The sequence below is a fragment of the Manis javanica genome, chromosome 16, assembly GCF_040802235.1.
Source record: "Manis javanica isolate MJ-LG chromosome 16, MJ_LKY, whole genome shotgun sequence".
Lineage (NCBI taxonomy): Eukaryota > Metazoa > Chordata > Mammalia > Pholidota > Manidae > Manis > Manis javanica.
Window position 1 is genome coordinate 26,842,889 of NC_133171.1, and position 109,533 is coordinate 26,952,421.

General features: G+C 36.6%; 1 protein-coding gene across 21 annotated transcripts; it reads right to left on the minus strand.

The window, feature by feature from the left end:
* Positions 1–323: 323 nt before the first annotated feature.
* FAM135A (family with sequence similarity 135 member A) lies at positions 324–106,562 on the minus strand. 21 transcript variants are annotated; one of them, XM_037012559.2, is made up of 24 exons: positions 106,280–106,454; positions 104,733–104,815; positions 96,255–96,341; positions 94,674–94,789; positions 89,216–89,295; positions 74,987–75,126; positions 74,804–74,874; positions 67,045–67,218; positions 63,858–63,984; positions 63,046–63,199; positions 59,226–59,303; positions 55,720–55,769; positions 49,844–49,999; positions 23,279–23,352; positions 21,734–21,888; positions 20,664–20,927; positions 19,208–20,000; positions 17,627–17,787; positions 16,429–16,520; positions 15,830–15,927; positions 13,749–13,900; positions 12,035–12,145; positions 3,652–3,765; positions 324–1,741 (listed from the first exon to the last, which is right to left on the minus strand). In XM_037012559.2, exons 4-24 carry the CDS (start codon positions 94,748–94,750, stop codon positions 1,536–1,538), a joined length of 3,327 nt encoding a protein of 1,108 aa, XP_036868454.1. In that variant the 5' UTR covers positions 94,751–94,789; positions 96,255–96,341; positions 104,733–104,815; positions 106,280–106,454; the 3' UTR covers positions 324–1,535. The 21 variants fall into 21 exon arrangements, with proteins under 21 accessions (XP_036868454.1, XP_036868455.1, XP_036868446.1 ...); XM_037012560.2 differs by lacking the exon at positions 59,226–59,303; XM_037012551.2 differs by having other exon boundaries at positions 19,208–20,927.
* Positions 106,563–109,533: the final 2,971 nt, after the last annotated feature.

Here is a 109,533-nt window from a genome sequence, read left to right on the forward strand (position 1 = left end):
AGGGCCAAGGTACATGAAGATGGAAAAATCTATGTGGCAAAAGTAATAATTGTATTTATGTTTTCCAGTTATAATGTCGTTGGTATATTATCAAGTTAATTCACTGAATTTTCAAATACTTTTTAAAAAGTAAAGAATTATAGAGAGCAATCAGTGAAGTATCTTTTAACTACTTAATAAATGCAGAAGATGCAAATTATAAAAATACAAAGGCTGTAAGTTATATAATCATGTTGTTCTATAGAGTTAATTAATATGGTCTATCCAATTATAAAATAAAAATATATCTTTAGTATTCTAAAAATAAGTGTTTTAGCTCTACCTCCCGATAGACATTTGTTCATTTATTAACACCAGAGGCAGTAACACAATACTAAAAATACGCGTGCATCAATTATACAATACATACTTACAGAAACCTTTTGTCCATCACAATTGATGAATGCAAACAGAACTGCTATCCACCCTTAGTGCATTATTATTTTCACAAGTAAAACAGGAAAGGAAAATAGTGAATTTAATGCTATTCAGCACCTTTAGTAAAGTCGAAAGACTTAACATCTCCATATATCAAAAACATTTGCTTCTGTATTACTAAACACGTAAGGTTAATTACTTTGTTCCATTTTTAACATGAATTATTTTATTTACATTCTTTAGCTCAATAAATTTTAACAATATTTAAAAATTATCTAAATTCATAAAAGTATTTCATAAATTTCAACACTTAAATTATTATGTACATACATGGAAGTCCATGAAAAAGTTAAAGAAATATAGTCAGAAAGTTCAAGCAACATTACCAAATTTAGCAAAATCCAACCAAAGCAGATGTCATTCAAACATTCAAAAATATCTAGATGTTGCCAACATGAACATGGAAAGTTCCAGTAATAAAAGTCAATGTGAGAAATAATGCTGAAATCACCAGTAGAAAATATATTTTAATAGGCATGCTTATATGTTTCATAGCAACAGTAATAATGACTTTGTATAGAAAACTTTTATAACATTGTCATATATGAACTTCCTGGTTTTGATAGGGCTTAAGAGTTGGTTTCAAAAAATATATTTTAGCAGCCATAATTTTATTTCCAGTTAAAATATAGTAAAATGTTAAAAGTAAAATTTATAATTAACTATATACCCCAATACTAGAAAATTTAAAATCCCATGCTCTTCTAGCAATAATGGCCTCTAATGATGTGTCTGATGTAAAGATTGTTGAAAGCCAATAACAAACAATCAGACATAGAAATGGGCTTAAAGTTTCACTGAAATACGTATGTAGCAAAATATATGAAAAAGTAATAGAAAAGTAAAAAGATAAAATTAAAAAAATATTGCACAGCCACATTACTTAGAAAGGAAAGTTGACGTTTAAAAAGCTCTAAACATGGATGATATAAATTATCTTCCATATAAAAAGGTATAAATATTTCTTAGAACTTATTAGCATCTACAGTTCACTATAATACATTATTTGAGTCATTGATGAATGAGGTAATTGTCAAGTCTCTAACAGTACTTTTATTCTACTGGAAATATTTGAGGGCAGCCACCAGAAAAAATTTCTCTAAAAATATTTCCGAATCAAGAACAGCTATATGTGCAGCTCTTCCAATGAGTGAATCAGCTGTATTGGGCAAAGCATTGATGACATTGTATCGAACCAAGTTACAGTCCCTGTTTTGCAGAACCGGGCGAAGCAAGTTGTGGATCATTTCCGAATAAATCTGTCCTATGGAACAAACAGAAAGGAGGAAAACTAGTTCATGTGAGGAACTGAGAAGAATTCCATGCCAACTGTTATATAATTTATAAAATTTAGTTGTATTTTTCCATTTAAAGCAGAAAAGTACATTTTAAAAGGCTTTCTTTTTCTTTGACTATCACTTTGAGACTGTTTTATAGAAAATATAAGCACACTATTTATCTAGCCAAGTAAGAATAACAAACTTATCATACATTATTCTTACCAATTTGGTATTTTTTCATTCAGAGCAATGGAATAACAGAGTTTTCTTCAATATTAAGTCACTTATGACTTGTTAAGCTATTAAGAAAATAAGGTAGCATGCTGAGACATTTTGATAAGGCAGAACTTACGGTCTATATCAAGCACTTTAAAAATGTTTTCATGGCAGTCAACATTATTCCACATTATTCTGAGAAAGAATAGCAACTTCCTATAGTCAGAAGAACAATGTAAGTTTGGCTCAAAGAGCAGACAAGATCCTTTTTTTGGTCTAAAGGTTTATTTAGGCTTGGTTCTGATTTTAATTCCAAAGTTGTGCTCCTCTTACCCTCTTTTTGGTTAATTATTACAATGGATTTATTAAGATCATGCTAAATATAAAAGATAAAGTTTAGATACACATATACATATAACAGATGAATACTACTGCATATCCATGGAATCTGGGAATCTTAAGAGGAGCAGGTATTAAACTTCAGAGGTGGGGCAGGATGTGGCCCCGAGGAATGACGGGAAGGGGACAGTACAGAAGCACACTTAGCAAAAGAAGAAATGTGTGTAAGAGAATCTGTATCATACAGACTCATAGAAAACTTTCTGCTCCTACCTCTCCTCTTAGTTTTCATTGTGAGTCAAGTTGGATTTCTGGTTCCATACTATTCAAAAAATATTTTTGCTTAGGGAGAAGTCCAAACCTGTCTTTAACTGGATTCCCCCATCCCCAGCGGCACAGAATCTCACTGTTGGAAATAAGGACACTTATCTAGTTTCAGTGACCAATTGAAGGGTAAACCTCTTTTGAATTGTTTCCCTAAGTGGACTCTAGCTTTTTCCCTTACGTGGACTCTCTCGCTGTAAGTGAAAAAAAACCAAAAAACAAAATAACCTTTTATTATGGTTATAAAGGTTATTCTGGTGCCACAAAATGCTCAAAAACTGTAGAGTGGATCGATACCTACTCTGTGCCCAGCATCACTCTGGCAACACCAAGAAAAATGCACGGACGAGAGTCATTGCTTGAAGGCGCTGTTCACGGTCACCGTGTAGGAAAAGCTAAGGATTAAGAGTTTGTTTAAAAGTAGCCTCATTCCAAACAAGGAACTGAAGCAATATGAAAGGTAGGACACCAGGGTTCTTGATCTGAGCCTGTAATTAGACACTTAGCATCTCTGGGCCTCAGTACAAAAGGACCAAACAGGTCTCCTTCTGGCTTCAAATACCTATGATTTAAATCTCTCGTGTTATTCAAAAACAGCAGAAGAATAAACAAACAAAACCCCCATTACTCACTATCAGTGGAGTGGGGCCAGCTCTGGGTGCCACCACTGACTAAAGGGTAAGATGCAGCCAACACGCTGGCTGTTCTCAGGGTCGCCAACCCTACCAACCCGCAGGACCAGGACCCATTACTTCCCAGGCGGCAGGACCCAGAAGCATTTGTGACTAGATGAGAATTCTTTCATGAGGACAATGACTGTTTCATTGGCAAAAACATCTCACGTGGCAGGAGAAAAGAAAGGTGGAAAACTGAAGGAAGGGTCACTGTAAATACCGGTGGGTCGAAGGGAAGGAAAAGGAAAGGGGATGAGAGAACAGAGAAGTGAGCCCACGAGAATGTGGGAAAAAACATGCATAGATGTAAATCTCTGAAATACCTACGTTTACTTCCTTACCTGACTGTTTGTCCTTCAAAGCTGTCTTACACATTTCAACACGGGCAGAGTGATAAGGAACATAGCGATCCTGCAGGGATCCCACCAGCACAACATTTTTGAAATAATGAAGCCCTGTGAAGAGGATACACTGATTATAATGCAATGATTAACCAGACTTAAAAAAACAAATTATTAGTATCATGTTAAGTGCCTATTTTCTCCATAGTGCTAACTTTATGGCTTCTTAAATACCTAAGGAATCCTTTCTCCAAGTGGCTATATATTATCTACAGCGACCCCATCTTGCTTCACTGAATGGAGTTTATGTGCTGATATGAGGAACGTGTGTTTGCACTCAGTGAAAGCAAGGATTGTGGTGTCTGGGTGTGTGGGAGAAGTTAGATACGGTAGAGTGAAATCCTGTAAGGAAGTATTTCACAACATCTTACTTTCCAAAGGATATCCCTTAACATTCAGGAAAACTGCCCAAAGAAACAAAATTATACTCTTCTATAAAAAAACCCCACCATATATGAAATTAAAGCTGACTTTTTACTTCCAAGTTTTCATTTGACTCGTTTTGATTTTTCAATAATATGAGGGTTTTGTACTCTATCCACATACTTTTTCAGGTCCTTCTATTTTTAGTTTGTAGTAAATGAGGTGAATTTAGGGCTTGTAACTTTGGGATACTTTGTTAATATAAACTCAGTTTCAGTACTGAAACCATGTTCTTGACCATTTTAGGACCTGTAGTGTTCTAATTTTGCTATTTGGCTCAGACTAATAAAAAATAAATAAAAACTTTATGAGATTATTAAATAAAATACAAATGAATAATGGCAATACATTAGAGATGGGATGTGTAGTGTACAGAATTTTGTTCTGGGACATTCCAGAGCAAAATCTTGGTATTTTTGCTCACGGACGCCGAGAGCCATAGAAGGGCCAACCGAGGAGACCGGCGCGGGCCTCCCTTTCTCCCTGGAGCTCAGGGGCCCTGCGGACGGCCGCGCGCGCTCAGGCGGGACTGGATGCACCCTTGCTCTCTATGCTGAGCGTGAGGCTCTCCTCCCTTTTTCCCAATAAGAAGATACCATTTTGTGGCAATTTTAATATATAAAGTTCTAGGAATATATGTGAAATAATCAAATGTCTTTATTAGGAATTAATTCAATTACACACAGATATTGGAAATCACATTTTGGAAAAACATTCATGAAGAAAAAGAGGTTCTTTCCCTTCATTCTCACGCTTCATGTGACAAACTCCATTTTTGGTTTCGTTTGACACAGTGCCTTCCGCAGCGTTAGCGCCACTTTGGGAATCATCTACATGTTCTAGACAGGCTGGTGTGCATCCACCCCAGGGGTGATCTACGACTCTCCGTGCTGGACGGGCGCCTACAGCTCTGGGGCACCTGATGCCCAGACCCCGACGTCCACATGAGCACCTCTCTAGAAGTGACTTGTCCCTCTCCCACTTGGTAAGAGAAAGATATTTTTCCAAATGTATTTCAGATATGGTGTATGGCCCTGGAATATGAAACTCTCTGGGGGAATCAATCAAAATATGACTGAAATCTAACTTTTTTCTGACTTGACTATTTGACAACAAGCAATGGCTCTGTCAATTAGATTTTATGCCACACATTTTCCATGAATTGAATGAGCTAAATCTGTAACTCTAATCAAATGACCTCTCTTGATATTTTTATGAAAATTTAGTTACAGTAAATATATACTACCTGACATGCTGGAAAATCATCCTTTGTAATTATTAAAAATTATAAAAAATATTTTTACATGTCACTTAAAAAATTATACAAGGGAATACACATGTTTTCAACATCCTTTTATGGGGTACATAAGCCCAAACTGTGACCACCACTGTCCTACAGCTTCATCTTCACTGCTCCCCAAGCTGTTTCCGGCACTGCACATTTCGGTGGAAGCTCATTTTATCCCAAACTGCATGAAACCAGTCACAGAACCGCACAACGGGCGCCTTCATTTACCTGGAAGGTGTGTGTCCGCTCTCCAGGAAGGGCTACCGTACCGCACAACCGCAGGGGCCAGGCGACTGCGTCTGCCCGAGCCTCGCTCCTTGCAGCTGGCCCTGCACAGCCTGTGGCAGCCTTGCTCAACAATGTTCCTTTTCGAACTTTCTTAAGTGACTATTTTTCCATAAATTGCCAGTCTCTCCCCTCCCCTCTTCACTCTTACCTTATGATCTTGCTTCCTGTTCCACTGAGGAGAGGAACAGAAGAGGACTCCCAGCGTAACACAAGCCAAACCGCACCTGCCCCTGCTCCCCCCGGCTCCCTCCTCCCCCTGGCTCCCCCCTGGCTCCCCCCGGCTCCCTCCTCCCCCTGGCTCCCCCCTGGCTCCCCCCTGCTCCCTCCGGCTCCCCCTGGCTCCCCCCTGCTCCCTCCGGCTCCCCCCTGCTCCCTCCGGCCCCCCCCAGCCCCCTCCTGCTCCCCCCGGCTCCCTGCTCCCCCCGGCTCCCTCCTCCCCCTGGCTCCCCCCTGCTCCCTCTGGCTCCCCCCTGCTCCCTCCGGCTCCCCCTGGCTCCCTCCTGCTCCCCCCTGCTCCCTCCTGCTCCCCCCTGCTCCCTCCGGCTCCCCCCTGCTCCCTCCGGCTCCCCCCTGCTCCCCCCTGCTCCCTCCTGCTCCCCCCTGCTCCCTCTGGCTCCCCCCTGCTCCCCCCTGCTCCCTCCGGCTCCCCCCTGCTCCCTCTGGCTCCCTCCTCCCCCTGGCTCCCCCCTGGCTCCCCCCGGCTCCCTCCTCCCCCTGGCTCCCCCCTGGCTCCCCCCTGCTCCCTCCGGCTCCCCCCTGCTCCCTCTGGCTCCCCCCTGCTCCCCCTGGCTCCCCCCTGCTCCCCCTGGCTCCCCCCTGCTCCCTCCGGCTCCCCCCTGCTCCCTCCGGCCCCCCCAGCCCCCTCCTGCTCCCCCCGGCTCCCTGCTCCCCCCGGCTCCCTCCTCCCCCTGGCTCCCCCCTGCTCCCTCTGGCTCCCCCCTGCTCCCCCCTGCTCCCTCCGGCTCCCCCTGGCTCCCTCCTGCTCCCCCTGGCTCCCTCCTGCTCCCCCCTGCTCCCTCCTGCTCCCCCCTGCTCCCTCCGGCTCCCCCCTGCTCCCTCCGGCTCCCCCCTGCTCCCTCCGGCTCCCTCCTGCTCCCCCTGGCTCCCTCCTGCTCCCTCCTGCTCCCCCCTGCTCCCTCCGGCTCCCCCCTGGCTTAAGGTACACACCATTCTTATTTGCATCTAAAACAGTATAATATCTCCTATTTAAAAAAAATCCCTCATCAATGAGCCTGTCCTTGGATTATACTCTGCAGTTATCACCCCATTTCCTGGCACTTTTTAATTCTACAGTTTACATTATAAGAATACCAGGCAGTCCATTACAAACTACGGTAAACATTTTTCAGAACAGCTCTTTGCAGAGGTTCCGACAGTTCTGACACGCTTCTGTAGAGAAATGACACACAGGTGCAGGACCACTGTCAGGCCGAGGACCCTCAGGGACGCACCTGTGTCCGCGGAGGGGCAGGCAGCCCAGTGGGACAGCGGTGTGCACAACCAGTAACGGTCAGGTGAGAGGATGGCTAGCCACCTTTTATTTAATTCTCAGATTCCATGATGATGAATTTAAGTAAAAATCAAAGACCCTGCTACTGATATAAATACACCATGTTGTAGTATTTCTAAATGTGATTCTTAAGATAGTATTGTACTTTAAAAATGCATTTTAAATTTACTAATCAGTCTTTAATAATAGTTTTTCAACAACAGTGTATTAATACCAATATTGTGCTTCTGCAAGGAAAGTCTGCTTTTGGTATTAGCCAAAAACCAAGATAGCTAAATAGACTTAATTTTTTAAAAAATCTCTTGGGTTCAATTCCTTGTCAGCAGTGTTAGCCACACAGGGCAACCTGCAGGCCCAGAGCCACAGTGCAGTGGGGACGACTAAAGTTCATCTGAGTTGAAGCCCAGCTAAGGAACTACCAATGCCTTTACTCTGGGAGTCTCATGTTCCAGGTTCATCTCTGCAACTCAACTGCCACTATCTGCTCAGAGATGACCTAGTTGACTGGCCTTCAGGTCAGTACTTGACTCAGCAGCTAATTCTTTTTTTTTTTAAATTTTGGTATCATTAATAAATAATTGCATGAGCAACATTGTGGTTACAAGATGCTCCCCATTATCAAGTCCCCCCCACATACCCCATTACAGTCACTGTCCATCAGTGTAGTAAGATGCTGTAGAATCACTACTTGTCTTCTCTGTATAAACAGCCTTTTCCGGGCACCCCCCTCCATTACATTATGAGTGCTAATCGTAATGCCCCTTTTCCCCCTTCTCCCTCCCTTCCCACCCATCTGGTCCAGTCTCTTTCCCTTTGGTAACTATTAGTCCATTATTGGGTTCTGTGAGTCTGCTGCTGTTTTGTTCTTTCAGGTTTTGCTTTGTTCTTATGCTCCACAGATGAGTGAAATCATTTGGTGCCTGTCTTTCTCCGCCTGGCGTATTTCACTGAGCATAACACCCTCCAGCTCCATCCATGTTGATGCAAATGGTAGGATTTGTCTTTGAAGCAACTAATTCTTGCTTGAAAAGTTACCTCTGACTTGGGAAACTAACAAGGTTTCTTCATCTACAGAAGGAGATAAATTAACTAGAAAAGTTACTCAAGGGTTTTAGTTACTTTTCAGGGTTACCAACAAGAAAACGATTAAAGTAAATCTTCAATATTTCTTCAAAAATTTCTGTAATGGCAGGACTGCTGTATGAACGCTGTAACGGCAACCTGCTCTTCGTTTTCTCAGTCTTCCTGATACTTTTATTGACTTATTTCTTCTGAAAATTTTAATGAGTTTTAAGGCAACTCAGTATTGACCCATTTTCTGTCTGTTCTCTGGAACTGACTGAAGCAGTGGTTCGGCACCCGAGTCTGGAGACACGTCTGTGTCACAAACGGGGAGGTGGAGGAGGGTACAGAGGGCTGTGTGTGCGACTAGCAAATAGTGGGGAGAGACCAGGGCTGAAGGCCCTGCACCGCACGGGCCGATCTCTGATCCCAGCGTTATCCCGCCCAGGATGTCAACAGTACTGAGGTTAAGAAAACCATGTGTTTTTAAAACTGACATACACTAAGCAATATTAAACTATTCTTACTTTTACACTTTTTAAATACATTTGAAAGAATTTGCTCCTGAAAATAAGGTTGGTTAGCTGATGCTGATTCTTTCCCACACTTTCAGAAACAAAACACAAGTCCTTTAACAAATCAAGTGATACCTATTATTAGAGACCTCTGTAATCTGCTGGAAAAAAAGATTCCCTGTGCCATAGCAGCATAGCAGGAGGCTTCTCTAATTGTTGTATTTTATTTGTCAGAATTCAACAGCTGGTAAGGAGATTCTAAACATATGTCGTATGGAAGATCTTTAGATAAGGACATTTTATTTCTGAAATTCCAACAATGAATAGATTCTTATTTGGCTATTTTGGAGCCCTCATTAAAGAAGGCAGGCGTGTCCGTGACCCTTCTCTCCGTGCAATCTTGACTCCTTCACCACTGGGGTCACCTAATCATAGTCATGCACATTTTACCTTCCACGTTGCTCTAGTTCCTCCATCTTCTTTCTTTCCCATGATACTCAACGCTGCGATGCTAGTATGCCATGACTATGCTGTATAAATTATTTATATAATTTATCAGCAATTTGTAGAATGCTACAGGTTTTATGGCCAAAAGTTGTTACAAAAATTTAATGTACGTTTACAATTGCAATGCCTTAACCAAGAAAGATACTTTCCTGTTAAAAGTAACATCTCTAGCCCTTTACCAGATCTACTGTGTTCATAAAACAAAAAGGTAATTCACACTTAAGAAATGTATTATTTTTACAAAAAATTTAAAATTTCTGAGCTGTTTTGGGACTCACACAAATAAGAGGCTTTGAAATGCTTCCTTTATTTTAAAATATTGAACAGCTTTCAGTTAAGGAAAGTTACTAACAAATGATACATTGCAGAGCAAAAGACTGTTTCAAAAGGAAGACCCACAAGGGAGGCTTTGTTTAAATAAAAAAAAGGGAAAAATATTAAAGGATAGATTTTGGTTTAGACAGATTATTTCACGCTTTCCCAAAAGCACAAGAAATTGGCTGTTCGGGAGAAACAGAAGCACTAATGGGGCCAGGACATCTGAGATTTTGTAGCTTTGGCAGAATAAAATAAAAAAGAAATTATCATCAGGGCTTTTGTTTGTTTAAAAACGCATGAGAATAGCATATCGGTTAAGTAAGTTGCTCTATGTTTCCATTTTATTTACTTATGTTTCTGATGTTTCCAGTATTTCTACTTTGTAAATAAAGTAATCCACATGTATATATACAGGTGTAGCAACTTCCCAGGAATTGACTGCTCATTTCTCTCAATTCTCTAGACCAAAAAAACAGAAAATGCACAGCTCAAGAGAGATCCACTCTAACCCTGTGATAATATTGTAATTTTAAAATCAATTAATGAATACTTGTTATTTAAACGCACAATTAGAGATAGGTGGAAAAGCTTCTAAGGGAACAGATACAGGAAGCTAGTTGGAAGTAACTAGATGGGGACACCATGTGTCTACGGTGGCCTTGATCTACATGTCTGCGTGATCCTTCTAGTAGGGTTCAACAAGCCAGGTAAAGAAACAGTAATACAGGTTTACTATAATAGCTCTGACAAAAAGACAAGAGGTAACAATGTATGAATGATAAAAGTGACGATTCATAAAGTCTGAGATGGATCAGGAAAGGAGTGGAACCATGAAGGGCAGGGCAATCTGAGGAGAATGGAATAGGGATCTTAAATGAACCCAGTGAAGATGACAACAGGCAATGAGAGAGAAGGGCGAGGGTACCGCAGCCACACAATGGGATGCTGACTGGTCTCAGGGTGGAGGAGCCGCCGGTGTGGCTCAAGGTGGAGAGGAATGCACGGTCACCACAAAGCTGAGAAAGGCTCTGTAATGCTGGATGAATCATCTAAAAAGTTGACCCAAATTGCCAAAGATGATGCCAGGATTAAGTATATTAAGATCCAGGAAGAGTGCCTCTTCCCACGCACAACTGTGTAGTAAGTACTTGCCGATGACCTCGTAACAGGGCTCTGACCGAGCCACCAGGAAAGTGCTACATGCAAGACGACTAGAAGGTAGCACCCACCGCTCAGAAGGCTCAAGCCTCAAGAAGGCGGTTTTATTTGACAGTGGCGGAGCAGGGATGCCACTGGAAATGGCAAGCAAGAAGACTGCTCCCCTCACAGTAAACGAGAAATTGAGCTGCTTCTATAGCAGAAGTGAGCAAGGTATGGCCTGTGGGATTGGTCTCCTGCCTTTTTTTGGTAAATAAATTTTTTTGGGAACACAGCCACATTTGTTTATGTACTGTCTATGGCAGTTGCTGTGCTACAGTGCACTGCTGAGTAGGTGCACCAGCGATCACATGCCCTATGAAACCAGAATACTCGTCTCCGGCTCCTTAAGAAAAAGGTTTGCCAACCGTTGTTCTATAGCCAGGGGGAGTGAGGAGATGGCAGTGGGGCAACATGGGGCAATATCTAGGTTTCTGCTGTATCTCCCTTTTCAGAAGGAGTGGAGATAGCATGCTTTGAACAGTGTAAACATGAGGGTGGTCTGTTCCCCTCAAACTGAGGTTTCAAAGGAGACAGTGGGAGGAACATGTTAGGAAGACGTTAGTGTGAGTAAGAATCAGAGAGAGATGGGGAGGTGGAAGGCAAGGTCATTTACAGACAGTGAGAATGCAAAGGAGCAGTTGGGGTTTCAGGTGGCAAAAGCTTGGAATATATATGCAAGATAGGAATATATTTAATAATCAGTTAATAAGAGATGAATAACAAGATTCATACATGACATGAGAATTTATAAAAGGAATAACTATTAATAGTTTAGTTTCTGACAGTTTCCAGAAATGCCTGATAGCCCTAGAACAGGAAGGCAGAAAAATACACGGCAGCTTATATAAGAGTTGAGGACTGGGGTGGGGGCAGCTTGAAAGACAGAAGGGTTAGGACCTGCAGAAGCCCAGCTGAAACACTGACTAACTTCTAACTGGTAATGAATATAAATGTTAAGATGTTTAGGATAACTTCAAAATAGCTGTGCAGCTCATACAAGATACATAAATCTTATGAAATCAATGTAAACAACCATGCTATCAATCACTGTTTTAATTGTGAGTTTGCTATTTCATTATCCATAAATTAAAATGGACTATTACTTTTCTAATCACCAGAAAGGGATGTTGAAAATCTATTTGCCAAAGGTTTATTTTAAAAAAGCTTTTCAAGTGAATACTTTCAATACGGTTACTATATACTTATACTTACCTGCTTTATTACTAAGCTTGTATAAAAAAGTTTGGCGAGGGTCTGAATGATCTCGACATGTCAATTGCAAAAGAGAACCAGATTTTTTCCATTTCTGCATAAACCATAGTCCTACAGAGTTATAAACAATATGTAAGTATAACTGGAAACGTGGTAACATATGCCAAGGTTACTAATTTAAAAATATATTTCACTTTACAAAAGATAAACATGAGGGTGGTCTGTTCCAGTCACACTGAGGTTTCAAATGCTACCAAACTAGCATTCTGTTAGCTAAATAAAAAAATACTTGTAGTATCTTTTCCATTTTCTGAGAACAAATATAAACATACACATCCACACAGAGGTAACTACGGGTTAATGGTGGCTGACAGAGGGCTGCTATCCTGTATCACTCAGTGACGAAACAGGTAATGGTCTAAGAAGAAAAACTGGGGAAACCGTACCTTTAGATCAAGAAACGGGGGAAACTTCAAACATAGCAGGAGATCCAAATGTCTAAATACCGAGCCTTTTGTTTATAATTACAGTTAAGTTACTCGGTAGACTAACTGAATAGAAACTCTTAGAATGAGCAATTGGTTAATGTTTTCTAGGAAGAGCTGAATGTAATGAAGTTTCATATTTAATTATATTTCTTTATATTATCAGTTACTCATATTTAAATGTTAATTTAAATTAAGAGAAACCTTGATCACTTTGGAATGGGCTTTCAAGATTGTGAAATATTCATTTCCACTTTTGTTGCTTCTAATATTACAGAGTTACAGGGGCAGAAAAGAGGAAAAACCCTTTTAATTGATTAAAACTATAAAAATCCAGAACTAGTTATTTTGAATACCACCATTTGAAATGGGATACAAAGGAAAATAGTATGGTTTTTTTGTGAAGGAAACTAGAAGAGAAAATGGAAATAAGAGTTTCAAGGCTCAATGAAAAGAAACAGAATGAAATCTAATTTATTCATGTATTGGGAATCAATAAAAACCATTTTAAAAAACCTAAGGGAAAAACCAAGCTAGACAAAAGGTAAATCAAGTATCAGATCTTTCTTAATAAGAATATTCTAATCAAAATTGGGGTCTTAGCTTTCATTTTAATTCTTTAAAAGTTTTAGAATTTATTTTTCATAATATCCTTTATGGTTATCAAATCAAAACCAGAGGTAACATTCTATGTAAAATATTTTATAACTTTACATCAATACAGATATTTATTTGTTATCTGCTCAACTAATAGAACAGAATAGCCTGTTTATAAGATAAACATTTACTAAAAATATGTTGACAGTTTAATGAAAAATGGGGAAAAAATGCTCCTGTGACTTTTGACAAATATCATCTTGATTTGACAATATTCATTTTCTGAAATGACCTTTATCAGATTACTTCATGTCCATGACAAAACACAAAAACAGCTATGTCATGTTTTATGAAATTCCAAGTATGTGACAAGCCAGCTCTAAAATAAACACCTGAACAATAGTTCTGTAACACCTTTCTATGTTGACAGATAGTAACTGCACTACTTGGGGTGAGCATTAAATAATGGAGTTAAGTGTCAAATCACTATGTTGTATACTTGAAACCAATGTAATACTGTATATCAACTATACTACAACTGAAAATAAATAAATAAAATAAGCACCAGAAATGATTAATTTTGCCTTTAAACTTTCTCCCCGTGCCAGTTTTCATGCTGAATGACACTTTACCTGTATTAACGAGAGTGCTGCTGTTATACAATGTACCAAGGTGGGGTCCAGAGAGGGAGAGAAAGGTGTGCAGTTTGTGAAGGTAACACCTAAACCTTGGCCTCGTGAGCACTGAACGGATTATTAAGTTGCCCAATGAATGTCCAATAAAGCTTTAAGGAAAAAAAAAAGACATTTCTCTCATAGGATTAGTTTTAAAAATACATGTCAGGCTGATATCACAACACACAGATATGAAAAACTAAGAACTTGAAGGTTCTAATTTTAAAATTATGGTTTGATACTTTGAAATGATAAAACTTACATTTTAAAGAAAAAAAATATGAGAATATAGTAGAAAATTCTCTAGGTATTACCTATCATAAAATTTTTACTCCTAGTTTGTAAGTGCTTAGAAATAAATACATTTTAAAAGTAATGATACATTGACTAGGTGATAAATTTACCTCCTTGTGCACTCACACCAATTATTTACTTAAGTCATGATTTAAAACAAAATAAAGAAATTGTAACTACGAAGGGTGACTTAGGAGAAATTATATGCCTCTTTCTCTTACTCTGGTCTATACTTTGAAGCAGGACAGTCTCTGATTAAGTGTTTTTAAGGTACAGGTAAAATATGTACTGTTAAGTCAAAGATTTTACCAAAAGAATAATATTTATAAAGTACCTCACCTTTGTTAAGGAATATTTTAAATCAAAAGAACTTTTTGCTTGCTACTTTTTAAATAACAGATGGTATATGAACACCTGAGGACAATTATCAGTGGGAGGAGAGAGCCTGAAAGGCGCTCAACACCGGCTCGCAGGCATAATAAGCAGGAGCAGCTCGGGACCAAACCCCTCCCTCCGGAGTCTCTAGGATCGTGAAGTGAAAGTCATAATGGGAACTAAGAGTCCCCAGTCAGCCAGATCAGGCTTTTGGATAAAGGTTGATTGTAACTGACAATCCAATGTAAAAGAAGTATTTGTGGATAAATGAAAAAACTGAAACAATATATTATTTTCTCATCATAAAACAATAAATGAATAAAATACAAGATCACTGTAGAAAATTTAGTAAACAGTATTTTAAAACCCATAAGTGAGAAGAATTAGAACAAGAAAATAATCTCTCCTTCCTCCCAACATACTTGCATCTCCCCCCATATTTAAACAGAAATCTGTTTATAAAACATGACATCATATAAAAACCTGATTATTTCTCTTCTTAGTCTCTACTCTATACTTAACACTGAGAACAAACTCCCTAAAAGCTCATGGTATCCAGCACTAGCATCTTCCTCGAGCCTATTTAGGATATGAAGGTTATCAGCTTATTCTACTCTTTTTGAGGCAGGAAGATTAGTTTTGATTTTATCTTGGACTATTGGACTAGGAGAAACAAACTTTTCTCCCTCTCATGTCTATCCACAGTATCTGATTAAATAATGAGATATATTTGGCCTTGATTATCATCTCTTGCTTGTGGAAAACTGACTCACAAAAACAGGCATGAAACTTTGAAAGAATTTTTGTTATTCTACTTGTTTATACTGCCCTATAATCTTTCTTTCTGGTAACAGTTCTTTTGAGCTATAATTAATGTACCATTCAGTTCACCCATTTAAAGTGTACAATTCAATGGTTTTCAGTGTATTCAGAGCTGAGCAAGCACTATCACAAGATATTTTAGACCATTGTCACCATCTCAGAAAAACCCTGTGCACCCTTCATTTACCACACTCCTATCTCCCATTTCCCCCAGCCCTAAGCCACCGTTAATTTACCTCTCACTCTACAGATTTGCCAATTCCGGGCAAGTCATATAAATGGAATTACATAATTTGTGGCCTTTTCCTAAAATATTTCCATTTTTCCTTTTCTCTTTAATGAGTTATGGTCTCCTGTATTTCAGAATAGGACAATAGAACTACCACAAAGTCTGTTTAGATTTTAAATAAAAGTATTTAAGCAAATACTTTTCTCTCTCTGTATCCATAATATCTGATTAAATAATGATATATATTGCTTATTATCATCTCTTGCTTGTGGAAAAAGGACTCACACAAAAAGAAGTTGTATAGTAGTATAAAAGTTACCTTATTTTTGAGACTGTTAGACTATACATCTGAATATATTGGATTATCTCATCCAGAAGGCGATCAGTCATGCTATCAAAATCAGCAAAAGTATCATTCTAAACAAAAACAAAACAGATACATTATATAATGAATATGTAGAATCACATGACAAGCTTAGGATACACATAATTTTTAATTTAGGTATTGAAAATACACTTACAACCAGCATTTTCAGAGAAGTTAGTGAATATGTTATATTAAAATGAGCAAAAAGAGTGAATTTCTAGGGAAAAAGAATTTATTGTTCTTAGTAACACTGGCTTCATTTAGTTGGCTAACTGTTTAGCCCATTACCAACACTGAACATAAGGTTGTTTACAATAGCTTAACTGATAAAATGTTTGCACAGAAATGTGAAATTTTAGAAATTCTGCACATGTGAAGAGTTCCTTGGATTGTGAATCATTTCTACTTCCTTGGTATATGCATGAATATTACATTTCAAAGAAATCAAATTATTTTTACTATTATTACTACTATTTTGTAGTAAGCAAACATTAATGTAGAAACTAGTGCAGAAATGTTTACTTCCACTGAAAAACACTGCCAAAGAGTACCTGATTTCTCTCAGACATAAGAAAATCAATTCTTCCCCCTGGCAGTCCCAGTTCAATGTAAGTTTTTACTAATCGGAGATCTGCACTGTTACCTAGAAAATGAAGAAAATAAAAATTATCTCTAAAAGATGAGCTAGAGTAAAAGGTACAAAGTACATCATCATATGGTTTTATAGTTCTTGAAGACAAAAATATGGCCTATGCCAATTTTGAAAAGACAATGATGCTGAAATAAGGGCCCTCGATTTTATTCAGAGCTGATTCCCACTAGCCAGTATCTTTCAACAGTTTCTTTGAATCCCATGATGCTCTCGTTCTTCCACTTATGGATGCATCTGCTGAAGTGTTGGCACGCACTGTGGTGACTGCTGGCCACGGCAGCTGTGAATGAATGACTGGAGTACTCCCCCCTTCACTCTAGGTGCTCATTTAACAAACCTCAGATGCACTTTAATCTGTTGACTTTCTTTTGGTGGTAATGGTACAGATGGATCAAAAAAAAATCCATTTACATAGTCAAAGATAGTTTAATTATTCACTTAAAAGATATTTATAAAAATAGACAGAATACATAAGTATAAAAATAATTATCTTTAAAAATTTGTTTAGTGGCTTTTTACTTAATTGAATTCGTTCTTACAGAATCACATTATAATACAGTAATGATCTGCTGCTAGTCTAGAGACATTTGGGATCTTCTAATACAGTTCCTAACCTAGAAAAAAGTCTGCTGAGTAACCAAATAGCTGTTATAAAACTGTAACTTTAAAGCCATGTATTCAGAATTTAAACTATACCCTAACTAAGGGGTGCATCTTTGACTTCTTAGGTATCACATTTTCCAGGCCATCAGGTCTAAAGCTTCAAGCTAAAGGGGCGAGGAGACCACCAAAGGGAGGGAACTGGCGGCCAGAAGGGGCAGCTGACAAAACCAGCAGCAGGAGGGGCGGAGAAGCCGAGTTAGAAATACGTATAATGTTGACAGACTGATGTCATGTCCGTGGAAAATTTACTTACAAGGAAATCTAATATTATATTTAGGAAAATTAAGCTTATTTCTGTTTTTGAATATATTTAAGCTTCAATTAATTTAAGCAATTTAAAATCTTTTTTCAAAGATTAAATAAAACTAAATGAGACCTATTAGGAAAAGGCAACATGAGTTGCAGGGCTGGGTATGTCGACAGATATCACGCACCATCTAATCCATGCACACAGACAATGAGGTGCACTCCGTGTTCGGCACCATCCTCTTCCTCTGCGCTGAAATACGGGGCTGAGGAGGCCAGCAGAGGAACGTCACTGTACATGAACCCGGGGAGTTTAAGTTGCTTCAGTTCTTCTCTTGCCTGAAGGAAGCTGAAGCAAAATATCATAAAAGATATTCTTTGCTGAATATTATATACAGTGTTTGGAACCAAAAGGACAACCTGTTGAACTGAGAGAACTGCAGGAGGAAACCCAGCAATATCTGATTTTAAAATAATGAAAAGATTATTTTACCTAAAAGATTTAGAAATCAGAAAGTGCCTTTCTTTACTATTATTAGTTCAGATTCTGATCAAAACAATGAAAAAACCTAAAATCACTTAAAAATATTCATTCCAACTTGAAATCAACTAGGAGCAGTTATACTTTCTACAAAATTTTATATTGTAGGCAGGAAAGCTGGGAGAAGTACTGGGAAGATGACAATCTGATGCTTGTGCTGTAATCAAATCTTACTCTCTTTGCTCTTTTTAATCTTACATAAACAGAAGGCATAGAGCTGTTCTACAATGTGTAATAGTGAGAATGATAGTTACAGCATCTAGTAGATAACATTTGTATTTTTTTGAAAGTACCAATAAGAAGGAGCAGAAACAAGAGGGGGATGTGACTACATAAAATTGGTGCCATATACTCACTGGGTGACAAATCAAGTCAGCTTGGGGACTGCAAACACCAACAATTTTAATTATTTTAATCCTATATCATTTGGACTGAGAAAAGTAAAAGAAGTCGATGGACACCAGATCAAGTAGGGTATACCGCTGGAAGATACATAGATCACTGTTGTCATGAATGCTCAGAAAGTCTGAGGTACCCAGTAGGTGGTACAACCCTCAGCTTTCCAGTGAATTACAATTCTTTCACAGGCTGTCACCACCTCACTGGTTTCACTACCTTCAAGCACCATGGATCTTAATCCTACATCTCAGAATAACCTACTTTAAAAATCTACTGTAGGCACGTCCAGACTTTCCACTCCAGGGACTGTAATTCCAACTGATTAAGGTAGTAGGATATTCTAAGGACCAGTGCCATCCTCCAGCTCTTCTGGGTATTTTACTGGTCTGTGAAGTACTAATGCCGGAAACCACGGATTTAGCTGAGGCATTTTGGGTCTGGAAGGTTTGGGAAGTTTCTACTTACTGATTATTCATTATTTAGTTATCCTTACTTACTAGATGCACTCATTTTTGAATGCTTCTGTCTGTGAGTTAATGCAAAAGAAGTGAAGTACTGATGAAAAGAAGGTTTTAATCTCAATTATGCCATACTTCTAACATAAAACCACCAATGGAAAATTTATGTATCAGGAAGGTCTAGCGTATAGTAGTGGGACAACCGTATGGGCAACTACAGGTCAGAGTGTATCGAGTCCACTTCTCCATTTCAGACAGCTACTCAAAGGCACACTTTCTGTATTAGAGAGACCAGAGAACATGAAGTACGTGTGTTGCTAAAGAAGTACACGGCATGTCCTGTATACATGCTGTCGTGCCCCAGGACTTACGCTTGTATCTGAGGTTTCGGTGAATTCTCATACCAGGAGGCTGCTGAAGCAGAACTGTAAGAAGTGCTGCTCGGCTGCTTTGTGATGGCATCACATTTACTTCCGGAATACTTAACATCACACGGAGACTCGCGTGGTGCAGACGGGAAGGACAGACAGGCGGAAGTGCAGACAGCAGGCACACTTACACCATCCCTCAGATAGTCACTGTTAATCTTTTCAGATTTTATGAGCTTCTCTTCTTCCAGTGCGGAGTCCTCTGGCCCCTCATAGTGCCCATTCTGAACCGTTCGGTGGTCCTGCTCTCCCTCCTCATTCTCTGTTCCCTGTTCCTGCTGGAGCTTAGCGATTTCGCTGTCAGCAGCTTTCTCCCGAGGACTGACTGCATTGCTGTAACTAACTGCACAGGTGTGAGAAACATCTGCACTGCTTTGAAAGTCAAAATAATTTTCCACAAGCCCTTGTTTTACCATATCAGGACTAGCTGAAAAAGAGTCACTTGTACCCAGATGAGTTTCATTTTTAAGTGCAGGGGCTTCTGAATTCATTTGTTTGACATTTAATGCATCACTATTCTTCCTTTTCACAGTCCTATCTTCACTAACTTCTGTATTAGTAGAAATGGAACCTGAAATGACACAAGCGGTACCTAAACAAACTAGTTTTGAATTTAACATACTTGCTGCCCCTGCAGAGTAACTAGATTTATCAGGACTCTGGGAATCTTTACACACAGTGTCCAAGTTAGGTTTGGAGCTGCAACTACTTTTCACATCACTGGAAGTATCTTCATCTGAAAAAACAAGTTGTAAAGGGTCTTTAGGGCTTGAATTTAAGGAATGTATTGCTATAGTTTCACTGTCCAAATGCCCTGAAAATATGACACTCTGCTGTTGCAAAATAATACTTGACTTTTTACTATCATCACATTTTGGCAAATCGGTGGTTCCCAAATTTAATATAGTTTTGCTATCGCTTAGGTGGCATTCAGGGACAGATTTCCTAGAAGTTTCATCAGGTGACAGTTCATCATCAGAAGGCAGAGAGTTTATGGATGTCAAAGATGACTGTATTTCACTGAAAGCACTGGTACTCTCTGTACAATGACTTCCTAAGGAAAATTTTACATTATGATCAGGTTTCATCAAAAGCTGAGGAAACAATCTTTCATTATTGTAAAGACCTTGCCCTTGCACAGTTTCAGATATTACATCAGGGTTTGTATGTGTTGCAAAAGAACTTGGTTCACTTTCAACACCTGAATCTGAAAATCTAGATGAAGCATATGTGGCATTAATATCCGGTAACTTAATTGTATCTCCACTTACTGTAACATAATATTCTTTTGTAGAAGGCTGATTACTTCTTAACTTAGCTAATGATTCTCCAACAGAATGACACTTTGCTTCCTGCAAAGCTTCTTTTTCAAGTGTTATTTCTATGGATTTAGATTTACCATTAGAGTCTAAGGACTCAAAGCTGGGTAGCTGTAAATTATCCACAAATAATTCATCTGGTCGAAGCTCTGTCCATGGTCCTGTTTTAACAGTTATTTTCTCTCCACTCAAAGGGTCTTTATTACAGGGCTTTACTTCAATTGTTCTAATTCCTGACGGTGGGGTTGTTTGATGATCCTGGCAACCATCTGATGAACTTCTGCATGCCACACTGTGCTCCACTTGTGTAATGTCACTACCATCCTGGGAGATAGCAAGTTTACCTGAAATGGACAAATTTGCACAAAGATTTAGGCTGCCAGAGTTCAAAGAATCAAACAGGTCTGGCTGCACATTTTCAATATTTGGAGACTTTAGTTCAGTTCTCTCTGTATTAGCTGGCAAAAAGCTAGCTTCTTTTTGACTTGTCTGTCTGATGTAGGTCTTTAGGTCAAAATTATATCCACATATTGTGGGATCCAGACCCTCCTTCTGACTATGGGAAGAGTTGCCTTCAAAGCATTTAAAGAGGTCATTTGATGCTGTACTTTTCAAACATTTGTAGCCTACCAACACCACAGAATCCTTAGAGTTCTGTTTTATTAATTTTTTTGTGTTTTCAGGTTTCATTGTTTTCATGAGCTTAGTAACCTTAACCTTGGTTTTATGTGATTCTTCATTCTTTCCTTTTAGAGATTTTGTTAGCTGCTTTTCACCTTCTGTATACCAAAAATTGGAGGCACCAGCAGGTCTGACTTTCAACTCTGGGCTAGAAAGTCCAGCTACAGATCTTTCTTCAGTCTCATATTTATCCATTCTACTGGCCTCTGATCTGTGAAGAGTCTGCATGCCCATCCAGGGTGCATCTACGTCTTTTATCCAAAGAAAAAAAGATTCAGATTTAAAACAAGGTGTGAGGACTCATATGATCAAGACTACTTTTTTCTGACTATAACTTTCTAATATCCTCAAAAATAAATAAAACTGGAGGGGAAAGAAATGGCCCCACATTAGGGAATGGTTTTATGTGTATTAGGAAGAATATACTCAAAATGACACCCACAATTTACATATTTTAGATTATACTTACCTTCAATAACTGAATCTAAATACCTATCTTCAAAGATTATAGGTAATGAATTGAGATCTCCATCTAATTCACTACATTCAATAGGTAGGGGCGGAAGAGAACTGCAGAAGGAAGTGTTTTTGATAGCGGTGCACATCTGTAGATGACTCTGAGCACTGAAAAATATTTCTTAAGTCAGACTGCAATTTTAGAACGTTATACCTAATTTCACTTTACAGCCTCTACCCTTTCCCTTGTCCTCACAATTTCTATACCCCATTCTCAAGATATGACCTCCTTCTGAAAGAGCTTCTTGGTCAGAGATAAAGATTGCTAAAATGAAAATATGGCTTGTTGATAATGAGTTATTGGCTTATAAAATTATGGCCTGTTGATAAATTATTTAATTTCTATTCTATTCTTCCATACTTTTTAATGGTATTTCAAAGTGAGTAATCTTGCTTAAAGTCTGAACTTCCTAATTTGCTAAGAATAACATACAGGAAATAAACCAAAAGCTCAAATGCCTACTAAGGATTTCATGCTAGTGTTGGAAAAAAAATGTGTTACATTGCTACTACTTGACCTAACATACTCTGGTAAGTACAATTAACAGCTATTTGAAACAGGTGTATGCCTTTCTAATACAAACGTTTTTTAAAAAACCTTAAATGGAAAATTTCAAAGTAAACAGAATAGTGTAATAAACTTCACTACACACCTTCAACAATTAATTTTGCCCTTCTTTTTTTATCTGTATCACCACTCACTACTTACCTCCACAATTTATAGTTGTTTTTTTTTTTTTAGGTATAACTCACATGTATTAAAATATACAAATCTTAGCTGTATGACTCTGACAAATGGATACATGGTACAAAATATTTTCATCTACTTAGAGTGTATTCCCATGTCATTCCAGTCAGTCTCCCAGCCTAAGTCGAAATCATGACAACCACCTTCTGACTTTCTTCACCTTAAATTTCCCTGTTCCAGAAATTCTTATAAATAGAATGATATGGTATTTATTATTTTATGTCTGACTTCTTTCGCTCAGCTCAATGTCCTCAAAATATTCTTTAAAGCCAAAGAAAACCAGACTGAAACATACTCAGTAGGAAACATGGAAGGTATCTATTCTGGATATTTTAACTGTAAATCATTTACATAACAGAAAGCTGTCAGACTACTTGTGAGAATCTGTGATACATAATGATGAATGCAAGAGATTCTAACCTACAAAAATAAAAATAAAGATATAATGAGATAGTCAAATGTTAGGCTGGTGCCAGAGATGTATGGTACTACCTTGGTTACAGTAGATCTGATATGGGAGAGGGGATAACGGCGATGCACTTCTTTACATAAAGTATGGGTAGTCCCATGATTTACATGAAGAAATTAGTAAGATTAAACCCATTCTGATTAAATGGGATTTCTGAGCTTCAACTTTTCCTAATTTCTTCTTTTGTGAATATTACATATTCTGTCACTAATAAATACTGAGCTAGATAACTTAAATAAAAGGAAATAAAATCATTTTAATTTTGGGTTTCTGCTACTTACTGAAGTTCCTGGTATGCAATGGCAGCTCCTCTTGGATGTTCAAAGCAAAAGAATGCCTCGGAAAATCTGCGTACCTGAAAAATTTCAAAAGGGAGTATGAATAACATGGTCCATTTAAAAAATCAATCAGGCATAGGATGGCAGGGAAAGAACCCCCCCTTCACCCCATTACACCTTCCACAACCACCCCCGTGAGAATTAATCTCCCTCCTTGTACGGCCAAAGCACTGTATTTTTGACAGCATGAAATAAAAGAAACAAAGGAATACAGAGTGAGAAACTTCAGTTTACATTATGGACCCAGCATGTTTCCTATTTGAATATAGGAATTATGTTTGTCTTCTTCACCAGTGTCTCCCCAGTACCAAAAACAGTGTCCAGTGCATAAGAAAAGTGATGATAAAACCAGCTAGCACTTGGACTATGCTCTGTGCCAGGCACCCAAGTGTATGCAAGCTGGACTGACTGACTGGCTTTGTGACTTTGGGCATTTCACCTATTAGCCTCAGACAACAACAAACTTCCAAATTACTCTAAATACTTCTTCTACATATGAGATTATCGTGAAGAACAAACATGATGTGACAGACTGTAATCTAGAAAGTGTATATAAATATAAGCTATTATAATTGCCATTATAGCATTCACCAAATTTTTCCTTAAAATAAATGTATATGTGAATTAAAGTGTAATGTCCTTTAAAGCAGGAACTACGTTTTGAGATCTTTGTTACCCCCTAAACATACATCTTGGTTTGTTGCAGAAGTAAGTACTTGGTAAATAAATACTGGTCACATCTAGTTGACTATTTCTCCTGCCATATTTGTATTTTGACCTTTTCATTTCTATGCAAGGAAAGGTTTTATCAGTTCTTGGGCAGCAACAAGGGAGATGGAAAAAATGAAAAAGATGTTTTGCTTGAAGGGTACAGGAAGGAGACAGATTATAATACATCCTGAAATTATATCATATCTAAGATTCTTCCCTAAAGGGAAATACGATGTAGGGCTCTTTGGTTTTAAACATTTAATGAACTGGAGATACATATTACGAGTCAAGATCTGGCCACTAGCATGTTTCACTTCGTAAACTTGTTTCCCCGAGCAGATGACACTGGGCCTTCCGAGGAGCCAGCCGGCAAGGGAAGTGGGGAGAGGAAGCTGGGAGGCGCCTGCGAGGAGGATGCGATGCGTCTTTACTTCCAAATGCTGCCCAGCTGCTCCTCTTCCTCTCGAATATCTGCCCGTCTACCTACTAGACATGGTTTTCTCCCTGCGGGCCACAGGCGGCTGCCGTTGCCTGCGCTCCTGCAGCTGTGCTGGGCCCGGGCCCGCGGAACTGGCGCGGTGGTTTTCGCCTCCCTGATCTCTGCACTAATAACTCCCATTTCCTGACAGTATCCTACCTACCAGGCTCTGGGCGAGGCACTTTCTTTTCATTCTTTAATTTAAACCATACAAAATCACCACGAAGTAGATGTATCTTCATTTAATGAGTGAAGAAGTAAGCAGAGAGAGGTTAATTACTGGGTCAAGATAACACAGCTGGCAAGTGATCAAATGGAATTCAAATACAGATGTGAGAAATTCCAAATCTCGTGCTCAAACAACTTGCCTTCTGCCCTGTGCAGTGCAGCTCCCTGTTACCAGGAAGTCCTTCCTTTCCCCCAGGCACCCACACTAAGTCCTCTTCCTAGATCTTCTCCTGCCATGACTTCATGTTGCGGTAATGGGTAGTAAGTAAGCCTACTGGCTGTACTGTGTGGCCACAACTAAGGTATGACTGCTGCCTGACGGCAGCCAGCTTAATTTTGGGCAAAAGACATACACAGAAAAATGTTAAATTTACAAATTCAAATTCAGGATACAAGTACTATATATTACTATTTTGGTATATATGTTTGTAAAACAAGTTTTCGGTATGACTCTAGTTTTTAAAAATCCACTGTTTGGCATATCATTTGTTCAAAACTTAGCAAAAAGCTGGGAGATTTAAAAAAAGGCGTATGAGTGTTCAAGATGGGCATTTATTAATGCTTTACAGAGTTAAATGTTCCTTTATCTGCGTTCACCCTATCATGTTGTTTAAACTGCTAAATAGTATTTTTATAGTATAATATTACAAATAGTATTATAATAATTCTAATGGATAGCATTTATTACTTATCAACATATTATAATATTATAATTAAACATATTAACATTGTAATATTTGTTATTATAATTTTATATGTGCCCAACTAACTTAAGATTCTAATTTTGAGTGCAGGGTCTAAACATTTGAGTTTTTATCTATGTTGCCTTAAAGAAAGAAGGCAGCTCATAAATCTTTCTTGAACAAATGTTAAAGTTCTTGAATTTTTCTCATAATGGGATACCTTAAAACCCCTTTTCCACACAAAGCTGACTCACGCTTACTATCAGATACAGTTCTAACTGGTTTAAGTTATTTGGTTTCTCAATTCAAAGCACATGAAAAGAGCAAAACTAGCTAAAGGAAGAAAGAGAATTAAATGGAGTACACCCGGGATACATAGATGTACGACTATCAGGCAGTTAAAAGAAATGGTGAGAACTTGCTTAAGTCAAAAGCCTCCCCTTACAGAAACCTAAAACATTCCCATAAAAAAGCAGGAAAAATTAAAAACTAATATAACTTGGGTCCATTTCATAATGAATCTAATATCCAAACATTTTAATAGCATGGAACACCAGAGTATTAAAGTTGAGCACACTATGTACAATTCATAGTGAGAACTGAATCATTCTGGAAGGGCTGAATCAGGTTCGGTATACTCTACTTCAGAAGGTAGGCAACCAGGAGACACACTATAAAGTTTCCATTTAAAATGGTTAAAAATAAATTAAGAAAGAAAGTAAGTAAGGAGACAGAGGCACTGAACAATGTATGAGAACAGATGGACCTAACAGATATCTACAGAATACTCCATCCAAAAGCAACAAGATATACATTCTTCTCAAGTGCCCATGGAACATTGTCAAGAATAGATCATATACAAGGCTTCTCAGACCACAAAGGCATGAAACTAGAAATAAATTACACAAAGAAAATGAAAAAAACCCACAAACACATGGAAGTTTAATAACATCCTCCTAAGTAACCAAAGGATCAATGACCAAATAAAAAGAGAGATCAAGCAATATATGGAGACAAATGACAATAATAATTCAACACCACAAAAATCTGTGGGACGTAGCGAAGGCCATGCTAAGAGGGAAATATACTGCAATACAGGCCTACCTCAGGAATGAACAATCCCAAATAAACAGTCCAAACTCACAATTAACGAAACTAGAAAAAGAAGAACAAATGAAGCCCAAAGTCAGTAGAAGGAGGGACATAATAAAGATTAGAGCATAAATAAATAAAATCGAGAAGAATAAAACAATGGAGAGAATCAATGAAAGCAGGAGCTGGTTCTTTGAGAAAATAAACAAAATAGATAAACCCTCAGACAGACTTATCAAGAAAAAAAGAGTCTACTCACATAAACAGAATCAGAAATGAGAAAGGAAAAATCACTACAGACACCACAGAAATACAAATAATTATGAGAGAATTCTATGAAAAATTATATGCTAACAAACTGGATAACCTAGAAGAAATGGACAACTTTCTAGAAAAATACAACCTACAAGGCTGAATCAGGAAAAAACAGAAAATTTGAACAGACCAATTATCAGCAAAGAAATTGAACTAGTAAGCAAAAAACTACGTAAGGAAAAAAACCCTTGGACCACATGGTTTAACTGCTGAATTTATCAAACATTTAGTGAAGACCTAATACCCATCCTCCTTAAAGTTTCCAAAAAGTAGAAGAGGAGGAAATACTCCCAAACTCATTCTATGAGACCAGCATCACTCTAATACCAAAACCAGGCAAAGACCCCACACACAAAAAAATTAGACTAATATCTCTGATAAACATAGATGCAAAAATACTCAACAAAATACTAGCAAACCGAATTCAAAAATACATCAAAAAGATCATCTGTCATGATCAACTAGGATTTATTCCAGGGATGCAAGGATGGTACAACATTTGAAAATCCATCAACATCATCCACCACATCAACAAAAAGGACAAAAACCACATGATTACCTCCATAGATGCTGAAAAGACATTTGACAAAATTCAACATCCATTCATGATAAAAACTCTTAACAAAATACGTATAAAGGGAAAGTACCTCAACATATTAAAGGCCATATATGACAAACCCCCAGCCAACATCATACTTAACAGTGAGAAGCTGAAAGCTTTTCCTTTAAGATCAAGAACAAGACTTTTTGAAATAAAAATTTTACAGGCTGATTTTACATTTACATAGAAATGCAAGGAATCTGAAATAGCCAAAACAACCTCAAAGAAAAACTTTAGAGGACTTACAACTGCCTCACTACAAGACGTACTAAATAACACAGTCAAGTTAGTGTGGTGTAAACATAAATATATACAATAAATCAATGGAACAAGTAATAAGCAAGTTTATTAGTCAATTGATTTTCAACAATGATACTAAGGCAATTTAACAGAGAAAGGAAAGTATTTTTAAAAAATGGTGCTGGAACAGCTGAATAGACTTAAGGAAAAAATGGATCTTGACCCCTACACCTTAAACTACATTCAAAAGTTAATTCAAGATGGTCCATGGACCTAAATATAAAAGATGGATTTTAATGCTTCTAGAAGCAAACAAGGGATAATATTTTCATGACCTTGCAACAGGCAATGATTTCTTAGAAAGGACACAAAAGAACCAAATATGAAAGAAAAAGTAAGAAAATTGTCCTTAACATTCTCATCAAAATACACCACTGAGAAAATAAAAATGCAAGCCACAGACCAGGAGAAAAAAGAATTAACAATGTTAATTATTACATATACTTAACAATGGACTTGTAACCAAAATGTATAAATATTCCTAATAAGCCAACAATAAAAAGAGAACCTAATTTAACACCTTATGAAACTGAATCCAAACACCTGATGGGCTAGCGCAACAGCATCCACGTTCTATTCCTCTCACACCCTCGTCCATCTCTTGGCACTGCAGCCTATACAATCGACTGTGTTTCACTGACAACAGTTGCTGTTCTACTTGCCTATTAAGGTGGAGAGCACTCAATAACATGAAAACAGTTGTGAGAATTTAAAAGTAAATTCCTCTTTTTTTGCAGGATTATTTGTTTGGGGGGGGGGACAAACCTCACCTTACATTGAAAACATATATGCAAATACTGATTAAACACACCAAAATTTATTCACTTTCATTTCTTTTACCAATTAAATGGTTAAACAGAAGAGGCAGAGATTAGATTTTATACCTGGTTTTTAAAATATGCTGCCAGTGATAACTGAAGAAACATATTAGAATTTATAAAATGTTTATTCTCTTGAATGCAAAGTTTCTGTGCTAAGCCTGAGGACTGAATTAAAAAAAAATATATATATATATATATATATATATATATATATACACTGATACCAGACATGACAGTCTATGATAACACAGACACACACATGAAATTTAGATTAAAAAACCTTTGTGCTCCTCCTTGTCATGTGGACCTTTTCTCACTGCATGTAATAAACTACTGATTCCAAGAAAACTGTAGTTGTAGCAACTATAAATACAACTTACAATTTTTTTTTAAAGGTTAAGTTAAATCATTTAAAAAATTTCCAGGATATATATACAACTCACACACATCAACAATAAAAAGACAACCAACTAATTAAAAATGGGCAAAGGACTTTGAACACACATTCTTTTGAACACACATTTGTCTAAGAAGATATGGTCAACAACACACAAAAAGATGTATATCATTAATCATTAGTAAAATGCCAATCAAAACCGTAACGAAATGCCACTTTGCAGCACCACTAGGTTGAACATAACAATAACAAACACAAACAAAAAACCAGAGAGCAACAAATGTTTATGAGGATGTAGGGAAATCAGAACCTTGTATGCTGGTGGGGCTATCAAATGGTGTAACTGCTGTGGAAAAGTTTTGAGGTTCCTTGAAAAGTTAAAACAGAATTACCATACAACACAGCAATTCTACTCCTAGGTATTTACGCAAAGAACTGAAAAAAGGTTTCAAACAAATATTTGTACACTAATGTTAATGGAAGCACTGTTCACAGTAGTCAAAAAAAAAACAACCCAAATGTCCATCAACAAATGAATATATAAAATGTGGTTATTTCCATACACTGGAGTTCAGGAACTGATATATGCTATACAGCATGGATGAAACCAGACACAAAGGGCCACATGTTGTAGGATTACATTTATATGAAACATCCAAAATGGGTAAATCAGACTACTGTTGGCCTGGGGATGGGGAAGAAGGAAATGGGGAGTGACTGCCTGGGGCCTGGGGTTCCTTTTGGGGTGATGAAAACATACTGGAACCAATCAGAGGCAATGGTTGCACACTGAAAATCGTATTTTTGGCAGCACAAAGTGATCACTGAAAATTTGAGATTGCATTTCTTTTTACTGGTAAAATATGAATGAATAGTATAGCAAACCAACTCATGAGGAACAGTATTCCAATATTACAACTTTAGACTACTATTTTGTTTGAAGCCTTAATTTACTTCATTTTTTGGTATTTTTCAAATGAATGGGGAAACATGAAAAATGGAAGTATCAGATAAGTACCTACTGATGGGTTCACATCCCCTTTCTACCACGCTTAAGTCATGTAGCTTTGGTCATGTTATTTCATCTTTCTAACTTCAGTGTTTCTTATTTATTTCATGGGTTTGTTTTGACAAATAATTACAGGTACACCTTGGAGATTTTGCGGGTTCAGTTCCACACTACTGCAATAAAGTAAGTCAGTTTCTTGGCATCCTAGTGCTTATAGAAGTTATGTTTATACTGTACTGTACTCTGTTGAGTGCATAACAGACGTACGGCTAAAAGAAAGTCATACCTTAATTAAAAAATACTTTACTGCTAAAAATGTGATCATCTGAGCTTTCAGTGAGTCTGCTCATACTGTTCACAGATCACAGTATCATCAACTACAGTGATAATAAAGTTTAAAATATTGTGAGAATTACCAAAATGTGACACAGAGACTCAAAGTAAGCCAATGCTGTTGGAAAAATAGTGCTGACAGACTTGCTAGATGCAGTACCACAAACTTTCAATTTGTGAAAAATGCAATAAAGGAAAGTGCCATAAAACAAGGTATGCCTATTGTTAACATCCGTAAAACAATCCGACAGTGCCTGGCAGATAATAATTGCTATATATGTGTTAAGTAAAAATAAGTAAATAACTTACCATGGTCCTTCCATGAATATTCTATGAAAACCCCCAAAACTTAACTTCTATAAGAGCACAATGTGTTCTACGGAACTATGAAGGGAAAATTATCCCAATTTTGAGATGAATCCTCTGTCTTATAGTCAGCAGTCTTGATAATAATAAAGGATTAGAAACAAACCTGCTCCTATGAACTCAGATAAAAACATAAATAGGGAACTACAAGATGAAAGAGAAGTCAATCAAAGAAAAAAGAGGATCGGCTTACAGGAACAACAGGCATTGACTGAAAAATGGAGATGCCAAAACAAAGCACAGAAATTTGCATGTGAGAATGTCCAGTGAAGATTTTTTAGAAATATTTTTTAAAGACTACTTTTTCACAGCAGTTTTAGGTTCACACCAAAACTGAGAGAAAGGTATAGATATCCATGAAAAAAATTTTTAAACTTCTTTAATTCTGATGACCGTGTAGCCCGAAATAATTATTTTATGAAGGCTTATAAAGTAAAACTTTCATTTTCATTTCACAGTCCAAGGAAAGGCTCATTAATGTGAAGAGATTAAATAAGCAACATCATAGAATATTAAGTAACTCAACAGTAGAAACAATGTATCAACTTGGATTTCTCTGTTCTGGATTAGAACCATAAATATTAGAGCATATTGAGTGAAGCCATATATTTAACACGTGCTCTGTTTCCACACAAGATTAGTAAGCTCAAAATTAGTTTTTGTCTTAACCAAGAAAGTCTGTCTTCTGAACTTCTGTGAGATATACTTCACTCATCTGTACATACATAAAATACAGTTAAATCTTTCTTTAATGTTTTGGTATCCTATTTGATAGGGTTGTACCAGCCATGCTTATACTGAAAAATTATTTGTTTGCCTAAAATTCAAATTTAACTAGGCATCCTGTATTTGTATTTGCTGAATCTGACAATTCTACCAAACAGAACATTGGAATACAAATAGTTATTTAGTATAAATATTTCCCAAACACTATATACTTACACTACAAGTTATTTGTTTACCTGAAATTCAAATTTAACTGGGTATTCTCTATTTTACTTGGCAACCTAAGATATGTGGCACGACAGAACTAAGGATTTATTCAAGCTGTCTCTGAAAGAATACCAAATCAACTATTTTTCTCTCAACTCCACCAGCCGTAACAAGAGCTTGTTCAGGGCAGAACAAAGTCTGAAATGCTACCAGAAAGCACAAAGCTTGCTCTCCAAGCCTGTAAATACTGAATATACTGTTCTTAATTCTAAGCACAAACTACAATAAACATTAAATACAGCACCTCTGATGTTATGATGGGAAGTAACACAAGAGGCATCTCTGGGGGCATTAGCAATAAAGATCAGTAAAATTGTTAAGGGAATAAACTGCATGAAAATGAATTCTTCATAAGACACCATTAAAAGACAATTCTCCAAAGGTCTTAGACATATCTGCAAGTCTTGTGAGCGGCATCACTGTCTTTGTTCCAGGCTGTCTTTTCAAGGATTGTGTATGGAGAACAGCCCAGGAAAAGAGGGATTTCTATTCTTTTGGAGCAGAGTAGGTCTGCTTACAGCCTTAGTAGAAAAGGATTCTCTTCAGCAAACAACAGGCATGTTTCCTTTCTATTAGAAAATACTTGGGATCCCTAAGCACAGTTTTTCTCCTGTATGCAATCCACTGGTGTGAACCTAGCTTTCTTTATGTTGGGCTGTGGAAATTGGGACTTGGGGAAACAGTCCAAATGATAATACTCTGGGGTCACTGCCACTGTGGGAATGAATCTTTGTTTCTGATGCAGGATCAGAGTCCTTCGTCTCTGACCTCATTATTTCCCGCCAGCATCCGTGAGTCAGTCTATGGTAGAGGTCACCTTACTACCTTGTAGTAAGCAGGATAGATCTCAGCCCCCTTTCAAGTCTTGACTCATAAAATTCATTATGATTTCAATTTATTTTTGTTTTTTACAAGTTACCTCATTTGAAAATTCCATTTCTCAGTTTAAAATAAAGACATATTTCACTTGATATTAAATATCTTTTATCTTTTTTTTTCCGGCTGTACTGAGAACTGACATATAACATTTTGTAAGCTTAAGATGTACAATGGGTTTGATTTGATACACTTGCATATTGCAAAATGATTATCACCTTAGTTAGCCAATACCTCCATCACATCATATGATTATCATTTCCTTTTTTCTGGTGAAAACATTTAAAGTCTACTGTCTTAGTAACTTTCAAGTATATGACACAATATTGATAACTACAAAAACAATGCTGTCCATTAGATCCCCAGAAATGATTTATCCTACAACTAGAAGTCTGTACCCTTTGAACAACATCTCTCCATCACACTGCCCTCAGACCTCAGGTAACCACCATTCTACTCTGTTTCTATGAGTTTTGGCTTTTTTAGATTTCACACATAAGTGGTACCATACAGTATTTGTCTTTATTCCCTCATTCCCTCTGCATAACACCCTCAAGATCCATCCATCTTGTTGTAAAGGGCAGAGTGTCCTTTCTAACGGTTGAGCAACAGTCCATTGTATATACAGGTTTACCCTGCTAGCTGAAAGTAAAGTGTTCCTATGAAAGCTTTCATAAGCTGAAATGATTTACAGCCATTGGCCTATGTGCCTGTTTTTATGCCAGCATCATACTGCTTTGATTATTATAGTTCTTTTTTTTTTTTTTTGAGAGGGCATCTCTCATATTTATTGATCAAATGGCTGTTAACAAAAATAAAATTCTGTATAGAGGAGTCAATGCTCAATCATTAATCCATCTCAAGCCTAATTCTCGTCAGTCTCCAATCTTCTGAAGCATAACGAACAAGTTCTTACATGGTGAACGAATTCTTACAAAGTGATTAAGTTCTTACATGGTGAACAGTACAAGGGCAGTCATCACAGAAACTTTCAGTTTTGATCACGCATTATGAACTATAAACAATCAGGTCAAATATGAATATTCGTTTGATTTTTATACATGATCCATATGTGAATCCCACATTTCTCCCTTATTATTATTATTATTATTATTTTTAATAAAATGCTGAAGTGGTAGGTAGATGCAAGATAAAGGAGAAAACAGTTTAGTGCTGTAAGAGAGCAGATGTAGATGATCAGGTGTGTGCCTGTAGACTATGTGTTAATCCGAGCTAGACAAGGGCAATAAAACATCCACGGATGCAAATTTCTCTCAAAACGGGGGGTGAGGTTCTAAGCTTCACCACTGTTGATCCCCAATTTCTCACCTGATGGCCCCCCTGAGACTGTGCCTGTCTTAGGTTGTTCCTCCCTTGAGGAATCTTACCCGTCTCTGGCTAACCAGTCATCTTACGGGGCCATACAGGGAGATGTAAAGTTGGTAAGTGAGAGAGAAGCCATATTGTTTGAAAAGGTTAGCTTTTTACTTCTTTGCAGATTTATGCCCTGTGGCTTCTATGCCCAGCATTTGTCTTGAGGTATCTTTACCACTTGGAGGAATTATGATACTCGGTAAATTCAATATGAGGCACGAATTCTATTTAAGGGTTGTAATTAGGAAGGAAGAAGAAATGCTATAGAGGTAGCAGATGGAAGAAAACATGGGAGGATTGATTATTTCTTTGACATATCTTCTTGTAGAGTAACTTAAGCATGTATAGGTTTTAAACTACTAAGTAAATTGTGCACACATATTAACATAATAGGAATACAGTTACATAAACAAAGCAGATCTATAATTACCAGCCATCTCCAGTGAAGCCAAGAAAACCAGTTAGGCACACTACACATTTGTGAAAATTTGTCTATAATACGATGGATATTGTCCAACTGTACTTGAACAGTCTAAGAGAAATCAGACAAATTAAAGCAAACCATTTCTGGGAACTGTTCACATCCCATATGTTCTTTTAACCGTAGATGGTCTGTAGTCGTAAGATTTTGGAGCGCTACAACTTGCACTTCTCCTAATTCTTGGTTGAGTTCCAACAGTATAGATCCAGTCAAATTTGTTGTTTTACTGTATGCACAGGCCAGCTTAGATATCTCCTTCTTCATTCCAATAGCAAGTCAAGGAAACGGTGGGATGGATGCAGCTACAACTGCAGCATTGCCTGGATCTTTGTGGGGTTTTTTGATGATCATCTTCTGGTATGAGTCTTCCAGAGAGTGCTGATGTTGGAAGTTCTTCATATCATATCTTAGTTCATTATCTGGGTAGCCAAATTAGGCTTTGATCGTCTGTATAAAAACACACAGACCCTTTGCCCACACTTTGATATGCCCTTTATACCATTGTGTAGAACTCATTGGAGGTCACCACAGAGGAACTTTTTTTTTTTTTTATTAAGAGAAAGGAATACTATCAGAAAAGTGTACCTCCATAGCCGATCATCTGACACCCTTTAAGTGATCAAAATTAAGGATATTTAACGCATGTGTTAATCTTTGATTTACCATTAGTTTTATCCTATCAAGGAGTAATCCCTTTTCTTTCTTTCTTCTTTTTTTTTTTAATCTTTAATCTACACTTACATGAAGAATACTCTATTTACTAGGCCCTCCCATATACCAGGTCCCCCCTATAAACCACATTACACTCACTGTCCATCAGCATAGCAAAATATTGTAGAATCACTACTTGTCCTCTCTGTGTTGTACAGCCCTCCCCTTTCTCCCCCCACAATGCATGCTAATCTTAACCCCCTTCCTTCTTTCCCCCCCTTATCCCTCCCTGCCCACCCATCCTCCCCAGTCCCTTTCCCTTTGGTACCTGTTAGTACATTTTGGGTTCTGTGATTCCACTGCTGTTTTGTTCCTTCAGTTTTTCCTTTGTTCTTATACTCCTCAGATGAGTGAAATCATTTGGTATTTGTCTTTCTCCGCTTGGCTTATTTCACTGAGCATAATACCCTCCAGCTCCATCCACGTTGCTGCAAATGGTAGAATTTTCCCTCTTCTTATGGCTGAGCAGTACTCCATTGTTTATATGTACCACATCTTCTTTATCCATACATCTACTGACAGACATTTAAGTTGCTTCCAATTCGCGGCTATTGTAAATAGTGCTGCAAAAAACATAGGGGTGCATCTGTCTTTCTCAAACTTGCTTGCTGCATTCATAGGGTAAATTCCTAGGAGTGGAATTCCTGGGTCAAACGGTAAGTCTCTTTTGAGCATTTTGATGTACCTCCATACTGCTTTCCACAATGGTTGAACTAATTTACATTCCATCAGCAGTATAGGAGGGTTCCCCTTTCTCCACAGCCTCGCCAACGTTTGTTGTTGTTTGTCTTTTGGATGGCAGCCATCCTTACTGGTGTGAGGTGATACCTCCCTTGTAGTTTTAATTTGCATTTCTCTGATAATTAGCAATGCGGAGCATGTTTCCATGTTTCTGTTGGCCATCTGTATTTCTTTTTTAGAGAACTGTCCAGTTCCTCTGCCCATTTTTTAATTGGGTTATTTGTTTTTTGTTTGTTGAGGCGTGTGAGCTCTTTATATATTCTGGATGTCAAGCCTTTATCAGATCTGTCATTTTCAAATATATTCTCCCATACTGCAGGGTTCCTTTTTGTTCTATTGATGGTGTCTTTTGCTGTACAGAAGCTTTTCAGCTTAATATAGTCCCACTTGCTCATTTTTGCTGTTGTTTTCCTTGCCCGGGAGATATGTTCAAGAAGAGGTCACTCATGTTTATGTCTAAGAGGTTTTTGTCTATGTTTTCTTCCAAAAGTTTAATGGTTTCATGACATACATTCAGGTCTTTGATCCATTTTGAGTTTACCTTTGTATATGGGGTTAGACAATGATCCAGTTTCATTCTCCTACATGTAGCTGTCCAGTTTTGCCAGCACCATCTGTTGAAGAGACTGTCATCTCCCCATTGTATGTCCATGGCTCCTTTATCAAATGTTAATTGACCATATATGTTTGGGTTAATTTCTGGAGCCTCTAATCTGTTCCACTGGTCTGTGGCTCTGTTCTTGTGCCAGTAGCAAATTGTCTTGATTACTATGGCTTTGTAGTAGAGCTTGAAGTTGGGGAGTGAGATCCCCCCTACTTTATTCTTCTTTTTCAGGATTGCTTTGGCTATTCGGGGTCTTTGGTGTTTCCATATGAATTTTTGAATTATTTGTTCCAGTTCATTGAAGAATGTTGCTGGTAATTTGATAGGGATTGCATCAAATCTGTATATTGCTTTGGGCAGGATGGCCATTTTGATGATATTAATTCTTCCTAGCCATGAGCATGGGATGAGTTTCCATTTATTAGTGTCCCCTTTAATTTCTCTTAAGAGTGACTTGTAGTTTTCAGGGTATAGGTCTTTCACTTCTTTGGTTAGGTTTATTCCTAGGTATTTTATTCTTTTTGATGCAATGGTGAATGGAATTGTTTTCCTGATTTCTCTTTCTGTTGGTTCATTGTTAGTGTATAGGAAAGCCACAGATTTCTGTGTGTTAATTTTGAATCCTGCAACTTTGCTGTATTCCAATATCAGTTCTAGTAGTTTTGGAGTGGAGTCTTTAGGGTTCTTTATGTACAATATCATATCATCTGCAAATAGTGACAGTTTAACTTCTTCTTTACCAATCTGGATTCCTTGTATTTCTTTGTTTTGTCTGATTGCCGTGGCTAGGACCTCCAGTACTGTGTTATATAACAGTGGGGAGAGTGGGCATCCCTGTCTGGTTCCCGATCTCAGTGGAAATGCTTTCAGCTTCTTGCTGTTCAGTATAATGCTGGCTGTGGGTTTATCATATATGGCCTTTATTATGTTGAGGTACTTGCCCTCTATTCCCATTTTGCTTAGAGTTTTTATCATGAATGGATGTTGAATTTTGTCAAATGCTTTTTCAGCATCTATGGAGATGATAATGTGGTTTTTGTCTTTCTTTTTGTTGAGGTGGTGGATGATGTTGATGGATTTTCAAATGTTTTACCATCCTTGCATCCCTGGGATGAATCCCACTTGGTCATGGTGTATGATCCTTTTGATATACTGTTGAATTCTGTTTGCTAATATTTTATTGAGTATTTTTGCATCTACGTTCATCAGGGATATTGGTCTGTAACTTTCTTTTTTGGTGGGATCTTTGCCTGGTTTTGGTATTAGGGTGATGTTGGCTTCATAGAATGAGTTTGGGAGTATTCCCTCCTCTTCTATTTTTTGGAAAACTTTAAGGAAAATGGGTATTAGGTCTTCTCTGTGTGTCTGATAAAATTCTGAGGTAAATCCATCCGGCCCCAGGGTTTTGTTCTTGGTAGTTTTTTGATTACCACTTCAATTTCTTTGCTCGTAATTGGTCTGTTTAACTTTTGTGTTTCTTCCTTGGTCAGTCTTGGGAGGTTGTATTTTTCTAGGAAGTTGTCCATTTCTTCTAGGTTTTCCAGCTTGTTGGCATATAGGTTTTCATAGTAGTCCTTGATAATTCTTTGTATTTCTGTGGAGTCTGTCTTGACTATTCCGTTCTCATTTCTGATTCTGTTGATTTGTGTTGATTCTCTTTTTCTCTTAATAAGTTTGGCTAGAGGCTTATCTATTTTGTTTATTTTCTCAAAGAACCAGCTCTTGGTTTCGTTGATTTTTGCTATTGTTTTATTCTTCTCAATTTTGTTTATTTCTTCTCTGATCTTTATTATGTCCCTCCTTCTGCTGACTTTAGACCTCATTTGTTCTTCTTTTTCCAGTTTCGATAATTGTGATGTTAGACTATTCATTTGGGATTGTTCTTCCTTCTTCAAGTGTGCCTGGATCGCTATATACTTTCCTCTTAAGACTGCTTTCGCTGCGTCCCACAGAAGTTGGGGCTTTGTGTTGTTGTTGTCATTTGTTTCTATATATTCCTTGATCTCTATTTTGATTTCTTCATTGATCCACTGATTATTTAGTAGCATGTTGTTAAGCCTCCATGTGTTTCTGAGCCTTTTTGTTTTCTTTGTAGAATTTATTTCTAGTTTTATACCTTTGTGGTCTGAAAAATTGGTTGGTAGAATTTCAATATTTTGGAATTTACTAAGGCTCATTTTGTGAGGTAGTATGTGGTCTATTCTGGAGAATGTTCCATGTGCACTTGAGAAGAATGTATATCCTGTTGCTTTTGGATGTAGAGTTCTATAGATGTCTATTAGGTCCATCTGTTCTAGTGTGTTGTTCAGTGCCTCTGTGTCCTTACTTATTTTCTGCCCGGTAGATCTATCCTTTGGGGTGAGTGGTGTGTTGAAGTCTCCTAAAATGAATGCATTGCAGTCTATTTCCCTCTTTAGTTCTGTTAGTATTTGTTTCACATATGCTGGTGCTCCTGTGTTGGGTGCATATATATTTAGAATGGTTATATCCTCTTGTTGGAGTGAGCCGTTTATCATTATGTAGTGTCCTTCTGTATCTCTTGTTACTTTCTTTGTTTTGAAGTCTATTTTGTCTGATATTAGTACTGCAACCCCTGCTTTCTTCTCACTGTTGTTTGCCTGAAATATGTTTTTCCATCCCTTGACTTTTAGTCTGTGCATGTCTTTGGGGTTGAGGTGATTTTCTTGTAACAGCATATAGATGGGTCTTGCTTTTTTTATCCATTCTATTACTCTGTGTCTTTTGATTGGTGCATTAAGTCCATTTACATTTAGGGTGACTATTGAGAGATATGTACTTATTGCCATTGCAGGCTTTAGATTCGTGGTTACCAAAGGTTCAAGGTTAGCCTCTTTCGTATCTTACTGCCTAACTTAGCTTGCTTATTGAGCTGTTATATACACTGTCTGGAGATTCTTTTCTTCTCTCCCTTCTTATTCCTCTTCCTCCATTCTTCATATGTTGGGTGTTTTGTTCTGTGCTCTTTTTAGGAGTGCTTCCATCTAGAGAAGTCCCTGTAAGATGCCTTGTAGAGGTGGTTTGTGGGAAGCAAATTCCCTCAGCTTTTGCTTGTCTGGGAATTGTTTAATCTCGACATCATATTTAAATGATAGTCGTGCTGGATACAGTATCCTTGGTTCAAGGCCCTTCTGTTTCATTGCATTAAATATATCATGCCATTCTCTTCTGGCCTGTAGTGTTTCTGTCAAGAAGTCTGATGTTAGCCTGATGGGTTTTCCTTTATAGGTGACCTTTTTCTCTCTAGCTGCCTTTAAAACTCTTTCCTTGTCCTTGATCCTTGCCATTTTAATTATTACGTGTCTTGGTGTTGTCCTCCTTGGATCCTTTCTGTTGGGGGTTCTGTGTATTTCCGTGGTCTGTTCGATTATTTTCTCCCCCAGTTTGGGGAAGTTTTCAGCAGTTATTTCTTCAAGAGACTTTCTATCCCTTTTCCTCTCTCTTCTTCTTCTGGTACCCCTATAATATGGATATTATTCCATTGGATTGGTCACGTAGTTCTCTTAGTATTGTTTCGTTCCTGGAAATCCTTTTATCTCTCTCTATGTCAGCTTCTATACGTCCCTGTTCTCTGGTTTCTATTCCTTCAATGGCCTCTTGCATCTTATCCATTCTGCTTATAAATCCTTCCAGGGTTTGTTTCACTTCTGTGATCTCCTTCCTGACATCTGGGATTTCCCTCCGGACTTCATTCCACTGCTCTTGCATTTTTCTCTGCGTCTCATCCCACTGCTCTTGCATTTTTCTCTGCATCTCATCCCATTGCTCTTGCATTTTTCTCTGCATCTCTGTCAGCATGTTCATGATTTTTATTTTGAATTCTTTTTCAGGAGGACTAGTTAGGTCTGTCTCCCTCTCAGGTGTTGTCTCTGTGATCTTTGCCTGCCTGTAGTTTTGCCTTTTCACGGTGATAGAGATAGTTTGCAGAGCTGGTACGAGTGACCGCTGGAAAAGCTTCCCTTCTTGTTGGTTTGTGGCCTTCCTCTCCTGAGAGAATAGTGACCTGTAGTGGCTTGTGCTTGGCAGCTGTGCACAGACAGGGCTTCTGCTTCCTGCCCGGTTGCTATGGAGTTTATCTCCGCTGTTGCTGTGGGCATGGCCTGGCTGGGGCTGCTCCTCCAAAATGGTGGAGCCCCGTTGGAGGGGGAGCGGCCGGGAGGCTATTTATCTCCGTAAGGGGCCTCTGTGCTCCCTGCTGCCCAGGGGGTTAGAGTGCCCAGAGATCCCCAGATTCCCTGCCTCTGGGCTAAGTGTCCTGTCCTGCCCCTTTAAGACTTCTAAAAGCACTCTCCACACCAAAACAACAACAGCAACAACAAAAGAAAAAAATAAATAAATAAAAATAATTTTTTTAAAAAAGGAAAAATGCGCGATTTTCTTTGTTCTCAGGCACCCCCTCAGCATAAAAAAAGAAAAGTTGCTCCCGTTTCTTTGTTCTCCGGCGTCAGCCTCAGGAACCCGCTCACTATTCCTGCCGCCCTGTTTCCCTAGTATCCAGGATCCCGCGCATGCACTGTGTCTGCGCTCTGGTCCGGATGGCTGGGGCTGGGTGCTCAGCAGTCCTGGGCTCCCTCTCCCTCCCCGCTCTGACTCCTCTCCTCCTGCTGGGAGCTGGGGGGAGGGGTGCTCGGGTCCGCCGGGCCGGGGCTTGTATCTTACCCCCTTCACAAGGCGCTGGGTTCTCGCAGGTGTGGATGTGGTCTGGATGTTGTCCTGTGTCCTCTGTTCTCTATTTTAGGAAGAGTTGTGTTTGTTATATTTTCATAGATAAATGTGGTTTTGGGAGATTTCTGCTGCTCTACTCACGCCACCATCTTGGCTCCACCCATGATCATTATAGTTTTATACTATAGCTTGAAATCAGGAAGTGTGATGTCTCTAGCTTTGTTCTTTTTTTCTTAAGATTGCTGTTACTCAGGGTCTTCTGTGGATTCACACAAATTTTAGTTTTTGCCATTTTTGTGAAAAATATTGGGATTGGATTGTAACTATATAAGCTTCAGATAGTATGGTCATTTTAACAATAATAGTTCTTCTGATCCATGAACATAGGGTATCTTTTGTTTGTTGTCTTCTCCAATTTCTTTGATCAAAGTCTTGTAGTTCTAAGTACACAGAGAGGAGCTTACAGCTCCTTGGTTGAATTCATTTCTAAGTACTTTATTGTTTTTGATACTACTGTGAACGGAATTATTTTATTTCTTTTTCAGATATATTACTGTTAGTGTACAGAATGCAATTACTTTTTGTATGCTGATTTTACATCCTATACATTCACTGAATTCATTAATTCCAAAATTTCTTGATGACGTCTTTTGGATTTCTCACATATCATATCATCTGCAAGCAGAAACATTACTTCTTCCTTTCTGATTTAGTAGCCTTTTATTCTTTTTCTTATCTAATTGCTCTGGCTAGTATTCCAATACTTGGTTGAATAGGACTGTTGAGTACTCTTGATATATAAAAGATATTAGAGGAAAAGCTTTCAACCTTTCACTGTTGAGCATGATGTCAGTGTGTAAACTTTGATATTTCCTTCTATTAACTTTGGGCTGTTTTTTCTTTTTCTAGTTCCTTGAGGTGTAAAATTTCGTTATTTATTTGAGATATTTGATCCACTGGTTGTTGAGGAGTCATTTAATTTCCATGTATTTGTGATTTTTCCAGATTTCCTCCTATTAATTGACTTTTAGTTTCATACCACTGTGGTCAGTAAAGATACTTGGTATGATTTTGATCTCCTTAAATTTGCTAAGACTTATTTTTTTACCTAACATATGATCCATCCTGGAGAACGTTCTATGTATACTTGAGAAAAATATATATTCTGTTGCTGTTGGATGGAATGTTTTATATGTCTGTTAGATCCATTTGGTCTAAAGTATACATAGTTCAAATCCCATGGTTCCTTGTTGATTTTCTGTATGATCTATCCATTGCTTGAAGTGGGGAATCCAAGCCTTCTATGGTTATTGTATTGCTTTCTATTTCTCCCTTCATATCTGCTGGTATCTGCTTAATATATTAAGGTGCTCAGATGTTGGGTGAATTTAGGCTTACAACTGTTAGGTCTTCTTGATGAGTTGACTCCTTCATCATTATATAAGGACTTTTTTATGTCTTGTTACCATTTTGGCTTAAAGTCTACTTTGTATGATATAAGCATAGCTGCTCCTGTTCTTTTTCAGTTTTCACTTTATGGAGTATCTTTTTGCATCACTTCACTTTGAGCCCCTGAAAAGCTGATGAGTTTCTTGTAGGTAGCATATAGTTAGTTGGTTCTTTTGGGGAAAAAAGAAGAAAATTTTTTTTAAAACCATTCGGCTGCTCAATGCCTTTTGGTTGGATAACTGGCTCCATTTACGTTTAGAGTGGCAATTAACATGTAAGGATGTACTGCTAACGTTCATCTTATTGTTTTCTGGCTGTTTTGTAGTTTCCTTGTTCCTATATTCCTCTCTTGATGCCTTCCTTTGTCAACTGATGATTTGCTAGAATACTATGCTTTGGTTCCCTTAATATTTTGTGATTCTACTGTAGCTTTTTGCTTTGCAGCTACCATAAGGCTTTATCATCATGTAGATGTAAGTTCACATTTCCTTGATTTTTAATGTTCCTTGGAGTGTTGCACTGCTATCTTCACATTTCAAGTAGCAGTTCTCTCTTCCAGTATTACTGTTTTACCTTCTTTAGCCCTGACAGAGATGCTGAGGCTTTCTCAGACCTTCTACAGATACACATGGTCCACACTTCTTGCTCCATATTGTAGCAGAATTCTTAAGCTTATGTTCCTTCTCTCCATCCTGCAACACACCAGACTGAGTGCTGGCAGCCTATCTTTGTTTTCCAAAGGTGGTGCTACAGCCCAAGTTTGTAGTGTCTCTCTGGCTTGCAGGTAACGGTCTGCCAAAGCCTGCTCTTACCACTGCCTTTGGGAGTACACACAGAAAGCCAGCTACAGAGTGGGGGTATGTGTGGGTGAAGCATGCAGGATGATGGAGGTGCCCATGTCCAGTTGGAGGAATCTGTGGATGAGGTTTTCTAAGCGGCTCATGGGCAGACTTCTTCATGGAGTCCACATGCAGGGAGCAGGATCCATGTCCCTTTAATGCCTTCTGAGAGTCCCATCTGCCGCCCTTCCAGTATCTTCCCCCAGTGTGGAGCTCCCGATTTGGTGCTCTGGATGGGGTGAGAGGAGATGAGCCTCTTGGGCAGTGTCCTGCAAGCTGGGAAACTAGGTACTCACTCATCCACTCTCCTCTTGGCCTGCAGGAGAAATCAAGGACCAAGAAGGGCTTTCTTAGACCTAAGCTATGCTGCCTTGGGTGGGGGCTGTGAGTGACAAACTGTTTCTCTTTCCGGAACTTTAATGCATCTAAACTTTTTTTTGCTCCAATGGAGTCATGGAACTTCTCTTGAAACCTGGACTCCTACAAACGCTCTCACAACTGTGGGTATCTGTCTAATTAAGTTCCCCAGGAGCCCCCACACTGTAGCCAAGAGGAGCTACAGATGATTAACAAGCCACTGCAGGGTCCACAGTAAGGAATGAAGTCTCTGCCTATTACCCAATGCATAGGTAGGTCAGACTCCTCCTGGGTCCCTTGGTGTATGGCACTAGATACACCGCGCCCACAAAGTCCCTTTCATTCATGGATGGATACTGAATTTTTGTTGTGGGCAGGACAAAAATGAAGGACATCTTATGCTGCCATGATGCTGACTCACTCTCTTTTATCCTTTTAATTAGTATGGGGCACTGGGAACCATTCATGTACAGCAGTCTCTACACTCTAATGTGAATGTGTATGGCATGTTGACTCTAGAATTCAACAATTTTGGATGACTTAATTTTCCCAGAATCTGAAAATCTGCACTTTCTGAATCTTGCTATCAAATAACATGGTAGAACCAACACTGAACTAATTCAATAAACTGTTCTTTTCAAATACAGATTTACATTTCCCCTTTTCAGTCTCTTTGGTTCACTATTTGCTTCCACCCTCAAAGAAGAGATTCCATACCACAGGCTCACTTCTGTGACTTAGTTCAGTTGTCCTGCTTCTGAATGTATTATCAGACAGCCTACAGACGTTATTATAGCCAAGTCTGTCACTGTACAAACAATTAAAGACCTTTGGATTAATTTGGTCACTGTACGTTTAGCAACATATTCTCAGAATACTGATATATTTTATGAACAAAGTCCCTGTTGAACTGCATAAATGGGAGTCAAAGGATATAATATGCCATTATTTCGACAGTTTTTGTGATACATGACAAGGCAGAGTAGGGCAAGGTTTATATCCCTGGTTAAGTAACATTAGGACACGTCTTTACTGTCTTAATAACCCCTCCTTGTTTCCTTTAGGAGTTAAATAGGCCCTATCCTGGTATCTGGAGTGGGGTGAAAAAAGGGAATCTCTAAGTAAAATTTCACAGTTTATTTTCTGGCATTTTTGTTTTCCATAAATCTGATTTTTGTCTTGGCCTCCTTTTTTGCCCCCTATCCCTTTTTTCAAGATTATGTTCACCAGCTGTTCTCTATTGAAGTCTACCTTCTTGTTCCTATTTCACCCTGGGGGTCATCCCAATAAAATATTATGCTATAAGGTTGCTTCTGATCATTGCTATCATTCTTTTCCCTATTTTAAGAGGCAACCTATTAAGCGATGAAAAAAACAGACTATTGAGCCATACTGCTGGGTTTAAATTTCATCTCTGCATTTACCTAGTAACAAAAGACAAGAACAAATTCGTAATTGTAATGGGAGATTTTAACATACTTTACTTGGTAGTTGATAGCACTAGCAGCTATAAACTCATCAAAAATATGAAAACTGTGAACAAAATGATTTGTAAACTTAACCCAGCAGACGTACTTATAACACTTAAGCCAGCAACCTGAGGAATACACATTCCTGCTAAAGTAAAGCAAGCAAGACTCAAAGAATATTAAAGTAATGAAATCACACAGATCGTTTACTAACAATGAAGATAAGCTAGAAATCAGTAACAAAAGGACAACTAGGAAATTAGTGTATTTGGAAATAGACTAGTTAATATATTTGAACATAAAGAACATACTTCGGTATTTGAAGGCTTTTTAGTTAACAAGAGAGAGATATGTTCAGGTTACCTGAGGCTGTGTGGGATTTTTAATAACAATATGCAGTAAAGTACATCCAGGGACCTGACTTCCACAGCAAGCAGCCAGTTCTATGAAATTGGAATGCTGTTCATTGCCATTTAGGAATAACAAAGACACTACTATTCCAACTAGTATCTGATGTTTCAGAAACAAGCGTGTGTTGTTCCCTTTTCCAGTCATTTCTCCATTTTCATATCCCTCTATCTCTGACTCTCTGCTTTGCTTTCAAGCTTTCTTACTTTCATCCCTACCTTATGGTAACTGGTTGGCTCATGGCTTCTACCACCTCAAGACTTTTGCCTCTGACCTTCTCCCTCTTGGTTTCTGCCGTTGCTTACTTACTGTGGGTATCTTCTTGTGTGTCCCATGTTTAAGTCACTTGAGAAACAATTTGAATACTTTAGCCAGTCATTCTTCTAATAGAAAATGACCAAACCAGCAGAGATTTTGCAGTAGGTCCCTTCAAAAATTACTAGTCTTCCTCATGTACACACTGTAGAGGACTGCCTTTGGGCTAAGTGCCAAGCTCTACTTTAGGATTACAGGGTAACTTGATACAAAATATGGCAACGCGTGGATAAAAACTGTCTCTGGTCTTTTATTTCAGAAAAAGACTGACTATGGGCAGGCACTTAATTTCTTGGACTTCTGAGCAGGGGAAAAGTGAAAACAGCTAAATATAAGAATATAGCCAATATATACTTTATAATAGTGTTGTTTACATGGGTTGCTTTAAGTCAAAGATTTCTATGCCATAGATGGTAGGCTCATAAACAAACTGTTACAGGAGGCTGCCAAGAGTTCCTGCTTGGGGATTTAGGGATGGCATGTGTATAAATTATTTTTTATGGTGTCCTGTTATTGACTAGGATATTGGTTCTGTTTATATACAGAAAACGTAGGAACAGATGTACTGTAAAAGCCATTTTATATGTAAATGGGAAAAAAACTTCTTCTAAATAATGCTGAATTAAAGAACGAATTGCTCACAAAGATTGGAAAACACTGAGAATGGAAGGATAAAAAACAATGTATCAAAACTTGTGGAATGCAGCTAAAGCTTTACTTAGAAACTTACAAACATAAATGTCTAGAATAGAAAAGAAAAAATTCTACAATTAAGAAACTAAGCATCTACTTACAGAAGTTGAAAAAAACAGTAAAATAAATGTACAGAAAGCAGACGAAAAGACTAAAGTAAAAAGCAAAGCAAATGAATCAAAAAACAACGTACAATTAACATCAGAAACTGATTCTTTGATAAAACTAATAAAATGGCAAACTTCTGGTAGGAACAGTGATGAAAAAAAGAATGAAGGCACAAGTAACTAGAATCAAGAATGAAGTAGGAGAACACCACCAATACTGCACGTGTTAAAAAGAGTAGCAAAGAAGCACAGCACGGGGAATACAGTCCGCATCACTGTGAGCATCACTGTGATGTTTCTGTATGTTGACAGATGGTAACTGCATTTATTGTGGTGAGCATTTCCTAATGTAGATAATTGTTTAATCACTACGTTGTATGCCTGAAATCAATATTATATTGCATATCAACTATATTTTAATAAAAAAATAAACAAAATTGTTAAAAAAAATAAAAAGGTAACTAAATGATACTATGAATTATTTGATGCTAGTAAATCAATAAATTTAGAATAAGCTCCCAGAAAATATTATTTACCAAAATGGATTAATAAGCAAAATGCAGTATTGCCACTAATACTGTATTACCTGAATCTAATCATGAGGAAACATAATACAAACTCAAATTGTAGAATGGCCTATAAAACTACTACCCATACTCTTGGAAAAGTTAAATTCATGAAAGATAAAGAAAACACAGGAAACTATTTATTCCAGATTAAATGAGTCTAAAGAATTGAAAGGGACATGACAACTGAATACAATGCAGTTGTCAACAAATACAGAATTTGATCCTGGAAAAGGAGAATGGCTGTCACACAGGACATTATTAGGAACAACTGATCGAATTTAAACATGGATTATACATTAGATATCAGTATTATATCAACATTATATTTTGAAAAGTTGATGGTTATACTGTGATTAAGAGACTAACTTTGTTCTTACTCAATATACCCTCAAGTATTTAGCAGAGCATATCTATAACTATCAAGTGGTCCTGGAAAAAAAGTATGTATGTATATATTTACATATGTACCTATCTACAAAAAAAAGGAATGATAAAGCAAATGTGCCAAAATGGTAATTTGTGAGATTCTGATGAAAGTTATATGGCAGTATTTCATACTGTTTTTGTAATTCTTTTGTAAGTTCTCTATGACATTTCATAAGCTTTATGATTTTGCCTTTCATGTTTGTCTTCAACCCACCTGGAATTGAACTTTATATAATATTTTCCACATATGGATACACAATTGTTCCAACACAATTTACTGAAAATCTCACTTTTGCCTTGCTGATCTATATATTTTATGTATAAATATGAATATATCTATGTCTGGCCTTTCTCTTCTGTTCAACCTAACACTAATAATAAGACCTCTAATTCATCAAAAGACAGTTCAAAGACAGTGAAAAAACAAACCATGAAATGAGAGATTTATTTATAACACATATAGTAAAGAATCAGTATTTAGAATACATAGAAAACTATTACAAATCAAGAAAAATAATGGTAATCCTACAGAAAAAAGGGCAAACAATTTGAACAGGCACTTCACAGAGAGGAAATCTATATAACTAATAATCATACAAAATAGTACTCAATTGCACAAGTCACGAGAAAAATGCAAATTAAACACAAAATGGTATACCATTTTACATCCATCAGATACTCAGAATTGTAAAAGTCTGCCAACATCAAGAGTTGGGGAGTATGTGGAGTAACAAACACCCTCACACAGCGCTGGGAGGAGTGAAAATTGGCACCCCTTTGGAAAGCAGTGTGGCATTAACTAGTAAAACTGAAGTTACGCATCTCCTATGACAGCAATTTCCCTCATGGTAAATACTTGGAGAAACTGATACGCCAGGAAATATGTTCAAGATTGTTCACAGAAGCTTAGTTCGTAGTAGCTACAAGTCAGAAGTAATCCAAATGTTCACCAATAGTAGAATGGATAAGCAAGTTGTGCATATATTCAAATGAAATACACAGCATTGAAAATGAACAAAAATGGATTACTCTCACAAACAAAATCTAAAGTGAAAGAAGCAAGATACAAAGGAAAACACACTGTATGATTTCCCTTACACAGATTTCAATAACATAGGCTGAATAACATTAACAGGATGAAACTCCTTTTATTTTGTGTGCAGACATAGGTGGTAAAAGTCAGAGAGAAGGAACTCAGCACCAAAAAGGACAGGATGGTGATTACTTCTAAGTATCAGGGAGGGAATAGAAATTGGAAAAAAACACACAGAGGATTTCTGTGGTGTTGACAATTTTCTATTTCTTGATCTGGGTGATTGTTAAAGAGTGTATGTTTTTAATTATTTATTTAAATGTGCATGTTTTGTGATTTTTCTTACTTTGTTTATATATTTTATAATTAAGAAAAAAACAAGGAAAAGGTGAAAAGAAAACAAACATGATGTTTTTGAGGAAGTACTAGCAAGTCAGGAAAATTAGTGTTTAGAGTACAAAAGGAGCTAAGACTGGAAAGGTAGTCAGATGTTTAGCATCTCAAAGCCTCTTGACGTGCTACACAATAAGATTATACAAAAATTTCTAAATAATGCCCATACTAAGCCTCCAGCAAACATGTATGTCTAGACCATTCCCCGCAGCCTTCCAGGTTCATAGTAAACATCCCAGGAAGTGAGGCGAAGGAAGGAGAGAGAAACGGAGGAAAAGTTGGAGAGCGAGACTCCGCATTAGTCTGAGACGACTCTCTAGTTCCTGATTCTGTGCCTCATGAGACCTGCCTATAATTCTTGTTCTTGGGTTCCAGGGGGTATCCTGTATCATATATTTTTGTTTTATTTATATTTACATTTAGGTGGTTTTCCTTACTAGCAGGAATTATAACTGAGATAGAAAAATACAGGTAAACACTTCACCTATTAATTTAAAAAATGAAACAAAAACACAAGGATTATTATGTGTTCCTTTTCTGATTATTAACATTTTAGGTAAAAACCAGGCTTTTTATTCATAACAAATTCTGAAGATACTCTAAAGATAGTAATACTCATTTAAATGCTCTACCATCACTTTTCTTTAACTTACCCTCAAAGCATGGTGTTCTTGTGCTAATAACAGTCTTAGTTCTTCATGTAGTGTTATGACCTCCAGAAACTGTCCCCATAAAGCCATTAGAAGTGAACAAAGTTGTGCAAGATTCATATTTATAAGTTCAGCCAGTTCATCAGGATTTTCTACTTTCTGAAATGACAAGAAACAATCTTCACTGCTTCCTGAGACTTGACATATCTAAATACATTATTGGGAATATTAACACAAAGGCAAATTTTTAGTTTTAAAAATAAATGTGTTGTAGAGAGAAACCAACTAACCAATGGTATTTTTCTATTTGACAGTTACTGAAGCAATTTTCAACAACTTAACGGATATTTCATTATCTAAGATAATCTTCTTACTGAAATAATGTTAAATACAATTCAAAATTACAAACCAGGATTCTATAGAGTATTTTTAACTTCAAATACTGTTTTAAACAAAATATACATATCATGGAGAAAGTTATGAAATTTTTGAAAGATAATCAAATCTTAAAATATTCTTCCCGCCAATCAGCTAAAGTACTTAAAAGATCTGTAACTCCTCAGAAAGGACTGAGATGCTTTCTAAAATATTAATCGCTTTTCATTCACTCCTATGTTCCTGGGTTCTATTTTGTTTGTAGTTTTACAAAGTTGTCAAACACTCCTTTCTAGCAATTCATTCACCATTTATTGATCACATTTTAAATGCGAGGGTACAGAGGTACAAAGATTCTACAAGTACAAAGATTAATATAAGAAGCTCACAGTCTAGTGAAGAAAGGCAGATGGAACAATTATACTATTATGCGTATTCTAATAGTGGTATTAAATTATTCCATTTATTTAAATATTTACCTAGACTGATGACAAAAGGTAAGAGATCTGAATTGTACTATGAAATGTAGAATCTTCTAAAAGGCATTTGCCTTTCCTAAATTGATAAAATAAAGATTTTGAACAAAGAATGGTAAGACTATAAATGAGAATGACTGTTTCTCTTTTGCACAACCATTTTTATTTAATTCATTGAGGCAGCAATCATTTTCAGGCAGGTATCTTGTTGCAAAAATTTGTCTTCAATTACTAGTAACACTAGGAAATCTACCTTAATTATAAAGATAGATGCTGATCTCATTTCCCTATCCTAAAGAAGGTACAGGTAGTCGATTCAGAGTGAGGTTGAAAGCCACACCCGTAATTTGATTTACCATCTATATACTAATGACTGCTAAATCTCTCTCTCTGGATCACACCTCTCCTGAGTCCTAGACCCATTACCTGCCAGATGACTGTACTTGGACATGAAAAGAAAACTGCTCCAGTTTAACATGTTCTGAATAGTACTAATTATTACCCCCACCCTTCCTTTCTTAAAAAAATAAAATTCCTAAATGTTGCTTATCATATGATACTCTTACTCTTATTTATTTGTACTTCTTTTTGAAGTCTACCATATTCAGCATGCTTTTTCTTCCCTCACCCAAACCGAGCTTCCATTTATCTATCCTAACTTAGAGAACTTATAAAACAAAAAACTCAGCAAAATTAGTAATAAGGAAGGGACTGCATCTTACTCATTTTTGTGACTTTAGTTACTGGTACCCAGTAGCCACTCAATAAATATTTACTGAAAGATTAAATGAACAAAGAAGGTATTACAGGCTTCAGATGAGGAAAAAGCTCCCAGAATTTATAGGCAAACTCAGAAAACATTGACAAATCCCAGAATTAGGGGATGGAAGCTAAGAGAATCAACATATGATAAATATAAATACTTATTCATATTGATATCATAATATTGATTGCATAATAAATCTACAGGTGTGTTTTGCCCCAGATAATACTTAATAAATGTATTAGAAATGAAGCTAACAAGTTTTTTATGTCTCCCTTAAGAACCCAGAGAAGATTAATATTCACACTCAAGCTGAAACCAGCCGTATTGTTCCAAAAATGGTTTTAAATGGAGTTTAGAAAAAGACTTGGATAAGCATTTGACAATATTAACTAGCATTGCATAAGGCACAGAACACTATTACTAGTACAGCTGACCCTTGACCAACAAGGATTTGAAGTGCACAGGTCCACTTCTTTGAAAATTTTTTCAAGAAATACATTAGACAACTTTTTTGAGATTCACAATTTGAAAAAACATTTCTTCTCTAGCTTTTCTGTAAGAATACAGTATATAATACATGTAACACACAAAATATGTGTCAATTGACTGTTATCAGCAAGGCTTCCGGTCAGTAGCTAGTCTATTAGTAGTTAAGTTTGGGGAGAGTCAAAAGTTATATATGGATTTTCAACTGCTCCCCAAACCCCCACATTGTTCAAATGTCAACAATGTAATCTACACACAGATAGAAATGATTCTTTTGGCCTTATCACAGGCTGAAAAGTACACACATTGTTTTCCTGACAGCAAGGTTACCTAGATACCTTGTAATTACTATTTCTCAAGGATAATGGCACCAAGGTTCTGAGAGAGGACTTTGTATTTTCATTATTGGGAAAACATACCTTCAAGTATAAACAAATTACTCATTTGGTTTATGTAAATGTTTATAAGAAGTCTCAAAGTAAAATATTTTTTATGTTAAAAAGCATATTAGAATTAAGTTTGAAAAAAATATTTTATATGTATACATGTATAAATAAGACTTACATTTGTATATACTTTCAAACATTATATTGTTTTATTTGGATACATAATTTTTCACAACATTCACTAATCTTGTTTTATTACAAAATATTGCTTACTTTAACAGACTTGGAAAGTAGGAGAAAGCAAAAAAAGAAAAGATGATATTAGTGTATGTCTTCAATTTTTTCTTCAGTTATGCACATAGAGAAAAGGCTAGAATCGTGCCGTTTTCACTGAATAACACAATTTGAGCGTTTTCCTACCTCATCAAACATTTGCTAAAAGCACCAATTTTAAGACTGTACAACTTTTTTAGACTATGAGTACCCCATAATTTGTTTAACTATTCTCCTACACTGGGTATTTTTTGGTTAACATCTTTACAATATTATAAATTACAATGTAAATGAATCTCTGATTGTTTATCTGGTACGGACTGAGAAGTAATACTCTTTTTGGCTTTGCATGTATACTGCCAAACTAATCTCTAAAAAAGGTCTACCAGGAATGGGAATCTGTATCTCACCACATCTCACCGAGCATTGCACTGTACATTATACAATTTAACACCAACAATCTAGGGTTTTAACGTGAAATTGTATAATGTCCATTTACATACTGATATTTAAATGTAGTGTACCTACAGAAAATTAGTAATACATAAATATGTATTACTCTTAAATTTAGTACAAATGGACACAGAGCAAAGGATAAAACTTTTTATCATCTCAGCCTTCATGCCACTCTTTTATTATCATTATCAATTTTGAGTGTCACACACATACACACATGTATATAATATATATTCTATATACACCTGTGTGTATAGTATATATATATATACACACACATATGTGGAATATATATATTACATATTAATGTATCTAGATCCTTTCAAATATTTTATACATAATCATGTAAATATCAAATACAACACAGGTTTATTTTTAAAATAATACACAAAATCATGTTCATATTTTTTTCTCTGATTTGTTTTTTTCCAATAATATATGCTAAATAGCTTTTCAGCATGGAAATGGTACCTGGCATTATGTGTCAGTAAATGTATCTTGAACTAAGGAATTCATGTCAATGTATAGAAATTTACCTAATTATTTTCAATGGCTACCTGGGAATTTGTAATAACTAAATGCTATAAATCTTTATATTCAGGTTTGTGCACATATATTAGCACTTTTGTGAAAGAGATTTCTAAATAAAAATTCTTATGGGGGAGGAAATGTGTATTTAATAAATGTTTTAAAATAGATTGATGAATTGACCTCTAAAAATGTACCAATTTCCACAATCACCAATGGTGAGGGGGAGGAAATGTGTATTTAATAAATGTTTTAAAATAGATTGATGAATTGACCTCTAAAAATGTACCAATTTCCACAATCACCAATGGTGAGGGGGAGGAAATGTGTATTTAATAAATGTTTTAAAATAGACTGATGAATTGACCTCTAAAAATGTACCAATTTCCACAATCACCAATGGTGAATGAAGATAATAGTTTTCACACACCCTTATCAACAATGCAGGTTAGCAGTCACTATCTTTTTTCCAAATTTCCTGGGCAAAAAGACCCCTTTATTGTTTAAACCTGCATTTCTCTAATGAATAAGATTCAGTGTCATTTCAGTAGCTAACCTGTTCTGCTAAGACTTGCCTATTTGTACACTGCCTCTATGCATATCCCTTTTTCACAAGTGTTTTGAAACTGACACATTGTTCTTTATTTATTGTTAGTATCAATCAATTGCCAGTTTTAAAGACTGCAAATATTTTCTTCCAATCTATTGCTTGCTTTCAATTTTATAGTGTATTTTGTTTTTAAGAAGTTTCAGATCTTGAATATCTTGTGTTTTACTGTTACTCTGAAGAAATTATTTCATATCTCAAGATCAGACTGCTTATATGTACATGTACATGTGTATATGTACATGTACATGTAATTTTTTCCTCTAACTTTTTGGGATATTTAACTGTTTAGTCTATTTAGGATTTTTTTCCATAGCATGGTATAAAGAGCTAATTTTATCACAGCATTTATAAAACCTAACATTCAGTTTTTAAACATATTAGTGATTATTTAGTGCTATTTATTTCCATTGAATTGTCTTTCTGTTCTAGAGAAGCCCTACTCTATTTCCATTATTGTAGTTTTATGTATATTTTAGCAGCCAGTTGGGCAAGTTCCTCAACATTAATATTATTTTTTGTGAGTTGTTCATCATTCTTATCTTTCTGAAAGTGATCTTTAAACTGAGCAAAATTTTTGAATTTCCAATTGGATTTTGATATGAATGCATTCATGTCATTAACTTGAGATAAACTGGTATTTTTCATTGACTAGGAAAATCACATGTTTAGTCATTCAAGTTTTCTTAAATATCTCAGTGACACACTGTATAGGTATTTTCATATTCATCACACACATCTTATTATTTCTAAGTGTCTAATGTTCTTTTGGGCAACTATTACAATGACATTAGTGATTTTTTTTTAAAGAAAATACTTATCTTAATTGAACCATGGGGAAAGCCTCTGGGATTACTTGTGTGTCCTTCATATGTATAATTTTACAAGGATAAGATACATATCTTTCCCAAAGGGTGTTTAGTCCTCATTCAAATTTACATACAGAAATATATCCTAAAGCCAAATATATATTTTTGTTTGATTCATGTTTCTGATTTCTTCCATTATTGTGGCTGAGAGTGAAATACATAGTGATTTTCTTAAAATAGTCAAAACATTTAGTTCCATGGCAAAGAAAAAAAAGGAAAAAGAAAAAACTATTCAGTTTAATTACAAGAATGAACTGGGAGAAAAAAGGTCTGAGACACAAATTATCTGTTGAAATAAAACAGATTTTCAATTCTAAAAAACATCATTTTACAAAAATGTTAAGTTTAAATGATGTTTAAAAATGTCCAGAAATTCTTTGAAAGAACAGAAGAAAATACACACTTTTAATCAGTTTATTGTCTTTGCTATTTCATTTATATGTAGAATAATGTACATTTTAAAGATTAGTTAATTTCATGCTGAAATTAAATTTAAATGTCTCTGATTAACTAAGTTATGGTTCTACAATGATCAACCACTTTATCTTTGCATTTGAGGAAGAATAAATAATTATTAAATTTTCTTAGACAAAATATTTAGAACAGGAAGCAGAATCCAAATAACTTGATAAAAGGAATCAAAAGTCCAAAAAGTACCTTAACTTCTTCACACAGTTCAACAAGTCGAGCTTCTATATCCATTTCCTCTGAAAGGAGTAAAGAGTAATTAAAGAAAATATTTCAATGTTAGATCTGAAAACAATGTTGAAATTACATAAATGAATTACCTTTAAAAAACTAGAATGTTGAGAAATATCTGGGCCACATTAAATGAATTAAATTTCAATGTAATATATTCTCAAACTCATTAATCATGTAGGTAATGTGATGAATTATTATTAAATTCTATGTTCTGATTATTAAACAGAGTGTTTCCGTTCTCATGAGAAGCTAACACTGTCAAGGAAATACTGAATATGTATATACCTAAAGTAACTTGTACAACTGTCTCACAGAAAAGACAAAATATGTAATTATGTTTTAGTGCATTTCTTACAAATTCCAGTAAAGCTTAGTATTTTGTTATATGTGTATATTTTGCTTTTTATAAAAGCTATTCCTAAAATTTGAGTCAAATCAATTTTTACAACCAAAATATACATAAAGTATAAGCTAATTAAAGAAAATGATTGAGAAAAACTTTTTGAACAAAAGGTTACTAATTTAGTTTAATAAATTCAGTTTTCTGTAAGATAGTCCAAAACTGAGGCAAATTTTTCCATACAATCTAATTTATTTAGTGTATTCTATCTATAACCACTGATAAATTTTACAGAATACTTTATAACTAGAATGGTAATATTAACAAGGGAATACAGAAATTAATAGAATAGAATTATTATTTTTTGCAGGGAAGGAGTTTCATTAAGGCTCTAAATACCATGGTTAGATATATTTTTAAATCAGAAATCAAAATAAAATGAATTGTCCTAAAAAAAAGTAATAGCATAATTTGTGATCACACAAAATTCCATAATTTTACTGCTGAAAGAGTTTAACTGATTATTCTCACACAAAGGCAAGAATACATTCTATGACATCCCTGAATTCATTCATCAGCTCACTATCTCATAAGGTAGACGGTTTACTACTTGATAAAAAGAATGATAAATACTTAAATTTCATAAAATAATTAGTTACAATTATATGGTAAACACTACCAAGCTATGATGTGAACAACAAATACTCTGTTGTTAACTAAAATACAGTATGACACATATGTATTTTATAAACCACAAATTTTGTAACATTAAATTTAGATACTATTATGGACCAAGAAATAGATAAAATTGGGTCAAATTTGACAAATTCAGTCAACCTATTCATAACTGAAGAAATTTCCTAAGATTTCAAAAATCATTTCACTGTCAGATAAATGAATGGCTTCTAATATCAAGACTTCCAAAATTAAGAAATCAGCAGCAGACCCCGTATTAAAATTATAACTTCCATGTGGATTGAAAGAAGGAAATCAGTAAAATTAGTTTTAGTAGGTTACATATCCTACCTATGAATTTTTAAAAATGAAAATAAGCTTTTTAAAGTTTTGAGTTTTGATACATTTTTTAAATCTTTACATATAAAAGCCTAATGCATATACTGGTACACTTTGTGTTATGGGCTAGTGAAAGCCACTGAAGTTTATACTTCAATGAGCAACATTTTAAAGAATGTTTTAAAAGCAAAACTTCAAAATCTCTGAGTTGAAATAATTTCAAGATCATTTAGAATTCTTAAATGAGTTTAAGACTCTACCCTTAATTACTTTTTCTTTTTCAGTTGACATATATATTTTTATACAATTTTATAGCAATGTATAAGAATGATCATTATCTTATATAAATTCCTTTTTTTTTTTACTTGGATCCTTTTGCTTATCCAAGGTTATAGTCCAGAACGTCTCCTTGCATATTTTTCATATATAGGTGAGTTTTGGAGTCACTGTTTTACAAAGGTGGGATTGTATTTTACACACTTGGCTGCAATTTGCTTTTTTCTCTTAGCAGTACTCCATGGAAATCTGGTATGTAGCCCTAAAGCATTTTCTGAAATGGCTACATAATACTCCTTGGTGTGGGTGCCTCATTATGTCTTCCAGGTTCTACTTTTTGCCAAATGACAGGCATTTATCTCTGATTTCAGTGTTTTGCCACCAAGAACACTACCACCACCAACTTGCTTATACATATACCTTCATATACTAGTACTCTTCTTTCTCTGATACAGGTTAGCGAAACTGCGGTTACTCGGTCAGAGCTAGAAGTATTTTAAATTTCTTTTCTAAATCCATCCATCCATTCATATATTCATTCATTCAGCATATATTTGTAACTTAGCTCAGAAAATGCCAATACAATGCTAGATATTAAGGATAAAAGATAGCTCAATAACAGCTAATTTAACTGACTTTATTATGCTTTCATTTTCAAGTCTTTTCCCATCCAGCGAAAAATCAGGCCCTTCTTTCTAGAGGCCTTGTTATGTTATGCAGCATTCTGTAAAGTCATCTAGAATGCTCACATATAAACTGATAGGCTGGCAATACAATAGTTTAAATTAAAAGTGTGTCTATATTGCTACAACTAAAACATGTCATGAATGATCACAATTTCCTATTATGAATTCTTTGTTACTTTATATGAATATAAAATTATATTCCAAAATCATGACAATAAATGTTCAACCTTTCTTTTTCCCTTCCTGATAAGAATATCAGTTTCTCTCTTTACAGTTTTAGTGAAAAGGGATCCAGCCTAAGTATTTCTGATCTAGTTTTCATCTGAGAAATGTAGAAAAAGATTTTGCCTCCTTAATTTCCTTTTGTTCATACTTCTGAAAACTGGGAAACATTGTGTTTTTATTTATTTTTTCATTTCTAGAGCTTTTTGTAACTTTTGAAGAATATAATTGTTGATGGTATTACAATACCATCACACAAAACAAAATCTTTCAATATACTTAAAGAAAGATAGTAAATTAAGCACTACTGCTATTCAGTAACAAAAGTCTGGGATAGATAAGGAAAATATATCCATAAATAATATCAGAGTATTGCCTTTGAAATATGTAACATATCTGGACAGTAATAATTTGAAATTATTTTGCTTTTTAAATTTAGAATAAAAAAAGGCAAATTGACTGAAAAAACAAAACCAGATACTGAAGATATTTCTCTTCTTCTGTAATGCATGAAAGCAGCTTCAGTTTTTAAACCACATTTGATTATCATTGGTACTAACTAACTAACTAAAGATAAACTGTTTTTTAACAAATTTAAGGCAATATCATTAAACCAACAAGTTCTGGCAATAAACATGGTTTCCAAAAAGTGCTCTTTGTAGGAACTCTAAAAAGAATACGGAAAAAAGCCAAAGAAATCTTTCCATTTAACATTTCCAGTTTTAAATAAAAACTTTAATTAATTAAGAAATTAACCAAAGCTCATCTAAAAACCAAATCGATTCTAAAAGTAGGTTCTTAATTAAGGGTGGTAGGAACATATTATGTTAATCAATATATATTTATGAAATTTGACACTAATTTAAAGCAAAATTTTATACTAATCCAAAGGGATTATGCACTTAGCCTATTTGTTGACGTACCTAGGCAGGTGTCTCTCTGGGTTCGCGGCTGTTTTCTTCTGAGAAGGCGCTCAGAAAGGGCCTGCATGTTGGCCTTGGCTAGTTACAAGGATTGCACACAGTGCTAGTTACTATAGTCCTTTTACAATAAAATTTATTAGAATTTTCCAACTTGTTATTAGTAGACTTAGTATTAATCTAATAGTGAAGTTAGATTAGAACACTAAAGCAGAATCTTTCAGTTAGTGATTTAGCTTCTTAGAATTACAAATGATGTACATTCGAGTTTATATTACTTTGTTCTCTTTTCTATTTAAATGTATATGCCATTCAACATGCCAGTATTATTTTTCTGTTCTAAATTCTTGGACTCAGAATTTTAGAGCTGGCAAGGATCTTGCAGGTCAGCTAGGTCAACCCCGTTTTCACAAGTATGGATAGCAGGGGCTTGGAAAGGTTGTGTGACTTGCCAAAGTCTACATTTCAGAACTTGTGACTCCCATTTTCAGTAAGAGCTCCTTGCACCAAACCAGTATTTAACTATATGTCATCAAAAAATGTACATCATTCATCTAGGAGAAAAGAAAAAGGCCCAAGTAGAAAGGAATTCAAGGTATTATTTTAAAAGAGGGAACAGAGTTTAGATACATTTATCAAAGCATGGTAGAGGTAAAGACTTTTAAATATATACTTATTTAAAAACTCAAGAAGAGTGCTAAACAGGAGAAGGATAATACATCCTCTAATCAAGAACTACTTTATATCCACTTATTAAAGCTGGTGAACATAATGGGTGTTTAGTCAACAGTGTTTTGTGGGAATATTACCTAGTGTCTACAATTTGCTAGAATAAAAATAAATAATGTTAACAATTCAGAAAGTGCAATAGTTCTATTATGAATAGTTAATATTTTTAGATGTTCTCCCAGGAGATGTATTCAAGAATAAACTAAAATCCACAATAAAAAGAAAAGAAAATAAAAAAGTTTTAATAATACAAAATATTACCAATAAATATGTATTAAAGATGAGTCTTGATTTAAAAAAATCTCCAAGAAACTGCTATAAGCTAAGTAACAACAAAATGTCAAAACCTGTACTGTGTTATTCCATTAATTCATTCAACAAATATATTTTGAGTAAATACTATGTGTAAGGCACTAATAATTTTATTCTATTGCTATAATTATAGCAATAATTATAATTATTTTTTATTTTTTGCTTTAGAATTTTGATACAATATTTTAAGCAAATAATTTGGAATAAAGTTGACATACATTTAGTAAATGTCTTCTGAAATTAAAAAATAAGGGCTTTTAACTAATGATATTTTCTATATTATATTTATAAACCCATCCTTTAATAGTATTGATGCACAATCAATACTGTTAAAGACTATATTATATCTATAAACCCATTCAAATCTATAAAAGTCATCCTTACCTGAGAGAAAATTAAACACCTTAAAAATAAGTGAATTGAATTACCATGCTGAAGTGAAATTATTAACAAAGTGTTAATACTGTTTAGTTATTTAAAATAAGTCTTTGAAGAGATCCTTCTTTAATTACTAGTTATAAATTTTACCAATAAGCATTAACTCCTTTTAGAGAGAATTTTTTCTAAGTTAAAATGTGGTTAATGCATTTTTCATTAGCAAATATTACATGCTAGATCTATCTGAAAATTATATACAATGGATATCTTCCCTATGCAGGCATTACAGGCCCATCTCATAAATGGCTCTCTGCATTAAAACCACAAGACGGCCTTCTCCCCGGGTAAATCTCCCTTGTTCATTCCAATGCTGAACTCATTACTTATTAAGGGAAAAGGGGACGTGAAAGCTCTTTAAAGACATATACCCCATTGTTCCCTCAAGCACGTCACACAGTGGGTGCTCATATAAAGCCCAAGGAAATGACATCATTAAGAAGTATTACTCCTAAAGTTCATCTTTCCTTCCTGACTCATGTACCACATTGGTTTCCCTGCAATCTCCTTATCTTCTGAATGGAAACCATTTTGTATAGATTGTCCCAAAGCTAAGAAGTAACAGAAATGACTGTGAACATGCATTCTTAAGTACCACAAATTAATGCCTCCATGAATTCTACTGTAACATTCAACACTGAAACATTAACAAATTTTCTCCTAGAAATACTATTACACACGGCTTCTAACTTTCACACCACTAATTTTTATAACACTATTTTTTAGGCATGTGGTATTATCCTTCATTAATACTGTGGTTTAATAGTTTGTGACCTGTTCACTGAATCTAAATTAACCAAAATTTATAATATAATTATTCTAAGAAAATGTGTGCGAGTTTCAAATAACTAAATTAAAAACGATATGGAGCATAATTTTTCCATTAATTGAGGATAAGTGATAGCCTGACTTAGTACTACTCTATGAACAGTTTTTCCATTTTCAAAAAAGAATATTTTTTAAAAGTTACATATGAGGCAGTAGTCTCCTATAGGAATTTTTAAGGGAAATAGAAGGATTCTAAGTCCTTCTTAACAGCAAGGAAACAGAAAACTTCAGACAATAGTTAAGCAAAAGGTTTCCACATGACCACTTTTATCTTGGGGAAGAGCATAGACATGAGGCAAAACAACACGTTTTCCCATTACTTGTGTATCTTTGTGCACAGACTGGGATCCTTGAATCATGCATTCTAAACAGTCAATTGAATGACATCTGTTTCTAGTCTAGTCAAGTGAACTGGACTGACTGAATAACAGAATTAATCCACTGCAGTAGTTGCTGATAGGCAGTGGCACAATAATGCAGCATTTTCTTATAGCTGAATTTAAGTGAGGTACAAATCATTACACTTTCTTACAATTCTCTTATATCTTAAAACAAGCCATTATAAAAGTCAGCTAATTAATCTCAAACCTAAGAATCGTGTTCAGTAACAGCGACTATTTTGAAGGTGCATTAATACTGTTAAAGACTCAGATCCTTGAGGAACAAAGAAATAAACAAAGAACACTAACTCAAGGAAAATTTTAAAAGTAGTTCTTGATTCATTCAAATATACAATGATAAAAATAATTTATTTGGGAGATAATTAAAATGTGCTTTTTATGATGAGCTATTAGCTGATGTTTGAAAATCAAAGTTATAAAATTATCATAAGAAGTCTGAATAAAAACTTATTTTTGCTAATCCCAATTTATCTTCTGTGAAAAAATATATGTAAATGCATTTTGCAAACTACAGATGGTATACAAAATCAAGGCAATATGATTTTTTATTGTGTCCTACCACACATATGCAGATATTACTGTTGACTAAAACTGAAGATTAATTTTTTAATGACTTACATAATTTTTGAAATGTTAAAACTGAGTAATATTATTCTCTCTGAAGTGAAATAAAAGAAATATGATCTAAGATCACTTAAAACCAAATGTGTTTAAAAATGTCCTAAGTACCTATGATCTGCTTAGACTGTTAAATATTTGTAAGTATGGACTTAATTTATCTTCCCATTCTGCAGATAATTGCATTTGCTTTCTAGTATGTTTCTGGTTATATTTTAAGAGGTGTAGTATCTTCACACTTCTTTTCTAAAATCTCTTTATCAAACACTCTTTTGAAACTTAGCACCAAGTAGTTATTTCTCAATATCATAAAAAACATTTTTAAACTGCAGAAAGTAATTATTAAGGGTTGAAAAAGATGGAATTGAGAAGTAAAAGAAAAGCACATATTCATTTTAGTGTTAGTATAGGAAAACTAAGGCAAAGCTGGCAACTAGCAATATGAGAACGAAGAGAATGACTTGAACTATATAGGATAAGTCTGGCTACTTTTAACATACCCAGTTCTAGTTTCTGACAAGAGGGAATCTCTTCTGTTACCGTAATGAAGTAGCTGTGCAATCCCCTGAAGGCGAGCAGCAAAGTGGCACAAAGTGTATAATGAAAATGGTAGGCATGATGCAGGAAGGAGTCTGCAATGATGAAGCTGCAACCCTAAAAAAAAGAACAGATTTGGGATAGAGACTGTCAGTAACCAAAAATTTTAAATTACACTTGAAACTTAGAAAAATACAGGAAAAAAACCCTAAGCATTTAATAAGAAATTCAGCAGTATTTCAGGGAGTTGCCCTTGCTCACACAAGTAATTTAAAGACATGAAACACAACTCTAGTAATTTCAATTACAGGTTTCTAAAATGTGATTAAATTATGATATTTGACACTTTGAGATTCAAAGCACATTTGATCTGAGGGACCCTCTGCTTTTATAGCATAGGCCCTCTTTCCTTTTAGAGGATTAACAGCTGCACTTGTACTACTGCAATTGTTAACTCTGACAATTGCTCTTTAAAGGCTCCCTCACAATTATTCTTACAGTTCTGCTAAGGAAGCAAAAGGGAGAGTAATCGGTTAAGAAAAGCACTGGCTGTCAGATCTCTATCCATTACATTAAATTTGGTGAAGTCTTCAATCTGGTTCATTTCATAAACAACTAGCACTATTCAATTTGTTAAGATCATATTTAATTAATCTGTAAATTGCTGAGTTCAAATAATCAATAAAACAAATATCACATTCACAGGTAAACAGTTAAAAAACATTTCATTTGAAGTAAGAAGGAAGAAAGGATTTATAAACATTGCAGTTCTTACATCAGGCGACAACTGTTTTGTGTAGTTAACACCGAAGACCACACTTTCAAGAGTAGGAATCAAAGAATCTTTGTTTTGCGCTGGTGCATTTCTGTTTAACCAAGTAGTCTTCACAGGGCGAGGAAAGCTGGAGGAATAAGTATGACGTTACTACTGTCAGAGCAGTCTGTTTGCATGTTAAGTTAAACGTTTACAAAAGTAAATCTTAAAGGAATAGAACAAAGAGCAAGCGTTTTTCAAGGTTATAATTGCTAAAGTATTCCTATATAATTTTATAATTATTCCTGTAATAATTTGAATTATTATAAAAAGGCACTGAATATTAAAAAACTAAGACAAGATGCTTGAGATATACTTCTCTATGATTGGGCTTCAGGAAGTCTCAAAAGATTCTTAAGATAAAATAGGGTGGGATCCAAAGCAGCTAAAAGAAAAATGAGGGTCAAGGTTTAATTTGGAAATACTGATCTGTCATGAAGTTTATTAGGTTAACATGTATTCAAATATGGATGCTATTTATAGAAGTAAAGAGTTTCCACTTTACTGCAGAAAAAGAAAAAATTATTAAATCTATTTGTTACCACTATATCTCAAAAACAAGGTGTTTTCTTTCTCTCTCTACTAAAAAGCCATGAACTCTATTAGATAATCTTTATAAGTACTTCAAGGCATTATCTCAATGACATATGAGCTTCTGCTCTTAGTATTAACATCACATGTAATATACCATTAATTCTATAGAATAAGAATAAGAAGTATATTCTGTTTGAGTGTTTAAAAATCATATACAATTTGAGATTAAGTACCTGCTAATTATAAGTAGGCCAAAGCACTTGGGCTGTTTGGCAATTTGTCGAAGGAAAGACAGGAAAGTAGATCAATTTTGCCATAAGCAGAGAGCAGCCTTTATATGCAAAATCAATCTGTTTTGCAAAAAAAAATATCTATGTCCAATCAAAGAAGGGAGTCACAAGTCAATGGTAAATTCCACCTGCTATGAAGTGTCTTTCAGAATTGAGTCAAAAAAGTTGTACTTAAAAAAAGGGTCAAAGACAGGTTATGTAGAAAACAGGCAGAGAAAAAAAATCCTAACTCTATTTACTTTAAATAACTTTTTTGATGTCCATAGTTGGGTTAATCACAGAAACTGTTTTAAATGAAAATAACATTTAAAACGATAACATTATAAACTTAATTTTTTTTCATTTTGTTTAAAGGATAAAAAAAATTCACCTAAAATAAACTTCAAGAAAAACTTGCCAAAGCATAAATAGTAAGGACTGTTAACCTTTAACAGGACGCCTTTACCAGCAAGCCACCAGCAAAAAGCTCTCCCTTACCCTTTCCTTGCTTCCCACCTCCAACCTTTGAGCTACAGGCAATGCAAGGCAGGGCAAGGTGCTGCTTCTCTCAGAGCAAAGTCCTACCACAAGGGGGGCAGAGTCAGGGCCCACGGCCGCTGGGTAAGGGGCAGCAACCTTCGCTTTGGCAGGCACACCTTATTTTCTTTTCAGTCACTAACCAGAGCCAACAGTTAATCCTCTTGGCTTCTGATTCTGAGCCAAAAATGTCTACTCCTTCCAGCAAACGGTCTCTAGGACATGAGCTGCCCCTTTCTCCTACTAGTCTGTGGCCAAAACTGCTGCATTGCAAGAGGAAGCACTAAGATTACTGGTGGAAATATCACTGCTCTACTGAGTCAGGGCCTTATAAAGAACATTAATAACCTGAGCTAACTTCGATGAATTGCTTGTACATTTTTCAGAAGAGAAACCAAGCCAGTGTTATAAAAGAATGGGTGAAATAGTACACTTAGGGATTTTTATTGGAATTACAAAAATAATCAGAAGACTACAGGAATATACTTCATAACAGATAAACTTTTAGTATTACAACCTAACATGTAATTCACATAAAAGTAATACTGTATACTATTTATTTTGCAAGTTATATTTTAATACCACTTTCTTATCAAACAAGTTTCATTCAGTTTTTATTACATATTAATGAATTCAATCAACATTGTAAAACTTTTTGAAGTTCATAATCGTATGTAATAAAATGAACACTTCCCACTTTACAGAAGTTATAGCAACTGAGAACAAGCTCTCAAATGCCTAACAGATGACAAAGATGGAACCACCAGGTGTACATCTTATTACAGACAAGGAAGCAGAGCATTGGAGGAAACAGACTTCTTCTAGAGCCTGTGACCATGGGATACACAGGGACAATGGAAAAGGGTCTCTCTTGGAGTTTTTAAAGCAATGCAAAGGTGAGCCACAGGAGGCTGTTACTAATTGGACAGTATGTCAAACTGTGCAAACTCTGAGAGTAATTCTACAAAACTGCCTACTTAGTTTTCTGATAAATCAGTTGAGCATCATAACTCTTTAAGCATCATCCCTAATATCAGTTTTTGGAATCAGATTTGTGTCACAAATTGTAAAACAGACAGTTCAGAAGTCAAATCAACTTGAGGTCTTCTCATATAAGCTACTGATGTTAAAAGAGTCTACCAGTTGCCCATACATACCACAAGGATGATGTTTTACTTTAAAAACTGAAGAACTTGGATTATATTCATACATTAATGAAAGACAATCTGTCTCCCCATGAAAGTAGGCAGAAACAATAACTACGCCAATGCACTTATTATGATCCAGAATATTATATACCTTAAGGCTGTATATAATGGTACATGATACAGGCTTAAAAGGCTTATTAGTAAAGATCATTAAAATTGGTTAATGACTTAGAAAACAAGAATCACTATACAGCATAGATTTAAGATAAACCTAGCCCATCTCATCCAGAGACAAACAAAAAAAAAATGAAGAAAAAAATGAATATACTTTTCCAGAGAATTAATAAATATAGCATAGCATTGCATAAAAACACAGGTATAGACTAAATAATGCTGTATGGTTATTTCCAGATTGCATTATTTTTCTTGGTCAGTTCATTTGACAAAGATTGCTCCATATTTCTGTAATAAAAAACCTACGAATTTAATGTTCCCATGTGCTTCAATTTTATTATTTTATTATAAGTATAAAATGGAAGGGTTTATTAAAGAATTTTGAATTTTGAAATTTACTATTTCAGTTATCTTTATCAAAGTATATGTTTCACTATAAAAATGAAAGACATTACATTAATAAGGAATGGTACTGGTTAAATTTACCTTATTAGTGGCTGATGTAGTGCAACCAATGATGCGTGGACTGTGACAGACACAACAGAAAGGTGGAAATAATCAAACATAACATTAACATGATGATGAAGGCCCCTATGGAGGCTAAGGTGCAGCTTCAATGTTCGGCTACTTATTAGTTGCAAGGCGTTCAGATCATCTGTCCTGTAAGAAGCACATGTTTACATGTAAGTATGGCATATTTTGTAGAGTAGTTTAAACTATCACAACATTTAGTTACTTAATTACTATTTTGAAATTCAGAATGAGAATAATCTTTAAGGCACCACATAGCATTAACAGTATTAGGAAATCTAACGAGAATAACCAGACCTTAACTATAGTTATGTACTGGTCCATGACATGGACTATTTTTTTTATTAATGTCCCTAAAAAATGAGGCTTTTGTGGAGAATTAAAGATGGTGGCATGAGAGGTGAGACAAAGGCCTCCACATATAATATGAAAATATAGTTAATAGAACTAATCCTAAAAGAGCAACAGGAAAGAAAGCTGCACCAGACTGCATACACCTGGAGAAAAGAACAGACCTCACAGAACAGGCTAACATACCAAAGCCATGATCAGGTGGGACGCAAGTCCTTCCCCCACCCCAACTCACTAGTGGGAGGAAGAGAAACGGAGCAGGGAGAGGGTGAAAAACTAGGACTGCTGAATACCCAGCTCTGGAAATCTGCTCTGGGGGCACAAACCTACATTACATGGTGCTCTGGAGATTAGTGGGGTTGGAAAACTAAGAAAGACAGAATACTTGGCGAGATTGAGATTGCAGCTGCTGTGGAAAACAGGGATCCACATCCAGCTGCTCTGGGACAAAAGAAAGATGGGCAGTCTGAGAGACTTCCTAACAGCAAGAAGGCTGCTAAAGGGACAAGGACTGCATAGAGCTTGCTGCTCAGGAGAAAGAACAGGTGGACAAATTGTCCAGGTGCACTCTGTCTAGCAGGCTGGGAACTTACAGGAGCTTCAGGTGCTGAATCCCCATGGCTGGCTATGCAGGTCCGAGGCCCCCAACCATGGTAAGCATCCTGCTGTGCCTTCCTCCCAGCCGGCTGACTGGCACTGGCTAGCAAACTGGCAGCTCCTGCCCTGGCATCCGGCCAGCCAGAGGGTGGCCCCGCCTACTCCACTGACAAACGCAATGCATAGAGGCTTACCCCTGTGCAATTGACCCACTGGTTTTGGCAGTGGAGTCAGGCACAGCAGCCAGGAAGCAGGAAACAGCTCTTTCCCATCCCCAGGCACCAACGCTGCTCCCCTGTGACCCCCGACATCGCTCCAGGGGCTGAGCAGCTCCAGAAAATAGAGCTTCTGGGCATTAGAGGGCACCACATACAAAGATGAAACATTAAAGGAACCTGGTTCAAACCCAAATCCTATAAACACCAGAAAAAGAGCCAAATGAAACTGAACTCATCAATCTTCCTGAAAGAGATAAAAAAAAAACCATAAACATGCTCATGGAGGTATAGAAAAATATTCAAGAATTCAGGGTAGAATTCAGGACTGAGATTCGATCAGTAAGGAACACAGTATCTTAAATGAAACATACAATGGAAGGATTTAAAAGCAGTTTAGATGTAGTAGAAGAGACAGTAAATAGAACAGAAATTAGAGAACAGGAAAACAAAGAAGCTGAGGCAGAGAGAGAAAAAAGGATCTCTAGGAGTGAAAGACTATTGAGAGAACTGTGTGACCAATCCAAACGGAACAATGTTTGCATTGTAGGGGTACCAGAATAGGAGGGAGAAAAAGGGATGGAAAGTACCTTTGAGGAGGTCATTGCTGAAAACTTCCACAATGTGGGGAAGGAGATAGTCTTTCAGGCCATGGACATGCACAGATCTCACAACATAAGGGACCCAAGGAAGACAACACCAAGACATATAACAATTAAAATGGCAAAGACCAAGGATAAGGACAGACTATGAAAAGCAGCCAGAAAGAGAAAAAATATCACATACAAACGAAACCCATCAGGCTATCATCAGACTTCTCAACAGAAACCTTACAGGCCAGAAGAGAATGGCATGATATATTTAATGCAATGAAACAGAAGGGCCTTGACCCAAGAACACTGTACCCAGCAAGATTATCATTTAAATTTCAAGGAGGAATTAAACAATTTCCAGATAAGGAAAAGCTGAAAGTATTAACCTCCCACAAACCATCTCTACAGTGTATTTTGGAGGGACTGCTATAGATGGAAGTGTTTCTAAGACTAAATAGCTGTCACCAGAGGAAATAAAACCACAGTAAAGAAAGGAAAACAATTAATTACTAAGCAGATGCAAAATCAAATCAACACAGCAAAGTCAGTCAAAGGATAGACAAAGAGTACAGAATATGATACCTAAAATATAAAGAATGAAGGAGGGAGAAAAAGGAGGAAAAAATGAAAGAATCTTTAGATTATGTTTCTAATAGCATAGTGAGTTAAATTAGACAGATATATAGTAAGGTTACCCTTGAACCTTTTGTAACCACGAATCTAAAGCCTGCAATGACAATAAGTACATACCTATCGATAATCACCCTAAATGTAAGTGGTTGGAATGCATCAATCAAAAGACACAGAGTCACTGAATGGATAAAAAAACAAGACACACCTATATGCTGCCTACAAGAGACTCATTTCCAAAGACATACACAGACTAAAAATGAAGGGATGGAAAAAGATATTTCATGCAACTAATAGGGAGAAAAAACTGGTGTTGCAGTACTTGGATAGACACAAGAGACTTCAAAACAAAGAAAGTAACAAAACACAAAGAAGGACATTACATAATGATAAAGAGGTCAGTCCAACAAGAGGATATAACCATTATAAATATCTATGCACCCAACACAGGAGTACCGACATATGTGAAACAAATATACCAACAGAATTAAAAAGGGAAATAGAATGCAATGCATTATTTCTAGGAGACTTCAACACACCACTCACTCCAAAGGCCAGATCAACTAGACAGAAAATAAGTAAGGAGACAAAGGCACTGAACAACACATTAGAGCAGTTGGACCTAACAGACATCTACAGAACACTCCACCCAAAAGCAGCAGGATACACATTCTTCTCAAGTGCACATGGAACATTTTCAAGAATAGATCATACAGTAGGCTACAAAAAGAGTCTCAGTAAACTCAAAAATACTGAAATTATACCAACCAGTTTCTCAGACCAAAGGTATGAAACTAGAAATAAATTACACAAAGAAAATGACAAAGCCCACAAACACATGGAGGCTTAACAACATGCTCCTAAATAATCAATGGATCAATGACCAAATAAAAAGGGAGATCAAGCAATACATGGAGACAAATGACAATAATTCAACACTACAAAATCTGTGGGATGCAGCAAAGGCTGTGCAGAGAGGGAAGTATATTGCAGTACAGGCCTACCTCAGGAAAGAACAAACCCAGATGAAAAGTCTAAACCCACAATTAACGAAACTAGAAAAAGAACAAATGAGGCCCAAAGTCAGTAGAAGGAGGGACATAATAAAGATTAGAGCAGAAATAAATGAAATTAAGAAGAATAAAACAATAGAAACAATCTATGAAAGCAGGAGCTGGTTCTTTGAGAAAATAAACAAAACAGATAAATCCCTAGGCAGACTTATCAAGAAAATCAGAGATGAGAAAGGAAAAATCACTACGGACACCACAGAAATACAAAGAATTATTAGAGACTACTATGAAAATTTATACTAACAAACAGGATAACCTAGAAGAAACGGCAACTTTCTAGAAAAATACAATCTTCCAAGGCTGACCCAGGAAGAAACAGAAAATCTAAAGAGACCAATTACTAGCAACAAAATTGAATTGGTAATCAAAAAACTACCTGAGAACAAAACCCATGGACCAGATGGCTTCACCACTGAATTTTATCAAACATTTAGTGAAGATCTAATACCCATCCTCCTTAAAGATTTCCAAAAAGTAGAAGAGGAAGGAATAATTCTTCTTCCAAATTCATTCTATGAGGCCAGCATCACTCTAATAGGAAAACCAGGCAAAGACACCTCCAAAAAAGAAAATTACAGACCAATATCCCTGATGAACATAGATGCAAAAATACTCAACAAAATATTAGCAAACCAAATTCAAAAATACATCAAGAGGATCATACACCATGATCAAGTAGGATTCATCTCAGGGATGCAAGGATGGTACAACATTTGAAAATCCATCAACATCATCCACCACATAAACAAAGAGGACAAAAACCACATGATCATCTCCATAGATGCTGAAAAAGCATTCGACTAAACATCCATTCATGATAAAAACTCTCAACAAAATGGGTAAGGAGGGCAAGTACCTCAACATAATAAAGGCCATATGACAAACCCACAGTCAACATCATACTTAACAGCGAGAAGCTGAAAGCTTTTCCTTTAAGATCGGAAAGAAGACAAGGATGCCCACTCTCCCTTTTATTCAACATAGTTCTGGAGGTCCTAGCCACGGCAATCAGACAACACAAAGAAATAAAAGGCACCCAGATTGGCAAGGAAGAAGTCAAAACTGTTAACTGTTTGCAGATGACATAATATTGTACATAAAAAGCCCTAAAAAATCTACTCCAAAACTACTAGATCTAATAACTGAATTCAGCAAAGTTGCAGGATACAAAATTAATATACAAATCTGCTACACTCCTGAACTAGCAGAAAGAGAAACCAGGAAAACAATTCCATTCACAACTGCATCAAAAAGAATAAAATACTTAGGAATAAACCTAACCAAGGAAGTGAAAGACCTGTACCCTGAAAACTACAAGATACTCATAAGAGAAATTAAGGAAGATATCAATAACTGGAAATACATCCCGTGCTAATGGATAGGAAGAATTAATATTGTCAAAATGGCCATTCTGCCTAAAGCAATCTACAGCTTCACTGCAATCCCTATCAAAATACCAACATCATTCTTCAATGAACTAGAACAAGTAGTTCTAAAATTCATATGGAACTACAGAAGACCCTGAATAGCCAACGCAATCCTGAGAAGGAAGAATAAAATGGGGGTGATTATGCTCCCAGACTTCAAACTCTACTACAAAGCCACAGTAATCAAGACAATTTGGTACTGGCACAAGAACAGACCCATAGACCAATGGAACACACTACAGAGCCCAGATATAAACCCAAGCATATATGATCAATTAATACACTGTAAAGGAGCCATGGATATACAACAGGGAAATGCCAGCCTCTTCAACAACTGGTGTTGGCAAAACATTCATGCAAGAGAATGAAACTGGATTATTGTCTAACCCCATACACAAAAATAAACTCGAAATGGATCAAATACCTGAAAGTAAGTCATGAAAGCATAAAACTCTTAGAAGAAAACATAGGCAAAAACCTCTTGAATATAAACATGAGCAACTTTTTCCTGAACGCATCTCCTTGGGCAAGGGAAACAAAATAAAAAATGAACAAATGGGACTACATAATGCTAAAAAGTTTCTGTACAGCAAAACAAAAAGGCTTCCTATAGTAGTGGAGAAAATATTTGTAAATGACATATCCCACAAGGAGTTAACATCCAAAATATATAAAGAACTCATATGCCTCAACACCCAAAAAGTAAATAACCCAATTAAAAAATGGGTGAAGGATACGAACAGACAATTCTCCAAAGAAGAAATTCAAATGGCCAACAGGCACATGAAGAGATACTCCACATTGCTAATTATCAGGGAAAAGCAAATTAAAACCACAATTAGACATCACTTCACACTAGTTAGGATGGTCAACATCGAAAAGACTAGGAACAACAAATGCTGGCAAGGATGTGGAGAAAGGGGAGGAACCCTCCTACACTGCTGGTGGGAACGTAAACTAGCTCAACCATTGTGGAAAGCAATATAGAGGTTCCTCAAAAAACTAAAAATAGAAATACCATTTGACCTGGGAATTCCACTCCTAGGAATTTACCCTAAGAATACAAGTTCTCAGATTCAAAAAGACATATGCACCCCTATGTTTACTGCAGCACTATTTACAATAGCCAAGATAAGGAAGCAACCTAAGTGTCCATCACAGACGAATGGATAACAAAGATGTGGTACATATACCCAATGGAATACTATTCAGCCATAAGAAAGAAACAAATCCTACCAGTTGCAACAACATGGATGGAGCTAGAAGGTATTATGCTCAATGAAATAAGCCAGGCAGAGAAAGACAAATACCAAATAATTTCCCTCATTTGTGGAGTATAACAACAAACCATAACTGAAGGACCAAAACAGCAGCAGACTCACAGACTCCAAGAAGGGACTAGCGGTTACCAAAGGGAAGGGGTGAAGGAGTGGGGATGGGGAGGGAGGGAGAAGGGAATTGAGGGGTATTATGATTAGTTCACATGGTGTGGGTGGCAGTCATGGAGAAGACAGTGTAGCACAGAGAAGACAAATAGTGAGTCTGTGACATCTTACTACACTGATGGACAATGACTGCAATGGGGTGTGGGGGGAACTCAATAATATGGGTGAATGTAGTAACCATATTGTTTTTCTTGTGAAACCTTCCTAAGAGTGTATATAAATCATACCTTAATAAAAAAAAAATGAGATTTTTGTGATAATTTATAATTACTCTCATTTATACTAATCTTTACTCCATAGGAAACACTGTTTATTATAAGGGTACAGTATAAGAAGTCAAATCCTATCACAATAAATCCCAAAGGATATTTAAAATTATTTTTATTGTATAAAATTTTATTAAATGCTGCTCCTAAAAAAGCAAGCAATGGATATTTTATTATAAATATTTAGTTTATCATTAGATTTACACATAGAAAAAACTGAAACAATATCATGAAAATGATGTCCAAATATATATGTACATATGTATTTTTAACCTATACAAACATTAACTACCTATAGTTAATGGACTACTTACTCATTTTAGCTTTCCTCTTATAGAATTGTGACCTGATTTAAAAACAAATCCCTTAAGGAATTCTTTGTAATAAACAAGTATTACAGAGGAGCAGTAGCTACCATGTAAAAAATTCTTACTCCTACATGTCCATATCAAGCAGACCTTCAGCAAAATGACTGCTTAGCTATTTATCCTACATGTAGTTTGAATTTATACTCAGTTTACAAGTATTTCTTCAAGGACATCTGAAACGGAAAAGAAAAGAAACTACAAAAATAAAATTGTTAAATGGATCTCTGATTCTTGTTTTAAATTAATATAAGCAGTAAATCCCTAAAATATCTGTGGACAAGTTCAGGGTAAGCAGTCCTAAAGCTTCCTTAAGGGCTCTAGAAATTAATGAACTAGAATCAGTATCAAAGTATAAGAGTCATCAGTCTTGATAACTCTCTGAACATCTAAAGAGTCCTACTTAAAGATGGCATCACTCGTGCCACAAAGAAAGATGAGCTAGCGATGCAGTGGAAGAAAGCTCAGTTATATTTAAATGTCTCATGGCAGTGGTATTGTATCAAAAGTGCAATTTCTTGAGTTAAGGAAATTGTTTCATTGTCTGATTTTGCTGCCTGGAGCTCATGCAATCAGCATGGGCATAAAGGAACAGGACTAACTATCATGACACTCCCCCAGGAGACAGAAGTAGTTCAGAATAAACAAGAAGGGGATGGGCTGGATTCTAAGAAGAAAATGGGGAATCTAATAATAAAAGATAACAGTCACGAGTAACTCAAGATTTTAAATTGTCTGATCAGCCTACTTACGAAAAATCTCCATCTGTGAAGTGTAGATCCAAGGATAACACAAAATTCATTTCCTCAAGGGCTTCTTCAATCTGAAGAGAAATTACAGTATGAGATACTTTTTGAATATTTATAGAAGGTTGGAAATAAGTCTTGAGGCTTTACAAAAAATATTTATCTAAATATATATGAAGAGATGTTTACCTTTTTCTCATCCAGCAACATTTTAACTTTGAAGATCATGACATCATTTAAAACAACCTCTTCATTTTTATATAGAATTTGAAATGTTTTACTGCAAATCAGAGAATCATGAACTGAAGCTGGAAAAGCTAAAGTCATACCTACAACAGATAAGATATATAATTGACAGATAAAAAGCAAAATATAATATAATACTCTTACTCTGAAAAACCATGTTTTATTATATTATTCCTATACCACTATTATTTTTTATAGCAGTATTAGAACATTTCTGCAAGTTTATTAATTTATGATAAAAAATTGATAGGTACGCTATAACCATTATAAAATCACTGTACAACTTATCTTAATCTGAGAAGGTAAACGATGAAATCTCAAGGTAGATTAAGAGTGAACAATCGGTCTGTGCACCACAGAAGAAAGCAATTCAGTTCTCCATATTTGCAGAGTAACGAACTTACTATGGCTTCTGCCTGATTGCTGGGAGGTACCCGTTAAACCCTTGGAATAAAGAATTTGGTTATTTTCTGTCCCCAGCTCCTGAGAGGTGGCTTCTAAATTCTCAGAATTTCCTAATACAGAAGTACTTCTGTTATTAATGACGGGCCCAGATAATTTATGGTAAGGAGATGTTCCGTGATGGGGGCTGTTCACGCCAGTAAGGCCAACCATGTGATGAGAGAGTTGGGCTTTGAGCCCAACGCCATGTTGGGGAGGGAAAGGGGGCTGAAGGACCAAAATAGCAGCGGACTCACAGACTGCTGATTCAATCCATCACGCATATGCAGTAAGGCACCAATAACAACTCTGGACCCAAGGCCTGAATGGCAATACTCTATATATGGTCATATGAAGATTTTCTGGGAGGGTTAAGGCATCCTGACTCCTTGGGAAGAGAACAACAGGAGCTTCACATATCTGAGGCCCTCCCAGACCTCACGCTATGTATGCCTTCTTTTGGCTGGCTCTGGTTAGCATGCCTTTGCTATAGTGAAACTGTAATAGTAGTAGAGCATTTTCTGGAGTTCTGTGAGATATTCTAGTAAATTACAGAACCTGAAGGGGTAAGAGGCACCCAAATTTGTAGTCATCTGATCAGAAGTGAGAGCTACAACCGAAGTTGTAGCTGTTGTCTAAAGTGAGATCAGTTTGTGGAGGCTGTGCTCCTTACCTGTAAATTTTGGTCTACCTCCAGGTTGTTGGTGTCAGGCATTCCAACACCCCATCTCTTGTCCTACTACTCTATACTCCAGAAAAAAGTATGATTTGAGAAACAGTCAAAGAAAATGGAGATGTATAAGTATAGACAAAGCCAGGTGGGCATCTCTGCAGGGCAGGGAGCCCAGAGTGGGATGCCAGAGTCCAGCTGGAGCAAGGAGGGTGCCCACAGCAGGTGGTGGCCTGACGTCAGACTCTGTGCAGGATGAAGAGGGCAACCTGGAGTGAGGTGTCAGAACCTGAGCAAGGTGAGGAGGGCAACGGAGGTGGAGGGATGACTGAGAACGAGGTGCTGGGAGCCCAGATAAGATGAGGAGGGCAACTGCTTAGCACACCTGCAGCTGGGCAGTTGGAACCCAAATTAGGTGAGGAGGTGTCCTTGCAGCGGGGCAGCCTAGTACATGGTGTAGGAGCCCAAAAAGGACAGGAAGAACTCCCGCTGGGGGCGAGGGTGGTTCTGGGCAGTGGCATCCTGATACACTCTAATGGAGCCAAAGCAAGGCAAGGAGAATACCCTGCTGAAGAAACTCCTGGCACAAGGACGTAGTGAGTCCAAGGGGGGCGGAGGGGGTGTTCACACAGGGTAGTGACCTGCCATGAGGGGCTGAAGCCCAAGAGGTTTAAGGAGAGCATTCACGAGAAGGGGCTTAGGGCCAGGAGACTGGCACATATAAGGGACTGATCAAATAAGAAAATACACTGAGAATAACGAGTCAGATTTCTTACTATATAACCTTTCAGAGGAAGTATGTGCACATGTGAAAGGAGATATGAATACAAAATGAATCTTGTGGTACTGGATGGAAATTTTAAAAATACTGATGTGAATTCATGGTTTTCACCATATATTTACATAAAAACAGGTGTAAATTTGTGTATATATGTGTATTACACATGTGAACTCATTAGTTCTGTCCATGCAAAGGGCTTGGGAGCAACACAGCAATACTGGTTTCTGATATATTCTCAACGAAAAGGAACCAGGGAGTTTGGAGAAATGGTTTGACTCCAAAGCAGGGGCACAGATAGGACAAGGCGTATGGACCGTCTTTTCAGACCAGAAAGGAAGGAAGTCCTTAAACAATGAGGGGACACATTAAAAGAACAAAGGAGCTAACTTGAAGATTCTACTCCTGGTCTTATTGGGGATGAACTGAGCATCAAAGTAAAGTATGGTGGTATCAGATTACCACCCACTGAATAAATACAGAAACCTGTAAGTCCATATTCCTATACATAAATAAATGAAAAAATTGTAAGTTTGAATGGAAAAAGGGTGACTTTACAGTGGAAAAGTCAACAAGAGACTTAATCAAATGATCCAAGTTAACATCATCAATAATGGGATGAGAAATCATGACCCACCTCATAGGATATGAGGAGAACCTAGAACAGTTCTGAGATATTCTTGTACAAGATGCGTAACTTGACTCTAATCATGAGACGAATGCAGACCAATGCAAACTGAAGGACATACTAAAAATTAACAGGATTACAGTCTTCGAAAATATGAGAGTCATGAAAAGTGAAGGAGTAACTGTGGAGCTGTTCCAGGATGAAGTAGACACAACTAACTACAAAGCATGATTCTGAACTGGGTCATTTGCTATTAAGGACTTTGTTGGGACAAGTAGCAAAACCTGAATGACCTGAGAATAAAATATACCAATGTTAATTTCTTGATTTTGATGATTTTACTGAGCTATGTAGAAGAATATTATTTGGAGGAAATATATACTGAAGTATTTGGGGATGATGGAACATCATGTTAGCAAATTACTCTTAAGTGGTTCAGGAAAAAAGTTTTTTTGTCCTGTAAGTACAACTTTTCTGTTATAATTGAGATAGTTCTCTCTCGTCTATGTGTATTTATATATATATGTATCTATCTATATACATATATATACATATTCATATAGACACATGAAGGGAAACCAAGCAGATCAGAAACAACTTCTGTATATATCAGAGAAGAGCTGTGAAGAAATTTTCCTCAATGGAAAGTAGTTTTTTTTAAGCATCCAGATAATGTGGATCTAGAAACCGCTGCCTCAAAAAGCACAAGTGTTTGCTATTGCTCTTCCTGAGGCTGCTGCCCTCTCATGTGGGCATTTAGAAGCCTTCTCTACCCTCCCATTATTCCTCATGCCAAAACGAACAGAGAAGAAAGATGGGAGAAAATCATTAACAAGATAAGGGATAAAGGGTCACATATAAAGGATTAACAATCAGAATGGCTTTGGAACTCTCAACAGCAATGTTGCAAACCAAAGGACAATAGACGAGTGTTTTCAAAATTCTCAAGAAAAAAGAGCTCCAACCTAGAATTCTATTCCTAAATTGTCAAATAAGTGTAAGAGCAGAATAAAGATATTTTTAGACACTGTAAGTTTAAATATACTTATTTCCTCTGCCACTTTTCTCAACAAGATATTAGAAAATAGCCTCCAGCAAAATGAGAGAGTAAACCAAGAAAAGGAAAAAGAGGTTAGGAAACGAGATCCCACGCAGACGAGGGGCAAAGGGAATGTCCAGGAAGGTGGCATGGGAAGGAGGTTTCCAAAGAGACCCTTGGCTGAGGGTGCAGCAAATGTCTAATAAACCCTGGATTAGTGCGGTTCAGCAGACAGACATGCTGAAGCCTGTCATCTGAAAGATCTTTGCAGTCTTAGTATCATTTTTCACCTAAGGAAAGATTAAAAGCCCAGCCAGGTTCTTTTTGGTATGCGGGTACACTGATGGAGTTTCTGTCCTATCTCCTAGATCATATGAGGGCATTTTCACCTCACAGAAGTCTTCTGCTCTGACCTACTCCTGAGGTTTGAAGGAAGGACAGCTGAATGGTAAGTTTAGATGCCAGTCAGTCCACTCCACATGTTGGATATCTAATATTTCATCACCCTACAACCTTGCAAGGATCCCTGAATGTGGTGAGCTCTTGCAATTCACTTTTGACCTCGCCCACTAGCTCTCCCAAAGGAGTCTCAAAACCTTTCAAGCATACAGAAGCATACTGCAGCCCAGAGACTGTTCAGCTCTTCTTCTGGGAGTCTTCTTTTAATAGTAGTGATACTGCAGCTTTCTTAAACAATTGGGTTTGTGCTTGCTAGTCAGCTCTTCCAAACTCAACTAGATGCTTCCCTGGAAGCAAAAGAATGATTAATAAAATCAGGAGGGACGTGCAGGAGGAAGGAGTATACAGAAGGTTCTTAGGGGGCTAGTAATGCTCTATTCCTTAAATAAAGAGTTGCAAACCTTTATTATTTTAATGAAACAATGTTTTATGTGATCTTTTAAAAATGTGTGATACATTTCACAATATAATTTTAGGTATTTATTGTAGTTACTCTGTGCCATAAATTGTTGTAAGCTAAGTAGATCAAACCAAAGAAAAAAACCACTTTCCCTGCTCTCACCTAATTCTGTAAACTGCATCTGCACTACGTGTTACAGTAAAGAATAGAGTGCAATGGCATCTTCTGATAGGAGAGCAAACCTGGTCTGTGGAGTGAGGAAATACTTTGTTGACAACATAAAACTGAAGCTGAAAATGCATGAAAAAATTAGTCAAATGAAGATAGAAAGGAAGAGAATTTCAGGAGGAAGAAATAGAAACTTCTTAAAAGCAAGGTCCATGCCTTACATATTTCTTTCGTCATATAGTATTACATGTACATGGTGGGCTCTTGTAGAGAAATTGGAGCTCATGTATACTGTTGGTGGGAAGGTAAAGTGGTGTCACCACTATGGAAAATGATATCAGATTAAGGAAAATAGATTAAAATAAAAAACAGTATCAAATTTAAAAAAAAAGATTAAAAATGGAATGACCATATGATCCAGCAATCCCACTTTCAAGAATTTACCCAAAAGAATTGGAAACAGGATCTTGAAGTCATAGCTCCTCTCATGTTCACTGCAGCATTCACAATAGCTAACAGGTGGAAACAACCTAAATGTCCACTGACAGATGAAAGATAAAGAAAATGAGATATATGATGGAATACTTACAGCCTTAAAAATTAGGACATAGTATCATATGCTGCAACAAGAGTGAACCATGAGGACTTATGCTAAATGACAAGCCAGCCACATACTACATGATCCTATTTCTATGAGGCATCAAAAAAGGTCAGACTCCTTAGCAGAAAGTAGAGTGGTGGTTGCTAGAGGCCTGAAGAGGGAGAAAGGGGTTGCTTAACCAAGGAAAGAGCATTTCAGATACGCACAGTGAAAAAGTTCTAGAGCTCTGCTGTACATGCAGTTAACAACACTATACCATATACACTTAAAAAATTGTTAAGAGGGCAGATTTCATGTTGTGTGGTTTGACTACAAAAGAGAAAAAAAGACAGAATGGAGTGCTTTACTCTGGCGGGTTAATACATTAATACCGCAGGGCAATGTATGTAAAGAAAAGCCCTGAGGCTTCCCGCTCAGGTGAATGCCAATCTTCCCAACCTCTGCACTTGGGGCTGGGGTGCTCCCACCTCCCCATTACAGTACTTTACTGTACTGCTGTTTCAGGCCCACTTCTTACTTCCCTCTTCTGCTGTTACCTGTCTGAAATCCCTCGGGGAATGTGTCCCAAAAGGCAGTTCAGCTCCCGCTTCTTTTTTAGCCCTTCAGAAACTTACTGAAACATTTTTTTATTACTCCTTTCTGTGCTTCTATACTGCTATTCCAAGGAGTCGTGGGAACGAGAAGGCCTAACCATGTGTGTGTACTCAGTTTACCTTCTTGAATCTGAAATCCTCTCTACTTTTTATTACGTACTGCATGATAATCTCCACCCCTGAGGTGGGCACCACAGGTATCTTTTTCATTGGAACTTTGGAGTGAGCACTATGTCTTACATATAACAGGCCTTCAGCAAGTGTTTTTTGAGTAAATGAACTTTCACCTAACTTTAAATTTCGCGCCCTATTTCCTTGTTGAAATGAGTCTTATTTTCACTTTGCCAATCAGTTATCTGTTCCCAAAACATCAGATACACACTTTCAGAGATTTGTGATTGAAGCCTATAAATACTTATTATATTAGCCATGACAATTTATATTTTATTCCTATTACTATCCTTCCAAATTTCCGTTTCCTGTTGTTAAATACCCAGTATTGGTATCTTTTATTTCATTTGTGCTCGAGAGCATTCATCCAACCAAAATTCATTAAGTCTCTAAAAAGTTGGGAACGAAGAGATATGAAATAAGAACACTGCCCTTGTTTTCAGAGTTTGCAGTCTAATTTGGATAGAAACATTTAAGTATATAATTGTAGACAATGTGATAATCTCTTAAGTTCCTATTTCAGGAGGCCAAAGCAAATGGCAATGTAATTATCACTATCTCTTAAGCCAGGAAAAAAAAGATAATGAACAGCGGTGACACAAGGAAGCTATTGAATCTAGGGAAAGCAAAATGGAGGCTTGTAATGCCAAATGGCCTCAAGTTTCATAAATTAAGTTTATTGAAAAATCTAACTTTATGGTGAGTTTTCCATTCATAGTTGTTGAGATTATTTTATTAGTAATAATAGTAATGGATTAATGACATAATATGAATTGTCTCTAGCTATATATTTCTTTAAACTTTCCTCATTTTTTTAAAAAGCATTTTTCTTTAATGAATCTTAATGTTTATTATATTAGAATTCCATTTCTGAAGGAAAACTTTTAAGATGGTAAGAGCTGAAAGACGTGCTTAGAAAGTGCTATGACCACATGGGGGTTTACCTGCCTTTGGAAGTTATCTGTGAGTTAACAAGAGAAATAATGTGAAAGGAAGAACATGCATAAAATATCAGGTCAATTAGAACCCATAAAATTTGAGAAGCTGAAAAGAGATCCACAGATCACAGAGAGATGGTTGTAAATAATATTAGATATGGACAGGGTCAAATCATGGACTCTCAATAATTCAGCCAAACTATTGTCAGTGGCTCCCAGAGGAGGTCCTGAGGAGTTGGCTGGACAAAGCTTAAGGAGACAACAGAGGTGAAGAGATGGTTCTTCTAGAAGCACTGCAAAATACCCAAAGCCTTACTACAGGCAATTAACTATGACAGAACAAAGCAACTGGGACTACCCTTTCTTCTTTGATAGCCAGCCCTTATTTCCAACCTTCTTGTTTTCTTAATATTAATTTGTTGTTAACTACTATCACCTGTATAAAAGCACTAGGTGGTGGTAGATAGGAAGAATGGAATACATAGGCACACAAAGAATTTTATCCAGAACAGATGGCCTTAGAAATACCCCGATCAAACATAAATAATGGGAAATTCTTTATTGTTCCACCAGAATTGATTTTTAGTTCAAATGTTTAGTTGTGAAGCTTCTATCAAAGTGGCATTTTTTTTTTAGTAATAAGACCTTTCCCGCACATTATTGTTCGAATTTTTGTGCAATTTCCCTTTCTTTCTCATCATAAATAGTAGTCCTGCAAAAAACTAAATAGTATTTTCCCAAAGAGGTCATCAAATGGGCAACAGGCACATGCGAAAAGGCTCAACATCACTAATCATCAGGGAAACGCACGTCAAACCACAGTGAGCTCTCCGCTCACACCTGTCAGAGAGTGGCTGTTATCAAGAAAGGACAAGAGCAACAGGTGCTGATGAGGATGTGCTGAAAGGGAACCCTTACACATTACTGCTGGGAATGTAAATTGGTCCACCTACTAGGGAAAACAGTATGAAGGTTCCTCAAAAACTTAAAAACATATCTGCCTTATGATTGAGCAATCCCACTTCTGGGTATACACCCAAAGGAAATGAAAATGGGATTTTGAAGAGGTATCTGCACTCCCATGTTCAGTGCAGCATTATTTCAATAGCCAGGAAATGGACACAACCTATAAGTCCATCAACACACGAATAGGAAAAAAGATGTGGTACATATCACAATAGAATATTGTTCAGCATAACAAAGTAGAATATCCTGCCATTTGCAACATGGATGGACCTTGAGTACAATATGCTGAGATAACCCAGAAAGAAAAAGACAAGTACTGTATGATATCACTTATATGTAGAATATAAAAAAGGCAAACTTGTGAAAAACAGAGAGTAAAATGGTGGTTACCTGAGGATGGGGGTTTTGGGGATTAGACTGATACTGTTCAAGGGCATGCAACAGTAGTATATCAGCTATAGAGCTTTAATGCACAAGTATAATGAGTATAGACAACAATATTGTACTATAATTAGGTAATGTGATAAATACTGCCTACCAGAGCAATCATATTACAACACACAAATGTATCAAAGTAACACACTGTACACCTCAAATTTATACAAGGTTGTATATCAAATTTATTCAAGAAAAAGAAAAAGAAAAAAATAGCAGTCATATTACTACTACTACTACTACTACTACTAGCTACAGGGCCCTTACTATGTGCCAGGCACTGTGCTTTACGGATACTGTTACTAATGCTTTAGGCAATCTTACAGAGCAGGCAATAATACACCCATTTTATAGATACCAAGGCTCTGATAGTTTAAACAATTTGCCCAAGAAACAAATGCCACTGCTGTTTGCTTCAAAGCCTGTGCTTGATCTTCTAGTCACACTGATAAACAAGCTAAAAAATGTGTGTGCAGTTCACTCTTACCACCCATCAGAGAACCCCTAGAGTAGAAAGGAATAACTGTCTTACTGGGGAAGAAAAGACCCAAGGGAGACATAAAAAGGTTAAAGCGTATCCATCAGCTATCCTGGGTATCAGGAAGGCTGATTTCTGAAACCTAACAAGGGAAAGGCACACAGATGCTGCCAGTCAACCCCTTGTTCATGGACTGTCTTACCTTAAATCAAGTTGGTTCTGAGATCCTAGAGCCCACCTTATGTCAACTTTTTAATATCTGGGGCAATTTAGGATAGAAATGGAAGGTAGGACAAAGGGAACCAGTATTTACTGAGCACTATACCAGGTCTCTTCACCCAATTTTCTCACCTGACTGTAACAAACAATGAAGTCAGGGCTTATTTCCACGTCACTGACAAGGAAAGGCCCCGAGAGACTGAACTACTCCACACCATACAGTCAGTGAGGGGCAGAACAAGACTTGAAATTCTGCCCAAACTCAAACACTTTCTGCAGATTAAGCTAGTTTGATGAGCACAGAAATGCAAGCCCAGGTCCCTAGATTTCCCGACGAGTCACACATTCAGGGTCTCTCGGGAGGTCTCTCCTCCCATTCAGTGTTCCTTTCTTGCCCTCGGTCTTCCTAGTTCATGCTTATTACTCCAGAAATGGATTTATCAATTTTTTAAACATTTTTAAATGTACTTATTAATATGAGATGCTATCCTATGTACTTAATTACTCTGTTGCCTAACAAATTATATAAACCATAGGACATCAAATTAACTTTATTGTAAGTTTCAGATCTTTATAACATTAAAGGATTCACAAATAACATAGTAACTGAGTCAAAATGTGACTGCTTCCCTTTCTTTCTTACGAATAGAAGCCCAATAATACTTTACATGAATACAGCCCTTTAGTTTGCTGTGAACTTTCATACATATAATGCACAACAACCTTGTAAAGCAGGTAACACATTTCCCAGATAAGAAACTGAAGCTTACAGATGTTAAATTTTCCAAGGTAACATAAAAGGACGCTGGTATCTTGATTCCAAGTCACTACTTTGTTAACTAAACAGAGCTCCATCTTTGAATTTATAGCTTCTAAAACACCTAAGATATATCTATATCTACCCTCTACAGCACAGGTGACCCACCTCAATACCAAAATGGTAACTAGATTTGCCTTGTTTTGCCAGAAGATCCTCCTTTTGATGTTGGAACAGTCATTTCAATTTTATAAGCCCTTTCCCTCTTGTATTGCCATAAAAATGAAAATGCTGTTTACTTGTTTTCAATATTTGGAATCAACCCATGGTCAAAGCATATTAAGATTTAACTACAGCTACAAAATAGAAAATGAATGTTAGCAACCTTGTTAATATAAAACAAAGGATATATCTAACAGGTTGGGAGGTAAAGAGAGAGAATCTGAAAAAAAGAGCAAGATTTTGCTTATTTGCTTACTTTGTAAAATGAGGGATCAGTCATACATTTGCTGAAGTAGGAAAAGGAGCTTTACATATATTATTTGAAGCTACAATAATGGTAGCTTCAACTAATATATATATAAGAAAGATACAGGAGGGGGAGAAGAAGGGAGACAATAGTCTCACTAAGATAAATTGTCATTTATCATTACAGGAAATGAAAATGTCTATACAGAGGAAACCATTAGGGTAGTGAAATAGTTAAAAGTGCACACACTTAGAGAAGAAGCTATGATTTTCACTACAAATCTCTGGACTAACAGATCTTTGAACTATTTGCCTGTTTTGTTTTCACTGCCAAGGGACGAAAAGGTGGATAGATATTTAAAAGCAAATAAAACAACATGCTTCTGGTTTGAAAAGAATATTATCACTACTAGAAATGGGGAGTTGCTAAACTTAACTTTTCATCAAAACTATACGTAAGTGCTCTAACATTTCAAGTGGGGTGCAGCTTCCTAGAACCAGCAATGACTTCTTGGTTGTAAACGTCTCTCTGAATGTTTTCTTATTAATCAATTTTCAACAGCCCTATAAATACGCATTGTTTTTCATGACTGATGTTATTGCAGATGACAGCTATTTCCTGACTCAAACCTCATACTGTCAGCACAATTTCGTGCTGGAAATAATTTAAATGTGTTGTAATAAACTGTATAATACCACCTGATTCCTACCACATCTAATCTATCCTACTGCAACCCACATGCAAAGTTATCATTTCTCTCTTCCTCCTAAAAGTTTTGCAGAAATATACACAAAGTGTAGGAATTATGGTTAAATACAGTGCTGGAAAGGAAAGGTCTTGAAAGTACAAATCAAAGTTAGAAGAAAAACAGGATAAAGTACAGAGAAAAATCCAAGCCCTCAACAGAAAAAGTGAATTTTTAAGGAACAGAAGTGAAAGAATGAGCAGAGAGGATAAAGGAAAACTACCCTTATGGTTTAATGAAGGATGAGTCTAGAATCAATGATGTGTATTTATTAAAACAAAGTCAGTCAAATACACAGGTGTAATTCTGAAGGCAGAAAATTTTGGGAAAGATATCTTTCCCTAATGAACTTACTAATATTAAAAAGATACACACTCCAGGGACTCCTTTATACTATTTTAAAATGAAACAAATCTTGGAGGAGGAAGGACATAAAAAGAAAAGAATCAATATATCAAAGACTGGAAGAAAATGGCTGCCCTCTTTGCTCTTTTTTTTTTCTTTTTTCAGACCATGGATACTAAAACATTATTTTGGATCTCCCATACCTGTGAGTTTCAAATAAGTTTACCATATTCCATCAACCACTATTGTCTATAATTTTCATATAAATTTAAAAAACATTTAACATGATAGGCTATTCTGCAGTATGCTAGCAGGAAATACACTTGGGACGTCAGATTAAAGTTATCACTGAAGTGTCCAGAGAATGAAACAAAATTCAAAAGCTATGGAACACTACGCACATATAAAAATAATCACACTGGGAATGGTACTGGGCAAAGAACGCAGCACATCTCATAATTTGTTCAGGGTCACTTTACTTGTAAAACTGTAGATATCACTGGGTACCCCATGAACAAGAAAAACAAGATATTCTAAATTAAAGAAAAATACAGTATACTGATACAACATTTGCAATCAAAAAAATCTTGAGAAATCCTAATGAATTTAAGACATGACAGACAAGTTTGCTATTTTGAAAAACAGTAAGAAAAAAGTATAAAATAAATTTTATATATTTTTTTATTTTTCTGTCCAAATCTGGTTCTTGTATTTGCCATTTTAGCTGCTATACTTTAATTAAAAAGTAAGCAACCTCTTAAAATTTTTCTGGTATAATGCTATAAAAATACACACATAAATAATGTCTTTACATATAAACTGAAATTTTGTATTATGGAAGTCTATTGTCTTCCAAACCCAAGCTTCCCTTTTAAAGACTGGTGTCTGCCATAAACAATTTATTATTAAAAGATACTTCCCCACCACACTCTAGTAAACTATCAGACCATTCACATTTTGGTTAAAAATATGCAGCTGATATTTTCAGCAACTAGAAAGAAACCCAATTGGTAGTACCAATGATCAAATCTTGACTTTTAACTAATAAAAAGCAAAAATCACAATGGTCAAGAAATCACAAGAAAAAAGAAGGTATTCTACTTTTTGAGTATTTATGAAATACCATTTGTCATAATGCTGGATTACCATTACTTTGTAAATGATACTAATTACTGTACCATTTCTGTCATACAAGTGACCTAGAAAGGTCTCAAACCTAACCTTACAACTCAAGGTATTATTCAAAGAACACATTCAGCCCAATGTTAGCAGAAGGAAGGAAATAATAAAGGCCAGAGTGGAAATAAACAAAATAGAGACAAAAAAGATAATAGAAAAGGTCAACAAAACTAAGAGTTGGTTTTTTGAAAAGATAAACAAAATCAACACACTTTAGCAAGACTAAGAAAAAGAGAGATGATGTGAATAAAATTATAAAGGAAAGAGGACCCATTACAATACCATGGAAACACAAAGGATACCAGACTACATAAACAACTATATGCCAACAAATTAGATGACCTAGAAGAAATGGATAAATGTCTAAAGACATACTCCTTACTAAGACTGATTTGTGAAGAAAGAGAAAATCTGAACAGACCAATAATAAGAGACTGAATCAGTAATCAAGAATCTCCAAACAAATCAAATCTCAGGACCAGATGGCTCAGATGGCTTCACTGCTGAATTCTACTGAACATTTAAAGAAGAAATAATGCCAATCCTTCCCAAACTTTTCCAAAAACACCAATCGGGATGGAAGACTTCTGAACCCATACTACAAGGCTATTATTACCCTGATATAGGAGCCAAAGACTGCAAGAAAATAAAATTACAAGCCAGTATCTCTGATGAACAGAGATGCAAAAATCCTCATACACTTTAACATGCATATATGTAAGCCACGTAAAGAAGAAAAGTTTTTCTTTTTAAAAGAATATACCTATCTTTGGCCATAAGCAGTAGGCATTTTAAGAGTCTTCAGGAAGATTGAGTAAACTCTCCATTAAATACAATTCATTAATAGTTAACATTAACTAGCATTTTAGTGTCCACATTATGCTAAAAAAGATAATCTTAAACAATCCAAATTTACAGAACACTTTTTTAAATTTAAAAAGTGGACTGAATTATGCTTAGCATAGCTTGAGTGTTAGGTGTATTTTATTACTGTATGATGCTCTGAAAACTAGTAATTCCTATTTGATATATACAGTAACTCACTAGAATGTTTCATTCCCCATTTCATTTCCTACCTGCATAGGATGCAGCAGAGCACACTGTACCAGGAAAGCTGACAAGGCCCACTAAGAGCAGGGCCGCCAGTTCGCTTCAAACATGTTAATGCTGCTGTCTCTCCATAGGACATAAGTAACTAACAGAGCTGCTGTAACACATCTATTTTACACCTTCTTACATTGCTTTCAGGCTCTTTGTTTTCTAATTAGAATAGGTAACCCAGAAAAAGAGTCTGGTTAAAAAGAAATTCTCAAAAGGCATACTATAAAACTTTATCACATAACACCTTTGTAATTATATATTCAATTATAAGTTCACATTAGCTGTGTATTTTTTAAATTATACCTTACATGATATAACTGATACCACCCCTACTTATGTTTTTTTCATGGGAATTTTACATACATTCTTTCATTTTCTCATCATAAGAAACCTAAGAGGGAAACAAGGAACCTATAACCAAGCCTGTTATTACTGAGGCCTCAACTATATTTCTTATAATAGAAATTATAATGATGCTGTTTGATATCTTATATTTCTAATTAAAAAATAAAAATAATTATGTAACATTATTATTGGCCACTGTAATGTTGCTTCAAACTTTTTTAAATGTTGAAAATATTCCTTTGCTTACCTGCTGCATGTAACAAACTAGCTTCTACTCTGTGGGGGACTCTTGGTGGAATTTTCATAGATGCACGAATCTGGTAAAAACTAAAGCAAAACAGACACACATATCATTTCAATATATTTTTAAAATAATGTAATGCCCCAATTTCTGTCTAGGTATTAAAATAATAAAATCAGTCTGTTCTTATCAATTTCTCATAATATTTACTAATGGTAGAAAACACCGTATCAGATCCACAGATCAAATATTAGCACAGCATAAGACCCAAAGGGAAACAAGATGTATTAAGATGAATGAGAGAAACTGAAGAAATGTATGTGGTATTTCTCACTTTAAATGAATGTCACAGCAATCAGAGGAGTCAGTAAGGCATCTAAGAGTTTCTGTTTAATTTGGTTTACTCATTTTTTTCATTTAAAAAATAATAAAGGTGAACTATTCTTAAGCATAATTTAGAGAAAATATAGGATTTATTATAACAGTTTTAAAAAACTGGTTTCATACTATAAATTACAAAGTAAAGGTATAGATTTGGTTTAAAGAACTGGGAATTTTTTTCAAGGTCAGAGCTATTTGTTTAAGTACTTTTACTTGCATATTTATTTTACAGGATTTCAAAATATTACATGTATTTCATACATTTATTTATATATTTAATATGTATAATAAAAAATGTTAAAAAATCTACCAGTCATTAGTAATAAATTTAAACAGAAAAAAATTATGAAGTAAAAACATATTTGTGTTTTAATACCATTTTATTACCCAGCAAGTCTGTGTATGCAGTGGAAGATACATACATCTACAAACACACACACACACACACACACACACACACAACGTACACACACAGGATTACTAAAAGCTAAAGCAATACATAAATACAGTATTGCTATTATTTCTAGGAAGGTGTGGCCTTGGAGAGAACACATGGTCAGTTCATAAAGCCAGAACTAAAGAAGAGTGAATAAAAGGATAGTCAAGTGAATTTAGAGCCTTTAAAGTCACATTTTGGTCTTAAAGGGACATGGCAAAACTCCATAGAGATAGATAATTAGTTGAGATTAAGATGAGGTCAACTTGAAAACATGAGAAGACAGTAAAAACCAAAATGAAATCAGCAGGAGCCCTAGTGATAGAGAACAATTGTCTAGGAACTCTTCAACTTCCCATGCTGGAAATGTTAACTAAATGAGTAAAATAGAAGAAAACATAGGTAGAAAGCTCCCTAACATAGGTTTTGGTGATAGTTTTTTAAATCTGACACCAAAAACAAAACTAACAAAAGCAAAAATAAGCAAGTGGGTCTACAAAAAACTAAAAAGCTTCTGCACAGCAAAGGAAACCATCAACAAAATGAAAGGCAACCTACTGAATGGGAGAAAATGTTTGCAAATCATTTATCTAATAAGGGACCAATATCCAAAATACATAAAGAACTCATACAATTCAATCTGATTAAAAAATGGGCATAAGACTGAGCAGGCATTTTTCTGAAGTAGATATACAGATGGCCAACAGGTATATGAAAAGATGCTCTGTATCATTTATCATCAGGGAAATGCAAATCAAAACCATAATGAGATATTTATCACCTTACACCTGTTAGAATAGGTATTATGAAAAGGACTAGAAATAACAAGTGTTGGCAAGGATGTAGAGAAAAGGGAATCTTTGTGTACTGTTGGTGGGAATGTAAATTGATACAGCCACTATGGAAACCAGTAGGGAGGTTCCTCAGAAAATCAAAAATAAGACTACTCAGTGATCTACCAATTCCACTACTGGGTATCTAGCTGAAGAAAACAAAAACACTCATTTGAAAAGATACATGCACCCTATGGTCACTGCAGCATTATTTACAATAGGCAAGATATGAAAACAACTCAAGCATCCATTGACAGATGAATGAATAAAGAAGACGTGGCACATACATGCACGCACGCACATGCACACACACACACACACACACACATACACAGGAACATCATTCAGCCATAAAAAAGAATTAAACTTTGTCATTTTTAACAACATGATAGATCTTGAAGGCATTAAGTGAAATCAGTGACAGAGAAAGATAAATACCGCATGATTTCACTTACACGTGGAATACAAAAACCAACAAAAACAAAACAAAAACAAAATGCAGACTCCTAAATACCAACTCAGAGAACAGACAGGCAGTTGCCATAAGAGAGTGGGAGTTGCGGGGGGCGACATGGGATCAACAAGTACAAACTTCCAGTTATAAAATCAATAGTAACAAGGATGAAATGTACAGCAAGGAGAACATAGTACAAAATCTACTGCACTAACTTTGGTGACAAGTGGTAACGAGACTTACTGTGGTGAGTATTTCGCAAGTATACAAACGTTAAATCACCATGTCATACACATGAAACTAATATTAAATTGATGCCAATTACACCTCAACTATTTAAAAGAGAAAATATTCTTACAAATAAAGATGCCAAGTTATATATCTAAAAACAATGAGTCTCTAATTATTAGATTTTTGAAAGATCAGTAACATAACATATCCTTCAGAAGTCCTCAACGGATTGAGAAATCCGACTGCAGAATAACAGAAAATTCATGAAAGCAGCAATTATACATGCTATTTTTATGATGGTGACAATGAAATGGAACAATAATTCACTTAATCCTTATTTCCACTTCTAAACCTCCCATTATTTATGAACTATCTACATTTGGATATCTTACCTCAAATTCAACACATCAAAATGAACTCATCTTGAGCCCCACACCAGTTATCCCTTTCAACTTCATTATTTATTTCAGTATTACCAATACTATCCAAGTCAGTGTGATTTAAAACTGCAGTATTACCTTTTAAATTTCTTAGCATTAAAAAATCCAAATTTACAAAAAGTAGAATGAACCCACATGCCAACTATGCTCATTTTTAACAATTAAAAAGATATTTGCCATATTTGATCCATCTGTGTTTTCTTTGAACTATTTCAAAGTAATCCCAGATACCATGTGAATGAATCCACACCTCTACGTTTGTATTTTTTCTTAATGTTTTTTCTCTCAGCATCATTCTCTAGCTGGAATCAGTTATTAAATCCTACTACTTATCCCCCAAAATACCTCACAGAAGTTTTAATTTAATTAATAACAAAAAACAAAAATTGTTAAAGACTGTGGATTTTCAAAGCATCCCCAATTTGCCCATGCTTGTGTCCACCTCCTGTCTCGTGCCTCCCATTAAGAAGAATGTAGTTTCACACCGCTTAAATACAGGCTGGCCCTACGATGCGGCAGAGTTAACAGTGTGCTAGCTAGGCTAGTTCCAAGGCTACGTCTTAAAAGGTCTTCTTGCATAATTTCTCTCTTTAGACCATGCCTCCTCCATGAAAATAAGCTAAAGGATGAGAGGTCATAAAACAGAGCTGAATCCACCCAGGTGAGGCCATCCTGAGTCAGCCAACACCCTGCCAACCTGCCAGCTGACTGTTAATTCACAAGTGAGCCCAGTAAAGATTAGCCAAGCCTGCCCAGATCAGCAGAAGCATTCAACTGATCCACAGACTGTGAGCAAAAATAAATGTTTGTTGTGATGCCACCAAGGCTTTAGGTTTGCTGTTAGCTGCATTATTGCAGCATTAAATAACTAATACAGAAATTGGTGACTTAGAAGCGGTACGCACTATAACAAAACTTAGAATCTGTGGCACTGACTTTGGGATCAGAACAACAGTTATGGAGGCAAGAAAAATAATGAAAAAATTGTGAGGGACTTAAAAAAATAGTGACCCTTGTTATGTAGCAATGGAATTCTTGGTAAATATGCTGTCAATAACGTAGAAGAAGGTAGACAATATACATAAGAAATTTTGTGACTTCAGCAAGCTGTTTTCCAGGCAGAAAGCTGAAACGGTTGCTCCTAGTTAAGTATAATCAGTTTTACAAGAAAGAATGAGACATTTTACAAGCAAAATCTAGGGGAATATAGAAGAACCAGGACTTGCTGGGTTGGAAAATAGAACTGTTTTTCATCTCCAGTCTCCCTGAAGATTTTCAAAATATAATGCCAACATGGACAAAGATCGAATCAAGGATTTAGCTATAAATCTCTTACGATGTCTAAAGAATTAAAGGCGGTGTGTCTAAATAGATATTCTTAGTTTGGCAAAATAGCTTTTAGGAAGTTTAAGGGCATGATCACACAGAATTCTGATGACCAAACAGTAGTCATTACATCTGGAGTCAAGTCAAGTCTCAAAAACAGTTGGGGGTGTGGGTTTCAGAACATGGACTGGACTCTATCAGACATACAGAAATCCCCTAACGTTTTTAAGAAAGTTTTACTGGCCAAAGAGCCACCAGCCTAAATTCCTGGTCTGGCTTTGTAACTTGCTCAGCCAACAAAATGAAGTGGAACTAACAAGTACGCCAATTCCGGGGCCTTGCATATGAACTCCTGCCTTTCCTATAAGAACAAGCCCAGGCTGCCCTGCAGAGGGATGAGGGGGCATGCGGAGCAGAGCACAGCACAGCTGTTTTGATTTTTCCAATAACATGGCAAAACCAAGCTAAAACAAAAAACAAAAACCACCACCAAAAGAGACTCTCACTCTCCCCCATCCTACTCCTGTCAGTCATAGCCTCACCACTACCACTTAGTACAGACCTTCACGTTTATATCGAGCAACTGAAAGCACCTCTAAGCTGTTCCCTATGCTTCCATTTCTTCTACATAAATATCAACCCGATATGTATAATCTCAATCTTCCTCAGGAAGTAAGTGCTTACTGTAATAATAGTGATAATCTCATCCTTTAATGGCTACCCAAATCTCCAGTGTCAAATCTTCTCTAGACATTAAGAGCCTTTCACAGACATAACCTTTTTTCTTCACTATTTTTTCTTCTGCAGTTCTAGAAAATATCCAAACTCCTAAATATCCTTTGAGTAGGTTCATTCCTATTTCCAACTCGAATCATTCTGCTCTCTACTACAATGGTCTTTTACTTCATCCTTTGCCTATCCAAGTCTTATCCATACTTTGACTCTATCCCTCCATAATGCCTTTCTCAACATACTAACCCAGAAAGAGGTCTTTCTGTTCTGCTTTCTACAGCACTTCCTCTATACACTTAGTGAAAATTCATCATTTTATGTTCTGACTTAGCTGTTTCGTGTATTGACTTTATCTTCCCCATATACTGTAAGCTTTTAAAGAGAAGTAAGATCTTACACACTGCCATTAAAAATCCTCTCAATTCTCAGTACAAACTTATAAACATGTAAATAAATTGAGTCTTACCTTTAAATGCATGTGAATACTTCTCAAATATGTATTTAAAACTAAAATTTCTGAGAAAACAATTACTTGGATGTAGTTCATTGTTTATATATGCTGGAACAAAAGTATGTAATTAAGTTTAAATGACAACAGTACAAAATATAATTTTCACATTAAAATACACACCCTCTCTGAAATAAATCCACATTGTAGAACTTGTTTAGCTCCACCGAGAATTCTACCATTGCTTGAACTTCAGTCATTTTTATTTTATAACCAGAAGACAAATGTGATAGCAGCACCTTGGTTGAAGGGGGGGAAAAATCATGAGAAGCAGAACACAAAACACCAACTTATCAAAACACTAGTATTTAAACATATTTCAGAGTATGATTTATAGGCAGAAAATAAAAATGAAGTGAATTTAACTTAGCCTATCCCAACTAAAGAGCACCAAATCTATATTTACTAATAATATGCTTACTGAATAAGTAGCACTATTCTATAATTTAGATCCTGTTAGAATGCTTTTTCTAGGATCTGTTATCCTTCATATCTATGTAACAATAAATAATACAGCAAATTGCTAATGGAAACTCTTGACTTTATCTCCCTCTTTATAAATAAAACAGTAAATTTTTAAGAAGAAATTGCACTATCTAATTATTCTCTTATAGTTCTACAACGCGCATGAAGGTAACTCCACAGTAAAAAAGAGAATTAACTTTCTTTAGTCCCCATTTACGTTCATAAAGATTTTTCTCTTAGGTTAAGTTCTTAAATGACTATTTGTTTTTAAATTTAAGAAAAATTTCCCTCATTATAAAAGCCTTAATTATCCATTTTCAAAGGGGTACACACACACACACACACACATATATATATATATATACACATGATGTATGTATGTATATAAAAAACCCAGACAAGCAAAATAGGAAAACATTCACAATTCTATCCATTGCAATACATACTTTGATACATAGACTTTATATGTGTGTACATTTGTACAATTTCTATAAAAATGGGAGCCAAACACATATATACTTTATTACTTACTTATTTCACTGAATTTTCTGATGACCATCTATGCCAATAAATTTAGGTTTACAACATCATTTTCAATTGTTAACTATTACACTACTAGAATTTAAACAATTTCCTATTGTGCATTTTCACTACTTCAAAAAAGCACTGTACCAATCATCCTTATCAATAATACATGCTTTAAAATGCAATTCGTAGTAAGAAAGTGTTGAGAGACAATTCTCCAGAGTCTCGTGTTTCTGCCACTTTGCACAGGGAAACACTGACTGTCTTTCTTCTGGACTATTTTTCAAGGATGTGTGTTTAGCAAACAGTCTTAAAGTCAGAGCTGGTGTCTCCTACTGGAACAAAGGGCAGATTTATTTACTGTACCATTAAAGAGATAAAGTCTCCCCCTGTGGCCTAAGGCAGGTAGGCTTACCGTCCACAGTAAGGGCTCCCTAGCTCGGGGTCCCTCTCCTCTGACACAAGCTCAGATGCAGGTGCTGCCTGGTACTCTGGCTACTGCTCCGGCTGTGAGCATAAGTTATCCTTCTGTTTGGCCCAGGAGTCTCATGTCTTCTGCCCATGTCCATTGCACTGTGGCAGGCTAACTTGTTAGCTTGCAAGTGAGATTAAAATCTCAGTCCTTTAACAGTTTTTGAAATGATTCTTCACAGAAATTTGGCAAATATTCTGATCAATTATGAGTTAAATGCAAAAGAAATGACATGTTCTTACCTCTGCTTAAAACTTCATCTTAACATCATTAAATAACCAATCTTGTATTTCCAGTTACTGAGTCTTGTTAAAAATATATTGTCCTGCCTATGAGAAAGGAAAAATTACATCTCAAACAATAGAAGACATAAAAAACTCCATTTTCGAGAAACCTATGCTTCATTAGTTACTTAGTGACACCATTTTATCTAAGAGATCTATATGTGCTCCGTAAGGCTGAAGAGTAAGTCTTAGAGATCTGTTTTCATTCAGTTTTACTGATACCAGTATAAACTACCGTGTTTTTGTTAACGATTCACTTGCGCATGCTACAAAAGACAACTAGACAAGAGTATTTTCTCAGTGCAGTGGTTCAGAGACAATCTTGATGAAAACACAAAACATGAGCTTATTAATTTTTAAGATGTCAAACTCACTATTTTAAATATCCCTGGGTAAAGTGATTTCTGAAATTTTACACACACACACACACACACTCTATCAGTTGTTTAAAATATTTGGACAAAAAAGGATACCTGGATATGTTTGCAATGGATTTTTTTAACTCTCTAAATACTTATTGCTAAACTTTTTTTAAAAACCTTCTGCCCCTGGTATAATCATTGTAGGTACTAAAAATGTTAAATAAAGACATGCTCATTCATACATCTTTTCCTTCTTTTCAACATAAAGCTATAGACCAATAACTGCTATTTCTTTTTTTATTGATTTTTAACTGCTATTTTTTTTATTGATTTATAGTTGACATACAATATTCTATTAGTTTCAAGTATATAACATAGTGATTCGGTATTTTCATACATTATGAAATGATTCCCAAGATATGTCTGGTTACCACCTGTCACTCTACTAAGTTATTACAATATCACTGACTTACAATATCACTGACCAAATATATTCCTGCATCAAAGCCTCTGCTTTTGTTCCCTGGAACACTCTTACCTTCCAAATATTCAAATGACTTGCTCTTTAACCTCTTCCTCGTCTTGTCTCAAACATTAAATTCTCAAATAGGCCTTTCCTGGCCACACTACTAAAAATAGTAACTCTCCTGACACACCCTATCTCTTCCCTCCTTTATTTTCCTCAGCACTTATCTCCAGCTAACAAACTAAAGATTTTCCTTATTAGTCTTTATTATTTCTCCCCACTAACATGTAGAAATTCTGACCACTTTGTTCACAACTATATCCCCACTGCCTGACATGGCAGCTTCTTGCTCAAATATTTAAGGAATGCTCAGTAAATTAAGATTAAGTATTCCATAAATATTAACTATAATTTTCTATTTAAACCCAACCTAATTGAATAAAGGAATTATTACATTGATATATTGAAAACAGAGACAGGCATGAAAAAACTTTTGATGATAAAATTCCTTTATCAGTGCAAAGGTTTCCTATCCGCTTCTTCCGCTCTTCCTCTTGTATCCTGCTGTGCTTTTTGTTCTTTTGTTGCTAATTTTCCTCAAATCCATGCCTTTTTATTAATTATTCCCTAACAGAAACATACATGTACAGGTATGTTGATACAGGGTGCTGATAAATCTGTTTTTCATTCCATGCCCCCTTATCGAAGAAAAAATTCAAAGGAGAAGGGACTAAAGGAAGGAGAGCAGGTAAAGAGATAGGAAAAAAAATTCAGAGGATTCTCAGAGTTAAGGGGGAATCTGTCTGACCTTTTTCTCATAAACTGCCCTTTCCATCACAGGGAAGCCAGTCTCGGCTGCCCCACTGCTGTGATGGGAAATTGCAGGTGTTTTTTTTCTAAAGCAATCTCCTAAATTTTAGATGTTGTCAACTAGTTAAAAAACAAACAAAAACAAAACAAACAAAGCCTGTGCAGTTCAACCCCAACTAATCTACAGGGCAAATTCATTCAGTTTGCAATCTCTGACTTAGACAAATTCTTATGCCACTCAGTTGATCAGGCAAAGAATGTTTCATCCAACAGAAAAATCCTGGCCTGTCCTCTCTCAAGAATGAAAGAAGAAAGGCTTCTTTCCTTTGACCCAGGAAGATGATACCTAGAAGTCACTTCATCGCCAAGAAGTCTGTCCCCACCAGCAGCTCTGAGTTTCATGACCTCCCTGTAGTCTGCTGGCTGGCTCAGAATCTGCCACTTTATCTGAGCCTGGAATCGGGAACCGCTGACTTACCTGAGACTGAATTGTTCTTCCTGTTCTCCTGACCCTGGCAAAGCAGCCTAAACAGAATAATGTGAAAGGGCTATTAAAGCAGAGCTCCTTCCTGTAGGGGACACTTTCCAGGTACGTAAGTAAACCGCAAACCCCAATCCAAAGGAGCCAGACAGGAGCCTCAAACAGGAACTGACTCAGGTACCATTAAAGGAGAAACTTGGACGGAAAGGCTCTGAGGTATGAGAAGGGATTTCTCCACCAATCAAATCTGACAGGGAGAACAATGTGACAATCACCTTGTAATACTTCAGGAAGAGCTAGCTTACTCCCAAAGAAACAAAGTTTCCTATTAATGTGAAAGACATTCTTGGCCCTCAAAAGCTGCTGTGTACAACAGTGGCCACTAGCCACATACGGCTATTAAATAATTGAAATGTGACTAACATGGCTGAGGAATTGGATTTCTTTTTTTTTTAATTATTTTAAATTTAAATCCAAACACTGAAGCACCATAAAATATTTTCCCATCAAACATAAATTTGTTTTGATAGGTCTGTATCTTACTTTTAACTGTTAAAAACAGAGTATACTAACTGAGACACAGTGTAAGTGTGAAGTACTGGATTTCAAAGACAGTACAGAAAAAGAATAAATGTCTCAATATGTTTTTTATACTGATAACATCTTGCAATAATATTTTGGATATGTTGCATTAAAAATATATTATGAAAATTAATTTTACCAGTATATTTTTACTTTTTTAAATGTAGCTACTAGAAAATTTTAACTTACACTGTTTCACAGGTTTCTATTGGACATCTGAGCCTAGGAATACTAAGCCATCTCTTTAAAGGCCAGAGTATAACCGCCCCCAAAGTAGCAGTAGGTACAACATCACACACAGCTTCTAAGACTACAGGGACGCTCACTCCCATCAGACAAGCTGAGAGAACCTCACTTTCCAAGGGGAGCCCAGGCACAGGTATCTGGGGAATGTGTGAGATGTTCCTACACCACCCACACTAATCCCGAAACAATAGCTAACACTCTTACCTGAGTCTGAATTCACAAGTGTTTCAGAGACCTAAAGAGGATGCACGAACACTTGCAACTAAGAGATACTGCTCAGAGGTTCCTCAAGATGGGCTGGAGACCTCAGGGAACGATTAGATCCTTTCACAGAAAACCCAACAGCCTCGACTCTTGAGTACCCAGAGAACAATCTTTCTCCTGAGGCAGAGAGTAAAGGAACTGAACAAATTGTAGATTCCAGACACTCCCTTGTCAACCCAAAGGGAACACGTCTATCAATAATCGAGCCAACATCTCCAGCTTCTGAATTCCTTTTCCAAGTTAGCAGCCATGGGACAAGTGGGCTCAGAGCCCATAATACTGACAGTCTGAATAACGATGCCCAATTGTAAGCACAAGTTAAGTACTAAAGACACTTTCAAAGCAAGACAAAAATCACCTGTGGGCCAACTGACCCTTAAAAATCACTTAGAAAGGCTCCATGTTGACAATCAATAGATCATTTCCTGATGAGTAAAACTCATTCACTCTTCAGGTTTAGGAAAAATTTACAATTTCTTCGGCTGAACACTGGATTGTATAGTAAACTTGCATTTAGAGACCATACTACATAAAAAATATACACATCTTTAAATGTTCATATTTCATGTAGTGAGAAGCTACATTATGATAGATATATAAGAACTGATACCAAATGAAGGAACATCAAATTCAAGCCCAACTAGATGAGGGCTCCCACTATGACAGGTATGTGGAAACTGACTGATCTGGGGCAGGCAGAGGGAAAAGCAACATTTACAGTTAAATCCAAGTATGTTAAAATATGATCGAAACACAGGAGGTTAACTCACACCATTTAATACTAGCTATTCAATTTTGGGTCCATTTTTTGCGGCCTTCACCCAATGAATAAGAAGGAAGCTCAAACTGGGGGCACCCCTAGAAATCTTCAGAATGCCGTTCTCATAACTTTGTGAATAATAAAATATTCTTGTAACAGCCAAGTACTGCAGCAAACGGAGGAGAATAGGAAAGTGGGTCTCTTGGGAGAAGGTGTACTCAGCTGCCATCTATCCTAAGTCCCATTCATCTAGGGCATGTTCGTATTTCTTGATTTACATTCAGATCCCATTTTGACTGGCTGAGGCTTTAACATCTACCAAGCTTTGTAAACTCCCTCTTTCGGGGCTCAACATGCTAAAATCACGGGGTTATATCCTGCTCTCAAATGGCCAAACCACCTTCACTTGCCGGACTCTGAAGATTCACCACCACTCAGATGGCTTTTAACCTTCTTTTTCCCTTCACAATTACTCATATGCGTCACACACTTTGATCATTAATATCTCTCACTTTAGAAAGTGACTTACAGGGAAGATGAGCTTATCAGAATCACTACAGCAGCGGAGACAAGTTCCCCGAGGAAAACCACCGGAGCAGAAACCTGTGCTGCCTGCCACTCCCCACACATCACGGCCAACTCCCGAGGGCCAGCCGCAGGCCACCCTGCATAAGCTACAGAAATACCTAAGAAGAGACGAGGGCACTGACTTCTCTTTGGGGACGAGGGAGATCTTCCGAAGGAAAGATGATGATAATAGCTTGACAAACTGTATTTTAAAAAGCTTTGTTTCCCTGTTGATATTAAATATAGGCCAAATAGCAGTATCAAGTAAAAACCAAATATAGACACCAGAACTTTTTGAAGCACCTATTCTTCTACCAGTAGCTTCAACTACATTATTTTATTTAATTCTCATAAAAATCTGAAAGAGCTCTTATTTAGTCTATTTTACAGGCAAGGAAACTAAGGAGGAAAAAGTTTATATAACTTAGCCAAAGACACACAGTTAGGAAATAATGGAAAAAGGAGAAAAACTTCATATGTATCAAACTCCATAAACCTATTTTTAACTTGCATAACTGTAAAGTCGACACCTGAACTATTACAGGAAATAGATTCAATGATCATTAAGTCATGAAATAAATATACCTCTACTAAAAGAAAAACTGAAATCAGAATGCAACATTTTTAAAATTACACTTGATAAATTAACTATAAACTATTTTCCATGTAATTAACATTTCTTAATTATGAAATCATCGAATTTCTCACATGCCACACCCACAGACAAAAATCTGTGAAGTTTTAAAGGTGTAGTTTTGTTCTAATTTCTCTAAAACATGGGTTTAAATAGCTGTCATCTAATAAACAAGAAATGTATTATTATAAATCTTAGAAATGACTCAAGATTAAGCAGCACTCTCAGAATAGAATATTGTGAATTTTGGATAAATGTCAATATGACAGAAAATCCATAGAAAACATGATTTAAACATAACATGGAAAAAAACATTAGTAACTCTAAGAACACTTCCATGGATACTTACTATGTGAGAATGAAACAAAGAGTCAGAGAAACTACTTCTGTTGCTCATTATATGTAATGAAAGCTACCCTCTGACATTATGTGGACAATGGAAGACAGGATTTAATTTATTAAAATCAGTTCATATATACTTTTCAGGGACATATCTATGCCATAATACAAACCTGCCAGCAGCATAATACAGAAAGCCTTTGAATATGTCATGTTACTATATACTTCAAAAACTCAGAGCAGCCCAAATTACCAAGAACTAGTTACTTCTTGTAATGTGAAGAGAAAACTGGAAAGAACCACAGTCATGATACACTACCTAGCTCAGGGTCTGCCCAACATTCTTCAAAATAATTCATCTTAGTGGTTATCTCAACAGAAACTAAAGCTCAGGACCAGAAAAGAATTAAAAGTCTCTTTCCAAAAAATATTCTAAGAAACAATGTTTTATTAACAGCCTATGCTTTCTTGATTTCTTTAGTCTATTAGGAACTTTTATGTCAGACAAACCCGGATTCTATTCAGACTCACTAAATCTCAATTTTCTCAATGAAAATATCACTAATACCTAGTTCAAAAGGCTTAAAAAGATAATATATATACAGATATATGCAAAACAACACAGGGCACTTGATGCATGGTCCTGACATGATTTTTTTTATCTCGAGTTTTAAATATGATTTCATTCAAAGAAATGTCTATTGCATTTAAAATAGTACAACTCAACTAAATAGGCTATGATTATCATGGTTTGAAAGTATTTCATTTACAGGCCACTGGACCTTAAAGAAAGAAGAGATGGTTTACAATTAAGATTTTCTTAGGTGATGGAAGAACCAGGAAAAAAAAAACAAGACAGCAAATATTTTGATTCTCTATTCAAGTAACTTTTTTACTGATTTCCTTCCTTACAGAAATTTCTTTGGCTCCCCCTACCTGGAGGACTATTTCAGAACTCTTCTATCAAAATGGGGCCCTTGGCACACAGTAGGTTATACAATTATTTTATCATGACATAAAAGTTACTAATTTTATAGGACTGGAGACAGCCTACATTCTAACCCTATCTGCCTGAGGAAAATAACTAATTTTCTGCAAACCTGAGTAAGAATAAGGGGTTCTCAATTCCAAAAGACAAAGTGATGGCAGGATAAATATAGGCTTGCAAGGTCTGAAACTGTGATTGTCAGTAAGTCCTGGCCTTAGTGCATAGACACTTACTGTTAGTACTTCCACCTGAAGCCCATGACTTACAGGCAACTTGAAGGCATCAAAGAGAAATCAGAGATACCACTGCTCTGAGAAACATCATGAATGAAGCAGCTGCACCCAAGGCAACTCCAAGGGGACTTCAATGAAGGAATACGTCTAGTTCAGATTATATTAACAACTGCAGCAGAAGGACATTTCATAAAACTTAACAGAAAAGTTCCATAATACTCAATAATAGACTTCCACATAGGCAACATAATTTAGAAATACCTTCTATATTATGTACGGGTGGTCTGAAGAGACCTAACCCCATAAAAGGAAATCAAATTTTCTCAGAATCCTTTCTTGGTTGATAGTCCATAAAGATTGTTTCATCAAAATTAGAAGGGCTTATTCAAGTAGGAGAGCTTTCTTAATAAATGGCATATGCTTGACACCTTTAAAATCTTGTTATGAAAAACAACTAATCATTACATTTAGCACATCATCGATAACTAAGTAAGTACTTGTTAAAACATGTCCATCTCTCAGAATAAAATGGTGGAACCCACTGTGGACTTAATTGTACTCCTCCTGAAAAATCTAGACCTGCCCAAAACTTGTGCTGTATAGCTTTTCTGAATCACCACTAAATCCATTAAAAATGCTTTTTTCCTAGAGCATCATTCTGCTTCTTATTCTTACTTTAACCTTTCTTCCTGACAAACTCAAGAAAAACAAAACAAAACTCACTTCCAATCTGTATACCTCGACGGCTAGGGAAATCCTTGGCCTTTCTAATCCCTAAACCACCCCACAATTCTCAATTCTCAGTTGTCTCTATCTACAGTAAACAAAGCTGTAACAGAAAACAATAGAAAAGTACGGAGGTAACCAATGTCAAATCCTGGCAAACAAAGGGCATCATCTATTTTATGTAGTGAATCCCACGGCATTTGCTTCACTGTACATGAATACTAACTAATCTAAGCTGGTGCACAGTTCACCAGCATTCTATTTTAACAGAAGTCTGAAATTAAATAAAAATTTAAATTTAAATTCCAGTTTAATATGGGATTTAAGCAGTCAATTATAGTCTTACTACATAGTCTAATAAGAGAAATACCAATTTTATATTTATATAGCAATTTTTGCCTGTGGTGGCCCTAAGCATATTTAAATTATTAAGGCTTACATCCTATTGAAAGATTACTGGGTGGCCATCTTTTTTACCCATTCATTACAGGTAGAGACACCAAGGGAAAAGAGCTTAAGTGGCTTCTACAAAGTATGGCATGAGCCATCATAAGAGTTTAGATCTTCTAACTTCCAGTCCTGTGCCTCCTGTCCACCATGAATTCTCATTTTAATTTTTAGGAGCACAGAATCAACTCACTAAAAATACCAACAAGAATTTGTAGATTTACTGTTTAATGAATAGTTACCTAAAATAAAGAGTTAACCTTGAAAGGTGGGAAAGCTTCCTTCAGAAGCAGTTACCTCTATTTGAACTGGAAAAATCATTTTTAAAAAAATCTTAAAGATCGAGGAGTTCACCAGGTCCTACCATACACAAAAACTGCTGGTTTTTCAAAAGTTACAGTTTAATGACACTAGATCCTAAAATGCATCTCCTCTACTTTTACCTCTAATCATACTTTGAGTAAGAAACTATACTTTGTTGTCTCAGTGTTTCCCTTCTGCACAACAGAAACAGCAAAATTTAATTCCTACCTGACGAGGTAAGGAAGAATTTACTGTTTGTAGACTGCTTTGAGATTCCAGAATGAAACACATAATCCAGACGATCTTCAACCCTAGAATAAAGGCAAACTTCACTGAAAGTAACTGCTTAAGTGGATGCCTTCAAAGTAGGAAACCATACCATTATTTATAGACAGAAGTTTTATGGAAGCCAAATCTTGAACACAATGAAATGGGGGCAAAAACCCCAAAACTGTTTTAAGAAGTTCTCTTGCTGCAAAAATTTAATACTTCTGCTCTCACCTATTTCTCATTCAGTAAGCTTATTAATTCTACTCTTAAAGTAGTAGAAATTGTATGCATTATTAAAGAGAACAGCGACCCTTACGAAAATGATGGAATCAACTGCAGTAGTAAATGTATAAAACATCAAATCAATAATTTTATAAAGCAAAATTTGTTAAATTTCATTTACGGCTAGTTCTTGAACAACTATAATTACTGGAGGACAATAAAATTTCCAAATTTTAACCTTACGTTTGTAGATCAGCCTCTAACAACTCTTAACTCTTCAGCCTTTCATCAAGTCTGTATTCAAGTTGCTTATCCTGACATGTCAGATAAACATAATTCTTAAAACTTAAAGCTGCATCAAGTGTAACAGGTTCAATGCTACTGTCACTCTTCTGATATTTTCATTCGGAGAGGAAAGAAGATGGAGAGAGACTGTATTAAACTGGGAGCTGAACTAAGACTATCGAGCGGATACTAGCTTACGTAGAAAGCATAATAGAGTGGAACTCTTCAGTGATTCATAAAAAGTACAACAAACGTAATGAAGTTAAGAGGCTTGATTTGCACAAATAGGAAAAAAAAATGTTTTAGAGAAGAGGGAAAAAAATTAGATACTACAGATGGCATCAGGATGGAAAAGGAGAGCAGCACGGGAGCCAGGAGACCGAAAGCGACGGACGGCACAGGTACCGAGCGCGCGTCGAGGACTAGGGGAGGGAGGGCCTCCGGAGGTTGGTGGGGAACCGAACAAACTCCAGCCAAAGCAAAACACACAGAGAAACTAACAAAAGAGAACGAACATCTGGTACCCAAAACGAGAAGGCAAGGGAGCCAAGGAAGATACTGGAGAGGCACCAGCTTGAGAAGCCCGGTCGGCGACGGGAAAGCGTCGGAAGACCAGACCAGGGCGCTCGCAGAGGCAAGAATCGAGGGGGCCAAGGACACCCGGCCTCAGACCGAGGGGCGGCCGGGGCGGCCCGGCACGTGGGAAGGTGAGGGGGCGTCGCAGGCACGGCGGGGACGGGCAGGGGGCCGAGGGGGGCGAAGTGCGGGCGCCGGAGGGGAGGTTCGCGCTGAACCGGCCAGGCCACGGCCGCAGGCGCCGGGGCGGCCCCTCGCCACCCCGAGGCGCTCGGCACGGCCGTCCCCGCCGACCTTCAACGGGCCGGGCGCCGGGCTCCGAGCCGGGGCGGCCACCGCCGAAGAGGAGGCCGCTTCCTGCCGGGCCCGTGGGAAAGCAGGGCGGCCGGAGCCGGGAAGCGGCCGGGGCCGCGGCGGGTTACCTCTCGCCGGGCTCGGCCTCCTCCCCCGCCGGTCGGACGGAAGAGCGCGCAGTCCCGCTGGAAGAAGACGGCCCTACCCAGGGCAGCACCATCCCGCCTCGGGCCCCCTCACTTCGCCATTGCAGCCACCGCAACCACCGCAGCGGAGGGGCCAGTTCGTCACCGCCGCTCGGCGACGGGCCCAGCGCGGCCGGCGAGCATGCGCAGTCACCCCAGTCCCGAGGGAGCCCGGGCCGGCCGGCGCTACCTGCGATCAACAGGTCCCAGCTGCAAGGCCCCGCCCCCGGCCGCTGTCCCCTCCCCCGCATGCCCCGCCCCCAAGGCTGGGGCCCGCCCTCTCCGGGCCCCACGCCCCGCCCCTCCTCTCCCGCAAGCCTCTCAACCGCCTCTCCGACTCCGGCGCCAGCTGAGATTTCCAGATTTGTCGGCTCTCTGCGGCTCCCGATCCCAGTTCCCGCGAGAACGGGAGACTTACGTCAATAGGAAGCGCGAGCCCCAGTGGGAGGGCCGGGCTGCGGGCCGGGCGACTGCTTCGACTAGCGCGGTGGGGAAGTGTGGTGGGCGGAAGGTGGGAGTGCGGGGGCGTTACTGTCTTCGGCAGTTTGTTCTCTCTTCCTCACCGCTGCTCGCACCCTGCATGAGGGGCCCATTCCTGCGCTGCTTTGCGCAGAGGGAAAGGAAGCTGCGGGAGCTCCACGCCGGCGCAGCACCGCTGCCTCTGGGGACTCGGTCGTGGCATTTTTAGAGCCATGCGGGTGCTGCTCTGGTTACTGCTCGGTTACCGATGCGCAAGAGAGCGGGAGGGGGGGGCGATGAAGTGCAGTCTTTAGCACTTAAATTCCATTAACGGAAGCCTATGATTTAGATAGCCCGTGAGGGGTAATCTTTCAGTGATTTACTTCTCTCATCCCAGCTTCTGAATCTAACCCGGCAGAACTTTCCGTGGGGCATGAAGCCCAGTCTGCTACTAAAGCAAAGTTAGTAAGAAGGAATCTGTGGTGGTGGCATGTGTGTTAAACGCGAATTAGGAGGATGGCCAGAGGTGATGATTGTCCAACAATAGGTGTACTTGATGGCACTGAACTGTGCTTGTTAAAAATGGTACGTTTTATGTTTTTTACCATAATAAAAATGAATTTGAAAGGAAAAAGCTTTGTGCACTGAGTTGAGGGAGCTTTGTAACTGCTGCTGCCCAGCATCAGGAGAATACTGTACCAACGATTGCTCGCCGAAGAAAAAATCAAAATTCCAAGTACTGTTTTTACTGGTTATGTGTCACTTTTGCATCATCAAAATTGAGTAGTCCTAAATCATACCATGGTAAGTCAGGAATCATCTGTAATAGTGATGCCTTATAGCCTAGGCCATTTGAAAGGGAGCTTCTGAATATAACCTCTGGTTTTCTTAATATCTATTTTTAACATGTTGTAAGTGCCCCATTTTCCTATGATAACCAATCTATTAGCATTTGCACAAATGGCTTCTTTCCTAGTTCCTAATCTCTTTTTACATAGCCAAATACTATTTTACTCTCCTTTTTTTGTAAGGGCCTTTATAGTTTGTTTTGTGGTTTGAATTGTAGGCTCAAAAGTGAAAGCCTTTTTCTATTCATTTACTTCTGTCTCTCTTAGAGAAATATACTAGATATCCAATTATTTGCATTTGCACATCTATGCCTTTCCTAAAATACATCTTGTGTCAAGATTCCTTCCCTGATGCGCCTTCTTTTTATGCAAATCACATTTTAAAATCATCTGGGTGATCTTGGAGGATACAAACGTGAATAAAACAACTTGGGTGGAGTGTGTGCGTAAGTACCTTATGATGTGTGCAGGGCAGAGATGCAGTCATAGGGAACTACTGGAGCTCAGATGAGCATTAATGCAATTTAGCTTGGGAGAGGTCATAAGTTGGGAAATATTTAAGGAGAAAATGATTCCAGAGAGTTAATGAGGGGATATATGTGTGTGTGTATGTTGGGGATGGAGGGAAAATAAAAGGGGGGACATTGTTCAGACATTTGTTGAACAAAACTATGAAAGGAGAAACTGATATTTGCACAGAAATAAAACTAAGAGCAATTTGACTTGGGCATGTGAGGCTACAGAAATTGGCAAAGGTCAGATCATGGTAAGCCTTTGAAGATTTTTTAAGGAAAGACCAATTCAACTGGTATTTTTGATTACCTATTTAGTGTTTGCCAAGCATTGTACTAGTTGCTAGGATACAGTGAGGATTAAGAGTCAGTCCTTTCAGAGAGTTTACAGTCTAGTAGGGGAAGACAGGCACTTCAAATGTCAATAGGTTGTGCTCAAGAGTTAAAGTTGGGGTGGGTACAAAATTGTTTGGGAGCCCAGAAAAGGAGCACTTGGCTTACCTAGAGATTTAGACAAGACTTCCTGGAAATTATTCATTAGTAGAAGAAGACCATAAAATATTCTGAAAATTACAAAAGTTACACCTCCTGACATACAGACTATTAGAATGCAGAATGCATTAATGTAATTGTCAGAATACCTGGATTTGAATTCTAGATTCTGCAGCATACTATATAGTTTTGAGTGTCTCTTCTCTAGGTCTCAGTTTTCTCTACTAAGAGAATCATTTATGTAGTGCTTAAAGTCCTTTAAAAATTTCATGATTCTAAATTCAATTCCTGCTTATGTCCCCAGGTTTTGAGTCAGTCTTTACGCTGCTAATTAACATTTCATGTCCATTTAACATACATTAAGCTGTCTTCTGTTATATGTGTCATTTTGTATCCAAGTCATGAATGCTTAAAGTGTACAAGGTTTGGAATCCTTTCTGTCCAGTATTTGGTTTGTGTAATTTAGCATAGAATGTTTTTGAATCTTCACTACACCCTTCTAACTGCAGTATTCTCTAACTGAACATCAGGTTTTCTCTCCCCTACACAGTTGCACAACATTGGTTCAGCCAACTATTGAGACACTAGAAGAAATGAATACTGTAAATTTGGAAATAGCCTCGTGGAAAGATGTATTTGTCTGTTACTAGACATTAATTCACTAAGCAAATAAGCTTGCATTTTTTTCATGGCATTTATAATTTTCAAAATATTCCTATTGCTTTAAGTAGGTCACCATCAACTTGAAAATCTTAAATTAAAAATGAGACATAATACAAAAAAACAAGGTACAGTAAAATTATTCCACTTTTTCCCGGAATGTGATTCTTTTTGACATTTTACACAGAGAATTATGAATTTCCTTTAAAAAAATTTGGGGTAAGAA

Coding starts and splice junctions, on each gene's coding strand:
- FAM135A (XM_037012543.2), bottom strand. CDS start 106,371: ATGGTGCTGCCCTGGGTAGGGCCGTCTTCTTCCAGCGGGACTGCGCGC. Junction 55,770..59,225: donor CCAGAGAGACACCTGCCTAG/GTACGTCAACAA, acceptor TACTCCTTTCAG/AGGAAATGGATATAGAAGCT. Junction 12,146..13,748: donor CAGCACTCTCGTTAATACAG/GTAAAGTGTCAT, acceptor ATAACTCTGTAG/GACTATGGTTTATGCAGAAA.